The sequence below is a fragment of the Podarcis raffonei genome, chromosome 9 (assembly GCF_027172205.1).
Source record: "Podarcis raffonei isolate rPodRaf1 chromosome 9, rPodRaf1.pri, whole genome shotgun sequence".
NCBI classification, from domain to species: Eukaryota; Metazoa; Chordata; class Lepidosauria; order Squamata; family Lacertidae; genus Podarcis; species Podarcis raffonei.
The window spans coordinates 55256632-55400810 of NC_070610.1; the positions used below are offsets into that span (position 1 = coordinate 55256632).

At 41.8% G+C, this 144179-nt stretch overlaps 4 protein-coding genes and 1 long non-coding RNA gene across 11 annotated transcripts; 2 read left to right on the forward strand and 3 right to left on the reverse strand.

The window, feature by feature from the left end:
* Positions 1-3510: 3510 nt before the first annotated feature.
* ALPK1 (alpha kinase 1) lies at positions 3511-55711 on the reverse strand. Of its 3 annotated transcripts, none has more exons than XM_053403750.1 (14): positions 55422-55711; positions 37192-37425; positions 32741-32895; positions 17745-17943; positions 16001-16060; positions 15669-15755; positions 14752-14828; positions 14090-14185; positions 13243-13347; positions 10337-12428; positions 8121-8274; positions 7146-7308; positions 6853-7039; positions 3511-5285 (listed from the first exon to the last, which is right to left on the reverse strand). In XM_053403750.1, exons 2-14 carry the CDS (start codon positions 37310-37312, stop codon positions 5065-5067), a joined length of 3717 nt encoding a protein of 1238 aa, XP_053259725.1. In that variant the 5' UTR covers positions 37313-37425; positions 55422-55711; the 3' UTR covers positions 3511-5064. The 3 variants fall into 3 exon arrangements, 2 of the variants coding, with proteins under 2 accessions (XP_053259725.1, XP_053259726.1); XM_053403751.1 differs by lacking the exon at positions 55422-55711 and adding an exon at positions 42909-42991; XR_008332265.1 differs by lacking the exons at positions 3511-5285; positions 8121-8274 and having other exon boundaries at positions 6934-7039.
* TIFA (TRAF interacting protein with forkhead associated domain) lies at positions 54986-59508 on the forward strand. The gene is made up of 2 exons (XM_053403755.1): positions 54986-55235; positions 57508-59508. Exon 2 carries the CDS (start codon positions 57533-57535, stop codon positions 58106-58108), a length of 576 nt encoding a protein of 191 aa, XP_053259730.1. The 5' UTR covers positions 54986-55235; positions 57508-57532; the 3' UTR covers positions 58109-59508.
* A 2109-nt stretch (positions 59509-61617) lies between these two features.
* Positions 61618-78219, reverse strand: AP1AR (adaptor related protein complex 1 associated regulatory protein). 3 transcript variants are annotated; one of them, XM_053403752.1, is made up of 10 exons: positions 78028-78213; positions 73137-73185; positions 72524-72550; positions 72040-72065; positions 70649-70745; positions 69924-70022; positions 66485-66534; positions 65823-65896; positions 65217-65345; positions 61618-64247 (listed from the first exon to the last, which is right to left on the reverse strand). In XM_053403752.1, exons 1-10 carry the CDS (start codon positions 78105-78107, stop codon positions 63982-63984), a joined length of 897 nt encoding a protein of 298 aa, XP_053259727.1. In that variant the 5' UTR covers positions 78108-78213; the 3' UTR covers positions 61618-63981. The 3 variants fall into 3 exon arrangements, with proteins under 3 accessions (XP_053259727.1, XP_053259728.1, XP_053259729.1); XM_053403753.1 differs by lacking the exon at positions 78028-78213 and adding an exon at positions 77714-77878; XM_053403754.1 differs by lacking the exon at positions 69924-70022 and having other exon boundaries at positions 78028-78219.
* A 2223-nt stretch (positions 78220-80442) lies between these two features.
* LOC128421232 (uncharacterized) lies at positions 80443-95840 on the forward strand. 3 transcript variants are annotated; one of them, XR_008332268.1, is made up of 3 exons: positions 80443-82402; positions 83208-83305; positions 95688-95840. It is a non-coding gene; the product is annotated as an uncharacterized LOC128421232 (long non-coding RNA). The 3 variants fall into 3 exon arrangements; XR_008332267.1 differs by lacking the exon at positions 95688-95840 and adding an exon at positions 84428-84519; XR_008332266.1 differs by lacking the exon at positions 95688-95840 and having other exon boundaries at positions 80443-82219; positions 82310-82402; positions 83208-83850.
* On the reverse strand, positions 92784-106265 carry FAM241A (family with sequence similarity 241 member A). The gene is made up of 2 exons (XM_053403756.1): positions 105841-106265; positions 92784-93446 (listed from the first exon to the last, which is right to left on the reverse strand). The coding sequence occupies exons 1-2, from the start codon at positions 106033-106035 to the stop codon at positions 93201-93203; spliced, it is 441 nt and encodes a 146-aa protein (XP_053259731.1). The 5' UTR covers positions 106036-106265; the 3' UTR covers positions 92784-93200.
* Between the last annotated feature and the right edge of the window lie 37914 nt (positions 106266-144179).

The window sequence follows — 144179 nt, forward strand, 5'->3', positions numbered from 1 at the left end:
AGGAGTGGGTGGCGCTGTTGTCTAAACCACTGGGCCTCTTGGGCTTGCCAATCGGAAGGTCGGTGGTTCAAATCCCCATGACTGGGTGAGCTCCTGTTGCTCTGTCCCAGCTCTTGCCAACCTAGCAGTTTGAAAGCATGCCAGTGCAAGCGGATAAATAGGTACCCCTGTGGCAGGAAGGTAAACGGCGTTTCTGTGCGCTCTGGTTTCTGTCCTGATGTTCCATTGCACCGGAAGTGGTTTAATCATGCTGGCTACATGACCTGGAAAGCTGGCAAACACTGGCTCCCTCAGCTTAAAAAGCAAGATGAGCGCCACAACCCCATAGTCACCTTTGACTGGACTTAACCGTCCAGGAGTCCTTTACCTTTACTTACACGTGCATGTATTTGTTCAAATACCTGGGAGTCCTGCTTGGACCAGGCCCCAACAACATTTCTAAGAATGTTTAAAGTTGTTGTAGAACACACCTACATAATACAAAGCAGTATAAACTCTAGGCAACACACACTAAAACACCAGCTTTTCATCTGCGTCTTGAGACAATTCTGAAAAAAAGAGCATCACAAGGAATTTCTTAAACATCCACTGAAGAAAATCAGTTAAGGATGAGTCTGATCAGAGAGGATTCCTTCTCTTTTCCCTACACAGAGAGCAAAATAGAATGATTCTAGCTTTACAGCATTGGTTTAGGAAACTTTAGCAGTTTCTTCCTGCGGATAGAGCATCAGCAGCTGTGACTACTTGGTTAACACTAGTGTTTCTAAGTGCAGACAGGGAATGGTCTTTCTTGGCTGTGGAACAAGATAATTGACATAATCTTCCCAGGAACATGTGAGCTGTCATGTATCATTTTAATCTGTAAAACCCCGGAGCCGAGTGTACCGTCACATGCTGATTTTACTATTCTATGCGAAAGTGACTCTGGGTTCATTGATGGATTGTTTGCTCTCTTTCTAAAACAGTCAAGATGCTGAATGCCCTCGGGTGATAGACAGTGTGCAATAGGAACGAAAGCAAAGCTGATGGCCCAGTTCAAGTTCACCTGACAAAGCTGGAGCAGTCTGCAAGTGAGTCTCTAGAAAAGGATTATTCACACTAGCATTATATTTTGTGAATGCATTTTTCTCCCTTCGCAGCTGCAAAGCTTCCCGACCCTGAAGGTTTTACACACCATAATAAAGAGATTTAATTTCTCTCTCTCTTTCTCTCCCCAGTTTTCTACTCTTTACACCTAATTTCTTCTCCGGCTCTGGACTGTGACGGGGCATTTGTATATCCAAACAACGCAGCACACAAACATCACCTAGAAAACAATAGCAGCACGAAGCAGCAGCACAGAAAATCTCAGCTCCCTGTAAGTTGCAGAAACAAAAGCCAATGGTTTTTGTTCAGCCTAACTTTGTAGTGGGGATTTGTGCATCGATAAAATATCATATGCATTCAACATTACTCAAAATGCCACAAATAATCATACGCCTTTTCAAAATGCACGCTACAATATTATTATTTTTAAATGTCATTGTTTCTTAAACATCTGCTGAAGAAAATCAGTTAAGGGTGAGCCTGATCAGAGAAGGTTCATTCTCTTTCCCCACCCTTACACAGCAAGATATATTGCGAGCCCATGCGCTAAACCTTGTCCCTGGAGCCTACCCCCCCAGGAATGAGACATGACAACAATGTATGGGTTTAAAATTAGGCCACAACTTTATTGAATTTCAGGTGTAGGAAGCTTGGCTTAGGCCTTGGAAGGTATCCCTCTCATACCTGACAGGGGCTGAGGGCAGTCAGGCATTGTGGGAGGGGACTGTAAAGGAGTTTGACCTTCTGATGCCACTCCAGGGTCAATCAACCCTTTAACGGGCCCTGCTAACACCGCCGCATGGAGGTGCATGAAGATTCTGCCCCCATCACAAAGATAGACTACAGAATACCAACAAAGCCTAAAACCGCCACCCGAGACCCCAAACTGGGGACTCGCCACCAAGATACCTGCAGCTGAAGGCCCCTCCCTAAAGAGAAGGGCTGTGCCCTGCCAGCCATCAATCCTTGAGGCCCTGACACACATCTTGCAACCAAAGGTCATTACCGATTGGGTCAAATGTACTCCACCCACCCGAAACAGCTCAGAATTGTCCACTCGGGTGGTGAATGGAGACACCGCTGATCTGGCGTGTTATGCATGGCCCTATTAATTTTTTTTGCGCTGTATAATTGATGTAAGAAGGTTTATTGGCCCCTCTCCAGCACTGGCAGGGGAGGAGTTCGAACCAGAGAATGGTCATTGCCGGGCATAGGGCATGCACGTTATCAAGGTCTGTCTTCACAGATAGAACCAGGCTGATGCCTTTTTGCACTACCAGGTCATTCTCTCCCAGGTGCAGTATCATTGCCTCTTGTGGGCCATGGGCAGTGACAGCTCTGCACAGCATGGGCATCAGCATGACCCAACACATGCCTTGTTGTCCCATCCTGGAAAGAAAACAAAGTGAGCCTGGGCTAAAGAGCATGGTCCTTTTCCGGCCCTTGCCCTGTCCCCACCCATTGGCTTGCTGAGATGGGGGCGGGGCAACGGCCACCCGTAGCCAAAGGGGGGGCACCCTGGTCCCGGGAAACCCTGCACAGTGTTGCAAACCCCGCCCACCTCTTGGAGGGGATGAGCGGTAATTATTGTTTTCATAAGAGTGCATCTTTATGTGTGAACCTCTATGTGAAATCTGAAACCCGAACACTAATCCACTGCCATCCTAAGCATGTTTACTCAGAGGTCCTATTCACTTCCAAGGAATTTATTCTCAGGTAAGAATATATGGGATTGTAACGTCAATTTCACCAACACTTTGCTTTAAATTAAAGAAAGTATTGTGCATGCAGCCCATACAGGTAAATTATGGGCCAGGTAAAGTATTCAGGTAAAATTTTCTCCTTTGAAGTAAGACTAAGCGTTTTTACAGGGGCCTTACTGTTTCTATTTCATGCATACTTAATGTACATCTCATCCACAGCATGGCAGGAACCTGTTGTGGTTGTAAAGTTTATTACACACAGAAAGAGCCAGTGTGGCGTAATGGTTAAGAGTGTTAGACTATGACCTGGGAGACCAGGGTTCGAAACCCCCCTCAGCCATGAAGCACACTGGGTGACCCTGGGCCACTCAACATCTCTTAGCGTAACCTGCCTCACAGGGTTATTGTGAGGATGAAATGGGCAGGAGGAGAACCTTGTACACACCTTGAGCTCCTTGGAAGATAAAGGTGGTATTCAAAAGCATTACTGGATCCGATGATGGAGGCAGAGCATAGCCATCATGGCTGGTAGCCACTGATAGACATATGCTCTATGAATTTGTGTTCCAGGAACCTTCAGCCCTGCAGCTTTCCCCAGAGGTCTGAGATTAATAAAATGCCCATAGCAGCTGATAATGATGAGCAGCTAATAGTCAATGGTGCTTTGCTGCAAAGAACTTCAAATACAATCCTGTTCAGGTGCTCCCTAGCAAGAACACAGATTATCTAGTTCCTGACGGCCCAGCTCTATCACCCTCCATGAGCTTGCGCTAAATGTCTGTAGTGTGGTGACCTCGATTGCACAATTTAGAACCCTCTTCATGCATAAATAGCCTCTAATGTGTATCAAGCATCACCAATGGTTTGATCGCAATCTTTAAGACTGATTCATATCATATTGAAATGAGTTGGTCATTAGGCAGGGTGGGTTTCTCCATATGGCAAAGCAGTACTTGTGGGGCTGCAACATCTTATGATAGATCTTGCTTTATCATAACGTATTGTGTCGTGCCAACCCCAAAAGGTGTAACAGCAGAGTGACAAAATGGGAGTCTAAACTGAACGAACGAATGACGATAGATGGAGTTGAGCGCATAGTGATGCAATCACACAACCATTTATCTGAACAAATTCAGCCTGCAAACTGCCAACTCACATTTTGGCAGGCATCCAGGGTCATGTGAAATGGCCTTTAGACCTGCTCCACAGAAATCCAAATGACAGGGGTGGCATAAAACAGATGTCTGGTCTATAGCAGGGATCCCACCATTGTTTTACTTTGGGAAAGCTGCACTGATAGATACTTTTAAAGAGGAGCGGGGGGAAGTCTAAGGGTACAATCCGAAGGGAGGTTTTCCTGCACCGGTCCTAGTGAAATGAATGGGTGCTATGCATGAGCATAGCATTGCTTTTGTGTCATTCCAAATTCATAGCGCTGGGTTTTGTGAGGGAGAATGCCCCCTAATGCTGAGCTTTGGGGAGAGGAAGAGCAATCTCTTATATTATAATATTCCTCAGTGAATGCTTGGGAAGTGCAATGGCTGTAATTCTGCTTTTTGCTTCTTTCCATTTCTCCAGGTGGTAGCTGACAAAAAGTCCAAGGAGGTCACATCCATGAATTACAAGCTTTGATCTAAAAACACAAAAGATTGCTTCATAAGTAGCAAAAAAGAAAAACGCGACAGCTGCTTTTACCCAGGGCAAGCACTGTTGATGCCTGTGGACAGCACACATACCACAAAACATTCAAAGAGGACGAGTGTCAAACCAGCAGCGGTTTATATCCTATAGCTGTGAGCAAGAGAGCAACCCCCCCTCCACCCATTTGCAAGAGCAGCGAACGAAATGGAAGTGGTCATTGTAGCAGAACAGCTACTGCATCCATCCCACCATTGGAGAATAGATCTGTGAGAGTGGGCAGATTTAAAATGCTGTCTGGGAAGTTGGAACAAGAAGAGGTGATGAATGAAGGAGTTGGCTGAAAAGAGCAGTTTTTGACAATATATCTGTTCTGATAGCTGGAGATTTTTCTGCTCTCTACTCCAAAAGGTGTTTTATTTTATTTTTTTAAAGCTAAACCACCATACAGTTCAGTGCAAATGATTTATATTTCCCCTTAGCTCTGTTTCAGTCACTTTTCTAGAGAATCTTCATTTCAGCCTGTTTTACATATTTTTTAAAAATAAAATAAAATACAAAGCACATAAGAAGCAGACAATTTGACTGTTATATCATAGCTAGAACACCCAATGCTACAAATTCTCTAGATTTGTGGTCAAAAGTGACTTGAAATCTCTTTTCTCAAAGTCTCCACTGAAGGTCTAGTCAATGAAAGGCGTCTGCAGATTTCATTGCATTCTGTGTGCTGATTGTTGAAGAAATAGCAAATCCCTTTCTTCCCAAAGTTTGTCAGGCATGATGCTTCTTTCCGAGAGAGAGAATGGATCTGGGGGTCAGTCAGGTAGATGAGGCCTTTCCCATTACCAGTCACCCAACCTGTCGAAAAGAAAAACGTCACAGTTACAATACTGTTGTTGAACTCACAAGCCTGGGCAATGTGTATGGAGGTCCTGGGCTGCCCAGATAACAAGACCCATCTCTCAGTGCCTCTGGTGTGGTCCAAAGGAAAGCAGAGCCATACGCTGGGCAACAGCTTGGCTGCAGAAGTTGCTGGAAGAAGGCATACAAGGCGCCATCCCACCACCTTAGGGACTCCTTTGGGTTTACTCCTTAGCCTTTCCTTCTCCCAAAGATACCCCACAAAGCAGCAGAGGTTTAGGATCAGAGTTTCCTTCTCCTAGATGGGGTACCTTCCCATGTTGAAGAGCCCCACCTGCCCCCCACTTCCCCCTACACCATGTGCAGAAACTGCCTTCTTGACCATTGGACCCTCCTATTGGTCTCATCCACTCGATCTGCCAGAACCTGTCTTCGCATGCAGGGGAGATTCCTAACTCACTGAGGGTCTGAGACCCATTGGCAACCCTCATCTGGTTTAGCTGTCCAGTCAAAGCCGTTTCTCAGGGTGTGGCCACAAGGAGTGCCAACTTGGCCCCGCAACCATGGGTGCCTGGGGCCTTGGCTGCCATGCAGCGTGCATGGCCCTGGCACCAAAAGTTGTGGGTGCCTGGCCCCTTCATAGGGAATTTTGTGGGTGCTCTGGCACCCAGGGCCCCAGGGAGTTGACACCTATGGTGGCCGCTGTTGCATGTTGACAGCTTTTAGGAGCCACAGGTGAGTGCAGGGTGGGGACCAAATGTAGACAAACTACCCCAGAAGGAGCACGACATGTCCCCCACCAGAGGTACTACCCCTTCCCTAGCACCCTAAGTTATAATACTGATTCTAAAAATACACCCTATACGCATTCCATTTCATTTTCTGCAAATCTGTAGACTACAGAAATTACTTGTTTCAGCACCAGTGTTTTAAAAAAGAGCAGAATAAAAGCAGGGAAATTGCCTTCTTTGTATTTGTATTTTTATCAGCTGGATAAAGAAAGCATGAGTCTCTCAAGCTATTTTGTGGTGAGGGCAGCTGGTGTGTGCATGTGCATACTAAATCTTGGTCTCTGTTTTGCTTTGGGGGGGGGAATCTAGTGGTTTTAAATATATATATAAAGTACCTGTTTATGCCTGCATAATGTATTTGAACAATTTCTATACCACTTTTACATTTCCAAAGAAATCTCTAAGTGGTTTACAACTTTAAAGCATTTAAAAAATCACAAAATATCAAAAGAAAATGTTATGAATGAAAATCAAATGCAAAAAGATCCACATTTAAAGCAGCACCTATATCTATAGTCCCTAGACAGAATGAGATGACTATGTCTATACCTGAGAAAGCTGAATAGGTTTTAAGCCAATACAGTGAACTGCAGAAGTAATTTGCTGCCCCCCCAGTGACGTTTAATATTTTCTTTCTTTTAAAAACTTCAGCTCTGAATAATCATATCCGAAAGAAGCTTTTATAAGAGTTATTTTTGAAAGGGGGGTGGGAGCAGCTCAAGTCAGTCCAATAAAATGCTGTATTCCATCATTTGATATCTGGCAGTACAAACCTTGTAAATCAACCACCACATCTCTGCCTTGGGAAAACTCATAGCAGAAATGGCCATAAGCGAGTCCATATTCTGTGGCTTTGTATTCCAGCTTTACCACTTTGGTGTTGTTGGATAACTTCACAAACTCTCCTAGAATATAAGGCTCCACACTCACACATCCTTGTATAGACTTGCCTTCTAGTACCTGGGGAACAAAAAGGGGATTGTGATGTGAACAGCCTTTCAGCCCACTGCTTCTGCCTGCTCCTTTCACTAGCTGAATCCTTTGCAACCTTCTGCTTGCTCCTTACCAAGAGGACCGCCGATGGGATGTAGAAGATTTGTGTTGGGATTTTTTGCTCATACAGCCTCTTGTTGAATTCTGTCACGTAGTACTGGGCAGTCATTTGTCTTTCCACATCGCTGAAATGGTGAAGAAGCTCCTTTTCGTCTTTGTACTCTTTGCCAACGTATCTATGAAAAATGTAACACACACTGACAAGAGTCGTAGCAGCAGCAACAACATCATACTGTATCCTGCCTTCACTCCAAGGAGCACAGGTTGTGTGCATCAACCTCCCATTCTCCATTTTATTCTCACAACCATCCTGTCAAGCAGGGGAGGCTGAGAGACAGTGACTGGTGCCAGTGGGGATCTGAACCTTGGTCTCACAGGTCCTAGTGGTAGGACACGTGTATTTAAATGTCCTCCACTGAACATAATGAGATAAGGTGACCACTCCTAACAATGATTATTCCATAGTCGGTTCCACTAAGTTCGATGCAGTTTACTATCCATAGTTAGGACTGCAACTGAAAAAAGTGGTAAGAGCAGTTTGATAGCAGAATGGACTGCCCCAGAAGATGAGGGACTCTCCTTCCTTGGAGGTTTTAAAGCGGAGATTGGATGGCCATCCTGTCATGGATGCTTTAGTTTAAATTTCTGCATTGCAGGAGGTAGACTAGAGGCCCCCAGGGTCCCTTCCAACTCTACAGTTATGGGCTGTGGAAAGCTTTGCCTGTTACTATCAAGCAAACACCATCCATACTTTGTTTCAAATGCCTGCTTAAGTTTCTTATATCAACACAAGCTTTTTCTGAGGCATAGCTCAATCCACCCGTTATTTACCATCCCTGTGCAGAATCTGGCTAGGTATTTTTATGCTGTTTTGTGGATGCTTTATGTTCACTGCCTAGACTCCTTATTTATCATGTGGGATCTAAGCCTACAAACAAGCACATAACTGCCTGGACTGATCAAATTGTCACGCTGATTTGAGCGATACCTTCCCAGAGTTTCCTCTTGGTGCAGAAAGTGTATCCAAAAAGCATTCCTTTGTCTGCCTTTCTTTGCTACGCTCAGGTAGTCCCCAATATATACAGCAGTTTCCTGTGCAGTCCACAGCGCAGATTTCTTGGAGAATTTCAAAAGGAGGGCAGCTGGAAAAGAAGACAAATGAACTGACAACTTCTTCAGCAAAGGGTTGTTCCGTACCAGTAGCCAGGAATGAAACAGCAGAGTTAAAACTGTTCTCTTGCTAGGATCAATGTCCTTTTCCCAGACTGAGTCACAGAGAAATGACATTTTGCTCACACCCATAGGAAGTTGCATTCATTGCTGCAGTGTGTACTATTACAGTCACCTTCATCTATAAACAGAAGGTGGGAAAGGCAAGGCAGGATGAATTGCTTTTGGAAGGGCTGCAAAGTGGGAAGGCATTCCTCACAAATATGTCACCGAGTAACAGAACCGACAGAACAAAAAGGAATGCATTTTTTAAAAATTGCTAGCAGGGAATGTGAAATTACAACAAAAGCATTCAAATGATCCAAAACAATCAAGGAAATGGAGTGACTCCTCTGTGAGGAAATTTTACAGTTTTGGATTTTTTAGTTTAGAGAAAAGACTTTTTTTAAAGGTGACATGATTAGAAGTTTATAAAGTTATGCTTGGCACAGACAAAGTGGATAGAGAGAAGCCTTTCTCCCATGTAATACTAGAACTTGTGGATGCCTACCAAAGTTGAATGTTGGAAGATTCAGGAGAGATAAAAGAAAGTACTATTTCACACAGTGCATGGCCACCAACCTGGATGGCTTAAAAAGAGGATTGGGAAAATTCATGGAGAAGGCTCTGAATGGCTGCTAGCCATGATGACTGTGTTCCGTCTCCACAGTCGGGGGCAGTATTGGTTTTGAAGACCAGTTGCTGGAGGCCACAGAAGGGGAGAATGCATTTGTGCTTGGATCCTACTTATGAATTTCCCCACAGTCATCTGGTTGGCCACTGTGAGAACAGGACGCTGGACTAGATGGGCTATTGGCCTGACCCACCAGACTCTCCTTATGTTCTTAATTGGTATAAAATAAAAAGACTTCCCCCCACATATGGCATAGCCGATAGAACAGAATAACAGAATCACAGAGATGGAAAAGGGGCCCAAGGGTCATCTAGTCCAACCCCCTGCAATGCAGGAATCTCACTGCTTTGGAATTTGGAGGCCAGCATTCAAATCCCATCTCAGTCATTAACTCACTGACAATCACTTCACACCATATACAGGTAAGGTACACAATAGCAGGATCTGTCCTTGGCATAAAGCTTGCCAAAGGCTGATCAGAAACAAATAATTTTCTTTCTTGGTCTTGAGTACTGCGCACAGGCAGTGTCAGTCAGGCTAACCCAGGGATGGATAACTGCAGCCCTCGAGATACTCAAACTCCCTGACCATTTCCATGCTGGTTGGGGCTGAAGGGAGCTGGAGTCCATTGGCATCTTAGCATATTAACACAGCAAGGCTAAAAGGGACTTTCATCCGGGTGTGTGCAAATGATTTGAATCCTGTCTTTCTGTTGTGACATGTGAAGTGGGGAGCACCTGCACAGATTACCCCTGGGGGAGGCAAGTGTGCTCTTGTGCAGCTCACGCATGAATCAAGACACCTGAGTGCTTGGGGCTTGTAAACTACAGTGGTACCTTGGGTTAAGTACCATATTTTTCGCCCTATAGGACACACTTTCCCCCCTCCAAAAATGAAGGGGAAATGTGTGTGCATCCTATGGGGCGAATGCAGGCTTTTGCTGAAGCCTGGAGAGCGAGAGCTCGGGCTTCCCCCGCCCCAGCCCCGCACCTGGGTGGGAAATAAAAAAAAATTCTTTATTTCCCCCCAAAAAAACTAGGTGCGCCCTATGGGCCGAAAAATACGGTACTTAATTCGTTCCAGAGGTCCGTTCTTAACCTGAAACTGTTCTTAACCTGAAGCACCACTTTAGCTAATGGGGCCTCCTGCTGCTGCTGCGCCGCTGGAGCATGATTTCTGTTCTCATCCTGAAGCAAAGTTCTTAACCTGAGGTACTATTTCTGGGTTAGCGGAGTCTGTAACCTGAAGCATATGTAACCCGAGGTACCACTGTAGAATGAAAATCTTTCTTTCCCTGAAAGCAGCACAAAATGCTTGGGATTAAATAATTATAAGGGTGCATTTCGGAAAACTCTACTTACAGTGTGCTTTACCGAAGAGGTTTGGCTTGAAGAGCCCTGTATTCTTCATTCTTTCCATTAGCCAGGCATGGCCTACACCAGACAAAAGCCTTCCATAGTCATCGTCACTGAGAACACGAGCCTGTAGGGCTTCTTCTTTGGCCCTCTCCAAAAAGACAAAAGAGCTGCTGCTAGAGTTCAAAAACGAAGGACTCCCCGATTCAGAAAAACTGCTGGAAAAGTGGGCTGCTTTGTACCATGATTTTAGAGAGGAGCTTGAACTGTGACTGCTGCTCAACATGTTCCTTAGCTTTTCGCCGTCATCTTCTTCCGTTGTAGCACAGTCACTGGACTGGTTGACTAATGGCTGGTTCTTTGTCCCCAAAGGAGAATTTGTGGGCCCAGAGCTGTGATGTGGTTGATCTCTTGCTATGCAGACGTCACTAAGGTGACCTGCTGACTTTTTTCCACATTCACTAGCAAATTCACAGTCTTCTGTTGTCTCTGCTTGCGGGTCAATTTCAGATACTCCAGTGGAGCTTTCTGGAGGCACTGCAGAGTTTGATTTATTAATCCAATTTTGAACAAAGCGGTCACGTTCCGGTTTGGGCATGCTACTATTGATGGAGGCAGGTGTTTTCCTGGCATCAGGCAGGTGTGAATTCATCTGTGCATCTTCAGTAGTGTCCACAGTTTCTCCTTCTGGGTCAACAAATGGCCAACCATGTCTAGATATTGATTCTATTATATTTTCTGTGCTTCCTTTCCCAATGCTGCACAGATTCTGGTTAGAAATGGCACTGGAGTCCTTGCTCCTGGAATCCATTAATGAAGATGGGATAATGGGATCTTGTTCAGAAGTGGGACTCAAAAGATCATTACTATTTTGGGGGTTGGTGCTACTAGTTTCTTGGAGTGGCTGCTTCAAAGCATTCTCTGCTCCCTCTACATGGTCCTCTCTGAGATTTGGGTATGATTCTGTTACTCTGTGAGTCTTGTCTATATTATTCTGATTGGGATGCGTTAAGGAGCCACAACAGTCATTCTGAGGCTCTTGAAGAGAGTGCTGATTAGTTCTGGAAAGCAGTACACATGGATCTGGCTTTTGGCAGTTCTCTTCAGTATCTTCAGTCAAAGCTGCAGAACATTCTTGCTCCTTACCTCCAGTAGCCTTTTGTTTCTGGACCTTATCTTGGGGCAGTTCATTTTCATTGCAGTCAATCTCCTCCCAACTAGTAAAGGAACTCGATTTGGAGAATTTGCTCCAAGATCTCAGTGAACTGGAACTTTCACTCCTGTTATCAGAATTACTTGAAATATCACCAGTGTGTCTTTGACTTCTTTCTGAAGGAATGCACTTTACCTCTTCATCAAGGGCAGTGGCATGGAATAATTTCTGTCGCATCTGCTCCTGAAAACCCTCACGATTTTTCCTTCCTTTTTGTGAAAGCGAGATCTTTGCAGAGTCTTTCCCATGATGTGACCTTTCTTCAGTGGTACACATGGTGTCCATATTTTTGGTTTCCGTTTTCAAAGCTGTTATACAGGCTCCTGTTAGGCTTCCTGATTTCATCTTGTAGCTGTGGCAAACACTTCCATAAACTTCACAGACCGCTGCATGATGCTGGGAATACATTTCAAGGACTTTCTCGAAGCTCAATTCACCGTTCACAATTGACTTTTCAACACCAGTTTTGTAGCTATCTGGAATGTAGGACTTGGCATCTGAGTTACAGAAATCCTGCACATTTAAGTGCTCTTTAACTAACATGACAAGGCACATGATATCCTTGGCAAGCTGTTCTTTGTCCCGCTCTTCAGTATGTGGTAAATGACTATAAGCATACAGCTTCTGTAAGGCTTCCTGGCACAACTTATTCACTTGACTAAGTCTCTCGCTCTCACCGTAGAGCCTTTGGTGCACTTTTGTAAGGCAGAAAGCTGCCTTGATAAAACTGTGGAGCTCCTGTTTGCTGGTGACTGGTTCTTTGTCCTTCTTACTAAGGAGACCAATTTCAAAGGACTCCTTTGCTTCGGACAAATAAAACTTCTGCTTTGCGGAAGGGCATTCGCTTGAATGGCTGTAAGACAGCAAGCACATTCCACGGATATTCTGTAAAAACAAGTACAGCTGAAATGAACAGGATCTTACAGATTCGTGCATCAAATTTGAAAACTCAGATCCTATAAAGAATCCTCAAATTTGAACTCACACCGCTACAAAGGTTTTGAGAATATAGCTTTTTCCAAATGATTTTCAAGTACTTTTTTTTTCTGTGTTTGATCAATTATGCTTGAGTTAAACTTATTACACACCGAAGGAACACTAAGCAGCTTTGTTCTGAGATATCTAGCAAAAAAAATCCATGCTAGAATTGTGCATTTGCTAATGGAATTTTCAATATAAAACTTTGCAAAGCCTATTAATCTGAGGGACTGATTTGTCTATGGTGTTCAGTGGGATTGAGGTGGGTTGGGGAGCAGGAAGAAGCTATATTCTCAAAACCTTTGGAACTTAATCCACAGAGAAGTGGGGTATGAAGTACACTTCTTCTGCCAAATGCTTTCCTGAAGATACCCCCCTCCTTCCCAAAGAACCAAAAGATAGATTGTATAACTAGCAGCCTTTACCTTCCAGTTCCACTTTCTTAATTATCCAATAAGTTTTCAGTTAAATCAATGGGACATTAAAGGGGTATGAATGATAGGCAACAGTTTGTAATAAGCAACTGCTCCAAATGAACAGATTTAACAGCATAAAAGCCAGATGGCATTTCACTTGCACCACAACTTTTCATCTGCATTGCATCTGAATTTGGAATGCACATCCTGATTTTACATGCACACAGCAACATATTGCAGTAGTAGATCACAGTGAATAATCTTCAGCACAGGGAAGAAATAAAAATATTGGGTATCACACTTACGACTGCTGTGAGCACAAACAGTGGTGTGAACTGGCTGAAGGCCGCTGCTAACTTGCACGCTTCAGCAGCTGAAAGTAAACGGTGGTCAAACTCTTTCAGAAGATTCTGTTGAAACGGCAGGAAGGAAATGTAAGTTTAGGCAGATTGCTGTCTGTTCATCTCTGTGCAGATAGGTGAGTATATGTAAGGTAAAAAGGTAAAGGACCCCTGGATGGTTCACTCTAGTCAAAGGCAACTATGGGGTTGCAGTGCTTATCTTGCTTTCAGGCCAAGGGAGCCGGTGTTTGTCCACAGCAAGCTTTCCGGGTCATGTGGCCAGCATGACTAAACTGATTCAAACTGTCAATCTTCTGATCGGCAAGCCCAAGAGGCTCAGTGGTTTAGAACACAGTGTAGACAGATGCCAAGGTTTAGCAACGTCTAATTATGGCCTTATGTTTGAGGGCTGGAGTACATGACATATTCTGTGCTTCCTCTCTCCATAATTTTATGAGAGAACAAACAACAAATGGCTCAGCACTTGGCAATTACTTTTGCCAGGTTGAGGCAATGAGGAGTAACTGTAGCTTAGTGCAGAAGGGCAAAACTTCAATCTCCAGTTTTAAAAAAAGAGGATCACATAGGAGATGGGAAAGACTCTCCCTGAGATCCTAGACAGCTGATGCCAATCAGAGTATACAGTACTTGTATGGATGGACAAATAATATTCTCCAGAGTAATCTGTTTCTGTTGTGGAAAAGTGAGCTTCAGGTAGCACACAGAATCTCCCTAGTCAGGGATGCTGAACAAAGCACACACAATTTTCAGCAAGCTAAACAAAGTTCATTTCAAATACAGGAATAGTTACCAGGTGAAACTGATAGTTGTCTTTAAACCGGTTGTAATCGTTTTCACTCATCGATACAAAGATGTCAGCCAAGATACCCAACGATGTAGCAATTCCCTGCAGGAGACACACACAAAGACAAATTGGCGTTTCACTGCTTCCATTGCAGATTACTTCTCTAAAACACAAGAATCCATTCCATAAAGCACAAGAAGCTAAAACACACAGGGTGTTTCCAAATGGGATTAGGACTCCTCATGCATGCAGCACCAACACATCCCTATCTTTTAATCCAGATTTGCTCTTTCCATAGAAAATCTGGTTGGTAAATTCAAAACAACAACAACAACAGACTTGTTGCCAACAACCCACTTGCAATAATGAATCCCTGTCTGGAAGCACCCAAAATCTCAGGCTGTTTTTACTTCATTCAGTTTCTTAATGGAAAAAAGGACAGTCTACTTTTCCACTGCTTGTGAAGCACTTGGGTCTGTTTGAAACAGGAAGGACCGCTTTTCTTCACCAGCAGATCCCTCTGTGAAGGACAACCCTTTCTGTTGTTCCTCAGTTCCTGCTAAAAGGTTTGGAGCAAGCTGCTTGTCTAGATTGTGCAGAGAAGCAGAACAAATACTGTCAATAGCAGAAAATACTCATTTAAAAAAAGAAAATAGTACATACATTACCTTTTTATCTGGCTGGGGAAGTGTGAAATAACCTAAAATTGAGGCCCAAATCAGCTCTGCTGCTTCATACCACATCCCTGAAACATACATACAAAAATGAACGCTCGGTTATTGTAGTTTTTTTTTAAAAAAAGAAGTAATATTTTATAAACTTATTTAATGCACTTGTACTTAGTAGGGGTGGGGGAGAGGTTTGCCAAACATGAACTGAACCATAGCTATCATTCAAAAGTTACACTTGTCCAAATTTTGTGTTGCCGTTTTCCAACCCCAATATGTGTACATTTGGGGAAAGTGTACATAAGCATTTACTGGTGAAAATAATATACAAAATACATTAGAAAAAAATGGTTTGCAAAATTGTGTATGATACAAATTTCCAAAAGGGCTTTTTTAATAAAAAAAAAACCAAAACAAAACAAGTGCAGAAATGTGAATTTAAGATTTGAAAAATTGGAAACTGAAATTGACAAAAGCATCCATTCCTTACAACTTAATGGAAATAGGATACTGGACAAGGTGGACCAGTAGCTTAATCCAGCAGGCTGTTATGAGCCTGATCATCACATAATTTCACCATTCCATGCCCTTATTTTTTATCCTCTGCAACCCAACATCTTGCAAAGAAGGAGGAGGAGAAATTTGTAAGTCTTAATTTGGGAAGCAAAATTAATATGCAAAGTAAGCAATTTGAAGCAATTATAGGCATAGAATTTGGGTCACATTAGATTTTTCTGTTTTGCCAATACATTTTGCTAGGCATACAGCTGATTTTTATTTAGGAAATGAGGAATATTTCACAGCTAGAAAGAACACAATTATGAGAAATGACTCCTGCACTATCCTCAGAGAACTGAACGGGAACTGAAAAAGATCAGGTAAAACCAAAGAATGTGAGATTGCTTCATGAATCCTACCCAGCTTTTGCAGAATCTGTCCTCTAATCTGTACACAGACAGACTGAACAAGGATCCTGTCACTTTCTTTTGAGTACTTCCACACACCTGAGAAACAGAATGAAAAGAGCAGTTGAACACACTACAGTGTTTGGGAACATAAAGAGGTAGAAAGGTGAGGTAAATATATATCCAAGACCTTTACAAATTAAGAAAAACAAAGAAAGAAGCTGTCTGGGACAGGAACACATTAGTCTGGCAGTGGCTCTGCTAGCAAGGTGGCAATTTCTTTTGGGGGGGGGGAACATTTATAAATAATAACTCAACGTGTAGAAGCCACAAATTATAGATACCTGTTGCTCCATTGTCATTAATAAGACTGCTAAGGATATATTCAGCCTTTAACAGTTTACCTAGAAAGAAGAGGAAAAACAAAGCTATATTGAGGCAAATATTTCAGTCTCGGAGTTCAGATAGCAAAGGGTAGATCTGGTAAATCTGGTCTTTTAGCAATTTTTTAAAAAAATATCATTTCTCTTCCTCAGTTTATCCCCTTAGTTTAGAACAAAGGTAGGACCAGCCTCACAGGTCAAATCTGACAGGTGGGTGGGGGCTATCCATTTGCCAGGCACTTGACATCATAATGAGACAAGGATGCCACTAAAATGAAGGCTTTTTCCTCTGCTTTAGCAGGGGATTCCATCCAATTGTGACCCAGTCGTAGACCCTGACCCAATGCTTGAAGATGAATTATATAAGGGCCATTCACATGTTACATTCAACAAGTGCACAATCTCTGTAAACAACAGTTGATGCACACTATCTACACTCTTATCATTATTCACATCATGTTCGACAAGCGTAGTGTCTGTGTTTCTGTGTGCACCACAGCTGAGCTGTATGAACCAACATGTGTAAACTCTTTCACAAAAACACTTGTACATGTGTAGTGGTAGCTTGTACTGTATTTAGTGTAAAGTGAACAGGCCTACAGATGCTCAAAGCTACTCCAAGATGAGAGCTCACCGAGGTAGTTTAGATATTTATATCTGCCTAGACTCACCCACATTGTGGTCCAACTATGTCACCCTGATTCACCCTGGACTTTAGGAGTAAACAGCATGCCAATCTCCTGTTTACTTCTTTAAGACATGTGTTTGCAAGACTTGGCATCAGACTCAGCCTTTCTCCCAGATGTTTTTGGACTACAACCCCCAACATCTCTCATCATTGGCCGTGCTGGCTAAGGTGGAGTGGGGTTGTAGTAAAGAAAACGTATGGGAGCCCAGTGTTGGGGGAAGTGGCATCAGATAGCAGAGCTCACAAATAAGGGCAATTATATTTGATGCACATACTATTCCTGAGATGTAGTGTTTGAAATCAGATGATCATTTCATTTTATGTAAGCTATTTCCTTCTAAAACTGTATTCATCATCAGCTTAGCTTTGGCTTTTCCTTCCTAAAAAAACTAGGAATATGTATTTTAAAATGGGCCAATGCCATTCATGATCTTTGTGTACTACCAAAAGAGGAACGAAGAAAAAACAACAACCCTCAATTTTACATGAGTAGGTTAACTGCATTATTTGCACCAAGTGGCCATAGTGCATGTATATGTGTGTACACACACACACACACACACACACACACACACACACACAGAAAATACCAGATCTTTAATCATCTTTTTGAAGGCTTTTGCTCAGAAGTACAGCAATTCACAGACCCCTGTTTGAAACAGCAGGGCAGATTTGTTAGGAGACAAAAGCTCCAATTAGTATTTTCCACACCCTTTCACAATTTTCTCTGCTGCTTCTTTCTCTCAGAGACCCCTTTATGCCAGACACTTTGTGCAGGCCAGAAGAGGTGGGAGGGAGATGGAGCGGGGCGGGGTGGGGGGCGGGGTGGGGTAGATGGAGAGTAGATGGCAGGCAGGAGCAGGGTGTCAGTTTAAAATGATGGCTCAGGATCATAGGAATGTCATCTCCAGAATGGGACAAAGTATCCTCTTGAAAGTCAAGCAGCTCCTAATTGGGACTCGGCCGAGAAACGGAGATGGTGGTTGGAGGGGGGTAGCGCAATGAGTGTTTCATTACCTGAATTTACAGAGACGCGAGCTTGGCGAATCACCAGCTGAGGGGCAATTGGTGTTGTAGGCTGGAGCTCGTGCAGCCTTTTGGCAATCTGAAGGAGCTGGCTGGAGCCATCAACCCAATATAAGAACCGGTCAATCAGGAACACAATAGCAGCTGCTGTCACATAGTCTCTGCTGGCAATGGAGGCTTTCAGACAAACCTGAAAAGAACACCAAACGAATGTGATGGTGAGGAGCAACCAGCTCTCAAATTGGAACCGTTTCTAGGGGACTATCCATAAAATATGTAAATCATCAGGCAGAGGGATGGGGTAGAAATGTTTGTTGACTTGCTTAGCTGAGAAATGTGTACACCCACTTTCAGCTACGGAAAACTGCAGAGCAAAGGAGGGATTGGGGGTGGGATATTGCTTCAAACGTAGAAAATTGTCAGAGGCATGGAAGGGAAGTTCAAAAAAGCTTTAAAAAGTGTAGCATACTTTACAATGCTCTACCCTATGATAAAAAAGGGACACGGGTGGCGCTGTGGGTTAAACCACAGAGCCTAGGACTTTCCAATCAGAAGGTTGGCAGTTCGAATCCCCGTGACGGGGTGAGCTCGTGCCCACCTAGCAGTTCGAAAGCACGTCAAGTGCAAGTAGATAAATAGGTACCACTCCGGTGGGAAGGTAAACGGCGTTTCCGTGCGCTGCTCTGGTTCGCCAGAAGCAGCTTAGTCATGCTGGCCACATGACCCGGAAGCTGTCTGCAGACAAACGCTGGCTCCCTCGGCCAATAAAGCAAGATGAGCGCTGCAACCCCAGAGTCGGTCACGACTGGACCTAATGGTCAGGGGTCCCTTTACCTTTACCTTACCCTATCATAAACCCAACAACATTTTATTGTACTCTCTCTCTCTCTCCTCCTGCCTGCCACAGCCCAGTTGGCATTCATCAAACGATGGCACTGAAAGACCAAGTCATGGAACCCACACAAGGTTGGATTCAGGCTCACACTATACTTAGTTACCAGTGAAATCACTGTGTGGCTGTGTGCAATGCTCCCAATCTTAGATAGGATATTCTGATTATCAACGAATTTTACTTTAATTTTAACCACCACCATCGATTCATTTTCATCCCAACCTTCTTCCAAGGACTTCAGAGTGTTTCATCTCATTTTAACTTCACGACAAACAGCTTAGACCCATCAAGCTCACCCAATTATTAGATCCTGGGCCTTCCTGATTTGTGTCCAACATGCTACCCACTAAATGACACTGTATCTTGCAACCTTATTTAAAAAAGGAAGAGGAAGGTAGAACACTCCTAAAAAGTAGACCAGTGTTCTGTTTTCAAGAAATGACCTACATATAGCATTAAAATTAGCTTAAATGGGAATTGGGGGTGTGTGCTATTAAAAGCCTTTGCCTTCTGATTCTCAAGGGAAATGAAGACTTTTGTGGTGTCAATCAAGTTCTAAACATCAACAAGTTGCATTAATATAGCAGTAAAGGCTACCAGATCAAACGCTCCTTTGTACATCATAAAGGAGCAACTGGGTCAGCAGTCCAACGTTTTCTCTTTGCAGGTGACCTTTAATGATTTTTTTAAAAATAGCATTAACTCCCTTGGTATCCCTCTCAGAGGCTGATCCTTCTCCCTGGCATGGGAATCAGCCGCACTTATGAAGGAACGTGCTGTTAGGAGAGAAGAAAGGCCAGCAGGCTAACTCTGCGGCAGTATACAGAGCCTTCATGGGTGCTCAAGAATCCCTGCAGGCATTGTGACATCTGCCCAAATGCCCAACTTGCACCTTGGGAGAATGGCGTGTGAGTGAAAGTGCATCTCAGATTTCCTCTCCTCAGCTGGGGAAAGATGAGAAGAAAACTCCTGCCTGCTGGAGCCTCAAGTTTGATTTGTTAACACCTTCCTTGGGATCGAATAGGAAAGGTTAATTTGATGAAGGGAAATTTTACTTAGACTAGAATATACCAGTACTGTGGCTGCAGTATGAGAATATTAGCTTGACATGGAGCTCAGAGGTCACTCTGATAGACATATGAAGCCAGACCCCCTATCCAAATATTTATTTTCTGTGTGTACTCCTAGTGTCCACTGCTGGAGAAGGCATTTGTTTCTTAGTGACTTAGTGACTCATTGAGAAAAGTCAGTTACCTGACTCAAATTCTCTAGTGCTTTTGCTGCTTAATTGGTAAAAAGAGAGTGATGCAGCTATAATTTAAGCCTGCCTGGAAGCCAGTGTAGCAGTAAGGAATGTACTCCATCAGTGCAAGGAATAATGCTTGCACAACTGACGTTCCCTTTCTCCTCCCCTGTGTTCTGCCAAACTGTTCTGGGGGTTTTCCCTATGACAAGCTCCCTCAGTGAAGATAGGATCTTCCATGCACAGGGACTAGTAAATTAAAACACACTACTACTACTACTACTACTACTACTACTACTACTACTAAAGAAATAGTATCTTCATCTCACTTAAGACAGAAAACTCACATTTCCCCCCATTTGCTTCCATGTATAAAGCCAAATTTACATGTGTCCATGCAGCAACCATAAATACACAATATCCCTGTATCCTGTTTCATTTGCAATTATGCATCCATGTGGATAGTGTCATAATACAGTTTAGTCACCAGGTAGTGCTGGACTTAGTTGTTATCTGTGTGGAATCAGTATCTTCCTGTGCCTGTTCTTGCTTGGGAGAGACTACTTCCTCACCTGTTTACAGTAGCAACCGGTGTTGTTCCCTGGCTTCTTGACACTGTCAAGTGTCACTGATAGTTACCGAGAGGAAGATGGTGAAGGACAAGGCTCAGCACAGTATGGGTGCAATGATGGAGCCAATTTGACATTTTCTTCGCTGCCTTTCTGCTCCCCATCTTGGTAACTGGCAGTGACATGCAGCATTGGGAAGCCAGGTAAGCAATGCTGATGACTACTGCAAACAAGACAGGTAAGCAGTGCTGTGCTGTGTGGCCTATCAGATGCTCCTGCCCATTTGTCCTCTAACTATCCATGGCAGCATTCACTCTTGCCATGTAAAGTGTGAATCAGTCTTCAGACCAGCAATGATCTGGCATAACCCGGCAGAGCAAGGAGCTGTCCATTGGGAACTTTCAACCAACAGTGCTGAAGGCTAGGCAGCACTTCTAAAGACGTTGCAGGATTAAATACTGAATTCTTGTATTAAAAAACTGGGAGAGTCTAAAGTATTCAATTCCCAATTCCTGGCTTTGAGGCCCAAGCAACACCTATTTTGGCCAGTAATGTCTACCACTAACCTATCATTTTTACAAATGGGTTGTGCATTTGTAAAAATGACTTAACATGAAATACATAACATGAAATCAGCTTCATCTGGTCTCGATTTTTGATAGTGTGTATTTTGTTTTGTAATAAATAGAAGAACTTTCAAATCTTACTCTGCCTTAAATTACATAAGCAGGGGAAACTCCTCTCAACACCAAAGATGATAAAAACAAAGAAGCTAATACCAAAGAGAAAGAACTGGGAAGCAATACTCATTGTCAATTTGTAATTTACACCTGGTACTATGAACATCAAAAGGGTACTTTGCCTTCAGGCCCATCAAAAAAGGGCCTCCACTGACAACTTTCTATAAAGTCCCTGGGGAAACTGGCATCACACACTGGGAGACATTGTTCAAAGAATTTGGAGGTAGCTCCAGCCATGTGATAAACTAATCAGATGTAAAAATCAACTTCTGGCAACTAATTGCTTGATCTGAATCATTGCTTAACATTCAGGGTTCCTATGTATGAGCGTGGTTTTGGCTAAGGACTATAGTACTATTTGGAAGTTACCGGAAGAGTCAGGTAAAACTTGATAATGGTATAAGCTGCCTTTTATCTTGTCAGATAAATAGACCATCTTGCCCACTAGTGTGCTGACACTGACTTGGTTCGCCTAGCATGAAGTTTTGCTACCGGAAAACCTTTAAACTGAAGATTTCAGGGACTGAATGTAGCGCCCTCTCCATCCAAATCACAGGCCTGGTGGCAGAGCAACAGCTCCCATTCCCTCCCGCCCCCCCAGAAGAGAGACTCTCATGAATGACTCAATAAATGTGTGAAAACATTTGTGGTGACAATCAGCTCCAAGATTAGGGATAGGTTGTTGATGTTAGCCTGAGAAAAAGATTTACACCCTGTGGCTTGTTTCAAATCATAGACTATGCAACTTGAAGACTTGAAGAAACTGAAATAGCCATAGTGTGAACAACTTGAACAGGAATGCCTGATATTTGTTTACCTCACAAGACCAGTTGTGAACAAGTATTCACGGGCTGACTTATGCTTCAAAAACTGGTGGAAATATATTTATTTATTTGCAAGGGGGCATGCTTTCGCAAAGAATAACACTTGAAAGGGATTCCCATTTCTTTGTGTGAATGTGCCTCTTGACAATGGAGGGATCCCTGTCTTTAAGCACCTGAAAACGAACACTGCCAGTGACACATTTTCCTCAATGCTCCGGAGTCTACCGTATATTTAAGCACTGAGCCATTGCCTAATGCATTTTTTTCTTTCTGCTTCTTCTCCTCCTTAAGAGATTGGAACACAAAAGCATGAGAGAGGGTGACCTACCAAACAAAAGAGCCTTTGAGTTCCTCGGAAAAGTAGACTTGGAGGAGGATGGAAGGAATCCAAGTGGCCCTATTATTTCCACTTGCACTAATTAGACATTTTTCTGTCAGCTATTGAGCACCGCTGAGAGGCCAAACTCACTGAATTCATTTCTAAAGTGTTTACAGAAGTTTGCATCTGTTTGTGTCTCTTCAGGAGGAAAATAAGCACTTCAATAGCATTGTGAAAAATCTAAACCAAGTATCCTATTCTGGAGGGCCGGGCAGCTGCATAATTTAACTCTCCGCTCAATGCCGAAACCTCTTGCATCCCTCTCCAAAACCAAATGGACACAAAATGAGGAAAAGTCAAGACAGGGTGAGAATATCAGCTGCTTTTTCTTTCCCCGAAGATGGCGTGCTGTGTTAACACACCAATACATTTTGCTCGGTGTGAATTGTTTGAAGTTATAACCCTGTTCTCGTCCCCTCTGAGAAATCATACCTTTTCCCTTGGCTCCCAAGTCACACAACAGTTCCTAGTCCACAAAAATGCTGCCATGTTAATGGAAAATGTAGATCAAAACCTCCTTCCCATAAAAGCATAAAATGAAAGTAGGTCAAGTTCTGTGACAGCAATTCTAGGGTAAAAAGATAGACTTCACACATAAAGCCTAGATGAGGCAACAGACATTCCCTTCCTAATATAAACATATGATGGATACAGAGCAGGAGCAGACAATATGTCATGTACACCTTACCTCTGGTTTGTTGCTGCTTACTAGAAGGGAAGTGGGGAAAGAGGAAAGACAGTGTGATGGGATGCTATGATTCTATACATGACTGTGGCCTGATGGGAAGTCTTGCTCCTAAGCTTTGCTTCTGCACATAATGCTGCACAAACCGTTCTAATACTAAGACATTCACTCACCACCTTAGAATGTTCAGTTCACATTGAGTTCAGGAAAAACATTGTACTTTGACCCGTTCTTAATGCATAGTTGATCACATCTACGGAACGTGATTATTATGCTCTTTTAAGTTTCCTATATCAATCATTAGTAATTGTTTTAAGTCTTACTATATTAATCATTGGTTATAGTTTAATTAGGAGGTCTTCATGCCTGTCTAGTTCTGTGCTCCCTTTCCCAGCCTTTAATCTATTGGTGATTAATGCCTATATGCAATCTTTGCTTTGTACTTGTGTTAACCAATCAGCAATAAGCACATATGTGGCAATGCTGTAATATTCAATAAAAGAGGCTCCTCGAGACTTGCTCGAGAGATGCCTCCCAGATGACACTCGCTACCTGTCTGTCGTTATTTCAACCCAACAACAGTGGTGTGGTTGGTGTGGTGCAAACACACTGTCAGGAGCACTGGAGAGGCTTTGCCAGTGTGTTTGCACTGCGTCCACCTTGCCCCTCCCAGTAAGCAGCAGTGAAGCAACCAACTGGAGGTCAGATGTGTAGTGGTGTCCCATCATGCAATCCACTACTGGTACAGATAGCAATTTTTCAGAAGTCTGAAGCAGAATGGGAGAGCTGTTACTGCCTATGGGTCCACACATTTATGTCTTCTGTCCTATTAGTCTCTGGTCAATCAGTTTCGCAGGTCTAAGACCCTGCAAAACGTGTTTGAAGTGTTGTTAAGATACCAACATTTCTGAGAGGGATTGCATATCAGAAGCATGCTGCCAGGATCACCTCCCTTCAGCAGAACAATGAAAAGCTTTCCTCTTCTCTTTTTCTGGCAGTGTCCTGTAGAAGCATGATGAGACTGAAAGTGTGTTATCCTGGTTCGTCAGAAGAATACTTTCTCTGTCTCCATATATGAGTCAAACAAGACAGAACGGCTGCCATGCCTGAGGTGCACATGCAAAGCTATACTGAGGAAAGAGTGCTTATTTACTTTGAGAAAAGCTGATCTCGTAACTCTTGCTGTCTTAAAATGAATAATGTATAAAAAGAAGAATGTATAAAATTACCTCCAAGTGGCAGATGAGACACAGCGGAAGTTTCTGCGTAATTTGTATTTTGAATTGCCATGAATGGCTCACATAATTCCTAATGCGCTGACTGATTCACTTCCAGATTTCTCCCATCACAGGTTAACATCTGCAATATCCCTTGCTTGTTTGGATAACAGACATCACCTTGGCCACAGGTCCATCCCACCTATTACAGTTGTTTTCCTTTAGATTTGATATAATGTGTATCCAACCATATACCACAGCTCACAATTCTTTTGCTAATTTATGTTTCTGAGGGACAGGAAAAAGTCTACTTCTGACCTTGCCCAACCTCAGTTTCTTTGCAGTCCCACATCCTGTCTTTCTGCACCTTACATAAAAGCTTTTGATCAGATGTGCACTGTTGCATCTGCATCTCCTGAACATAATTTTATTTTTTAAAACAGCAACAACCCATCAAGCCTACAACCCCAGGAGGAAGACAGTTCATGGACAAAACAAAACAAAATTATGGCGACACAGAGGTATAACCAAAATATAAAAGAAAGAAAAGGGTTCTAATTTGGAAATTGCGATTAAGGGATTTCTGTATCCATGCCAAGAGAGAAAAATAAAAGTGCACTTTGCCTGAACATCTGTTTCTACAATGTCAACCTAGGATGTGTAATTGAGTTTAGGGGCACAAAAGGAACTTCATGGCTGGGAAGCTGAGTCAGGTGGAGATGGAATTAGATTTGCAGAAGATTTCTATACACCAATTATAGGGGTTCAGGGTGGAAATGCAAAACAGCCTTTACTGAAGGGCCTTTGCGAAAATGCCCTGAGTGGACGGGTGTGCTGTTTTCATGGTTTCTCGCATTAGTGGCCTGGTTCCTCCCAGCAAAACACCTTAATGTTTGGGTCTCAGCCTTAGGTTCAATGCCAGGATACCTTGTTTTTGCCGACAACTGCAGCTGCTCCCAGGAAGGGAGAAAACACTCTCTCCCAGAGCCATCTGGCACTGAGGTACGGGACAAAATGTGAATATACGAAATTGCTTGAGCAGAATAAATTAGGAAGATAGAAGCAGATGAGGGTGGAGGAATTTTCAATGAGCAAGAATTAAATCATCAATAATTGAGCCTAGAGGTTTTTTGGTTTGCTAAGACTAGGAAGGAATGGCATTGCTAACTCATCCAGGTACAGGGCACTTGGGATGTATTAAATGGATGCAGCAAATGGGGTAGAAACCTGAGTCCACCTACACAGGAAAAGAGAGAATGTAATGCCAGTAATACAAGCCCCCACTGAGCATGTAGTCTAGAGATAAGTGTGCTTTGCTTGCTTCATAGTTTGTGAAAACTAGTAGAATAACGAGAAGCACTGCATTTATAGAATTGGCAGAGTATGCCATTATTATGTTTTTATCCTGCTCTTCCTCCAGAGCTCAGGGTGGTGCGCGTGCATCCCCTTTTATCATCACAGCAACTTTATAGGGTAGGCTAGGCTGGGAAAAAATGAGTAATTGGCCATGGTCATCTATTAAGTTTTCACTGTGCACAAATTTGAACCATTTCAGGTATAGGAAACTTGAGGCTGCCTGAACTAACCATCACTTTAAAAGCGTTTAAACCAGTTAAAATAAACAATGAAGAATTGTTAGCGTTACCTGTTAACAGCCAGCAAAGCTATGCTTTCTAACACAACTCTCTGAAAACAGCCGTATTAAAAAAGGTGGTTGGAAAAAGAGGGTTTTTAAAAACCCACAACACGAAAGCAGCAGACACCTCCCTGGGAAATTAGTTGCGAGAAAGATGGGTGACTGTATCTTCTGTTTGCAAACAGGCAGAGTAAAGGGTCCAGTTTAGGGCCCTTAAGGTTACATTTAAAGATACAGTACAGCTATCGCTATTATCATAGAATCATAGAATTGTAGAGTTGGAAGGGACCCCAAGAGTCATCTAGTTAAATCTAGTCCTATTCTGGTGCAGGAACCTCAACTGAAACATCCATGACATATCACAGGGCTAAGAAACAAATTAAAATCATGCTCATTGAATATGACTTGAGCAAATAGACAGTTATGGGGGGGGGGGAATCTCAGGCTTTAATATCAAGATGCCCTGGGGGTCACAAAGATACACCACAGTAGATCATTTTGCAGGATATGATCTGCTCAAGTAAAAGAGAGCTACTACATGCAGTACCTTACAAGGTTGCTTATTGGGTTGAGACACCCAGTGATATTAAATTCTTGACAATAATCTCTTGAAGAATATTCTCGAGAATATTCTCAGTTAATGAGAATATTAGAGAATTTTCATTTAAAATAGGAGAATATTCATTTTAATTCATTGAAAATGATATAATTAGTTAATATACATGTTTATTCATGGGTAAACTTGTTCAGATGGCAACCAAAAACTGTACAGATATTTTATTCAATAGGGCAATGCAGTGAATTCACATTCTTTGATACAAGTAAATTCAGTAATAGGCTATCTTGTGCTTCTAATAGCTCTAACGGTAATATATTTCAGTATGTCAATCTCTGGTAAATGGCATGTTGTACCATTGAATGGCACTGCCAAAACCAGTTATCGGCACTAAATAAAAATATAGAAATGTCAACTGATCAACTGTTTAAAACAAGGCCACCTCACATGCTGTTACACATAACTGTATAGGCCTGGTATTTTAAGTGTATAAAGCATTGAAGCTACTTTCTGTAAAAATATATATCACACTATATAGCCAAGAGTATAGAATTGCTATGAATAAGGTCACACCAAAATAGAAAAAAAGGCTATTACATATTTCTGTAGCTCAGAACTGCCAATGGTGAATGACACAATGCCCAGTAATGTAACTGGATAAAAAAAAAAACATTATTCATTACTGACACTGGCAATATCACAGCTTAACTTATTATTTACTAGATTTTTTAAATGTGGGTTGTAAAACTGGTTCTTACGTTAGAATTTACAGTTTGGGGAGAATATTCTCTGGATAATTTTCTAGCAGAGAATATTCTCACCTCACATCACTAGAGACACCACAACCACACTTGCAAAACAGATAGTCGACACTGACAGTGTCAACAGCCAGAGTCCTCCATAGAGGTGGGAGGGGAGGGAGAGTGTGAGGAAATAGGTGATGAAGGGAAGGGAAAGAGCCTAGCAGCAGATCTCTGCATACAGAAGGTCCCAAGTTCAATCCCTGGCATCTCCAGGTAGGGCTGGAAAGATTAACTCTCTGAAGAACTGCTGCCAATCAGTGTAGACTATACAGAAGTAGATGGACCAATAGTCAGACCTGGCATAAGGCAGAATCCTGTGCTCCAATGAGCACCAAGGGCAGTGCCAACCGTTGGTTCAAAAACCAGATCCTCACATGGGCTGGAGTCAGAACGTGTGTTTTTTTACAGTCTGCAGATGTATGAGAAGGTCAGGCACCTAGGGAAAACCATAATAGACACTCGTACGGGCAAGAGCACATTTATTAAAAGCAGATGAGATACCTCCAGCTGTTCATTTCAAATCAACATATAGTTATTTATCACCTCTGCTGCTTTCCCGCTTGCCCGTTCTGTCTCCCAGTTTTCTTATGCTTACTTTGAGCACAGCTTGTGCTCAAAGCTGTGCTCAAAGTAAGCATAAGAAACGTCCTGTTTGGAATCCCAGTGGAAGCTGAAGTGTTTTCGACCCTCATTTTCCTTGGCTCAGCCAGGAAGGAGAAAGAGACCTGGGTTTTTGTTTTTAAACGTTCACTGTTTGTTGGAAGAAGAGCTGAGATGATTTGCAATGGGAGGGTTAACTGCTTATCCCCTGATTTAAAAAAATGGGGACAGAACAAGGACCAGATACTTTTTGGAAACCCACAAGTGGAAAAAGCAGCAATCTTCTACTGTTGTTCCCCAGGAACTGGTATTCAGAGGCATGTTGCTTCTGATACTGGGGTAACATTTAGTGATCATGCCTAGCAGTCATTGGTAGCCTTATCTTCCATGTGTTTGTTGGAAGGGAGTTATTGGTTTGTTTTTGTTCTTGCACTTGCTTTTATTATGTATTTTGTGTTTGTATTTTGTATTTTTACGTTCAGGACTGCCCAGTGATCTTCGGGTGAAGGGCGGCATACAAATCAAATCAATCGTCAAATCCTCTTTTTAAAGCCACCCAAGTTGGCATCAATCCATACCTCCCGCCTTAGCAAATCCCATCCTATGCAGATTCAGTTTCCCCACCTTGTATGAAAAGTTTCAATTTGTTTTTAGTCTATTGTTATTTTAACTTTTTGAAAGTTTTATTGCTGCTAATCTTATTGATAACTTTTTATTTTAAAAAATGCAAACCACTTGGAGAGGTTTTTTTAAAAAATTATGAAGCGGTGTATAATTTTAATGAAATAACAGTTTTGGTTTGGCAAGACTTTGGCAAATCACCTCTGTGTGATATCTGCTGCCCTAGAATGCATTTTTTACAACACACACACACACACACACACACACACACACACACACCTGTTGCTGCTTTCAGTTTTGTCACAGTTTATAATTGTTTGCACTATTTTTAATTTAGACCTAAGAAGTGAAACAGCAGGACAAAAGCAAAAAATAAGATCAAAAACTCAACCCCCCCATAAATCTATACCCCCAAAAATGTAACATCTGAAAGAAAGGACCTAAGATAGTTCTTTGAAGAGACAGGTGACAAATCACCAGAATTGCTTTCTTATAGTTCCACAGAAATAACATTAACAGTCAGGATCTTTCTTCTATCAAACTCCTATTCTAGAATTCTCCAGTGAAAATCCCTATCAAGAGGGAAAACATTTTAGGATGCATGTTTTACATTGGCGTGTTAATTACTGAGGGTGGTTGTCAATTAAGCTGCTCAGAGAAATCCCATTGAAATGAATGACTTTGCCTAAGTTGGGCCAATTAAATTCAATGGGTCTACTCTGAGTAAAACAGTTGACTACCACCCTGAGTTTCTCATTAAATTTAGCAGATATGGGATTTCCTCCATGCCCCTCTCCACCCACCCCCATTGCCCCCATGTCTTTTATGAGCATTCCTGTCTTCTGGTTGTTTTGTACAATAGGATTCTGCAGCCTATGCAAAGCTGAACTGTTTAAAAGGATGATGTAAGCAGCAATGGTTGCTTTGCATACTCAACAGAGCAATGGTCTGCAAACAAAGCATCACTACTAACAATGCAAGGCTAAGTCAAACTTTCAGACTGGAGACCCAAGTGCTCTCATAGAGACACTTTGAGATCAGTGGAGCTACTCGAGAAGCAAGATACTGCACACTGTGAATATGGTCCCCAAAATCTGACCTTCCAGAATAATAAACACTTCATTCAAGGATCCCAAATCACTTTACAAACACTGGTTCATTCCAGTGGAGAGCTTATTCTAAACTCGCCACTTTAGAATAAACTCAGATGAAACGTGTCAAAGTTTTCGCCAAACAATATCAACAAAGGCTGATTTCTCTTTTGGAGGGATTTAAATTAATTCCCTCCTGCAAATCATATCAAAAGAGGAAGCTCAGAACTTTATTCTTCGCAATCAAACTGTAAATTTAATACTTCCCCCCTCCCCAGCCTTGCTCAACATCTTAATCAAAGTTCTAAAGAAACTTTTTCTGTGTCTTGAATTTTTTAAATTTCGTTTTGAATAAATAAATGGGAAAGAGAGCAATGGAAAGGGGGTGGGGGAAAGAACCTTTCTTGACTAATACTAATAATATGGGTCAAAGTGCCAGTCATTCTACAATTAAATTGGGGAGTAAAATAGTATCCCTTTTCTCCCACAGTACAATAGTGCTAGAATATAAATTACCAGTGAAAATGAAATAATAGTTCAAAGCACATGGGGAAGCGAGCTCAGCGTTTAGAAAGTATTTTTTACGGCACCATGAAACATTGAAGACGACGGTAACCCATGTACTTTGGGGTGTGTTGGTGAATAGTCTCCAAAGAGCATCAGGCAGGATTGTAGGGCCCTATAGTCTGTGACCCCATGATATGCTTTGTTTCGCCGGGGCAGCTGCAGTTATCAACAGATGTTTCGGCAATAAATAATTGGTATCATCTCAGAAAAGGCCCATCTACCTGGGGTGAGGGGATAATGTGGGCAAACACTGTTCCACTATTACAGTCACATTAATCTCCCATCTATCCAGGTTTCTCAGGGAGTTGGCTGCAGGTGTTTATCCTGGGAGAGAGCAGACAAATGCTCTTGAGTCCGAGGGCTTTGTGAGCATTGTAAAAGGGGGTCAGCCACCGCCATAAATTTCCATCTGAGGCCACACACCAAAAAGGGAAAGGGAAAGGAGGGGACGGGGAGGAAGAAAACACAGCAAAACAAACTCAGAATCACAATAAAACTCCACTTAGCACTAGGGATTTGTAAAGCAAGGGCGACAACAAAACCCTCCCACTTTTACCAAGGGGCATGTAAGGTGCTCCACGCAAGTTAAACCATTCACTTACAGAAGGAGAGGGAAACAGTGATTTAAGGAGGCAACTCCTTATCCTACCTTGCACCTAGATACAAATAGCACCTGGTTGCAACCAACAGGTCCCTCCCTCACTTTTAACCCTCGCTGCAAACACAGCAATTGTGCTGCAGAAAATTCCCAGCGGTTGTTGGAGCTCTGGCCTACGCAGGTTTAGGAATTGCTTGCTGGATCAGGCCAATAGCTCATCTAGTCTAGCATCCTGTTCTCACAGAGGCCAACCGGATGCCTGTGGGAAACCCATAAGCAGGATTCGAGCACAAGAGCCCTCTCTCCTCTTGTGCTTTCCTGCAACTGGTACTTATGCTGGTGGCTGTCACTGCCTCCTATAATTAAAAAAACAAATAAATTTTTATTTATACCCCACCCTTCCTGGCTCAGAAAACCGGGCTCAGGGCAGCTAAAAACAAATTTAAAACACTTAATTGATGCAACAAAAAACAGCATAAAATACAGTATAAACCATGAATAACAATAAATTCAGAATTCAAAAATCAATTTAGGGGGGAAATCCATCCAATAAACATTAGATGATCACCAGGGCTAGCGGGTTAAATTAGTCCTATTTGGGCCAGCGAGGAGACCAGGGGAGAATTAGCTGTGGGATCCCAGAGCAGGTAATCTTCATAAAAAGGGGAGGGGGAGGGAAGGAAGGAACGGGGAAAAAAAGATCAGGCTAAGTTCAAATTGAAAGCCAGGCAGAGTGAGTTCCATAGTTTAGCTATGTGTTGTGTGAAGAAGAGGAAAGTTTTTCTCCCTCTCTCATTGTACCAGAACTTGGGGCAATACAATGAAGCTTAATGTTGGAAGATTCAGGAAAGATAGAATAAACTATGGATTTTATTCCCACTAGAGGCAGTGATGGCCCCCAACTTGGATGGCTTTAATAGAGGATTAGACAAATTCATGGCGGGTGAGGCTATCACTGGCTGTTAACCCTGATGCATATATACTCCCTAAATGGCTGAAGGCAGTAATGCTGCTGAATGCCAGTTGATGGAAACCACAGGTGTTCTTATGCTCAAGTCCTGCATCTGGTTGGCCACTGTAAGAAGAGGATGCTGGACCAAATGGACCACTGGCCTGATTTAAGAGACTTTCCTTATGCTCCAATGTACGTAAAAAATGTGTATGCAGTCCGGAATGGGGGGCGGGGAGAGGACAGAATAAATAGAGAGAAGTTCCTCTCTGTTCCTCAAAAGACTGGAATCATAGGGTAGTCCGATACGATTGATTCAGGATAATCAAAATTAAATACAACTTTACTCAGCCCATAATTTACAGTGAAAATCACTGCCTCAAGATGTTGCCAAAAACCCAACCAAAACCCAACACAGATGGCTCTGAAAGTGGTATAGTCAAATTCTTGGAGGATATATCTATCCACTTGCTATTTGCTAAGATAACTAAAATTGGACCCACCGCCTTCAGGGCTTACACCTCAGATGACATATGTAACAACAAGTGAAACTTGTCTGCATCATGCCTGACAAGTGACCTTCAAAGGGGCATTTAGCTGCAACTCTTGCAGATAGAGTGCTGGACTTGGACCTTTTAGACCATTGGTAAGCCTTTATATCTGTAATTGCACACATCTGTATTTGTTCCAAAGAACACATGAAGCTCCTGAATGAGTGGGCTTCTTCAGTCACTGGGGGAAGCCCCCTTGTGCAGGATCTCCATGTCTACAGCAGAGAAGACACTGCCTTCTGGTCCATATGTAAACAAAATCAAGGCATTAACCCCAACACAACTGATAAGAGTAAGAACGCGGCCACAGAATTAAATGTAACCAGGATGACAACTGTCACCTAGCAGAAACAGCAGTGAAGGATGGGGGTCACCTATATAAAAGGAAGGCTACCATCTGTTAGGCCACTGTACATCTAAGTGCTGTGAATGCAGGTTTCAAAGGCAGGTGTCATATACTTCATACCAGTAACTCATGCAGCCTTGCACTGATCACATCTTTCAGGTTTGTTTTGTCTTCCAGGTCTACGGCTTGTTTGTATTGCCACTTTTCTGGCACGAAGGGCCACTTCATTTCCTTTGCCTCTTCGATGAGGGTCCTCAGATCATCAGGGAGCAAAGCTGAAAAGGTCAAAGTGCAGGTAAGCGATTCAGGTGCGAAGGTTAGGAGGTGGTACCTGACCTGCTGAAAGCATTCCCTCCACCGTTTTTGTCTCTCAGTGGCTGCAAGCTGTCACTTCTCCCAGCCGCAGAGTAATAATGAGAGGTTGCCTGTCATCAGGTGACCTCCCGTGCTCTGCCCTGCAGGTAAACTAGAGCTGTCTGTCATTAAGAGAAGGGATTTTATCAAGGAAGTGAAAGACTGTTGTTGCTTTGTAGGTGTGAGAAGAGAAAAGGAGGCAGAAAGGAGCAGAGGAAATGGATTCCTCCACAGTGTGAAAATGAGAGTTTGGAGCCCTTAATGTGTAACTTAATACCTAACTCAGTCTTCTGAGTCCAGAGGCAATATACCTTTAAATACCAGATGCTGGAGACATGTAACAGGGGAAAGCCATTGCTGTCATGTCTGACTTGCTAAGTTATCTGGCTGGAAACAGAATACTGAATGGAATTTTAGTCCAACCCAGAATGAAGGGTCTTTGAATAAAGCCTTTGGCTTAGGTCTGAGAACTGTAGTTTCTTAATATTCCCGATTAATGAGTTGGGAGAAGTTTAAGAAACAGCACTCTTCCTCAGAATTTGTCTTTTGCAGAAACTTAGGAAAACGATACAAGGAGAAGGGGACAACCGAGGACAAGATGGTTGGACAGTGTTCTCGAAGCCACGAGCATGAGTTTGACTAAGCTGCAGGAGGCAGTGGAAGACAGGAGTGCCTGGCGTGCTCTGGTCCATGGGGGTCACGAAGAGTCGGACACGATTAAATGACTAAACAACAACAAGGAAAAGGATGGTGAATGAGATTTAGCAGATGGAAGGGTTGGTGCAAAGTCAGCCTGTCTGGAAATCCCTGAGACATGAAGAGCTAAGGCCAATGCAAGCTGGATGAGTTCATTTCTAAATGTTCAAGAAGGACACTGACAAACTGGAACGTGTCCAGAGGAGGGCAACCAAAATAGTCAAAGGCCTGGAAACGATGCCTTATGAGGAACGGCTAAGGGAGCTGGGCATGTTTAGCCTGGAGAAGAGGAGGTTAAGGGGTGATATGATAGCCATGTTCAAATATATAAAAGGATGTCACATAGAGGAGGGAGAAAGGTTGTTTTCTGCTGCTCCAGAGAAGCGGACACGGAGCAATGGATCCAAACTACAAGAAAGAAGATTCCACCTAAACATTAGGAAGAACTTCCTGACAGTAAGAGCTGTTCGACAGTGGAATTTGCTGCCAAGGAGTGTGGTGGAGTCTCCTTCTTTGGAAGTCTTTAAGCAGAGGCTTGACAACCATATGTCAGGAGTGCTCTGATGGTGTTTCCTGCTTGGCAGGGGGTTGGACTCGATGGCCCTTGTGGTCTCTTCCAACTCTATGATTCTATGATTCTATGATTCTATAAATCCCTGCTCCTGTTTCCACTATTCATCTCCATCCTGGATAGAAAGAAGTAGTATCTAGGGAAGCAGTAGTAATACTAATAAATGAAATGACATTGTTATTGTTTGTGTTTGTTACTATGGTGTGTATTTTTGTATTTTTATTGTAAACTGCTCTGTGATCTTCAGGTGAAGGGCAGTATAGGCATTTAATAAATAATAATAATAATAATAATAATAATAATAATAATAATAACAACAAGCTTCAGGCTTTGAGTTCATATAATTAGTTCAAACTGCTGCCATAAATGATGCCACACTTCTTATAAGCAATATGTGATCATTGTAGGATTTTTTTTTAAAAAAAAACACCTGTTAAGGAAGAAGACATCTGCAATTGGAGCATTTAACTAACCTGCAGGGATATAATCCAATGGAACAATCATACACACATTGTGACATTATTCATATTATTGCCTCTTGGACTCAAAGCGGATAGCTAATACAAAAACGAAAATCTAAGGGAAGTAGGTCCTAGGGAATCTCTGAGCCTTGGTTCCTTTGCTGCTTGAACTAGTTTACCTGAAGGGCCATGTCTAATGTAGTGATTAAAAGGGTACTGATGTACCTTATCTGTAACTAAGCCGATTATTTATCATACTCTCCAGCATTTAATAAGGGAAACCGAAGAAGAAAGAACTACCTGATTAGAAGTTCAATAGCCCATTCTAAAGAGTGATAATAAAGCTGAAAGGAATTTGTGACAAGGAAACAAAAGTGCCTTTTGTGGGATGAAATGAAAGGAAACCTTACAAGAAAAAATACACCAGCCCTCTACACATAGCCTATATTCCCAAATGCCAAAGAGCTACAGACAACTATCATCACAGTGAAAGGAAGCAGAAAACTGTACACAAACAGAACAGGCCCTGCATGAGGTGGATTTAAATTTCCCCAAATGTCATCATGATTGATTCACTCGGGCAAAGTAGCTGGTACTATTGAAACAGCAGAACTAGGTGGAGAGTCACATGATTTGTCTGTCAAAAAGGAAAATCCTGTGTGTGTGTGTGTGTGTGTAAACAAATAAGCAAACAAAATTCAGATTTATCTATTTTAATAATCGTCTGCTTAACATAGGGCCACTTCCTTGCAGCAGTTTATTCTGCGCTTGGTGCTGCTTGTGCAAGTCTGTTTTGCACAATGTCCTCACTATGATGTCCTTATCAAAATGCCATCCCATATTCCCTCCCTCCATTTAGTTCAAATGGACTGTTTCCAGGAAAATAATACATTTAAAAAAAAAAAAAAACCCAAAGCTTCTGCAGAAATTATAGATCCAGATTAAATGAAGGCAGTAGGCAAATGGGTTGCCATTTTGATGAGGACTAGGTTATTTGAATGCTGCGAAATGTGTTTGCTAGAGCAGCACCGAATCCACACTAAGTATCTGTGTGGAAGCACCCAAGACCCTACTATGGCAGTAAAGGGATGGAAGGAGGAAGTATGGTCAAAAGGATTTCAACCGTGACAACTTAATCGTTAGGTAACGTACAAAGTCAGAATTTATGGAAGTACAAGCTTAGGCTCCGAACTGGCAAAACTTTTTGCAAAAGTACTGCAACTATTTAGTATTTCTAAGCAAAATTCCTAGAGATCAAGCCCCATTGAACAGAATGGGTGTTACTTCAGAAGAAAAGCACATCTTGTGGTAGCTTTATTTGGAGTAATTAATTTTGGAAGAGCTAGCCATGGTAATCTGCTGCAGGAAAAACCCCATAAAGAGGCTTCTGGATACAATAACAAGTCTTGTGGCACCTTAAGAAGCATCTGCATCCCCACAGTTCAGCCTGGACACTGAAGCCCAGCACTGAGGGCCTTCTGGGGTTCCTTCACTGCACGAAGTGAGGTTGCAGGGAACCGGGCAGGGGGCCTTCTCAGTAGTGGCACTCTTCATGTGGAACGCCCTCCCATCAGATGTCAAAGAGATGAGCAACTATATAACCTTTAGAAGACATCTGAAGGCAGCCTTGTATAAGGAAGTTTTTAATGTTTGATGTCTTACTGTGCTTAATGTTTTCAATTTGTTAGAAGCCACCCAGTGTAACTGGGGCAACCTAGTCAAATGGGCATAATAATAATAATAATAATAATAATAATAATAATAATAATAGACTAACAAATGGATCATGGAACGACTATGCACAGGCAAGAGTTTGCTTCATCAGATGACCTAATAGATCATCTTCCTATTTCAATAAATGGTTTCTTCAATAAATGGTTTCTTTTTCATATCATATTCAATAAAACAAAAACTCTTTCAACGTGTCACTGGTATTGACGTACCGCTCTTCAAAGTATCCGTTGCCTGCAAATCTTCCTCTAACACCCTGAACCATTTTTATTTTCAAAACACTTTTGTAGATGATGAACTTTTATATAGAGAGAAAAATATCTGGGAATTCAAATGTAGGGAGTTGCATTAGGGGAAACGGTCAAATGCTTTAATGAAGGGGATATACTCTCAGTGAAAGGACAGCAAACAGCCGCCATTCAGAAGTTGCATTATTTCCCCTCCCCCTTTTTTATAATTGAAATTTATGTGCATCGCCAAACTTTGGAAGCATTGTTTTTCTTAAACGAAAACCGCTCCTTATAGCCTCATGTTTACTGAAGCTTTAAATGAGAACTGACAGCAATTCACTGGTACAAAGTGGGCTTCCTTCCCTGCCTGCCTCCTAGCTCACATCCCATTCATGTCCTAGAAATCCAGTAATCTTTTGACACTTATCTGCTAGGAGATTGGGGGGGGGAATAGGGCAGGCCGGGGATGGGGTGGAAGTTTAGGGCAGTTGGCTGTTTTGCACCCAGTACTTGTCACTGAGATCTCACCTCTGTACTGCTGATGCCTGCTTTCGTCTCTCTTAGACTGGTCCTGCACCTCTGGTGAGATCTGATCCAGCATCTGTTTGCATTCCTGCAACAGAGCGGCCATCGTTCTTTGATTATCCATGCTGCTCGCTTGAAAATTGGGTGGGGTGTGCGCGTCTTTGGGTGTATGGCGATCAATTACCGAGGAGAAGACACAAATTCTAAATGAAAAGGATCCTTTCTAGGCCGAGATACCTGGTGAACAAAAGAAGGGGAAGGATGATTAACTAAAGCATCATCAATTATCGGCAAGGCTCAAGCAGGGAGGGATAATAGGGGAAGTACATGACAGTCTCAGAGGACTTTATTAGGGAAGGGTGTGAAATTACTCTGGGGTCCGTGTACCACAGCATGGAGAGAGGAGGTTGCTTTTCAATACCCCTGTAAAAAGCCCCAAACAGTGAAGTGGCCAGCCACATGCGCACACATAGAATCCATTTGCACACATGTTGGTTCCATGCAGTCAAGTGCTTTATGCTGGAACCCTCATGTTTTCAAGACCTTTTAACCTTGCTCTGCAGCGAATCACCGTGATTTCTAGAAATGCTAGCTGAGTTACATCACATATTCTTTCTGGAGACGGTAGGAAGCACTTTGGGAACAAGTGCTTGGATAATTGTACGCACAACATGGTGGATGGGGAGAGGCAATCCCCTGCTAACCCACCAGTCAACAAAAGGACACAATTCAGTTTTACCTGCTATGTTGCTGTATCAGGGCAAAACAAAAGAATTATGAAAAACAGAAAGCAGGGGAAACAGCAACCCAATGTCTAGTTCTCCCCCCAATTCTCTGGAAAGTTCTGGTGAACCTCAGGCTGCATTCACATGGCACTTTTCATGACTTTTCCCTGATAATTTCCATATGATGCTTGAGCTTTCACAGGATGTAAAAGCCACACCTGGAACTTTAGTAGAATAGAGTGCAAGTTTAGTGCTCAATTCCATGTTAGTTGCTCCCAGAAAGAAAACGCCTGTTTGCAAATAAGGTGGTTTCTGTGGGTGCCTGGTGATGTAATCGGATGGTTCCCTTGTCAGAGATTCAGTACCCACCACTCACTGTGTTAAAAGGTTTGTGTGACTCAGGCCTGGCATATGTAAACAGTGCCAGCTTACGTGAAAGATGCAAACTGAACTGTAGCCACTTGCCGATCAATGCAAAAGATGTACGCTATCCTTCAAAAGCATCTGAGTTAGAACAATGAAGGACCCACAAGGAAAAAAGACTCCAAAGTTGTAATGAAGGAGACATGGAGTGCATCCAGATATGGGGGGAACAAGTATTCCTAATTATAATGTTAGTGTTTCTGTTTTCTAATGTTCCTTTCACATTGTGGTACTAGTTGTGTCATGGAACTGTGTGTGTGTGTGTGTGTTTTACCAATGTCACGTTGAATTTCATTCACACTGATGGATGCAGTGTGATGCAACAACAGATATCACTGGACGATGCCAGTACTGCCCCAAGCCTTCCTCACATGATGCACCACCCATGAAAATGGCAGGAAACAACTATCTTCTGGTATACTGCCCCAAATTTTGTCACTTTACTGCCACAATTTTCTGGTTTAATGGGGTTGCAAATGGATTGTTTCTGAAAGAAATTAACACAGAAATGAGCACTAAACTTCTACTAGATTTCTGGAAGTGGATTTGATGCCCAAATACAATGAGGAATTAACATTGGAATATTGGAAACAGAAAAAACTGCTGTGTGAATGCAGCCTCAGGCTGTAACATTGTACAGCTTCCGCATTCCGTTTTAAAGAACTGCTTCCAGCATCAGTTAATCGTTGCAAACCAGTGAGAATCCCTATTTACATAGGTGATCTTCATAATTTTATCAAACAACAAGGAGTGGCAGCTTGAAGGATAACAAGTTTATCGTGTCATAAGCTTTTGTGAACAAGGGCCCACTTCATCAGATGCAGGAAGTGTTTTCCTCTGTTACGTTTCATGCACCTGAGGAAGTGGATTCTGGCCTACAAAAGACTGTGTTTGCCTTTAAGGTGCCCACGAGACTCTTTGTTGTTCTTGCTGCAAAAACAAAACAAAACAAAAAACACACAAAAAAACCACGCAGCATTACTCATCTGGCAACTCTTAACATTACTTTCTTTAAAAACTGGGTGCAATATTGGAGCCATATTCACAGTATAAAATTCTGAAAAACCAATTAAAACCCCTAAGCCCCTTTCGCTCTCAAGGCAAAAATAAATAAATAAATCTCATCCTCATTTTGATCTTTAGGCTATGCTACAATTCCAGAGAGACCAATGAGGAGGAAGAAACAAAGACCCGAGGAGCTCCACGTGGAGACTGCATTTATGGATTAATCCCAACAGGGAACAAATAAAGATCGTCCCAGGAGTGTCCGGTGGGGACTTAGCGCAGTCAATTGAGAAAAGCAAATCATTATTTAGGGCCAGGGCTGTTTTGACTTTCAAATAAACATTTTTAATTATTTTAAGTGCTACACTGAAACTTCCCCTTTCTCTGGGTGGAAAATTATGGTGGCCCATGAATGGAGGCACTGGTGATTATACAAATCTTTTAGTCATGTAAGGAACCTTTTGCAAAGCTGAGAGGGGAGGGATCTGGAAGCACAAGGCTCATTACTAACATTAAGGGTTTTCTTATTTCCCTTTTTGGGGTTGTGTGTGTATTCCCTTCTTCTCTAAAGTCTCCAAACAAGTAAAAGATTGGAGTCAGTGGAGAAGAATCACTTTCACAAACACCACTATATGTAAGTAATTCAAACTGATGGGATAGCTCAGTCAGTAGAGCATGAGACTCTTAATCTCAGGCTCGTGGGTTCGAGCCCCACGTTGGGCAAAATATTCCTGCATTGGACTAAATGGCCATTGGGATCTCTTCCAACTCCATACAATGAGGCATACAGAATTTCCCCATTCTGATCTGTCCATACTCTGGCTCTGGTTTCCCTCAGGAGTAACTTCAAGAGTGATACAAGCTTGGATTCAAGAACTCTGCTTGCGGAACAAAGCTTTACTGACCCACCTGTGTAAGCACTTCAGTCCCCACCACCTGTCATTCAGGAAGAGTTGGCGGAAACTTCTGGAATGACAGAGAATGTGGCTTTGCAGAAGCTGCCCCCACCTAACGTTTGCTGGTTTCCTCATCTCACTTGCAGCTCCTCGTGGCAAATTCTAGGTCATTCTGGAGAGTTCCCTGACTTCCATGAGGAATTGCCTTCCGCTGGTGGCAAGGAATGCTCTAGCTCTGGTGAGATTGTGGTGCCAGGTTAAAACAGATCTTGTTCTCCTAGGCATTCGGTCATGCAAATCTAGGCAAGGCTGTGCTGAACCGTAGCTATTATCTGGGATAGTTTCCTCACCAGTGGCCAATTTTAGTGATTTAATCCTTGTTTTCCTTTCAACATTATATGTATGCAGCCTTTTTGCTCTCCGCTGCAGGTCATCTAAAAAGCAAATTTAGGCTGCAGTGCTATATACCTGCTTACATTGCTAAGCTCAGCCAGACTTACTTCTGAGTAGAAAAGTATAGGGCTGCAATATTAGAGCCACATTTAAAAATGATATACCAAATGTACAGCCAAGTACAAATTCTCCCTCTGCCCCTTCAGCACTTTGAAGTATGTGCTTGTCAAAGCCACTTTGAACCCATGTCATTACGCTACACTGCACTTTGCATCTAGCCATTCTAAAGGGCCAGATTTTGCTCCCTTTGGAATTCAATAGCATGAGTCCCATGGCCCTGCAGAGGGAGAGCAGGGCTGAGCACCAAACGCCTGGCCTTTGAAAAGGTCACATTTAAATTTTAACTTTCAAGTTAATGAGGTTTCTCTCCTTATCAAAAAGAGCAGAGCTGCATTTCTTCTTTCTGTACTTTCCTACAACTGTAGTTTGAAGTTAAATGTAAATCTGAGGTAAAAATATGGTATCATAAATGATACTGCATAATATTACAGCAATATATGATTTGAAATGTTGGAATACACCACACAACACATACAGTTTGTGGGGAAGCGGCAAGTTTTTAAAACAGATTTATTGTACTGTGGGTTGTAGGTGAGCCGGGGAGGTCTAGATGATATTAACTGGATTATCAGCATTCACTTTTCTACACATTTATACCTGATGAGCTTATCTCTTTGTTTGTTACTTGGTTGCAGGATTTCCTTAAATAAAACACAAGCTCTTTGAACACACTGGTGTAAATACCATCCCAAGCAGAAAACTAAATCTTTTTTCTTTTCTTTTCTTTCACAAATAGGCCAGCACTTCTCCCCACTGGCATATGTTGAAACCACAGCAAGAAATTGGTGGGATATTTCATTTGTAATGTGCTGAATGAGAGATGAAGCATGGCTATTTGCTTGAGGCTCTGTTACCATCTTTCTCGTTTGCTGGTTTCAAGTTTAAACGCCTTTTCTTTTTGTAAAGTCTCGTATACCGAACGGCACCGGCTGTATTAAAATAAGGAAAACCCTGACTCAGGGACAGCCTTTCCTAAGGCAAGCTCTCTTGTTAATATGCACCCACATGAAAGGGTTTCTTTTCTCCTATAGAACTACAGTGTGCGTGTGTGTAAATTGCAAGGGGCTCATTGGCATAAATCTCGGCTGCGACCTCTGAGGTAAACGGGATTTACATTACTTTCTGACAAGAATTAAATGAAGGCCTTGTGGATGTATGAACAGCCTTCTAGACTGCAACAGATGGGCATGAATGTGCTCCCTAGGCAAACTATCAGTGACATCTGTGTCCTCCAAATTCTGGTGGTCTCAGCCAATTAACAGGCAAAATGGGAAAAACGGGGAGGGGGCGAGGAGGGCTGGTTCCTGCGCAGTCTACCCTACCCCCTTCCCTCAGCAGAAGCAGAAGTGCTTGTGTTTAGAAATGAGATCAAGAGTAGCCTGGAGCAGAGAGGAGATTGTATTTTTTTTTTAAAAAAAGAAACTATAGAGATTAAGCTTTACGAGATGGACTTGGGTTATATTAGATATTAGGGAAGCACTGTATACCTGATAGACCTTTATAAAGCAGGCTACGCCTTTTCTGTTGCTGTCATTTATGCACCTCCCCCCAAAAAACTCGTTATCGCTGAGGTAACAGAATTTTAGAGTTGAAATGGACCCCAGGGGTCATCTAGCCCAACCCCTGCAAGGCAGGAATCACAGCTAAAGAATCCCTGACAGATGGATAGCCAACCTGTTTAAAACTCTCCAATGAGGGAGAGTCCACCACCTTCTGAGGTAGTCTATTTCACTTCCAAACGCTGCCATTATTATTATTATTATTATTATTATTATTATTATTATTATCCCACCCTTTTCCCTTACAGGGACTCAGCTCTTACTGTCACAAAGTTCTTCCTAATGTTTAGCTGGAATCTCCTTTTTTGTCATTTGAATCCATTTGTTTGGGTCCTACAAGCTGGCTCCATCTTCTATGTCTCTCTCTCTCTCTCTCTCTCTCTCTCTCACACACACACACACACACACACACACACACACACACGTACGTATAAATACTATGTCTAAAGCTGTTCCTACTATTCTCTATGACAGGGGTGGAAAACCCTCAGGCCTGAGGGATTAAGTGGATTATGCAGTTAATTATATGATGGTCTGTTTGGGACTCTGCACAATAACATTGTTTTTAAAGCATGCACACACAAAAGACAGCTGAGTACCATTTTATCCATATCAGCAGACTGCGGGTGTGGGACACTGATTGGTATAAGGCCACCTATAGAGTAAGTTGTTGTTGTTGTTGTTGTTGTTATTTATTTATTAAATTTGTATATTGCCCTCCACCCGTAGATCTCAGGGCTCTTCTCTACATTAAAATAAAAGATAAAAACACACAAAATACATAATAAAAACAAAAACCAATAACCCCCCTCTCCCCACACATTTAATAGGGTATCAGATATAATCAGCCAAAGAGGAATGTTTTTGCCTGGCACCTAAAGGTGTATAATGAAGGCGAGTTCATGGCAGAGGAGAGACTCAAAGGCCTTCTGGATTAAACCTCACAGCACAATCCCATGCATTTTAAACTTGGATTTAAGAACTGCTGTATTCGGTGGGGCTTAATCCCAGAAAAATGTTCATAGGATTGTAGCTCCAGTCTCCTAGCAACTAGGTTGCGAATAACATAATGTTCAAAGCAGCCTATAACCATTGGGCCATAATGCTTCCCTCTACAGGACCGCAGGAAACTTGTCTATAGTGATTCAGACCCATTGGTCCATGCAGTACTGTCAGTTCTGACCAGCAGAGGCTTTCCAAGGTTTCAGACAGAAGTCTTTCCCATCTTACCTGGCACCTCTTTGCATTAAAAACATCTGCTCTGCCACTGAACTACATCTTTTCCTTGAAACAATATTTCCTTACGATATGATTTGTTCACATTTGCTATTCATTTGGGATACTAGTACACTAAAATGCAAAACTTAATTATATTTTGTTTCTTAAGAACATAAGAAGAGCTTGCCAGTGGATCTGAGTGCAGCAGCACCAGTTTTCAGCAACCGGTATTCAGAGGCATGTTTCCTCTGACTTCTTTATAGCTGGGAGTTTGAATATGTTACAGGACATTCAGTTTACTACAGCTGGCATAAGGACTGGTCTTTCATCTTTTCCCTTCCTGTGAGTTAGCTGTTATAACAGAAAGCAAATTAAGGCTGAGAGCTAATTCATACCCCACTTTGACTAAATACAGCACTCTGTCCACTGGGCTATACAGTATTAGTCCTCAAAGTTTTATCTCAGTGAGTTTGGCCTCACTGAGGGGCAGTATTTCAATATGGGTAGGAAAATGAGAGTACCCCTAAACATTTTTTTTAGAAAAAAGCATCGTGTGTGAGGATTCACGCGAGAAGCCCTATTCGCATCAGAGTGAGGAACTTTGTGAGCGTTATGTGGTTTACAGCTCAGAAGTTGAGATGCAGCTAATTTTGCAAAAGAACTGAAAACACGCTACCGGTACAGTGTGCAGTGAAACATTTGCTATTCATGCTTGAGGCTAGAACACTAAAATGCAAAAGTGTTTCTTTCCCCCTGAGAGGTCATGGCAAGTTTTGCCCATTTGCCCATGAAGAATGAAAATGTTCTATAGGCTTCGACGAGTCCTAAGAAAGGTTTAGAGCAGAAAGTTCCTCTAGTTCATTTCGAAAGCGTGAGCTCACATTACTTGCTAGCATTTCAGCTCCCTCAGCCCAATAGCTTAGGATTTGGGCGGCTGGTTGGTTGGGGGCGGGGGAGGTGGTGGTTATTGCAGTTTTGAAGGGTTTGTCTCTGTAGACATGGAGAGCTGATGATACATATTCATGAATGAGAAGTCTTCCCAGACCCTGTTAACGTTGACAAAGACTACGCTGTTTCACACAGCGAGTGGATGGGAGTTGCGGGTGACGACGGCTGCAGGAAAAGATTAACTCAAAAAACAACCTTATTCCTTGCGTCACTTGGCCTTGCCTTCCTAATGATTTCCACAATTGTTGCTTTGGGACAAGACTGTCATTCAGAGATGGCTCCTTCTAGCCATATTCAGATAACAACAATTTCCTTAACTTCTGTTTTATTGGACACCACCAAGTAAGATCAGAACAGAAAGGAAGCAGTTTCACTGATTCACAGGCTGGAGTTTGGTCACTTCAAAGGTAACTTTGATCTAGAAATATGTGGTGTACCAAATTCATTATGTCTTTTTAATGAGCTTTTCAAATTTATTGCTCGTAATGTCGATTCCCTTTTCCACATGCAGCCATGTCTTGTGAGATGGTCGTATTTAGAGAGAAACAGTCCAAACTTGTACTTTTAAGGTCATTACTAGGGGAAACAACAGGTGCTTTTGTTCTCTAAATTATGACTCCCCCAAGATTCTGCCTTTGGCCACGTATTTCTTTTACTTTGTAAAATCCCCCTGCCCTACTGGAAGTGCATATGGAGGGTAGGCATAATGTGGGACTAATGAATAGAAGAATTCATTGATAGAAACCTAACGAGAAAAGTGGGTGCTTTCAGATATGCCACCCAAGCCTACATTTGTCCCAGGCAACAACCAGATTTCAGCATGGCTTCAGAGCACTGGCATATGTAGAGTGGAGATAGAAACATAGGCCACATTTGCATTTAGAATGCAACATAAAGAATAATCTGGACATTTCTTTGGTGGCCCACACAACCCTGTCTTGCCACCAAGGGCCGTTCTCCTGGAAGATGATCACTTGGGGATGAGGGAACAAGCCACGCTAGGTTTGGCCTGGGACCGAATGCTGCTCAGACCTGACCATGGGTTGGTTGTGCATGGGTTACAGTTAAGAAGAAATCATGGTAACGGTAATTAAGAACAGTAAAAACAGAGTGGTGGAAAAAAAACGCTTTAAATAGATCTAAGCTCATTATTATTATTGGATTTTAACGTGGTGCTATGGGAATGGTTCAATCAGTGTAAGCATTCCAGCTAGCCAGACAGACCGCCAATCCTCTCCTCTCCTGCATTCTGTTCTAGAATGCCCCCCAATCTAGAACAGGGGCATCCTATTCATGCAGGGGAGGAGGGGAGCCCTGCTATGCTAGGAGAAGCTCTTCTGCAGTTTTCTGCTAGCCGGATTTGTTGCTTTGGTTTAATTATTTAGTTGTGTAAATAATTATATTTTATTCTGGGATCTCTTGATGAAGGATGGTATATAAATAATAATAATAACAATAACAATAGTTGAATCCCACCCATTATTAGCATTAGATCACCATCAATACCATTATAATTTTAGCACTGCATTTAGTCCTGTCCATTCATCTGAAGAAACCTTGATTCTCCATTTCTTTGTCATGTTGCAACAGGGGTGGAAAACTGGTGGTCCTCCAGATATTGCTGGACTACAACTCCCATCATCCTTGACCATTGTCCATGCTGGTTGGGGATGATGGGAGCGCGAGTCCATCAACCTCTTGAAGGCCACAGGTTCTCCAGCCGATTTAAATTATAGCATTCTTTCAAGAATGTAAAAATAAAAACAAAAATAGCTTTTCATGGTGAATCAATTCATCTTAGGGTGCTTGTTAGTTACTTTAAGTAAACCATATACAAAATGGGGGGGGGGGGAGAAGCAAAGCACCACTGAATTTAGCTTGGCTTAATATGCTGCGTGTGGTGGAGAAACTATAAATTACCTCAGAGGGTTTACTGTGGTAAAATCATGCTCTCCCTCCCACCCACCCCTGCCCATCTGATTAACATGAAGATAAAGAAATTTGTCTCTCAGAGTGGACTATCAAGGCGCTAAGCTCAGTTTCGAGGGTTTTATGTTATCATGCAATGTTTGCTGTAGACATTTCCATTTCATTAGCATATTCTGCTTTACATGAAACCCAGCGATGAATACTCCTCCTGATCTGAAGCTAATCCTCTTTAAAGAGCTACAGGCTATATTACATGTGGCCCAGCCACAGCTATGCCATAGCTGAATTGCTTTGAAGCCTATTGAACAGTGTTCTCTTGTGAGACCATGTGCAGCCCTATAAACCAATGCCCCTTCTGTGTTGTGAAAGCCCACTGTTTTTTCATGAGGAAGGGTTTTTATAAGAGGACAGAAACTACCCCACCCCTCCAAGCAAGGTCACACCACTCATGAGAGAAAGATGATGCTACACTTCCTATATTGTTTCTAAGCACCAACTCATAAATTGCACCAAACAAGATTTGAGTAAATGTTGTGTATGGCATTTAGAATTTACATTGTTTGGAAAGCAATAATTGAAAGGGAATAGATTGTTTAACATCACACTGGTTGAAAATTCATAACATGCAAAAATAAAAGTCATCTTCTGTGGTTTACAGAATACAGCTTTTGATGGGTAGCATCCTCTATACTAGCAGTGGCCTTAATTCATTGAGTACCGATCCTTATATAGACAAAATAGCTTTGGAACACTCAAAAATGCTTGCAAAAATATAATAAAGGTTAGTGGGAAGGGGAAACAAAACGGTTAGGGGACCACTCCCCACAAAAAAACTGAATGAGGACTGAGGTTAAATAATCACAGAATGGAAAATCAGATGAAGAGAAAATGGAATGGAGGCTTCCCCTAGAGGCAATAATTGGCTGGCTGGCATCCTGAACAACACTCCATTCCACAGTGTAACCTTTTTGTTGGTGGACACACTTGTACACTAATACTTCACAGATTAAAGTGGGTACAAAATAAAAGGGTGTAATTAAACTGAGTGAATATTAAGGAGTCCAAGACTTATAAAAGGTGCCTTTGTTGAAACAAACGTAAATAAATAAAATGGTAGCTTTTCAAGCTGTGCAATGTGAAAATCCTCTTTGGGCTGAATCATGTGGCATTTTTAGCTACTCATGTCCATAAAGACTTTCATTTTTTTTAAAAAAACCTTATAATAAACAAGACTTAGGAATACTTCAATCCACATAAATACACTTTCCAAAGATTTCCCAGAATCAGCCTTGTAAATAAGTTCACAAATGTTACTAGCCTGCAAACAACCAAACAACCCCTCCTCCCCACTGTGGGTCTGCTATAAGATTAATAGCCTGCATTTCCATGCTGACTGCAGAGGAAATGAAGCCCTGTGCTTCACAACTAGCACAGAAATGCAGGATGCTAGGCTCTAAGCAGGTTAGTTAAAAATGAGCCTTCAGCCAAGTGGCCTGGTGGAGGAGGGATGGACCAACCCAAGGTTTCCCAAACTTGGGTCACCAGCTGTTTTTGGACTACAATTCCCATCATCCCTGTCCACTGGCCTTGCTAGCTAGGGATGATGGGAGTTGTAGTCCAAAAACAGCTAGAGACCCAAGTTTGGGAAACCCTGGACTAACCTAATCCTTTCCCACCTGCTCAATGAGCTAAGTGGACTAAAGGACTGACTCTTTAAAATGCTGATGCCAATGTCCTGTAAGAAGGTACAATGTAATCAGGAATGTGGGGACACGTATTCTGAATTTCAGTCTGCCTCTATTAAAACAGCATATTGGCTATTATTAAAGTCCTTTACAAACAAACCAACAAACCCACATGCACTCAACACGAAATCGCGTAACGTGGTATTGGTAATAAGATGTGTGAGTGTGCCAAACCATTGCACTGGGGTATAAAGGGAATCAATCTACCGGAGGTCTCTCCAGATGAGATGCGTTTCTGAAGGACATGACTGTGACAACCACCGTGTGTTGTTTATGACTCATCTCATGATACGGTTATTAGCCTTTGTAGTCCTCATGAGCAGCTGTGGCCATTAAAGAGCTCCTGGCACTCTGCTGGGAAAAGGATGTTCGGGTGAAGAGCCCTCTTGAATTCTCCCTAGACTTTTCAGTTGGCTCTGGCTTTTACTCTTTCTAAACCCTTTTTCTACAGTAGAGTGGAGTGCCGTTGCTGTGCATTCACCACTACTTTAGGGCTGCGCTTGCCAACGTTTTTGGCACAAAAATACCGTTTGGAAAGGACCTGCAATATTCCCTCACCCGAAAACTCAGGAATGTTTGCTTTAGTTCTTTCCAGCCTTTGGGTTCTCCTTCTCGGCTGCTTCTTCTGCAGAACTTTCCAGTCTTTGGGTTCTCCCCCCAGCTGCTGTTTATGCTAAAGGAGGCCTAACTCCCAATGCAGAGAGCCACTTCTTCTGCGCAATGACCAACCAGACACATTTGGGAAATCCATGCAGGGCATGTAGGCAAAAGCTCTCAAACCAATGCTGAGGAGCAACAACAGCTTTATGGATTCATTCCTGAGAGCTTCTGAAGGCAAATCTCTTGCATTGAAGCCCTGCTCTGTCTTCATGACCACCCTGATTCTCTTATTTCTGTTCCTTCACTCTCATTGCAAAAGGAACTGCAACTCTCAACAAGATACAATTCCCAAGGACGGTTATACTGATTTCATAGAACAAACAATGCAGCCAGCTACAAAACTGGGGAAGCTCAGTTGGTAGAGACTCTTAATCTCAGCACCATGGATTGAAGCCCCATGTTTGGCAAAGGATTCCTGCATTGCAGAGTTGGACTAGATCACCCTTGGAGTACTTTCCAACTCTACAATTCTATGAAAACTGATGGCCGATGGGGATTTGTTGCCAAGTAGAGCTAGCAGAGGGACCTCTTGAGGTGTCCATCACAGCTTTCTTCCTAGCCATATGGCAGGAAATATCCAGCAAAACCAGCACTGAATGGTTGTAATTCTGTGATGGAGCAGAGCATTTATGCAAAGAAGATTCCAGCTTTAATCTCTGGCATCTCCACACATGGCTGAGGAAGACTCCTGTCAAAAACCCTGGAGAGCAGCTGGCCACTACCAGTTAATGAATACAATACTGAGCTAGATGGACCAATAGTTTAACCTGATATAAGGCAGCTCCGTATGTTCCTATGAAACTCTGGACCCTGTTGTTATTTACAGTTTTACTGTTTATATGTTGCATTTTTGTTTTAATGATACTGTTTACATAACCCACCACTTGCAGATGTTTCAAATATTAAGCGATTTACAAAGATTTTTAGCAAGGAAGCAAGCAAGCAAGCAAGCAAGCAAGCAAGCAAGCAAGCAAACGCCTCTAGGTTACTTCTCAATTATTCGAGGCAGCAGTGTGCTAAATTGGGAAGGCGCAGGTCTGAACTTAATCCGAGAAATGAAATAAAATAACATTTTGGGTACAGGATTCATGGCATCACATTCACCAAGGTTTGGTCTTGGCTATAGACCGTGGTTAAAGAGAAAGCAATGACCATGATGACTTTTGCTTAGCTGATGTGCTGCACTGACTTGAAACTACTGGGGAAGAGTAAAGTGGGTGTGAGCTCCTTTCCAGCAGGTGCCTAAACTTTTCACACAAAGCTTGCACACCTATGCACACTCCTATAAGCCCAACTGAACTTATTTCAAATACAGCGACCTAGGCTTCAGTAAATCACTTTTTAAAACAACATGCAACTAAAATGATTTTCAATACAGTGGTACCTCAGGTTAAGTACTTAATTCGTTCCGGAGGTCCGTTCTTAACCTGAAACTGTTCTTAACCTGAAGCACCACTTTAGCTAATAGGGCCTCCCACTGTCGCCGCACCGCAATTTCTGTTCTCAACCTGAAGCAAAGTTCTTAACCCGAGGTACTATTTCTGGGTTAGCAGAGTCTGTAACCTGAAGCGTATGTAACCTGAAGCATCTGTAACCCAAGGTACCACTGTATTTCTGTTTCATGAGATCTGCTGACCTGGAATCAGAATTTCACTCCTTCCTATATAATTTCTTTTCGATTTCTCATTGATTTTTAATCACTGATGTGATGATTTTAGATTATTATCCTTGACCCCTTGCTAAAGCTTTCCTTCCACATCTCACATTATTCTGCATTGTTTCCAAGAGAACACCTCGCTTGTCACTCATTCTTCACTTTTTTTCTCTCCTGGGTATAATTCCTCAATTGTCGTACTTTCTGATTCTCAAAAACAATTACAGCCACAATCTCACTGTTGGGTTTGCTGGAGAATGAAGAAGAGGAAGCTTGTGTTGCATCTGCCGTTGCTGCCTCTGCACCTGCTCTCTGGGTGAACAGAGGATTTAGTCTCCATGGTTGTCAGTCCAGAACTTTCAACCCTGATCTTGTCAAAACAGATGCACGCGAGGACTTGTGTCGAGCTTGGTGAGATTACTCTTGTGCACAAAAGCAGTCACGTGCAGAAATCCTGGCAGGATCAGTTTCTTATTAAGGAAGGACTGAGTCCTTCAGAAGAACGAACAAAGAAAGCATCATGGACAAAACATCGATGGTGAGTATGTCTGAGGCAACATTGCCATCTAGAGACTGGGAAGCAAATACACTGCAATAGACTTTCTTGAAGACCTATGGAGAGTTTGTCTAAACTAAAGAATGATAGGATGGATTTTTGAAAAGAAAATAGTGTCTTTTTATTATTTGGAGGTGGATATATATCTGCCCGTTAGAGAAAACAAGACTTCCCAGATCACATTTTTATATGCTTCTTTCAATTTAACTATAGTTTCTATACTTGGTAAATTGAAACGTGATCAGCTTCCACTCTTCAGATTCCCCCATTTCCTCCCAAACCTTGTTCTTCTTTTCACTTCCAATATTTTGCTTGTGAACAGAACTTCATGTGCATTTCAAACATATGCAGATTTTAAACGGATTTTCTGGAAATCAGTGGAGAACATTCCAGACAAAATTAATCATTTTTCAAGCACATTAAATGTAACAGGACACATTTATACGTATTGATTTCATTCCAAAGAATCAAACTGATGTAAAAGTGATTAATTTTGGCTGTATTGTGCCAAATATTTATTTTAAACACTGTATGATAAAAACATCTTTCCAGTATATTTATTGCCTTAACCTTTCCATTCACCTATTCCTTTTTCATAGAACTTATCTGTTCAAAAAATTCAGGAGCACTGGATTCCTGTAAACCACACAGTGATGAGCCCTGGGCATATGACAATTTCTTTCTTCTAATCCTGGTTTCAGACAAACTGATGTTTGCTGCTTTGTCCAAACTGGTAAACTAGGGTTTGCACCTGCTGAATCCGGTTTGCAGAGCAAGTGCAAAAACAGTTTGGTGTCTGGAACATAACAACTACTACTACTACTACTACTACTACTACTAAAACAACAACAATACTTTTATTATTTATACCCCAACCAACTGGCTGGGTTTTCCCAGCCACTCTTAGCAGCTTCCAGCACATATAAAACATAATAAGATGGCAAACATCTTTTTTCTTCTTCTGGTTACTGTAGTTGCAGAAATTATATGATGGATGTTTCATTGTTGTTACTTAATGATTGTAATAGTTTTATGTGTATATATTGAGAATTGCTTTGAGGTTTATGCAAAGTTTATAAATGAAAAGTGATATTTAAGTTTTAAAAATAATTGAATAGGTTTCATCCAAAACTCCCTGGCTCCACAACATTTCGCCATCCCAGAAAATGGGAGGGCAAATTCCAGCCAGGCAAAGGCACTTGAGAAGTGGGGGGAACAGGACCAATGAGGGGTGTGGCCTGGAGAGAGGGAGTAGGCTGGGGAGAGTCCTGAGGACCAGGCAGAGAGAACTGGAGGGCTGCAGGTGGCCCTCAGGGCTGAGGTTCCCTGTTCCTGGGCTATACTGCACAACAAAGACTCACACAGGAGTCTTCCTCTGCCCTACCTGGAGATGCCAGAAGTTGAAGTACGGATATTTTCTACAAACATGTGCTTAATGAATTTATTATGGCGCTTCCGGTTAAGGAAATGTCTCTGCAAATCATCAGTGTTGTTAAATTCCAAGAAAGTCTGTTAGGACTGAGGTACAAGAATTCCCACACATCAGGTTATTTGTGTGTGTATCGGGTAATAAACCCAAGGTTCTCTGAGTAATAAAGCAATGTCTCCTTGAAAGATACACATTGACAGCGGCTTTCTTAGCTCTATAGAAACCAACAATAAAGTAATAAAGACATCCTTCAGAAAGTACGTTTCCGCCTTACCTGAAAAAGCATTAATTTCTTGTAAGTCTGATGCTTTAATGAGGAAGTAAGGTGAAAGAAGATGTGAAATTCAGCTTGCAGGAAGTTCACAGAAAGACTGACAAAGATTGCTCAAGAAAGGAATGTCCAGAGACCTCTGCAGCATTTTGCAACACAGCTTAGTTATACAGTCATACCTCGGGTTGAAGTTGCTTCAGGTTGAGTGCTTTCGGGTTGCGCTCCGCGGCAACCCGGAAGTAACGGAACGCGTTACTTTTGGGTTTTGCCTCTCGCGCATGCACAGACGGTCAAAATGACATCATGTGCATGCGTGGAAGCGGTGAATCGTGACCCGTGCACACACGGGTTGTGTTCGCTTCTGGATGCGAACGGGACTCCAAAACGGATCCCGTTCGTATCCAGGGGTACCACTGTACATAGCTATTCTCATGGCTGGTGCAAGGCATTATGGGAGAGGGAGTAGGAAGCTCTATCTCAGGGGTAGGCAACCTAAGGCCCGGGGGCCGGATGTGGCCCAATCACCTTCTCAATCCGGCCCACGGGCGGTCCAGGAATCAGCATGTTTTTGCATGAGCAGAATGTGTGCTTTTATTTAAAATGCATCTCTGGGTTATTTTGGGGGCATAGGAATTCGTTCGTTTCCCCCCCCCAAAAAATATAGTCCGGCCCCCCATATGGTCTGAGGGACAGGGGACCGGCCCACAGCTGAAAAAAGGTTGCTGACCCCTGCTCTATCTCAGAATCATGGATTTAAAACTCTGGAGAAAAGGCTACAAGCTACTTCTCTAATAAAAAGTTTTTTTAAAAAAAGGAAATGTAGAAAGGAAATCCTGCAGATGAAGGCACATATAACAGTACACACTGGAAGTGCTTGATATATAATAAATGACAATAATAGTAACAGCCTTAACAAGTGTGGTGAATAAAACTCTGGTGTCCCTAATGACAGATAGAGATGTGGAAGTTGAGCAGCTATTTTCCATTGAACGAGAAATCTCTAAAATGTGTTTAATTGGAATGATTTTGTGAATGCAAGAGTGAACCAAAGTAGTCATAAACAAGTGCATCAGGGATTCCCAGTTTGCTAGTGGTAACAATCAATGTCATTTTACAGCAGAGAAAGTCCCTACACTACTTTATTGTAGGAATAATAAAAAAAAACCTGTCAGAAATACAGAAAAGTCTTTCAGCATGATGTCAGGTGATAGAACTGCTGCACATATGCGCCCAACACCCACTGCTCCTCTGTAACATCTTCCCTCCTGCACATGACAAAGGTGAGCTTCACTGGCTATTCAAAATAATGATTGACTAGCATGGCAATGAGGAAACTATGGCCCTCCATATGTTGTTGGACTACAACTGCCGTCATCCCAGACCGTGTTAGCTGAGACTGAGGGGAACTGAGAGCCCAACAACATCAGGAGGCCAGAGTTCTCCCATCCCTGGACTAGCAATTCCTTCAAGAAACTGTAGACTCCTGTTACTTCTGCTAAAGCAAGGCAGGTAAGGAAGGCTGTGCCTATTTTTCTCCCATGTTACCCTATGATGGGTGAAGCTTTTTTAAGTGTCAGATGTCCTAATATAGATGTAATGCAGACCTTGTTTAAGAAAAGGCAGTTCCAAATACAGTGGTACCTCGGGTTAAGTACTTAATTTGTTCCGGAGGTCTGTTCTTAACCTGAAACTGTTCTTAACCTGAAGCACCACTTTAGCTAATCGGGCCTCCTTTTGCTGCCGCACGATTTCTGTTCTCATCTTGAAGCAAAGTTCTTAACCCAAGGTACTAATTCTGGGTTAGCGGAGTCTGTAACCTGAAGCATATGTAACCTGAAGCGTATGTAACCCGAGGTACCACTGTAAATGGGTTTTAAAAACGCACTTGAAAACTTGTATGCTGGAGCTATGCCAACATTAGTGGGGGTTTTGTTTGCAAAGACCTGCAGCTCTTCACCCTTTAACAGGCAAAAACGTTTGCCGGAATTCCCACTTCTTAAATACTCATATATCTGTGGAGGATATTCTGAATAACGCATTTTAAAGGGGGCAGCGGGGATGCGTTCATGGAGCCAGTGTGGGGGTGTAGCAGGCTGGAAAAGTCTGGCAACCACCACTGCTCTTGGCAGTTATCTTTAACGTTACCAACTGTCACTGACTTCGAGAGAGGAGCCTGCACACCAGATGGCAGCCAAAACTGTTTCTAATCATCTCTGCACACACGCATTTTTGACTCGGGCGTCTAACGCCCCGCTCTCCACCCCCCTCCTCGCAGGGAAAGGAGGAAATCCCCTGGCAGAGCAGAGTTGCTGCGTCGAGATAGCAACTCAACTGGTGCTCGTCATCTCGCTTCCCTCGCGCCCCCTCCCCTCTTTCGGGGCCGGAAGGACGGGAGGAAGGGGCATGTTCTCCAAAGGAGATGTGAAAGCAATCTGATCACATGGGGATTCCCTTTTCTCTGCTCCTCTACTCCAAGCTCGCCCAATCTTGCTGCCTTCTGAAATTGCTTGGCGCAGGTAAACGTATCTGTGTGTGTGTGAGAGAGAGAGGGGGGGGGAGCAGGAATCGTAAGATTTTAATCTGAGCTTGTTTTTCAACTGCAGCAAGAAAAAGGGGGTTGGGAAGCAATCGGATGTGGAAGGGCGTAGGGCGACGTTATGCTTTTAATTAGAATAACAATACGGGGGACAACGGTTGCTCACCTTGCTCTCTGGCTACTGGCGTTTTCTAGGCAAAGGAGGCCGGGGAAATCCTAACGCTCGGTTTGCGCCAAGACGTGGCGCCCGCTGCCTGGGCTCGGACCTCTCGCTTGCTTTGCGCTTTGGTGCCCAGCCGGAAGCGCAAGTGAAACTGAAAGTGAAAGTGTGATTCCAGCCAGGGGCTTGGTTTACTAATCGGCGAGGCCTTGTGGGACGGGCCTCCCGTTCAATTACACAAGCGATCGGGCTGGTTGGTGCAACTGCTTTCGGCGAGGATGACACCGTCTGCAAGCCAGACCCTGCAAGCCAGACCTAGACCAAAGCAGGGAGATACTAGGAGGGGAAAAACAGCCACTTATTCTTCCTGGGGCGTTATTTTCTAGTTTATTTGGTTCCACTTGCCAGATCAACAAGCACCCCTTTCTCGGAGGGTAAGCCGAGGAAGAGGGAGGTTGTACTGTATTAGCATATTTTTTGGGGTAAGGTTTAAAGTGGCCTTTTTATTTTGAAGTTCCAACACCACCTTGATCATGACCAAGCAGCTTGCTGCAAAATAATAAGCAGGACTTTGAGGTCACCAGAAGCCTTCATCAGGCTGGAATGGCACGACGAACTTTAGCAAAGGGCAGGGGTATGTGTATATATGTTTGATAAAAAAAGCTGGCTTGGTATTCAGGACAAAACAAAATGTCACAAACATACAAGCAAGCCTTTGAGTCCACCAGAACTCTTCATCAGGTTGGGTAATGTAGCAAAGTTTAGCAGGGTAAGAGAAAAGCTGATGTTGAAACTACTTTGGTCAAAAAGTTTGCTTTTGTATGAGCTTAGAAGGGGTGTAGCTGGGGGGGGGGGGAGGCTGTTAAGAGCTCTTCAGGTGGAGGAACAGACTTGTGGGCTTTGTCCAAGTATGGAGTGTATAGAAACAACTGTTATTTCTGGAGTGCCTTCCAGTGAGAACCATGAACAATGTGGGTGCTATCAAGGATGTAGCTAGATGTTTGGGTAAAGTGAACAGCTACAGTCCAGTGTGGTTTTAAGTGGAGTAAGTTGAATTCAGTAGGGCTTCATTTCTGTCACCAACTCAAATTTTGAATTGTCCCTCCTTTTGTAGCTAGCTTTATTAGGGTTTCTAGGAGCCTAAGTAGAGCGCAACAGCATAAGGCCAAAAACCCATCTATTACAGCATTCTGTCCCTACAGTGCCAACTAGATGCCTATGGGAAGCTCACAAGCAGGACACAAATGCAACAACTCCTGTTGTTGTACCCTAGAAAATGGTATTCAGAAATATACTACTCAGATATTGAAGGTAAAAGAATTATCCCTGGTGGTCTAGTGGTTAGGATTTGGTGCTTTCGCTGCCAGGGCCCAGGTTTGATTTCCGGTCAAGGAACACGTCTTTAACAAGGCCTGGATAGCCCAGTTGGTTAGAGCATGGTGCTGATAACGCCAAGGTTGCAGATGTGATCCCTGTATGGGACAGCTGCATTTTCCAGCATAGCAGAGGGTTTGACTAGATAATCCTCAGGGGCCCTTCCAACTCTTCAATTCTGTGATTCCATTATTATCTTTGATAGCCATTGGCAGCTTCATCCTCCATGAATTTTTCTAATCCCCTTTGAAAGCAGTCCAAGTAGGTGGCTATGGTCACATTTTGTAGTAGTAAATGCCATAGTTTTAGCTACATGCTGTGTGAGATTTTTTCTTTTATCTGTCCTAAATGTGCCATCACAAGCAAAAGTCCTATCCCGTCGTACCCTAGAAACTGGCATTCGGAAGTATACTGATTGGATACTGGCGGTAACAGAACTATCCCTGGTGGTCTAGTGGTTAGGATTCGACACTCTCATTGCCATGGCCTGGGTTTGATTGCTGATCAGTGGATGCTCAGTTCTAGCACTGTGAAAGAAAATTGGATGGGGGGGAGCATCTGCAGGTAAGATAGTGCCAGGCAGATCCATGAGAGGGAAGGTGGCTGGCTCATCTGCCTGTTGCTCTGGGAGAGGAGCTGACACACATTTTTCTGACTGTAGCTTGCTTTTACATTTTTTAAAAAATAGTGTGAAGTTGTGGTTGATGTTTTCTTCCAGGGTTTTTCTGAGAACTAGTACTGCCATGGCCAGCTTTGAAACTGAAGATACAGAAGAGACTGTGACCTGTCTCCATATCAAAGTCTATCATCCAAGTCAAATGGAAAAGAATGTATTCCAAGCCTTCCACTTTTGCCAGCCACATCATGTGAAAGTAGATGACCTAGTGAAGTTTGGAAGAGATGGTCAGGTCTGCCGCTTTAATTTTGTAGATGGACGGGCCTCACGTATTCAGTTCGCTCTGCAGTGTTTCAGACACTTCAACAGCTCAAAGCTGGGTTTCGAGATTAAGAATTTGAGCAAGAAGACAAAGCTGTTTGTGGATCTCGCTGAACTGGCTTACCTGAATAAGGTTGAGTTGCAAGAGACATGCATGGTTTGTTTTGGAGAGTACCAAATGCTATTGGAAAAAGAAGAAGGACAGTCAGATAAGTATTTTGACATCCGCTTTGAATTATCAAAAACACCCATGTTGCAGCCAAAAAACTTGTCTTGGCGGGAACCTATACCTGAATGTGGCTTTTCATGTGCTGAATCTCCAGTTGAGATAGATGAGACGGAAGAAATGGGAAATGCCCTCCATGAGAAATGGACTTACTAGTTTCAATGTTACAAATTCAATGTTGTTGGTTTTTTGCCCTATGTACTATTGCAGTTGAATGGTATCCTTCACATATGTCCAATATATGCCTACACTATGAATAGGTTAGCATTGTTCTTTGTAAGCTGCCACTTTACAGATATTTTGGCATCATTGCTTAAAATACTGGTGAGGAGCCACCAGACTGTGAGCCTAATTAGCTGGTCAATGACACTTACAAAACACAATGCCTTTGCCTGCATGGTTTGACTTCAAACTGCATGAGCAAAGGAAAACAGGTTACCTGCTGTCATTGTGATTGACACTGCATCCTCTATCAAAATTGGCTCCTGGGGGTGGGGAAGGTAAGGATCTGGTCCACCATTGGGATCCAGTTTCCCACCTCTGGCTTAAAACAGGTAAATGATAATCTTATCATACAGCCAGAGGACTTGGCAGTAACAATGCAGGCTTTCAATACTTTTCAGCAGTGGCTGACCTGTAGCCTTCCAGATATTGCAGGACTCCCAACAATTCCAGCTGTCAGTTCCAGCCAGCATGCCCAATGATCATGGGATAATGGGAGTTTAAGTCCAAAAGCTGCCACAGGCCACAAGTTAGCCACCTCTGCTCTAAAGACTACCTGAAGGCAAAAATAAAATTCTGACCTTGTAATACCACTGTCATCTTGGATGGATGGCTAACTATCACCCAACAATATAAAACTGGAACCAATTGCTTTCCTTATTAAACGGTAATGTTTTGTTTAAATACGACACTGCAAGCCTGCCCAAAAGCAAAAGAAACTTGGAGAACATAATGATGTATGCAATATCTAAAGGCCTCTTTTATATTTCATAGCCTGACCTGTACATGCTTCCTGCTATGTTTCTGAACAGCTGTTGATTTGAAATTGCTGCAAGTTGTGAAAGCACATAAACGCATGCATGCTAGCATTAATACTGTAGTGCAACTATTTTGATTCCATTTGGACACCATGCTGTGTTCTCTTGTGCTAGTAGCTGTTAGATTGTGAGTTTAGGATTGGGGCAGAGGAGGTGACTTCAAATTTGCATTTAACCAAGAGGAACACTGGGGTAGACCTGGTCTAATCAGGTTTGGTTCCCCTTATTAATGAGGTCCACTTGGTGCCTTTGCTGACCTTAACTAAAAAATACATCTTTTCCAGGCTTTTGATGGACAGTGATTGCTATTAGCGTGCTGCTAGAGCTTTATACTGCTGTTATGAGTGGAGCAGGGGGTTGTTTTGTGTATTGCTTATGATCTGAACGTATTTCTGTGCGACTGTGCTTGTAAAATATTTTTTTAACTTATGCTTAAAGTATGTTACAAGTCTCTTGGAGGCCTTCTGTGTAACAAGCAACTAAGAAGTTTACTAAATAAACACAATATAATCACAATCTCTCAGCCTAACTCATCACAGGGTATTGCAAGGATAAGAGGTGGTTCAGCAGAGAACTGCCTACATTTCCCTTAGCTACTTAAGGGTAGGATAAAATGCAATTAATAGCATTATTAAAGATTCAGGCTGCAGTCATCCAAAGTTAGGCTGCTTAAAATGGGATTTATGTTGCCAAGCTTTATGCAGGATTGCAGCCAAATTGAAAATCAAGTTCAGCCCTCAGGGAAAAAACTGGTTACAGCGTTAAAAATGAAGAAACATGTACACCAAGCATTTAAAGCACTCTTCTGTCGCTTTAACAGTCATGGCTTCCCCCAAGAATCCTGGGAACTGTAGTTTAAGGGTGCAGAGTGTTTATTTAATAAAGTTTATACACTGCTTGATCGCAAAAAACAACCATCTCAAAGCAGTTTACAAAAAGGCTAGGACAATAAAATTGTAGGTAAAAACAGTTAAAAACAAATATTTAAAACATCCAGAATTTTAAAATCATCAATAAACTAAAGACACATCAACATCCCACAAATCTGGGTAGGCTTGTGTAAACAAAAATGTTTTTAGTGGGTGCTGGGGGAAATAAAGGTGCCTGTCTGATGTCAGCAGGTAGGGATTTCCAAAGTTAGGGTCTGCCACAAGGATCAGTTTCTTACAAATATTGAACAGGTATTATGTGGCTATGTAAAAGTGTCAATTCTGTAGTTAGATCTCCCACAGAGCTACAATTCCCAGCACCCTTGACAAACTGGTCCTTACAATTATTTTAGGAAGGGGAACCATGACTGTTAAAGTGCTGCAAGCGTGTTTTAAATATACAGTATGGTGTTAATGTGATCACAGGTTTTCACAATGGGTCACTGTATGCTTAAGAATATCAGGAAGGCAAGGGGTGGTGTCTTTGAGCTAAATATACCGACATAACGTGACAAGGGCATTGGGGCCAATATGTGATAGATAGCAAAGCCACAAGTCTTTTCAGTAGTAACAGAACAAAGATTGAAATGAGGGACAGTAAGCCTTTAGCTATGTAATAAGACAGCTAAGTGCAAAGTTTTTGAATTTTAGACTGAATTCTATCAAGTTATTTTACCAGGTTCTGTTTCTTCAGAGGTGGAGAACTGATGTGAAAGTTCCAAAGAACCACCCTGCTGAATCAGACCCAAGCCTCATGTAGTCCAGCATCCGATTTTCCACTTTGTCAACCAGAAGTCTATAGAAAGTGCAGGAGCAAGAGAGGGCAACAGCTGCCTCTTGATACTGGAAGAAGTATAAAATAATTGTGATTAGTAGCCATTGATAAGACAAATTCCAGAAGTATAAGGCTGATCGCCATCTAAATTGGAGTCTCCCACTACAGTCCATAGCAGGAAGAGATTAATTTGCCCCACCTTTGCTCTTCAGAATTCTACCAGTCCAATTCCACCACCAACCCCAAACCCACTGGTAGTGGTGGGGAAGCCACTAACTCATATATACCATGCAGGAGTCCCCATTTGGTCTGCAAGTCTGTTTTCCCCAAGCCATGCCCACTAGCCCTATGCCTGATGAGGCGAGATATGAGGCAGGTAATGATGCAACTCCTGCCAAAATAAGGGTTTGCAGGTGCCAGTCAGCTGCATGTGCTAATGCGTGCCTTTGCCCTTGCAGTATTAAAACCAACTGATTGGGTGGCTCTGCTGACCTGTCAGGGAACTGGGAGAAGCAAGGAACTTGTCCATCAGCTAGGCAAGCCTCCTAACCCCATGACCTCTGGGAATGGCACATCCCTCCAGTTATGGTAGAAAGCAAGCTTTTTGCCTGTGTTCATTTTTCAGCAGAGCAGGCAATTCTTGCATTTCAATTCACTTCACTTTCAGGTACCAGTTTGAACAGGTCGTATGAGGCTAGTTCTGAAGTGTGTAAAAATTTATTCACAGCTTGAGAAATTTAAAACTTTAAGGAGTGATAACATGAAAAAGTCAGGAAGAGACAGTAGCGCATGTCAAAACCAAAAATATACATCTGAAATGTAGAAATCTTATAATAAAGCATATTACAGGCATTGCAAAATGCAACACTTAAAATGAAAATATATTATGCAACAAAGCTCCCAATTACGAAATGCAATACATTAAGAAAGGATAAGCTGTTTAATGTCATATGTACACGTGGCCAATATCTTTGTTAAACATAAAAGGCACAGGGAGAGACAAACCAATCTATAGTGATCCTGGCATACTATATGGGTTAAAATAACTATATAAACATTTGATAATTATTTATTGCCACTGACCACTTTACATCCATATTATTGGGGCAGTGAATAAAATGTATAAAAGGCAAATATTTGGAGTCTTTTAATGAAGTATTATAAATTAATCAAAGATAGTGAGAGCAAGAAGAGGTAAAAGGAGCAGGAGCCAAAAGAAAGAGATTACTGATAATAACATAATAGTAATGAAGGCCTCTTATAGGGCAATAGAGAGATGTCGAGATTGATTCTGAGAGTAAGGAAAGTAAATGCTGTCATTTCCCCCTCCGTTTATGGCCATAACAAAGAGTGCTGCCATTGGTAGCAAAGCTTCAGCAGGAGACAGAGTTGCTACTAAAGTTGATCAATTATTTTCTGTGCTGCTGCTTTGTGTTTCCTTGCCCTTGAGGCTGCTGCTTGTAAATATCTGCAAAAGCAACCTCTCCATTTAGGAAGCTAGCAAGCAGAAATCCCTACAAGAAGAAGGAAGTATTAAGAAATCATGTAAAGCAAGTACTCTTGCTCTCTGATTGACTGTACTGCTGAACTCTGCAATATTCAGATTTTCCATGAACCTAAAATCCACATGGTAGACATGTACTGTGGTGGTTTATTAAAGAGCAAGTACCATTTCAAAGCAGTGTTCTTTTCTGGGGGGAAAGAGGATAGAGGAAGATAGAGGCTTTTCTGCAGTGCAGTCATGGGTGCCAGAACCATTCTAACTGGCACTGAGTATCTTCTGTTTAGAATTAAAATCCACAGGACAATTTTTAAGAGAAATAAAATATTAGACAATATCATCATCATCATCCTCCAACATATTTCCAGCAATAATTAAACTTGATTAAGTTACAGCTTTTGTCACTAATCTTAATTAGTTAAATGAATGGAACTTTCACATACCAGGTAAGCTTGGACTGGAATACTAATTTGCATTAATACAGCCACAGACATTAGTCATGCTTTCCATCTTCCATATCAAAAGAACACTATTTTTGAGTTTCCGATATTACTATCAGTGTTCATTAAGTTAGCAACAGTGAAACAAAATTATTTGTGCACAACTTAAAAATATATGCATCTTTTGGCATTTCAAGTTGGTAGGGAAACTGAACCTTTGGTTCTGTAGAATCTAAAGTTTTACTTCCAAAAACCAGCCTTTTCATTTCCAGTGTTTAAAACAGAGATTCTTTCAAAGTTTTCTAACAATATTCACTAGCTCATTACTGCACAAGAACAATAATGTCTTAAACGATACTTTTAAAAACCTTTTTAAGTGTGAGAGGCATTGTGCTTGGGAGGGATCTAGTCAGTTTCATGAAGTCAATAAATAAAAGGGAAGGGTCGAAGATCAATTTCACATGTAAAATTTCATTTCTTCTTATCAGAACAAGTTGAACAGAAAAAAGTAATACCTGTAAAATTGTTCTAACATTCAAGTATTAAGGTTTTAAGTACTTCCTATATAAATTATTGTGCCAATGTCAATACTTAAAGCAAGGATGCATAAGTGAGCTAAATGTGGCTCTTCAGACTTCTCTATCTCGCTCTTGGGACTCTCAAAGGCCACATTTCTCAACAGCCCTATTCCAGTGCTTTTGCCTGGCAACAATATATCCTTGAACTGTGATAATGCCTCTTGCTTACCTGGATGGACAGACTGTGTGTCTGAGCACACACATAATAAATTCTGGTTTTTGCATGGCTGGAATGTAGACTGCCGAACAAGGTATGTTAAGCCCTGCCCATTTTTGCTTCTGGCTCAACCACTACTGCCATGTGGCCCCTGAAATGTTTCCCATGAGAGATAGCCCTCAGGCTGAAACAGGTTGCTCATCCTAGATTCAAAGAAATTAGAAATACAGCTCTAGAACAAGATCGTTGATTAAAACATCAAGCTGCGATGTGTCATTTAGTGCAGACAATTGTGTACTAAAACCCAACAATAGACACAACAGAATCACTCAAGTATTTTCAAAGAATTTCAAAGGTAGATGATAAAATTGCACTTAAAATTCTGAATTCAGATAGCAAACCATACGCTTCATTCTTTTAACTGACATAGTTTCCTTTTTCTATAGGAAATCTGGAGCTCAGTTCACCAAGTACTGTCACTGTGCAACTTCCTTATTTTAAAGGAGGCTGTGCAGCAGCAATGATTGGAGGATTGTGCACAATACAGATTTGTAGGTTTTTCCCCAACTTCAACCATTTGGTCAGATAGCCAAGGGCCACACAATTTCATTATCTGTCCTGTTGGTCAGTATCAGATTTTTTTTGGTCTGATGCAGACAGTTCTAAAACGGGGTTTACAAAGCCAGCATACTCAGAGTTGCCATTATCATCCATTTCAGCACTAACAAAATCATTCTCCCATTCCAAACCATTAGAATCATCAGATGCAGAAGTTGGGTTACTTCCAGTTTTCTTGCTGCTAAATTTTAGTGCTGCTCGAAGAATGTCTTCTTCAGTTTTTGAGCGTTCTCGCAATGGGACCATTCTGTTCATGCCTGCAATTAAAAAAAACAACAACTGTTTTAAAAGCAGTATACTATATTTGGGAACAACCATGTATTTGACTTTCAACAAGAGATGCATCCTGAATTAAATAGCAGCCAAAGAAATATATGATTGATGAGGTGAACTGGCTCTCTTTCTTAAAGGTATGTCCAGCTTGTTTCTCTATACTGTATTTTAAATCTTAATTAGCCCCTGTAAAACATTTCAACGCTTTTCTGTGAACTATAAATCACAGGCATCTTTGAAAAACACACTGCCTTCTGAGTTTGCAGAACTCAAAAGTTTCTGTTTAGGCACAGTGGAAGTGAAAAAACAGTCACTACATTATTGCACCTGAATAGGAAAGAATGAAGTAGTAGCAGGTCATTAGCACTTCCCTTCAAAGACATTGCAGTAGCAGCAGCAGATTACTACTACAACTACTACTACTAATACAACAAAAACCATCAATTCATTCAATAGCAAAAACATTACTATGCTAGTTTTGCAAAGTTATATCTGACATAAATGTAAAAAACAGTAATTCCATAATGCAAAAAAGCAAGTAGTTAAGGCTGTCAAGGTCTCATAAATTTGCTGTTTAAATCGAAAAAGAACCCATCCTGCAACAGAAGTAACCAGAATTGCAAGAATAAATGGAAACCAGGGAGTAACTAATTTCATATGACTGCATTTGTGTTTTATTCAGGTTTTTACGTTAACATTGACTTATTCTGGCAATTCTACTTCACTTAACCAAACCAACAAATACTTAAAAGTTATATTCATCCCCCAATTACCAGTTTCCACACTATGGAAGCAAGATATGCAACTCTGAGAGGAATACTGAAATGGGATTTCACCCCACTCTGTGTTTTTTAAATATCCCAACAGTATCTATTTGCTTAGATGTTCAAACAGACCTTTGGTATTATTTATATGCTTAGGTCAGCAAAATCAATATAGAACAGAACAAATACCTTCTTCATCTTCCCATTCTAAATCTAAGGAATTACTGTCATCATTCCCACTTGTCGATTTGGTTTTTGTCATCAAGTCACAACTGCTCTCTGTATTTGGTGTCAGAACAGTGGCATCTGAGGACAGCCCTGTGAGCAAAACACATATTTATACTTCAAATATACCAGCACCATTAAACAATACACAAGCCCAACAGCTTTTAGCTTTAGTAATATGAAAATCTGCAAAATGCCACACAACCATTATCTAGAATATATATTGTGGCATTTGATTGCACACATGCCAAGCAACATTCTCTTTAATAAAGACATCTACAACAGTAACCCTAGGATATATATATACCAAAATGTCTTGACACTTTAAAATAAAGCCTGCATATGAAAACAATGGGTTCTTATTGCAGATCAGTAGATGTTCCTCTAGGACGTTGAATAATTTTTTAAGAAAGGGAAGTGAATTTTGAATTGCTGTAATTGACATATGTATAGTGTGCACCTACATGAAAGATGTGTAAGGGTTTTCAATACCCTTTGCAATATTTGAGCTACTTGATAGCAGCAATAAAAGCTGTGGCTGAAGAACATCCACACACAAAAAAGACTTACTGCTGCTCCGAAAAGCTTCATATTGTAGTTTTACATTCCTCAGGTAGGAATCAAAGTCCTCTTCTGTCACTGAGCTGTGAAAGAACAAACAAGTTACATCAAGGAGGACCAAGTTCAGAACCAAAGATTGGCTTACAACACCAACATATAGTTTCCTACATTTTGAATGTGATGGGTTGGAGCCAGTGTAATAATACTCCTACTAGAGGAATGGGATGTGTGAGAATATTTTAACTTATTTTTCTTCCCCTGGAGCCCCCTTGCTTCTGAGGGTTGGAGGACTGAGACTGTGTGAGAAGTTGCATGGGGGAGGGGGCCTTCCTGCAGGAAATTGATCGGAGCCCTTCTTGCAGGAAATTGATTTCCAGAAGTTTATGAGTGTGGATGAAAGTCTTACCAATCACAATCCTATTTCTAAAAAGCTACAGGTTTATGAGAGATTTTGTGGTTTCAGTTCAATACTGCTAACCATAACCCTTGCCAATTTCTTCCCATTTCATTCTGTGAATTTGCAACCTACACATTTATAAAGGGAACAAGGGTACATCCACCTGCTGCTTCAAATGAATTCAAAATTGAAGTTGTTTCTGCATTAAAATTATACAGTGATTTCAAATTCCCTGGCAAGCTAAATATTAAAGGCTCGTGACTGAATATCTTACCTTAAACCGTCTCCATTGCTTGCCAGTTGTGCTCTTTGCAGTCTTTGTTGCTGAAATTTAAAAAAATTAACATGCGTTTCAAGAAATAAACTCAAAAGAATACAGCTTAGCTTAAACTCTCTAGTCCAAGCCAGATGTATGAACACACCTACTCAACAGGACAGTTTACATGCTCAAGTATTATGCCTGTCTGCACAGTGCCTGGTTGTTTCTCATTAACAGCAGAATGAAGCTTTTTTCTCTATGACATTTCTATATTGCCTTTCCATAAAAATATAAACAAACTAGAGGGTGCTCAAGTATCAGACTGAGCAAATCCCATGACCTTCCAATAAAGTTGAAAATGTCTCACAATTTTATTCTGCTTCCTAACTTACAGAAACAAATTTCATTCTGTTCTTGGTTCTTCTAAACTTTTTATCAGCACTTGTGACTATTTTGCAGCAGCTAAAGAATGAAGGAGGACTGGATAAATAATTAGGCACACAGGAAGCTGTCTTATATTGAGTCAGAACATTGGTTGAGTATTGTCAACAGGGACTGTCAGCATCTCTCCAATGTTTCAGATATGAGCCCTACCCAGACCTGCCTAGTGATGTCAGGAATTGAATCTGGTTCCTTCTATATGCTAAGTACATGGGTTCCACACATATTTGGGAGGGCACATGTGTGAGTCACATGGCACACCTGGCCCTATCAGGCCTTGGTGCGCCATGTGATGTCACGTGCATGACACCTTAGGTCTCCCAGCTGGGCAACCACAGTGATAGTGCCTATGGCACATGTTCTGCCATCAAGCTACAGCCCTTCTCAGATTTGTTTGTTGCAGCAAATCCATTCCTAGTCATTCTAGAAAGGACAGTACCATAAGGATAATAAAATAAAATAAAATGCATAATTTAACAAATGTAGAAAAAAAGAAATCAAAGACATTTCATCAGCTAAAATACAGATGTTGGATAACATTTAGAAGCAGTCCAGTACGTGAGGCTGCTTTTAACAATGTCATTTCTGATGCAACCAACACCAGTGACAGAAACATCAGTGTGCTGTTTAAAACGTATTTTAATAAAAGTGTGACACAATTGCTGGAAGAAATAAAATGCTAGAATACACTTTGCCTCCCATAAAAATAACTACACTTTTTCTTAAAGCATGTAGACCAAGCTTTTGTCGTTGTCTTAACTACTGGGCTGACCTGACAAAGCTGTCCTTAAGATGTTCTGTGGTCTTTTATGAAATCCTAATTAAGTGCTTACATTTGGATGCAGTTGGTTATTAAATTACACAGTCCAAAAACCTTTTCAGTGGCTGCTAGAAATCCTGGGATGCAACATAAATACAGAGGAATTATTATTATTATTATTATTCCAAAATACTAATCCTTTATACACCACAAGGATCTGGTATTCCACTCACCTTTGCTTTAGAGTTCCTAATTGCATTGAAACCACTTCCTCACACAGATCATGCGGCAAGAAGTTAAAAGACTTAGTATTATATATGGCCTTGTTCAGACTTAGCTCTGCTGCTCCAACAAACTGGTTTGCTGAAATATTGATGACCAAGAAACTTGAATGCTCCATCTTGCCCTTGTTTATCTGGCTTGGTTGGAGACTTAGGTGTTTTTGTTAAAGCAGTTTCCTGCAATGTCTCATTTAGGAAATTGTGATTCTGGAGGCAGAGCTTAAACCACAAATATCCAGCTTGATGTTATGGGACACTGTTACTTAATAAGACGTCTCCCTCTTAAGCTGGAGGTACAAGGAGAAAGGGAAGGCACATGCACTCCTTACTTAACACGGTTAACATTGTTAATAGTTAATATATTTCTGAACACTAAATAGAATGTTCAACTTATTGCCATAAGTTCATTTTATGCAGGGGATCCCTGCCCAGTGGAGTGAGTGGGAGGAACCATCCCTCTATGACTCCTCTCTCCTCCCACTACAGGACATTATTGACTTTTGATGCATTCCAGAAATCCATCATTAACATCTTTGCACAAAATTTCAATAATGCTTCTCTATGAAGAATGATGACTGCTAGGTATGGAGTAAAAAGCATACAAAACAAAGGAGAACTAAAACCCTGAAAGCATCCCCACCCCACAAAAGGAGAAAGTGGTAAAGTTATATATTTTAAAAGTTATTTAAAAATTATCAATGTGAATCCTCGTCATTGATATCTACTTATGTGTTATTATCCTACCCTCCTCTAAGGACACTAGGGGGATATACATGGCTCTTCCCCCACCTACTGCCCCGTGAGGCAAGCTGCGCTAAGAGAGAGTGACTTTCAAGGTTGAGTAAATGAACTCAAGTCTCTCTGGTGCTCTAACCCAGGATGGGCAACCTACAGCCCTTGACCTGCATGTGACCCTCAGCCCTCTGCAAGTTATCAGTTCAGAACTCTGGCAAGAGTGGGATCTCCCTGCTAGGTAGTGGAGGAGAGGAAAGAGAGAAAGAAAGAGGATGCCACCCACTTTTACTCTGTCCCTGTACCATAACTGATTTCGACCCCGTACACACATTTGGCACATGTGCCACAAATGATTACCCCCAAAAGGAATACATCTCTCAAAAGAAAAAGAAAAAGGCACTCATCCCTGCTCTAACGATTTATCATATGGGTTCACTTCCTTTCAAAGCAAGCTTAGTATTGCAGGACAAGATCTTTATCCTAGTAAGGGGTCAGCAAACTTTTTCAGTTGGGGGCCAGTCTACTGTCCCTCAGACCTTGTGGGGGGCCTTACTATATTTTGAAGGGGAAAAAAAAACAAATTCCTATGCCCCACAAATAACCCAGAGATGCATTTTAAATAAAAGCACACATTTTACTCATGTAAAAACACCAGGAAGGCCCCACAAATAACCCAGAGATGCATTTTAAATAAAAGGATACATTCTACTCATGTAAAAACACGCTGATTCCCAGACTGCCCATGGGCCGGATTTAGAAGGCAATTGGGCTGGATCCAGCCCCCAGGTCTTAGTTTGCCTACCCTAGATTTTGCCAAGCTTTCTCCAACCACCATCTACAGTTTGTAGTGTGCTCAGACACAGTAAGTTCATACTGACAGTTATGATCCAGAATAATTTTAAATTTTCACTTACTTCCATAAAATTGACATAACGAAAGGATTAATGATCCTACAATCTTCTGCAAGATTGACTAGCCTGCAGTTAGTATCTTCAGAATGTTTTAAGTAACTGGCCAACTGTTATCTACCCACTACAGGTTCAATAGTAGAAACATATTAAATATATGTATACTAATGTCCTATATAAATAATTTGATACTCTGCTCAAGAGATTAAAGGAATTAGAAACTACTACAAAGAAACTTGGAATGTTCTGTTTAAGATAGCATGTGAAACTAAGAGCAAGATACACAACAGGGGCTCTGATACATATATTTTGGGGTCTTCTCCCCTCACCTCCAAGAGCTTTCTCTGCTTTGCTGCCCTGGCTGCTTCACGCTGCGCAGCATATAAAGTCTCCTCTTCTATTCTTAACTTCTCCTCTTGTTTGGCTAACTGTATATGAACAAAATAGTAAGGATTAACAAAAGAGAACCTAGCTATCTTTCCTATGAAAATAAGTGCACTAAATTTAAAGGAAAAGTTATTCATGAAAAATACAAAACACAAAATTTACTGGTGTGATTAAAAAAAGAAACTATTTCCATACTATCTTCCAAAATCAATTGTTATTTGAATTAAGCATATTAACTAGATAAATTAAAATCTTCTTTAAAAGCAATTTTAGCTCTAGGTATTCCACTGATCATAAACAGAAGTCAGACATATACATAATTTAAACCCAACATTTACATATGATCATTCAAAGAGCCCCGCTAGATTGGAAGTACGAAAATAGGATGTACAAGTAATTTGTTCATGATCTGTTAACATTTCCTTTTAACATTCAAAACTACCCAGAAGTGGAAGCTTTTCTACTAACTTTGTTCTCCACAGCACTTTTCTGTTTCCACAGAGAGAACTCTAACTACTGTACTGCAGCTTTATTTTTTCTTCCGTCACATCCTGTTAACGGTGTTGTTAAGACCTAGCTTGCTCCATTCGCCATATTAAGCTTCCACTTTTGTCAGCCAGTTATTGGTATAGACAACTGTGCATACATGAATGGTTACTATGCCTACCTCTGACAGAAGTCTATCATCTAATGTTCTTTGTTTTTCAGCAATGGAATTGTAGTGCCTTCCCCTTAGATCAGCAATTTCTTCTTCAGTCAAAGGTCTGGAGAAAAAGGAAGAAGAAAGAGGCTGCCCACTTGGCACTCTGCTCCACCAGCTTCCTCAGCAAGCTGTCATGGAGACTGTCTCCAAAGGCCAGATCTATCCTTCGCTAGATGTTTCTGCTGTCCTACATGATTAACTAAAATATTCCAATATTTATAAAACATACAGTACGTTATTTATTTTCCTTTTTGTCTGCATATTTTTATTTACATTGTGAAAAGGGATACATTAAATTTTATACATTACAGTAACAATTCTTACTTCACAAAATATAAATGATAAATTACGGCGATTTTAGAATTTATATAATTTATTAGCTTTATATACTGCCCTTCATCACAAGATCTCACAAGATAAAAATACAGGGTGAAAGCACATATAAATAGCTAAAACAAAAACAACAAACCAATAGCCTCCCTCCTCCCACAAACACATTTAAAAGGCTGTAGAATATTAATCAGCCAAAGGCCTGGTTGAAAAGGAATGTTTTTGCCTGGCACCTAAATATATACCTCCCTGGGGCATAGCTGTCAACTTTCCCCCCTTTTTAAAGGGAAATTCCCTTATTCCGAATAGGATTCCTTGAAAGAAAAGGGAAAAGTTGACAGCTATGCCCTGGGGAGAGCATTCCACAAATGGGAAGCCACTGCAGAAAGGGCCTGTTGTCATATTGCCACCCTCTGGACTTCATGATTAAGCTAATACATATTAGAAAATAGATATTAATATATTGATAATTGATCAGACTAGAGAAATTGGGACTACAAGTGACTTATCCCATTTTTTTTAAGAAGACATCAAAAAGACACTGATTTGGATTTTAAGGATAGACCACTCTTGCAAACAAAGACAAATTAAAAACTTTGCTTGGAATTTATTTTATTGGAATATGTGTAGCTATTTTAAGTCATAGTAAAGGCATTATACACTGCTAACATACACATTTTAGCACACCCAAAAAGAGACAAACATTTGTATTTACTTTATATAGATGCATGGTTCTTAGGGGCAGTGATTAAAAAAATTTGAAACTGAAACAGCCTAATTTAGCTGATATTATACCTATTCAATATGTTACTATTTATAATTTTAAGAAACAATGCATTTTTAGATATGGAAAATTACCCACCCACCAATCTGTCCACTCAAAAGGCCAAAAGGCACTCTGATAAAGAACCTAATATTTCAGGCAAAATCACCCTGCTAATAGGAAAAGTAGATGATCAGAATGATGAAACAAGGTGAAAATAATAGTGGGTGGGAGAGAGAGAAAATATGTTATAAATACCCACCTCTGGTTGCTTCCTGGACTCTCACCCTATTAAAAATTATCAAGAGATACCCAATATTAAAGGCAATAACAATTGTATTATCATGCTATCTTTGAAACAGTACTGATAGATTTGTTTTAACAAGCAACCCCACCATCCTTTTAAAAATTAGAAATTAAATATATGGATCCATCTGTGATAAAAAATCCTGTCTTTATACATTTTGATTCAATGATCTGTAACTCCATCTATAACATATTGGTAACATAAGAGCTGTGCTTGTTTGTATATAGCCCTGCTCAGAGACAGTCTTAGGGAACATGGTTTTCAAAGTAACTATCAACTCATTATATAAAGAGGCTGTTTAAAAAACTGTTTCTTTCCATGTTTTCCCAATTTACAGCCTTTTAGGTTACCCTTGGTTCAAACATGCTTTAGAAGGCCAATTATCCACTTTACACATAAAATTGTTCTAATGACCTTTCTTTATCAGAAAGCTACTTACCTCATCGCTTTCCACTAGATTCTCAAACTGTAAGTAGATAGAACAATATTTCAATTAAACAAGTATTACAGCAAAAAATGAACATATATTTAGACATATATCATCCAGTATGTTCTTAATCTTATTTAAGTACCTATGCAAACTCAGTGGGCACTTACAAAGTTTTGGTAAAAACAGAAATCACACAAACATGCCCATCAACTTTGTTATTGTATTTCTTATGCTATTAAAGTAATTCTATGGAGGTCGGGCAGGCACAGGGAATAACTGCCACTTCCGAAGCCTTGCTGGTCTTGGGCTGGCAAAAGGTTAGGAAAGCTTCCCACTGTGCAATGAACTTTTACCATTTTCCCTCCCATCAATTTTGAAGAGAGGGAAAATAACCACATCCTTCTTCACCTGTGGAAAGAGAAGTCCGCTGGATCCAACTGCCACCCTTCACAGATATTTCTTCTACTCCTAGATGCCATATGTTTAGATACAAAATGCATCCGATACTTGTATCTAAAGATATTTCCTTTCAAATATTTCAATTAGGAAATGTGATTGTTTTTCTCCTATTAGTTCAACATGAAAGCAGCAGTAAGTTTTGGAATTGAAAGCCTTTACTCACCTCTATAGTGAAGTGTTCTCCTGTGGCACAGGTCCTGAAGTACTTTGATCTAGAAAATAAACCAACATTTACCACAACATTAATTAGTATTATAACTGAAGACTTCTTAGAATAGTTTTCTCTGTTCTCAGAAACTTTCAACACTACAGTTCTGTATCTTTTAAGAGCTGTGTGTAGCAATGTGGGTTTCCTAGAAACATTTTTCTGATGAGTGATCTAATTTAGAATGTTTACTTTTTCTTGTATTAGTCAATAAAATTAAAACAAATATTCCATAATATTTTTTTGTCCTCACACAACAAGCATTTGAAATGAAATATTTGGAGGGATATTAAAGCACACATCATGTGGTTCAAATGTTATATTAAATAGACATTTTTATTGGAATGCCCTCCATTTGAAAGAAAAAAGGTCTGATTTTCATATTATCCAGTGCATGAGAAATGCAGCATATACCCTATAAAAGGGACTGGTGTAAGTGTATAAACCAATTAGATTTACAGTATGGCATGGGCAATGTAAGCACGGCCTTGTTATCAACAACAGTATGGGCACCTATTATGCTTGTGTATTTTCAAAAGGATTAATCAATATTATGCTGATGATATATTCACTTATCACTTTAGGCAGAGTACTATCAGATACTGCGGAATGACAAACCATGCATGGAGTTCCACTATAACTGGAGCATCAGGGGGAGAGAGATAATTTCCCCCAACTATTCCTTCCATGTGCAGCTCTCTGAAAGGCTGTTCTGGAGGGTTGGGGGACCCATGTGTACAGTAGGTGGTGGAAAATATACTTCTTCCCCTTCCTCCAGCAGGAGCCTCCCCAGGATTGCAGTCTCTTCTGCAATAACTATATAAATAAGCTTTACAATAATGTTCTGGATGCTAAGAATATGTACAAATTTAACCCTTTTAAAATAAAAAATAACTATAATAAAACATATTGCTTTCTGTATGTGGTGGTCTTAGGCACTCTCCAGGTAGGACAATAACAGTAAGCCCAGAGCTCTAATTATATATATATTCCCAGAAGCATTATAAGAATGATGTTGTGATCCCTCTAGGAATAAAGTGGAAGTTAACAATGAGAGCACAGAAACTAGATCTGACCCACTTTCTAATTATGCCTGCAGCACACAGACAACGAAACTTGAACAACAAACAATTTAAACAGAATTTCTAGAACCACTGGAATTAAACCACTTTCTACATGAATAAACAGAGATTATATTTTAAAAAACATTTTTTGGTGAACCCTGTGATGCTTGGATAATTTACATTAGGTTTATAAAAAAATTCAGGAGATATTCAGAACAAGCACATGGAAATGTATGTAAGGTGTATTCTGTATAGACTAATTGTTTCACTCAATCCAAATATACCTACTAATTAATGAACTGCATGTTATTATCATAGCTGTCAACGTTTCCCTTTTTTTAAGGGAAATTTCCTTATTCCAAATAGGATTCCTCGCAAGAAAAGGGAAAAGTTGACAGCTATGTATTATTATTTATTAAATACATATACAACCCTTTATCGAAAGATTACAGAACAGTATACAGTATAGGGTGGGAGAACAGGGGTTCACAAAATGTGTGGCCCAAAGCACTAACAAGAAACGGGTGGATTTTTAAAAAGGCATTTTTTTTGCTTTTTAAAATGTTCAGACTGTTTCATATTTCAAGTTTTCCAAGGTCTTAAGGGTTAACCCACCTTTAAACTAATAATAATAATAATAATAATTCAGGGTAATTAAGAACATTGCAGAATATCTACCACCTGCAGTTTAGTAAGCTGCAGACATAGATGTTATATGAAAAGTACACTGATGCAGATTAGCTGCAGTTCTCTGGCCCACTATAAATTTTCAGTAAGGCTTTGGCTGCTGGCAGTAAGGGTAAAAACACTTTTCTCCTTTACTGCTTTTAGAGCTGTGGACAAAGCAATCCAAATCCATGATCTACTGCTATGGATGGGTTTTTGATGGGCTGAAGGTGTTTGCCTTGCCAGGCTTTGCCAGCAAGAAGTCTCTGCTATGATAAAGCTCTCCACTTCTACTGAAAGCATAGGTGGAAGTTTCTGCCAGCATAACACGCCCCCCATGGGTGTTTTAGGAGCAGAGTTGGCCAAGGATCCACTAGATCCTAAAGGTAAAGGTACCCCTGCCCATATGGGCCAGTCCGACTCTAGGGTTGTGTGCTCATCTCGCTCAAGAGGCCCTGAGCCGGCGCTAGATCCTAAGCCAGTACAAGATCCTAAGCCAAAGATCCTAAACTAGTACAATTGACAGCAAGTTGTGCCAAGTAGCCAGTTTGGGTCCGTCAGCCTTGACCTGGCCCAGCAAAGATGCATACTTTTCCTGCCCCTACATGTTTGCCAAGGCAGGCAGTTCTCTGGATGTGGCAGTGCTCTGCTGCTCCAGTAAGCCTTGCTGTTGTCTCAAGAAGTTAGGATTTTGCTCTCAAAAATGCTGTACTTTATGCACCTTTGTTGTAATTGGCAGACCTGGGGGGAAACATGGACATCTTGTTGTCTGAGCAACTAAGTAGCCTGCTATTGACATTGTCTCTTACTCATCCATATGCCTACACAAATGCAAACTATGCAGAGAATATTAAATAAGCTAAGGGGAAAATTTGGGCATAATACTCAAGACACCCAACAAATCTAGGAAGTGTAAATTGGTGAGATCATTCCAAATCCCTTTGAGCAACTGACAGTTTGTTGTATTAAAATATTACAGATTTTATGTCTATTTTAATTTCAGAGGAAGGTGGGTTGATAGAACAAGGCAAACTATTGCAATTCCTGACATCACACCTTATCATTGTCAACATTATTTTCTAGAAGATTAACTAGAACATTTAGTTTCTGTGAATTCTTTAATGTCATATCCCCTTCTTGAAGTAGCATCTAGTACACTAAAGCATAATTGCTGCCTGTTTGAATGTCAGTGTCTGCAGTAAAGGCAAACATAAGGGATGAAAGCTTATACTGTACTCACAGGACCACAAAATAGAGCTTCAATCTATGCTGAAACAAATGTTTCTCAGCTTTAACCATCTCTTTCCTTCTTAGTTATTGTTTCAATCAAATTCATGTGAACATCAGTCAAATCGTTTTTTTAAGGGAACCTAAGCCAGTAGGCAAGTCAACAGCAACCCTTAATCAGGGATGGAAAACTTATGCACTTTTAGTTGTTGCTGGACTACAACCCCCCTCACCCCTCCCATTCTGTCTGGCTCGGATAAGATTTGTCTTAGATGAAGCCAATATCCAGATTTGCTTCGCACTGCAATCCTATAGATGTCTACTCAAAGATATAAGTAGTATCAACTTTTCTATTGCTCCATTTTTTACTACATTTTGGAAAACTAATTGTCCTTTATTTATCCTCCTTGCCTTTTACAGAAGGAATTCAAAGAAACCTACCACAAAAAACAGATATTTAATTTTTCTCTGCCCTTGTGCAAGAACAGGGCATACAGCCCTTTGCACACTTTTTACATTTATCCTGCAATCCTGTGCCGATCAGCTGGAGAGTGGGATCCACTGAACTCACAGGGGCCTGAGTAAATCTGCATAAGATCAAACTCCATGTGATCAAGCTCACTGGGGGGCTTTGCACCAGTCACTATTTCTCAGCATAACCTACCTCACAGGATTGTGAAAATAAAATGTGGGGGAAAGGGAGAAACATATATGCCACCTTGAAGCCTTTGGAGGAAAAAAGAAAATATAAATATAACTAAACAAGTGATAAACTGAAGCATAGAAATTCCTATCCTTCCCAGAATTGTTTTATACCTCCTCCTTACTGCTACTTTCTTCTGGATTAGTAGTATCACAGCTTTGAACCGCAATCAACACCATTTTATAGCATTTACAATACATTAAGATGAAAAGTTATTCTGCTTTTCTTTTGTTTACTGCTACAAGTTGTCAGTGTGGGGGTGGGCTATCCGTGTAAAGTTGCACTCGTCCTCCATTTGAGATTGTAATTGCCAAGCTAAGGGCCAGCAGACTCTGAATTCTTCTTGCATTTTTTTCTGTTGACATACGGAGAATATATCTATCTATACAAGTATAACCTATACTCTTGTCAGGAGAACTGATCTGCTTCTCTTCCCCCAAATGATGTTCTTTCAGCTATGGATAAATACTAGAGAACCTTGAGTGACAGCAGAAGCAATCAGGAAACGCTGACATTTCATTCTTTATTGAACCCTTCCTATGGGGGAGGGGTAAACAGCCCATCAGCCTGGAGGTGAATCTATTCTGGCGCTGCGTTTCCCCGTGACTAACCATATACTTTTGAAAAACAGCCACACAGCCGACTCCCCACTACCATTCCACCCAAGAACTGTGTGAAGCTGCAAAAACGGCACCTATAACTTTTGCGACAGATTCCTGTTGCTATAATCTCGCATTATAGGCTTTTAGGCAGGAGAGCACGAGAGGCCTGCTGGATCACACCGAAGGTCCATCTCGCGAGCATCCTGTTTCCTCACAGAGGCCGATCAAATGCTTCCGGGGGGGGGGGAGCCGCACAAACTAAAGAGCCCTCACCCCGCTGTTGCTTCCCCCGCAACATTCAGAGATACCCTGCCTCTGAACATGGAGGCTCCATTCAGCAATGTGGAGTGATGGCCGTCGCTAGACTCGCATTCCCGCTCCCTCCATTAACACCTGAGGCAGCTGTCACATCTTGGCAGTGTCAGCCCGAAGGGACGCGAGACTCCGCCGCTGAACCGCGAGGCAACTCGCCCTACAGTCCCACCTGGGCACTACCTAAACCCCCCCACCACACCTCGAAAAGGTGGAGTCACAGCCAGCCAGCCAGCCCTGCCCGTCCCGCCTCCTCTTCCACGTCCCGTGCTTACCCTCCTCCTCGCTGGATCCGTCCCGCTTCCCGCCTCGGGAAGAGCCAGCAGCACCACTGCGCCGCCCAGCTGTTCCCCATGGCATGCTGAGGGGGTGAGCGCGTGTGCGCACGCGCGCGAGGGCCACCAGCGTCCGTTAAGTCACCAACCGCCGCGGCAGCGCCAACCGACTATGACGGCGGTCCCTCGGCAACGGCAGCGGCGCCGCCACCGCCCAACGGCCGCCGCGAGCTAGGTAAAGAAACGGCACGGCGACGGGACCCCCCCTCTCTTTTGTTTATGCGTTATGTGGAGAAACACCCACAAGCCACACTGTCGCGCGACCACAAATTAAAAACGGAAAGCGCCCCCTCCCCCTCGGAGACTCCGCTCTGCTCCGCCCGCCTTCGCCGGCCGCCTCACACGCTGTGCCTGCCAGGTCGGCCGTCGCAGGCAGCTTCGGGCCCCGCCCCCTGGCCCCTCTCAGGCCCCGCCCTCCTCATTCATGACCGGGAGCGAGGAGGCAGATGAGAGCATGCGCAGATGGGGGGGTGTGCCTTCTGACTCGGCTGTCTCTCCGTGCGCTTTTACGCGCCGAGCCGCCCGCAAAGTGAAAGGTGGGAGGAATAGTGACTAATGCGAGTCGGGTGAGAATGTTACCGTGGCAATGAGCTCAGCGAGGATAGCGGCTCCGGGAAACGTTTGAGCAAAGCGGCTGCTCTTCACAGCCGTGCCTAGAAGTTGGCTCAGTCAGGTCCCGAATATATTTCCAGGGAGGGACAGTGGTCAGCCCAGTGTTTTTATGCATTCAGCACCCCCACCCCAATTTGGCAACCCTATTCTGGATGCGGTAATGGTGATGATGGCGATGGTGGTTTCTCTAGCCCGTGTTGAATTGTGCATTAGCTAATAGCCTCAGAGGTCCAGTAGGCTGCTGTTTGCAAAGTTAGGTCCAAAGCTGGCTTTACCTTTACAGTAGTTAGGCGCCTCTCGATTCCCTAGCTGCCCTTCTTTCAGCTTTTAGCCGTGGAGTGTTTATTGATGCTGTTATTTTGATATGGCTGCTGCTTTTGTTTTTGCTGCTTCACTGTCTTCCTTGCCCATTTCTGTAGTTTTGGAATGAGTAATGCAAGGTTTGGAATGAGTAACACCTTAGCTTTGGAATGAGTAACAAAAGATGAAAAAGCAAATACAGTCAAACCTCAGTTCCCAAACGCCTCTGTTTTGGAACGTTTTGGCTCCCAAACGCCGAAAACCCAGAAATAAGTGTTCTGGTTTTTGAACGTTTTTTGGAACTCAAAAGGCTTTCGAGGCGCGTTTCTCTTTCCCCCCCATTGAAATTGCTGGCAGCCCTTTGATTTTCGCTTTTTGAACATTTCGGAAGTCAAATGGTATTCCGGAACAGATTACGTTCGAAAACCAAGGTTCCACTGTACAAGGCATTCAGTTAAATGTAGCTAAGACACCACAAATGCTTCATTACAGTCCTGTACTGGCTTAGCCACAGCTCCCCAAAACCAGCCTAACTCAGTCTACCAGTGTTGCCAAGTTATGAACTGCTTCTAATAAGATATTAATAAATTTATTAAAAAGTTACAATGCAATCCACAACTCCATTAAACCAAATTGCTTTGATTTTAAGCAATAAATTTTAAGCAATAAATCCTGTTCTCACAGCTATGTCAGCACTTTATGGCTGTTTGTAACGTCTGGGCTTGGTTCCTAAACCATGGTGAATTGCTCAAGTTTATCCAACAGCATGTAACTGATCTGGTTTTATTTGCGCATGTTGAGCCAAGACTGTAGTCCTAAAGTACAGTTACAAAGAAGTAAGCCTCATTGAAATCAATGAGACATGCTTTCAAGTAAGCATACTTAGGATTGGCAGGAGCTGGGAAAGAGCAATGGGAGCTCACCGGGTCACACAGATTCAAGCTGCTGACCTTATGATCTGCAAGCCCAAGAGGCTCGGTGATTTAGACCACAGTGCCACCTGCGTCCTTGGCAGTTCGAAAACTTACCAGTGTGAGTAGATAAATAGGTACCACTGCAGCAGGAAGGTAAACAGCTTTTCTGTGTGCTCTGGCTTCCATCACGGTGTCCTGTTGCGCCAGAAGTGGTTTAGTCATGCTGGTCACATGACTCACAAAGCTGTCTTCAGACAAATGCTAGCTCCCTTTGCCTGAAAGCAGAGATGAGTGCCGCATCTCATAGTTGAATTTGACTGGACATAACTGCTCAGGGGTCCTTATTTAGGATTAGAATCTGTTTTAACAGCTAGATGGGCTCTTAGCTCTTTCTGTCCATTCTAGGGGTATTATAAGACAGAGACTCAATTTATTATTTGGTGTTATGCACAAGTAGGTACCAGCCTCAGGGTTGCAAGTTCCCTACTCATGTGCCATGATTTCTTCATTTCTCAGTTCTTGGTAAAGCATAGTTTGAAGTTTCAACTTAATAGTTGGTGGGTTCAGATGAAACAGCAAACTATTTGCCAAGAACCCAGAAGTAAGTTAAGAAATTGTGGAATGTAAAGAGAGAATGAGATGGCTCTTAAGCCCATGGTTTGTGCCAGTTTGTGTACAGAAGGGGAAACCATGGTTTGACATTATTTCTGAATCATACCAGACTGTAGCACATGAAGGCTATAGCGAATGAGTGACAGCAGGGCAGTCTCTTTTCTTTTTTTGCTTATGTTATTCTATTGTTCTGTAAAGGGCAACTCATTTTTTAACTTCTGACTTTTATTGGTAACTTTAGGAGGCAATCCTATGGCAAAATCCATTGGTATGAGTAGCTTAGAAAGCGGTGGACCTCTGACTCAGTTGGCTGATTCCTGATTCAGTTGGGCTCAGCCAGCATGAAGCCATCAGTCCTGGCACCGTGTAAGTGGCTGAGCTGAGGCCAATGTAAGTTTCAGGAAGGGGTGTTCTGCAGGCATAGTACGGGCATGACCAGAGAGGAGGGCCATAGGCTGGATCCCAAGACTATTCATCTAGGTCATGTGACCTGGCAACCCAGCATAGAACACTATTTTCAAGGCTTGTTTTCCCTCCACCAGGCATGAGCAGAGCGTGTGTCTTGTCTGTGGAGGTGTCTGTCTGTCTGTCTGGTTGAAAATCCTTTTGGTTGCCTGGGCAAGATAAAGTGGAAAACAAATTTAATTTAAAAAAGTGTAGAAATAAAGTTCAAAGAGAATTACAGTATTGGAATGTCCTCCCATGATAATTTGCTTTGGAATTTACACTTAAATAACACATGAACACATTTTTTTACAAGGAGGCAGCATAGAAGCAAATCATAACTGACATATGCTATATATTCCAAGGAGTCCCCAAAGAAAATTGAAGAGCAGAATGCCATCATACATTACCCAGTATGTGTCAAAACACTGGTGTTTTCAGAGTTTGCTTTCATGCACTGCTGCCTTTATTTTGTATTATCTTCTGATTCAACATATCCACTGAGCATTTCAACTAAGAACATGGCAGCTTTGTATGGCAGTACAGAAATCTGAACAACACCTTGCTTCAAAAATTAGCTGGTATTAGATAAAAAGATATGTTCTCTACTGAACTTGAAATGAGATTGAAAACTACTAAGGCAAAAGGAATAGACTTTTTTTTTAAGGACCTCACAATGCTAGGTGTTAGATTATAAATTATTTTGAACAGTTTCTAACAATCGCCTTGTTATAAATCTTAGTACCCTGCATATTGCAAAAGAAAGCATTTTTTTTAAAAAAATGTAATGCTCATTTGTGGGCAGAGTGACATCATTTTATTTATCATAAAATAATGAATCTTGTCTGCAGTTTATGAGTGGGGAACAAAGACTTACATTTTAAAATGCTAGGTCCAATCTTACTGCTAAGCACACCATGATATACTGCTTATGGCAGTACCTTGCAAAGGTGGCATTGGATGATACTGTGGGTGCCAGAATACCTTATCAGAGCTTAAAGCTGTTTGATATTTTACTGGCAATATAATATTTTTGCCTAGAGTGAGGTGAAGTTGAGAGAACTTTCTTAATCCAGTTGGTGTCCATTTTGCATGTCTTCACTGCTAAGTCTTGTTTTTGTGGCCATTAGTCCTAACATTCCCTTGGCTTCATATTTTGTTGCTGAGATAAGATGCCTGAGTCATTCCTTCAGGATCATAATTGGATTAAGAGAACACATTGTTTCCAGGATTCTCCACAGGCAATATCGGTATAAGACCTTTCTTTATTTACTGTAATCAGCATGCTCTTACCTTGTGTTTGAACCAGGAGGTCACTGATTGCTGTTTTGTATGTTCAGAATGAAACATGGAGAAAGGAAGAAGTCACACAGGTTGGGTTCAGATGCACAAAAGTTCTCTATGCAAAACAATCCTAGTGGACATAGAACCAGGTCAGACTATTTGACCGTCTACCACACCAACAGCTATCTAATACTTTTAACTATGGATGGCAAGGCTTACTCAATAGAACCTTCTGCTTACAAAGAATGTGCTCTACTCCTGAGCTTTCATCCCTCTGCATGGGAGAAAGTAATGTCTTCTCTGGTGCAATCATTCCTTGTGCCATTTTCCACTAGATAACCCATAGTTTCCATGCTTTTCGGAGCACACATGAAATGGTTAGTCCCTTAACTCTCATATTAAAAATGAATTGATCTCACAATGACCAGCTGGAATAGGGACATATCAGGGTGGTGCAAGAAGGAGCCAAATTGTAACAATAAAAAATGACAAAGAAAAGCCATGACCTAATCAAACAATACTTCTGCAGAGGCAGCTTTCTTATTTGGCTATGAGTCATCAAATGTTGGAACAATAAAGTATTGAGAGATCATGTGATACATGTCCAAACCAATCCACTATCTAATGGCAATCTGATTAATTTGATGTAATCTGCAAACTTGGCTTCCATTCTTTGACTTGCTCCTGATTCTACACTACAGTCTTTTGTAAGAATTACTGTACACTTCCCCCCATTGTCCATCTAGTCCTTCCCTCTGTCTCCCTTTTTTTTACCCATTATTTTTCTAGTGTGCCTAAATGTTAATTCAATGCTAGGTCATGTTAGAGTGGTGACTATCTGAAATACCCAATTTTGAAAATGTTTCCCTAATTATAATTTTCTTTATTTTGTATATGCTTAGTACATAGCTTGTATAAATTAAACAAGATACATCTGGCTTCTTTTGCAATTAGTTTGATGTCAGCCCAATTTTCAGTAGATAGATTGGACTACAAAGGTGTTTATAAGCAAATCCCATGTACACCATGTTGACTTCCATGGCAGAAGAAAGGTAGGATATTAATATACTAAATAAATAAGTTATTTTGAAAAAGACACCTGACTAGCAGGACCTAGACTGCCAAACTGATATTTCCACTGAATGCCCTCAACTTTTCTTAACAGTCCATTGTTTCAAAGGAATGTCTTATCTGAGGGAGGTCAAACAGGTAGCTTGTAGCACTGTTGGAGCAAGTAACACTTCATTAATTTAGAGTCATTGCACATAAATCACAAGGAATTCTATTATGCTGATCTAAAGTACTTCATTTTGGATTTTAAGTTGGCTTGCCATTCTCCCCCATCCCTCACTCTGTGCTTTAAAATATGTCACTTGTTTCTGGTTCACTAATGTTTCAAAATGAGCAGAGACTTTGTGAACTGAGATTTACAGTGCCTCAGTGTTCTACGTAAAATTATTATTTTGTGTAAAGTAAGTGTTCTGAAGCAAATGAATGAAGAAGAAAAAAAATACACTGAGAAATCTTATGTTCCACACCTCAAGTCTTAGATAATAATTAAGTGCATCTGTGTCACCCTCCCTTTATTGTCCTCTACACCATACTAATAGCCATTTAGGTGTATTTTTATTTTTTAAAAATCTTTGGGTTCCAAGACATATGTGTGCACTGTGAAACTTCTGAGTGCAGTCATATTTATCTTTATTTTTAATAAAAGAAACATAAAGGCAGCTGGTACCATTTTGTAGGATGCATTTAGTCTAACAGCATGTATGTATTGGTCTTCTTACTGAGTTCAGACAAACCAATAAGAGCAGAGTTGAACACAAACCTCTTCCTCTCCATTGAATGAGTCCCAAATTGCTCCAGGCCAAACTTTCCCAACCTGGTACCCTCAAATATTTTGGACTATAACAACAATCAGCCAGATTGGGAAATGATGCTCCAGTCTATTTCTTAGGATGCACAGCCCCTAGGGAGCCACTGGCATGCCAGGCAGTGAAGTAAGAGTGAAACACATGACACTAGATTTTACCGTGTCCAGAAAGATGAGGAAGTCTTCCCTTCAGAATGGAAAGACACCTGCAATACTGAAAAGCACTTTGCTCTTAGGTTCATTTTTGAACTTTCTCCTTAAAGAGATAACGAGATAACCCTGAATCTTTCACTTGTAGTTGGGCAAACATGTTACAAGAAAGAAGATTCAGACTGAACATCAGGAAGAACATTCTGACAATGGAATGGACTCCCTCGGAGGTTGTGGGCTCTCCTTTGAAGAAAGCAAACATGCATACCATAAACATTTTTTTCATGAATTTTCCGTGATGGCAAGTCAGCTGAAGTTCTTCATGAAAAGAGGATTAACCAAGCAAGTCATGACTATAAAGTCAAAGCAGTTCAAGGTCAGGGTCCAATTGGTTCATGGGCAAAGCCAAGCCAAGCCAAGAGGCAGGTCAGGGGCAGTTCTTGCTCAGATTTAGGGTAGGTAGGACATCAAGCTAGCACGTAGCGCACAGTACTGATACATAGACATTGTACCAGCAGCGTTTCCACCCTGGCACCTGTGGTTTTTAGCTGGAGCTGCTGGAACCAGACTACAATCTCAGCTAACTCCCATCCATTCTATCCAGAGAGGTATTCTTAAGTAGAGGGTCTTATTTCTGAGGAAACCTTTACTCCTAAAGAATCCTTGCTTGAAGTCAGGCACTTCCCTGGTTGGGCTGGGTTTGCTTCTAGTGTTTGAGGCATCATCTCTTTTTGGGGCTTGGGGCACATTCTTTCTTGACGTCAGAACTCCCTCTGGGTGCAGATAGACCCTCCTCATGCTTGTTGCAGAATCCTGGCTCCCCATCTCTGAATGGAAGGTGACCCAGGGCTTGATTCCAAGGCCTCTTGGTCATCCTCTTGAAGATTCCTTTGGCCAAGACAAGACAGGTAGAGAATTATAACTATGTATGATTAACTTTCAGTATTTGAAACCTTACCACATATGTGTGTAGTTAACATTTGCTTTTATAGGGTATTCCTCTATAACCCTTGCTAGAATAATTGAAATGTAACTTATGCATAAAGGAAATATATAGAAAAAGGAATGTACAATATGCACTTCAGAATATACATTTTACAGCTTCATGTAACATTTTCTGTTTTTAGTGGGGGGGGGGAGGGTACTGTGAAGATTTGAAAAAGCTGGATTCATCTATGGTGAAAACACATCAATATTTGTTTTGTTTCACAGCAGTAATATAAATATTATATATCTATAATGTGTCATTTAAGAATTGTTCAGCTAGCCTTAGCTCATAACGAAGTGAGTGAAAGAAGAACTGTGCAGAGATAATGATCTTAATTGCTGGGCTTAGATGCTACTAGAAGCATTATAAACCTTATGTCCATAAGAGTTTTGATTTTCCATGGGGACACACTAATGCATTTTACAGGAAAGCTAATGCAAGGAGTACTTGACCTCATACCTTCAAAGATCTAAACACAAGCAGCTTTGTTACTGTTTTAAACTGACAAAAATGAGAACTGAGCATTGGGTCCAGTTCTACAACTTTAATGTGAACTGGATACAACTAAAATCTGCTTCAAAGTAAAATGCATATAAAATGGTTTCAGTCTGATGAGTGGTTCTTTAAACTTCTTCATCGTTTGCCCCTCACATACAGAATAAATACCGGAAGAAGGGTTAAAAAAAGAGAGAGAGTAAGGGAGTTGCCTGCATGAGGGGAAACAGGATTATGTGTTTGCTTACCACAAAGCCACAAAAAACGGTCACAACTGTTCATAATGGGCTTTGATAACACCCACCAGTATTACATACCTGCTAACTTCTAAAAATCCATTGGCATTTCTTCAGAACAACTTGCTTAATGTGTACTAGGAGAATACACACAAACACACAGACAGTATATGCTTCATATGTTCATACTGAGGCTGAATAATTTTCAGCCTAATTTCAATGCCAAGCCTTACTCTATATGTTACAATAAATTAATTAATTAAAAAGCAAAAACAAAGTAATCTTGTCTCACCATTGGTATACTGTGTGTGTGTGTGTGTGTGTGTGTGTGTGTGTGTGTGTGTGTGTTCTGGGTTCTTTCTGGAGGAGAGGGGAATCCAGGTCAGAGGCCATTCCTGGTTTCTCTCAGGAGGACCAGATGGGGATGGGATGGATTTCCTGGCATTCTTGAACACCTGGCTCTTCTTACTCTTGAAATTAAGTATTTAATGCCACCCAAGCTATAATCACCCTCCCATTCTTGTACATTAGCCTTCCAAGTGGGCAGTGACCTACAGCAAGTTAATTATGAGCTCAAATGACAGTCTATGCTTGAAGCGTCAGTACCAAAGAGCAGAATTTTCTTCACAGAGTCAAAGCAGATTTGGAAATACATTTATCACCAAGTCCACAGACACCGCCAGACTTTCATGCACATCAACTAGAGAATTTAAAACTTGGCCAAAGGATACATTCATTATTTTTTTGGCCAGAGCTAGAGAAAATTATTTAATCCCGACATGCTTTCCACTGCTAGAGCCCACATTTTCTTAAATCCTGTAAAACTTTTTCCTGCAAAAAAATTCCTGTAAATGATCACTTCCTTGTGCGTGGGACTAAAAATTATGCCTCAGAGTATTTGGAAAGTAGGTCAAGACCCTGAAGTGGATAAAACACTAGGGCTCATACCTATGAAACTTTTAAGCCAGCCTCAGGGACTAGGCACTAGTAAAATACACCTGCTTAAGTGTGCAGAAATGCCATTAAACTATCGGTATTGCTGTTCACAAATCGGTATTGCCTTAAGTCCACAAAAGCCATGAAATGGAGGCAGGAGAGACTTAGCCACCTAACTGCTTACATGGCTCTTTCTCTTTCTCTTTTATCTCCTGGCACTCACTATAATATTATATAATTACAAGATATAACTATAAGATATAGTAAATAATACACAAAAGTTTCACCACCCACCACATATCCGTTAAATAAATATCATCTGGGGGAATTATTGTGTTAAGTTAACATGAATGTTACTCTTTTAATTGTAGTGCAAGGCTGCCAACTTTTTTGGATGTGTGGGCATAATCTTGAATTTTGAGAAAGTGCCCTGGGTGCAAGTCACAAAATTGCTCCGGTGAAGGCATCACAAAATAAAAAACGGCTGCTGGGTGGGCTGGGTATAACACAAAATGGCTGCCACATCTAAGAGTAGAAAAAGAGAAGACCACAAAAATGATGCAGGCATCCTCCTCCCGAACAATCAGTTGTTCCATCAGTGGGGAAAAGGTACCTAAAGTTCTTTGCACCTCTCATCTGTTCAGAGTGGATGGGAGGGTGTGTGTCCAATCCTGCTATCAAATTAAATGTGTGTATATTTTTAAGGGGTATGTTGAACATAGCTGAGGAACTGAGCTGCTCAGGAACTGAGCAGGAAGAGCAAACTTTCTATCTTGTATCATGGATTTTTGAAGGGATATTTACTCACACAGGCACCATAGGTAATACTGGCAGCACATTGCCATAACGCATTATAGTACATGGTGTGCTCTGGTGAATAATGTTCTCACCTATGGTACAATGTTTGACTTGGACTGAGAAGATATAGATTCAAATCCTCTCTTAGCCATGGCGTTCACTATCTGGCCTTTGTAGCATCGCTTTCTCAGCCCCACCCGCCTGATGGGATCACTGAGAGTAGGCTTGTCAACTGGTCAGGAGAAACAGACTGCTGACCCTGTGCCTATAATATAAGTGTAATATGAAACACGGTCACCACAGATAAAACTGCCTTTTTCTCCATCTGCTGCTTAAGAGTGTTTGCACAGTAGGAACAAGGGTGCTTGGGAGGGAAAGGCAGTGTAGATGGAATTCAAGGACTTGACCAGGCTGCAGAATGGAATATAAAAGTGGCAATGGTGTATAAAGGAATATGAAATCCTTACACAGAGGTTTATCAGTGCAAACTACATCAAACGTGCAGACTGCATCAATTTGCAAGCATTCCCAGCCCAGTACGTTCATTGTTCCATTTAATAGTTGAGTGAGCACTTTGAGAACACAAGAAAATTATTTTTTAAAACATATTTCTTCCTGGTTGCTACATAAATTTGGAACGAAACTGAACAGTATACATGTCAACAGCAATATATCAGGAAGATGCTACACAAGCAGTTCTTGTTAACACAAGGAATCAGAATGTTAAGCACCCAGCTGATAAAAATTTGCCATAGAGGTGGAAGAAAACCCCCCAGTATCTGTTCAGGCCAGCAACAGAATGTAATAGCAGCATAATATGCTGACGCTTCAGCAGAGCCTAGTTTGTGGAGCTCAGCTGCTTGGGAAAGATAGCGTGATCCCAACAGTCTAAGGTTTACAGAATGAAATGCCTGAGGAAAGCAGGTGCTTGGCTGATGTCAGCTCTAGTTAAGCATTTTACAGCATATTGCATCCACAAGGTGATGGGAAAAATAAACACTGGAAAATCAATTTTTAACGTGTAACAAGATAGCACACTAGACAAACCACTGCTTCACTGTAGCTAGGATAGGCATCTCCAAATAGGAGGTTTTAATAGTATCATTCTTGCTTTTTGTGGGTGTGAAGTTAGCTTCCATATTACCAAAACACTCAGACACAAGGTATTGATGAAAAGACATCCCATGCAAAGCAAGGAGCCTGAGGATCAACTTAAAACCAAGGAAAATTAAGCTATTTGCTCCCATCTGTACACACACCACCACTCTGGTCTCGCTTCCATTCATCAAAAACAGCAGCATGCGTGTTCCAAACCCTTTGGTGTGTTAGGAAAATGAAAGAGCTGCTCATATGCTAGTTTCTTATCATCTCTTGATCACATATCTTGGAGATTTCCATTGTCAAAACTCTTTCCCAGTCTAGTTCATTTCAGCTCTTCCTCCTTCCAGGGCCAAATCACTCTATTTCTTTGCAAGTTAGCTGATGCTGCCTTGAATCAGAAGGCTTCTCACACAGTTGGGCTGTCACAGAAATGTTCAGCTAAGGGGAAATACTGGATTAGCTATTTGGGATCTGGAATTATTGACCAATTAATATATTTTTTTAGGGTAGGAGGGTAGCTCACATATGGGTAGCCCACTGCACAGTAAGAACGGTATTCTGAAAGCTTCAAATGGGCAGGTTTCTGAGTTCCCTTCCATGCTTGCTGCCCAAACTACTACTAGTATTAAATTGCTTCCCAAACTCCTTTGTGTTTGGGGAGCAACTGACTGGGCATAGCGACTAGTTTTCAATGAGGAATGGTTAGAAGGTCCCACCAAACAGAAACTCCCCGCTGGCCCCTTGAATCCATGCTTAAATCTAGTATTGCAGTGGAGGTCATCTGCAAATAATAGCACTGTACCAACATGCCGGTTTCTCTTATATCCTAAACCACCAGTTACTAAAGTGATTTTTTCGCTCTTCACGGGTGCAGCTCTGTTTAGTGCTGTACAATGATTTCTTGGTTTATTGCAGGTCCCACTGAATCACAAGCTCAACAGAATACAGCTGCGCTTTTTGATGTTCCCATGTATTCCTCATGAAAAATGATCAGGCAGGGACAATGAGTAATGAGAAAGCATTTTATTAGAAAACGTAACGAAGTGTTCTCAAAGTACACTTTTATAGAAACGTATCTAAGTAAATAATTTAACCTTGTCAGTTTGTGTGTGGCAGCTTTTCAGTGCAAGTGAGAGTCCAACAGTCTATTAATAGTCTTGTGTTCCCAAAGCCCCTGTGCTTGACCATAAAGCTTTTCCACACATGGATGGGAGGCCTTCAGTTTCTACGCCTGAGTACATTCAGCTGCATCATCTTATGTGCAGCTCTGAAGGGTTTAACCAACCCTTGGATATGGTATTCTGGCGCAAATACCGAGCAAGAAGAGGTGTCTGTAAATGAAACATCATGCATGGTCCTTTGGATCCTGCCAAGTTTCTTGTACAGCTGGATAATTCAAACAACATATATATACACATATACACACACACATACAACTCTGAGTCATTAAATCAATTAAGGTGGAAATATCCCCACACATGGATTTATATAGTATGCTCCCCAAACAATTTTAATACCAATAGCCCAAGTGGTAATTTACCTTAAATATCTTCACATAAATAAATATACATATATACAAAGTAAAGAGTTGGGTTACTGTTCTTCACAATGGACATTTATATGGCAACCTAACACTGTCTTCCTTGCTACACACCTTTCAATTGTTTCAATAGTGCTAGTACCAGAATAGCACTGAACTTTGTAGCCAACAAACAAGAGTAATACATTTTATAAACAAAACCTGTGAGACTATCCCTCATCTTTCAAACATCAAACATTCTTTAAATTCTAATTGTATATTCTTCTGATGATATGTAGCTATAAACATGTGCCCCAATCATGCAAACCTTGACCCCAAGCCCAAGTTGGGCTGCGCTGGCTCACATGAAGGTCCTGTATGCATGGGCCTTCCTCATTCATTTCAATGGATGCAATTACTTTGTACAGATTTGTCTTCCTCTCATGAAATGAATAGGAAATACACTGCAAGTGAAGGAGATTCAGCTGTACATAGAGCCATAGTACTCACAAGAGATCACTTATAGTTGCTACAAATCAACAGAAACAAAAGGCAGCAAGGTCAAATGCTTCTCCATTTTAAATGTTTGCATGAAGCAAACTCTATAGGAGAAAAAGGTTGGTTCAGCTATTTTAATGTTATGGACACTTAACATATTTGGCAAATGAAATGGAGTCCAGAAATTCATTTAAAAGTGAAAAAATATGCTACTATGTTGAGATATAATAAATTGCATCCAAAACCAACCAACTTTTTCTGAATAGTTGTAACACCCATGTTGCAAGAAAAAAATATTTATGTGACCATTAGGACCATAGAGTATGAACAGAATGGAAGCTGCAGAAATAATTCTGTTTGATTGTATCCAATAATAAACTTTTGTTTGCAAAAGAGCTTTTGATTCAGCAGAGGTAACCACCAACGGGGTAGGAGCATGAAGTTATCAATGATTCCTTCTTCCTCTCTGCACCCCACAAAAAATAGCTTGAGAAGGTTGGGAGACTATCCAGAACAGCATTAAAGGGAGTGTTAGAATTCCACAGAAAAAGAGGTATCAGTGAAATGTCCTTCCCTTCCACCAGAGGTTTCCACTTTGGGGCAGCCCATCCTGTTTCACCATCTCAGGCAAAACAGGGATTGCCACCGTCTGTCCCCCTAACACTTGCCCACTTTTGCCACCACTGCACTCTGGCTCTCGTTGAGCTTGGCGGGAGCTGGGGTGCCGCTCGTCAAAGCATCACCAATTAAGCTGATTTGTAACATGGCCCAAGAATGCCCTGGCTCTTGCTGAACTCAGTGAGAGCCCAGGCACTCCTCAAAGTGTTGCCGGTTGGCATCTTTGCCCATGGGCCTCCTTCTCAGTGGTGGAAGCGGTGGGGTGGGCCGAGCGCCATCTCTTGAACTTCTGCCACCTGAAGCGGGTGCTTCACCTCATCTCATAGGCAGGCCGGCTCTGCCTCCATTGATCAAAGGCTTCTCTGTGAAGGTAAGGACTCTTTGTAAAAAAGGGACACTGGCTACAACAGATTGCGCAGGCAATATGCTTATATGGCTGTCATTCAATATGGTTTTCTCTAGCATTTGCCTAGTTTCTCATTCAAAGAATCTTTCACTTTGCAAATCAACCTCATAAGAACCACAATACTTTCAGCAATATACTAGGGCCTAATGATGGCTTTGTACTGAGCCCTTATACTCCTGAGTACATTTGGTACTGAATGGCAAAAAGAACAGTTGGCATCATTACAAATCAGGTTCAGACTCTGAAGGAATCTGGCCTAATTCAGGATGGGTTTTATACATCCAAACCTAGGAAATTTGTTTTTGAAATCCCCCCAAAATGAACAATGTCCCTATCACTAGAAAGGAACACATGAAAGATTGTAGCCACCATCTTTAGTGTGGCTTGTCTTGCATCAAAGTCTACTGTGCTTGTGCATAGAAAAGTTTCAGATACAGGATGTAGGATGTTAGAAAGCCATTACAAAAAGAGAGGAATATTTTGTCACAGTGAGAACTTGACATGGACGAAAAGCTGCAAGAGTATTAGTCTCTTATCTAGTAAATATGTTGGGCTGGATTCGACTATCCTGGCACGCTAGTGGAAGCCAGTGCAAAGGCTCCCCTCTCCCTGCCCCATGGAACCCTTGCGCCTTCTTCAAATTTCCTCTGGAGGGTTGGGAGAAACAGGCAGGCAGAGGAGAGGAGGAACTGTTCTGTCTGGCAAGCAGAAAACGCTTGCAGTGACAGAACGATCAGAAGAGTGTGACGTTGAATTCCTCCCTTAATTTTCCTTATATACATATAAAGCATTAAATGGCACCAATTGTACAGAAGCATACTTGCTTAAGATTGAATATGTATACACACAAGGCTAAAGAAGTTTGCAGAGAGATTTACAGGATGATATAAAATAATGAACCATAAAAGCTCATACAAACCAGCATTTTAAAAAGTTGAGTTTGCAATACAAAAAGGACTGTTGGAAAGTTGTCATAGAACAAATATAAAACCACTGCTAACCTAATTTTTGGGCAAGTTTCTTTTCATACCAAAAAGACCTTCCAGGACTGGAACCCACAGGAACTAAAATGATTCAGTATCTTCTATTAATTAGCTTCTACTGTCCTGTATTAAGGTCTTCTTTAACCCATCAGTTCATAACACATTTAGAATTTTTTGCTTTGTTTTAAATTGCAAAGATAAGGACAGTTCAAAAAGAAAGAGTGCATAACTTTAGTGGCAATATAATGTTCAGCACACCAGCTATTAATATACTATTCTTGCTTGGTTTAATATGTAAATCCACCAAGAGATTACATAGTGTTCAACCACCATCTATAGCGCTTTACTGCTGAACATAAATAATGACAAGGCATAGGACTGCAACAAGTCCAAGAGCTTGTAAACCAAGGAACCAGAGCATAACCCAGAAGAATATGACTATTACAGGTTCCACAATCCGTTCTCCAAAATACATCCTTGTGAAGCCAATACTAATGAGGCTTTTGTTGAGCTCTCCGAAGAGAGTTCCCATCTTTTTGTAGTCATCTGTAATAGGTTCAATACTGTAGTCTCTGTCTTCTTCTTGGACCTGCAGTAAGAAAAAAAACAAACCATTGGATTATTAAAATCTGGATAAATAAATTTGCAGCATGTTACTGCTGCCATTAAAAAAACACCCACCCACCCACCCTCCTGTGCAGAAATGTTGGTGTTTTTCATCTTTCTGCACTGTAATGATTTATAGTGGCCCCTATCACAACTAACAATAGCTTGCATTACTGGCTTTTGTCATCCAAAAGCAATGTATTTTATTAATGCCTACAATGTACAAAGTGCTGCACTAGAAACGCCCCTTTCCCAAATCTGTCATTACCTGAAATCTTCATAAAGGGCTTTGCGTAAATATACTCAGGAGGTTTCCCTTTTCCCCAACACCCTGCTACTTGCACCTTTTTAATTTTAGAAACTGGTAATTTCTTCCATCACACTACTTTTCCGACCTCAAAGGACCAGAGCTCAGGGGTAGACAATCTGCTTTGAATGAAGAAGGTCCTAAACTCAATCCTTGGTATTTCCGGGGGGCGGCTAGGAAGAGCCCCTGCCTGAAACCCTGGAGAACTGCTGCCAGCCAGTGTAGGTAATACTGGTCTTGACTCAGTATAAGGCAGATTCCTGTGTCTGCAATTGTGCCTCGTGGGCCATGAGAAGAGAGAATGGGGGAGAGATCATTTTTCCTCATTCACTGCTCCATCTTGTCACCTCGCCCCCTTAATAACAGGAGTGTACTATTGAATAATAGCGGCAGAGCCAAGTATTGAATTCCTTATCATCTTTATAAAAAAGATATTGCACAAAGCTTCTGTGGACAGGCTTTTGATGGAGATGGGTAATGTAAAGCAAGCTTTTAAGATGATGAAGTACACAATGCACGGCACTGCTAATGCTTCCATTAAAGACGAGCAAAGCTCAGCAAGAAGCTACTCATAAATATTTTACTCAACAAGTCAATACTGTTAGCAACACAAGGCTTGCCTTGTAAACTGTAATTATCGTGATTAAATATCCATCATAAAAAAAAAATCTGGAGAAGAGGTTTGTTTTAAGTCTAGTTCTATAGCCAAAACAATTCCTACACTGATGCTTTAATTAGATATCTAACAGCAAGAATAATACAGCTTGCATTTCCCCCCAGTGAGTAGCAAAACAGGCCAAAAAACCCAATAACAAGCAGTGTAATCTTAAGTACCCTTACTATGGAGTACCCCCCCCTAAAGCTCCATGAGACTTACATTACATTACACATGAATAAGTGCAGGAAGTATGTGCCATTAGAAATTAAAATTCTAGTTTAGTAGAATTCATAAGGGTTAAAGTGCTGCCTTACTCATTATAATAAAACGCTGAAAGCTATTTCCAGATAAAGAGCAATATTCATACATCATTCACCCTGAGGCACATTTTAGCCCTGATCTCCTTTGACGCCGTACACTATTGTTTGTCAACCTTTTTGGGTTCATGGGTACATTTGTGAAATAGAGGAACTGTTGTGGGCGCCACACACATGCTGCAACTCTTTCCTCCCAGCTGAAACCCCTCTGCAATTGCCCACACAGAATTAAGAGCTGGGGGGCGGGGAGCCTTTGAATAGCTAAATAAGGTTTGTTCAAGCCCTAATTTCAACAGGGGATGATACCCTATGGGCACCAGGAAGGCCTCTGTGGGCACATGTGACCCCACAAACACTATGTTGGTGACCCATGCCATACAGAATCATCTAGCAGATTATGTTTGTGTCCATGGTTGTGCACAAAAGTCTCCCGTTTCATAAACATCAGCTAGTTTTATGTGGTTCAATATTTTCACTAACACATATTAAATACACTTTGCAAAATTACTGTGTACCTCCTTAAAGTAGATGGATAGTTAGAAAGGAAAAGCTGCAAGTATTACTCTTTTTTATATTCAAGTGGTTTCTTCAGACAAAAACAAAACAAAAATGCACACATCCCCCAAACCAATCAGCAATTTGCACCCAATTTTGAGTTTAGCAATTTCTCCCCTCTCCCAGCTTCTGCAGTAATAAAGGTGGAAGGTTTGAACATTCCTCTGCATCTGCATTGTCATTTTTGTGATACAAGGTTTGAAAGAGCAGCTTCATGCTAATAATGTAATTGCCCCCTTGAGATCTGCACTATGCAGCACTTCACATCAGTTGCATGCCAAATGTGCAACAAAGTATGGGATTCAGTTGGCAGATCACCCAAAGCATATACCTACTCCAAAACTGTCCCTTTAATATTCACTCCTTTTCTGCTTTTGCCTTTTATAGAAATGTTGGGTCTCTGGAAGTTGAATCTCTATGTGAGGAAGCAGATGCATCATGACTTTGGTGCATGCCCATGGACACACAATGACCTATGCATGGCTTAAATTCCCTTCTATTCCCACTACCACAATAAAAGTATAAATATAGCTAAATGTTGCTGAATGTGTCTGGAATCACAGTTATTCTATAATCAGATCCATTTTGATTAAAGTTATTAAAATATTCTCATTATCTCTCTCTCTTTTAAAAAGTAGGCTGCTATAATCAATACAACATACAAGAAATAGTGAAGAAACTTAAGCACATGTATTGTGGGAAGGTGACTGCCATGCTTATAACTATTGTGGAATCTCCCTGCTAGCTACTGTTGGGAAAGCCTTTGTCTGTGTAATTCTCAACAAATTACACTCACTGATAGGATCTATCCTGAGTCACAATGTGGCTTTAGAGCTCAGAGGTCAATGGGCAACATGATTTCCTCACTCGCCAGCTGCAGGAGAAACGCTGAGAGCAGAGAAGCCCCTTGTACATTGCCTTCATGGACCTGACGAAGACTTTTGACCTCGTCAGCTGAAAAGGACTCTTCAACAAGATAGGATGCTCACCTAAGATAGGATGTCCACAATATGGTTGTGCCTTCCGCGAGAACATACATGGCACTGTTCATCCATGGACACTTCCCTGTAAAGAACAGTGTGAAATAGGGCTGTGTTCTCACTCCAATTCTCTTTGCTCTCCCCATGCCTTCAGCTCGACTGATGATGGTATGTACTTCCATTCAAGGAGGGGTGGGGCTCTGTACACCTGGCACATCTTCACACCAAGACAAAAGTGTGGTGCGTTCTTATCTGAGATATGTTGGTTTCAGATGACACAGCCTTAAGAGTGCACTCCAAGGAAGCTCTACAAAGACTCATCAACCATTTTGCCCAAGCCTTCAGCACTCCATGCAACACATGGTTAGGGTGGTAGACAATTTTGTTTACCTGGGATCCACCATAACTAGCAACCTTTCCATCGATGCTGAGCTGGACAGGTGTATTGGCAAGGCAACTACAGCAATGACTTGCCTTTCCGAGAGCGTTTGGGAGAATGACCAAATACCAAGTTGAAGGTCTACCAGGATTTGTGTTGAGTATGCTGCTTTATGGAAGCGAGTTGTGGAAGTGAGTTGTGCACTTGGCATGACAGAGTCTTGAACAAGCATGTGCTCTCTCTCTCAAGGCCACAATCCCAGCATGTTCACACTTATGTCTCTGTGATGTCTATGCTGGCTTGGTCATGCACACAGAATTTAAAATACCAGGACCCCCAAGCATGTGTTTTATGGGGAGCTGGCTTCAGGCCCTAGGCCTGTTGGCAGTCTTAACTCTGTGTTACAAAGTTGTCTGCAAACATGACATGAAGTCTGGTAACATTAACCCTGCCATATGGGAATACCTTGCTGATGACTGCAGTGCCTGGAGACAAGACACTCAAGTTGTATATCCACAGCACCAACCACTGAAATGACCACTGAGAGGAGCACAGAGAGAAATGCCATTCTGCACCTGTAGCAGCAAAACCTGAACCCTTCATCTGCCCTAACTGCAAGAAAACATTTCTCTCCCATATCAATCTCTACAGCCACAGAAGGTGCTGTAGCTCTTCAACCATTTGGCTTCACCCCTTAAGGCACGTTGTCTGCTGAGACAGACAGATGCCAGTAACTGGGAAGAGGATTAAGCAGTGATTCTTGCTGTGAGAATAGGGTGTTGTAGCACTAGGCAGAGCCAATGTTCTTCAGACATTGTTGGGACTCCCAGCTTCCATTAGCATGGTAAATGGTGAGGGACGATGGGAGTCATAATCCCATATCATCTGCTACCCGTTTGCTCCCCTCTGGTTAGTATACTAGATGTCAAAGACACAAGTACTGTACAAAACCCCACTTCACCAAGAAGCTTGCAGCCTAACTTCTGATCTCACAGCGTAATAACACAGGGTTGTTGTGAGGCTAAATGAGGAGCAAGGAAGGAAATAATATATGCCAATGAGAGGAAATGCAATAAATTATAATTGTACACAAGAGGGTTTTAGAATGTATGCAATCACATGTGCGATAGCGCAACTGCTGTAGAATAGAAGCCAAAAGCACAGGATCTTCCTATACCACATCATAAATATTTTCAGAGGGGATAACTCACTACTTTCTTCCACTACTGTTTCCACTAAAAATTTGGTAGTGTTTCACAAAATATAGAATGTATATTTTTCTGGGGGGAAAATAAAACATAAATTTTAATTTTGCAATGTGAACGAGGGTTAGCAAAAGGTTTTACTGGTTTCTTAAATTTTAAAATGTAACATACCAGGAACAATGTTACAGCAATGGATTTATATTTATGTTCAGATAAAAATAAAATAAGATAGCAAAGCTTGAACAGTCAGGAATGACATTTAACTGGTAGTAAATGGCTTATTTTATTTATTTTGGGAAGGAAAAACATGAGCAGGCACAGGATTAAGCTGGTCGTGCTGAACTGAGATAAGGAATAAATGAACAATGAAAAGCAAAGCAACCACTATGCAAAAACCTATTCAGCTGTTATATGAATTTTTTTTTATTACCATATGATGTCAGTCATAGCTCCCCCCACCCCGCTTCCCCAAGGTGGGCTCAAGAATTTGGTTATGGCAACTGAACACTTAAATACTAGCTGAGCAAATACCAATCCAGCCAGAACTTTGTGAAGTGGTTTCCTAAAATAAAACCATGGTGCCAAACACTTTGTAGGAAACAGGAACATATACTCTTGTAAGCTGCATGAGCTCACATTAATTGACATTAGAGGGAAAGCAATTAGGCTTGAACAGGTCTAACACAATTTAGCACTCATGAAACCTATGCAATCTGTACTATTTGTACTCAACACCCATCCCACATCTCTGCTACAGTCCATGTCAAGAACAAATTGCCACATTTGGAATGGTCATGAGTTGGGACAGGACTGTCCTGAATAATACTGTTTATATCAACCATTCTTCCATGCCAATGCCAACTGTACAAACACTGACCAATAGATTTGGACTTATCCCTCCCCCCCAAAAAAACCTAGCACTATATTCATGCTGTGTCATTAGTGTGTAAGAAACCAAAACATCATCATGGATTAAGTAGCAACCTAGCAGCTGTACAATCAGGAGATAAATGCTTAGTAGGGGTAGTACTGGGATGTGGGTGGCGCTGTGGTCTAAACCACAGAGCCTAGGGCTTGTCGATCAGAAGGTCGGCAGTTCGAATCCCCATGATGGGGTGAGCTCCCGTTGTTCGGTCCCTGCTCCTGCCAACCTAGCAGTTTGAAAGCACATCAGAGTGCAAGTAGATAAATAGGTATCACTCTGGCGGAAAGGTAAACGGCGTTTCCGTGCGCTGCTCTGGTTCGCCAGAAGCGGCTTAGTCATGCTGGCCACATGACCCAGAAGCCGTCTGCGGACAAACGCCAGCTCCTTGGCCTATAGAGGGAGATGAGCGCCGCAACCCCCGAGTTGTTCGCAACTGGACCTAACGGTCAGGGGTACCTTTACCTTTAGGGGTACTACTAAGTACATTTATTGCCGATATCCACAATTTTTAAAGATCTAAATGAATGACCTAAAGCTGAAATAGTATGGGAAGTACAAACACCCAGTCTGTGAACTTGTAATTTTAAAAAATCACATAATAAATACTTTGGAACACAAGCAAGTTTCATTTATTTTGCTTTACAGTTTGCTAAACCTATGGAAGTGCACAATAAAAATGCAATATAAACAATACAAAACATTTATTAAGCGTACAACAGGTATGAAAATGGTATCCTTTTCTGCTTCCCTCATCAGCCAAAATGTGCAAAACTCTGGGCTTGCAGTATTTACTATAAATATCAACCATAAACTGTAATTCATATTATTCATTCCTCATTGAGAAAACTATAATAATAAGCTTATAAGCATACACTTCCGCTAAGGAAGATAACAAGATTTCTAGTTGTTTTTTTAAAGGAAAGGAAAAAGAGAGGAACAGCTAGGAATATAATCTAAAAATCCTTACTTGAATATATATAGTTAATATGCTTGGAAAGAGCTGAGTAACTATGGCACAGATCCAAAGAATTACAGAGTTCCATTCACGCAATGGAGCTTTCCTGTGTTCTCCTCCTTCTGACTGTATTCCTTTATACCCCACCCCCCAAACCACTCCTTAGGGTCACGGATGTGGTGTGGAGGGCTGCAGCTGAAGGAGAATCAGCAGAAATGTGCATTCCAGTGGTACAAGGCACTTTGTGGAACCCACTTTATATAAATGGCGCTCTCTTTGTCAGCTTTTGAAGAGTAAGCTTATGAAACTCTTATGGCAGGCTTCTTCACACATTAACAAAATTCAATTCAGAGATTTGGATATTAAGCCTTCATTTGGAGGAAGGGCTGTAGCTCAGAGGTAGACCACTTGCTTGGCACGCCCAAGATCCCAGATTCAATCTCCAGGAAGGACTGAGAATTTCCCTTGTCTGAAACCCTGCAAAGCCACTATCAGGGAGTGTGTAGACAATACTGAGCTAGATGGATTAATGTTTTTATACTAAGGCAGCTTCTTATGTCCTCGTTATTTTTAACCACCCTTTATTCTCTTCCCACTTTTTTTTTTTTGCCCTAAAGTAGCTCAGAACACAGATGTAAAAGAAGCTATGGTTGCCTTGCCCTTGCAAAGCAGCCAGTGGAATTGCAGGTGTTTTCCTAGTTTCTGCTGAGTGTGGGGAAAATCTTCAGCAGAGTAGGAAGCTGAGTCAGATGCTGAAATCCAAGTGGTCACCAGATGTTGTGATGAGGAAAGGCCGCCCTCTTCACAAAAGCTCAGCAAATTCTCAGTAGGCTCTCATGAACAATGTTCTGAAGATCCACCCTTCCCTTACACACTGAAGTCAACATACTGTATAACTATTTAAGAATACAAGAAGAGCCCTGCTGGATCCGGCCAAAGATCCATTTCGTCCAACATCTTCTCACAGAGTCCAACTACATGCCTATGGGAAGCCCACAAACAGGAACCTAACTATATCACTAAAGCCTACAAGTGATATATAAAAGTATGTGAAAGACTTGGTTTCATGACCAGGGGATAGAGAGCTCTATAGTAAAAGTATCCAAAGAACAAGCAGATCTTGTAAGAATAGCCTCTTAACTTAAAACTCGCCTGTGGGCCACAATTTTGTCCATTAAATTTATGCTAATCCCAAATAGACTCACAGATGCTGTATTTTTTGTTATGCCTAAATTAACAATTATTACTGGAAAGCATCTGTGAAATTTCAGTTGCATTCTCACAAGGTTGGTGCTGATTCCCAATCTCTACTTTCATGGACAACTGCTGTTCTTGAAATGTTATCACAATTTGAATTTATATCACTACAAGTCTGTCCCTAACACTTGCGATTCTGAAGATGATTAGGAGTATTTCATTAGGTATTTAGCACTCCTGAAAATATAACCTTATTCTCAGTTGCTAGAAAACTGCAAACACAGAGAAGTTTTGTTTCCCCTTTTAGAACACAATGCGGGTCCCACCATCCCACTAAGACAGGAAGAGAGAACAAAAAGGAAAGCATGTTAACTGTCAACAGCTTGTTCCTGAACAGCAGAAAATCTCACGGTTGATTCCACAGATGAGGCCTTGGTTGCAAGTATTGCAAAAGTTAGCCAACAGTAGACAACTTCTTTTTGTAAAGAAGCAACTTACCAATATTTAGTAAATTTAGAATTTGTAAAGAAGCTACTTTCCAATATTTAGTTGCTGAGTACAAAAAGTGGGTGGGCACTGTGGTCTAAACCACAGAGCCTAGGGCTTGCCGATCAGAAGGTTGGCGGTTCGAATCCCCGTGATGGGGTGAGTTCCCGTCGCTCGGTCCCGGCTCCTGCCAACCTAGCAGTTTGAAAGCACATCAAAGTGCAAGTAGATAAATAGGTACCGCTCCGGCAGGAAGGTAAATGCCGTTTCCATGTGCTGCTCTGGTTTGCCACATGACCCGGAAACTGTACGCTGGCTCCCTCGGCCAATAAAGCGAGATGAGCGCTGCAACCCCAGAGTCGTCTGCGACTGGACCTAATGGTCAGGGGTCCCTTTACCTTTTACAAAAAGCAAGTCTCAGGAACCTTTACATTTTCACTGAATATAACCCATTAGGAGCAGAAGAGCTTGAGGGTAAGCTCTCTGTCTTTTGATCAGCATGGCAAGATCTTTTCAGAGCTAAAGTTATAACAAAAGGTATAACAAACACCCTTAATGTTTACATAAACATCCCACATCAGTTGTGACATGAAGGAGGTGCTCCTGAACTAGTTTTATGTTCTGAACCACCAATTTCCTAAGTTTTTAAATTAATGTTTTTCAGCACTGCAAGCTCTTGAGAAGCTTCTTAAAAACTGGATATTGCATCACATCATTGGGTGACAATAATTTGAAGCCCTTTGGCTCCAGGTTCTCTCTGAGACGTTGCATGTTCTCTTTTCCATTACTGTATTTTGGGAACTGTTCCTGGCACAAAGATCCAAACAAAGCGAAACCTGGAGTGATACTGAGCCACCAGAGCTATATTTCGATCAAAGATAAACTCTCATTATTATTTGCAAGAACCTATACTTCTTTTCCTGCAGCATGGTAAGGGGGCATCCCTTCAAACACTTTAGGAAAAATGTGCTGATGCCACATGCCTCCATATATCAACTATCAAGCCACCTGCTGTGCCATCTCACATGCAAACTGACAAGTAGTGTCCTTCTATGTGGACCAAGATAGCCTTGCTTCATAGACTAGCTCCAGCAGCTCAAATCTTAGAAGCCCAAAAAAAGCCTAGAAGATTCTCACAGTGACAATAAAGGACAAATTTCCCAAGCCAGAAGTTATTCAGATTTTTTAAAAAGTGTATTGGCTCCCCAAGGCCTTGGCATCAAATCAAGATGGGGAGAAGAAATGTGTTCATATCTTTTGCATAGCTGCAAGAAGCATCTTCAATTCTCATATGGTTTGAAATGGAGATGGTGTTTCAGAAACAGCCTTGAAGTTAGGTACTTTCCCAGAGCAAGTCACAATAAATAACAAATTAGTTTACACTAGCTGCACTGGCTAATGAGAATGTATGGGGCTAGCCCTAGCCTTGATACTTATGCGCATGCCAGCCATGTTCCCAGGCCAATGTGTGATCAGTTCAGTCTGAAGCGGTCAGCCTTCTAGGTGTATAGGATTTCCAACATGTGAACAAAAACCAGATGCCTGAATAGGGCTACAATTCATATGCAATGGCCATTAATTGTTTGCTGCCTTTTGTTAATTTTCATTTATTGGCAGCCACCTTGGAGGCAGAAAGGTAGCAAGTAAATATTTCAGATAGAATAAATACTGTACATAAATTTAGGTAAAAAGGCTAAGGGCTCTAGTAAAATGGGGCTGACTAATTCTGCAAAAAGTTTTTCAGAAAAGGAAATTTTATGACCAATACCATGGCACAGTGAACCTGCAAAACTCCAGCTAATTCGTCACTGAGCACACCTCTTTGTAGAATGTTGGCAGGTCTCTATAATGAACAGGTTCTTCCAAGCCAGAGGTGCTCATTTTATCTGTTTAGAAAGAACTGTGAGATCATGCTTTGGACACAATGGTACATAGAGAAAAGCTAGTAAAGTGAAAGCTGACAGGCATGATAAAAATAGGATTATAAAAGTACTTACAAAAATTACTCTTTGTAAAAAGCCACCATTTTTAAACAGGCATCTCCTGTTCTTGCTTACACAGTGTTGAAGAATGCCTTTAAGATTATGCCAGCTACAACATACCCATGCATTTAGAAACAAATTTTAAATTTAGTTTGTTTCCAAAACAGTAGTTTGTTTCCAAACGACTGCTTTGACCAGAACTGTAATTTGAATCTCTCGTTCCTCCATAAGAACAGCCCTCTTCATACATTAGGGCTCTTCTCTGCACGTACAATGAAAACAGGGAAGTGGCAGACTCTGTCCACACCCATTAGCATGTTGAAATATCTGCTACATGTGCCCATAACTACAACCTTACACATGTAAGAAAGGACTCATCTGATCAGGGCTCCTGATTATGTGGAGTTCATCCTATGCACATACACTTGGACACATATTGCAGATGTGTGTTTCAAGAGACATGCAGAGAAGTATAACACACAAAGTGGGTTTATGTCAATCAATAAACCCAATTCCTCTGAACAAGACAAACATCATTGTAGACTCTTTCCCTGGAATCTTGTACAGTGGTACCTCGGGTTAAGTACTTAATTCGTTCCGGAGGTCCGTTCTTAACCTGAAACTATTCTTAACCTGAAGCACCACTTTAGCTAATGGGGCCTCCCACTGCTGCTGTGTGATTTCTGTTCTCATCCTGAAGCAAAGTTCTTAACCCGAGGTACTAATTCTGGGTTAGCGGAGTCTGTAACCTGAAGCGTATGTAACCTGAGGTACCCCTGCATTGCCTTTCTTCCAAGAAATCTGAATGATGCTAAGAGGTGCGTCTGTGACTAGAGTCTCTAAACATAAACAAAGGATAGCATACTGGCCTATAATTATTCCACTGTTATGTGATCCTTCAGGTATTTCCAGATTGGTAAATCGCAGTGCACTGGGTGCACTATTGCAACTACTATGTCTATGTGTACACCTGTGCAGGCATAAAAGGAGACAGAAAAACTGGACCACACCCTACTATTCCATTTCAATAAATTCAGATTAAACTACCACCCCGTAGTGGTGAAGAGCGGTAGTCTCGTAATCTGGGGAACCGGGTTCGCGTCTCCGCTCCTCCACGTGCTGCTGCTGGGTGACCTTGGGCGAGTCACACTTCTCTGAAGTCTCTCAGCCCCACTCACCTCACAGTGTTTGTTGTGGGGGAGGAAGGGAAAGGAGAATGTTAGACACTTTGAGACTCCTTCGGGTAGTGATAAAGCGAGATATCAAACCCAAACTCCTCCTCCTCTTCTTAACTCCATTCTTGCAAACTCAATGATTGTTGTAACTCCACACATTCTTTGAAAATATGGAGGATTTAACTATTTAGTGCTCTATAGTCACAAAGATTGTGTTTATAGGAGAGTGATTTGTGTGCATGGGTTCAGACACCTTTGCTAGTTCAGGGAAAGCAACCTGAAATACCCACAAACTGTCCCAAAACATATTAGTATTAAAACCCAGTCAACAAAACCTGCCTCACCACATTCACAGCCACACCATACATCTGAAGTGCATGACTTTCCCTAAAGAATCCTGGAAACTGTGATGTGTTAAGGATGTTGGGAATTGTAGCTCTGTGAGCCACAAACTACAGTTCCCAAGATTCTTTGGCGGAAACTATGTGCTTTAAATGTATGGGGATGTGGCATGGGAAAACTAATAAAGGGCTCTTATCCTCTTCCCCCCCAAGTAATGGGGGGGGGGAATCACACTCCTGTGGAAAGTTTGCATAACCACATAAACATGGCTATGGGGTGTATTTTCCCAATACATCATCAGGAAAACTTGCAAGGGGGTTAGCAGAACTCCACCCCCCCCCACACTTCCAGGAAGTTCAGTGTCTCCCCCCCCCCAACGATCACCATCCTCCAAACTTATCCGATGGGGGGGATGCAAAGATACCCTACCATGGATTCCTTCCTTTTACAACAGCAGCCACGCGTTTTAAATTTTATTTTCAGAGCGCAAGCGCCACAGGCACGATATTATAGACAGTGCAAGGATGGAGGAAGGGGGGCGCTCTGCCCCCCCCCCGCTTTTCTCGTGCGCGCGTTTTGCGCGTGCACTGTCCGGCTTTTGCCAGCGCTGCACAGGTGCGGCGCCCCACCCCTTACAAGACCACGTCCCGGTCCCACCACCAGGCTTGGCTCCCAGGACCTAAGAAGAGCCACGGGCTGCATCGGACCCAAAAGGTGTGTGTGTGGTTTCTGCACGATCCTGCAAACGACAATCGGCTAAACCAGATGCTTCTGCAAGAAGCCCCCGGAAGGCAACGGCCCCAACCGTTCTCCCGGGCAACTGGTGGGGCGGATCCTGCCTGGTCGAGGTTCAAAAAAGAGGGAAGAGGCGTTTTACAACCCGCTCCTGGCCACCCGGAGATGCAGCCGCTCACCTGCAGTTGTTCCTCCTCGCCTTCGCCCTCCTCTTCTTCCCTAGGCGGCGGCGGCGGCTGCTCCCGGTGCTGCCTCCTCCGCCTGTGCCGGGCGACTGCCCTCCCGCCCGGAGACGCCAACGATGGCGCCGGCTCCCAGTCCCTCTCGAAGGCGTATTCGGGCGGCGGGAGCAGCAGCTCCTCGGTCGAGCCCATCCCTCCCCTTCGTCGCGGGCTGCGGGAGCGCCTTCCTCCAGGCTGGGGAGAGGGCAGCTCCCGCCAACGGGCGCTGGGCGGGCACGACTAGCGACCCGGCGGCGGTCTGTCACGCTGCCGCTTCTTCTGTTGCCTCGGCGGCCGCCTCTGCCGCCTCGCAGGGCGGGTCTCGAGAGGCGTCACGGGGTTTGCAGGAGGAGGAGGAGGAGGAGGAAGGGGGCGAGGGTTGTGCCGGCGCTAGAAGGAAAAGGGGCGGGGTGTGTGTGTGTGTGTGTTGCGCGTGAGAGAGCGAGTGTCGGTGAGCGTGTGTGACAGAAACGGTGCGTGTCTATAGCCCGCCTTTGCTCGTGAGGCAGAGCTGGAAATGCGTTTCCACGCACATGCACGCTTCATATTTGTGTGCTCACCCTCCCACAGTGCATGCGGTATGCACAGGGCCGGATTTAGGTTTGATGAGGACCTAAGCTGCTGAAGGTAATGGGGCCCTTTATATGTCCAGCTGTCCTTTGTCAACAACAAATTGTCGCTGCTTTTTGTGTTGAATATATGCTATAGGCAAAACAAAAAAAAATTTCCCTTCCAGTAGCACCTTAAAGACCAACTAAGGTGCTACTGGAATGGAAAAAAATTATTTGTTTTGACTATGGCAGACCAACACGGCTACCTTTCTGTAACATATGCTATAGGGTAATTTATGGGCCTAACAGGTAGCTAAAGCCATTTGCACATAACTAAATACGTATTTTATCAAAGTAATTGTTGAACTGAAATACAGTTAAGAAGAAGTATATTAATAGGGAAAATTTGGGGGGGGGGGCGTCAAGAGACTGGGGCCCTAAGCTATGGCTTGTTTAGCTTATACATGAATCTAGCCCTGGGTATGTAGCTGCACATATAGATACATGCAGTGCTTCCCACACCTTTAAAATGTTTAGGGGCACTCTCATTTTGACTCAAGAAAATCACCATTTTATAGTTAAAATCGGGGAAAATAAATACAGTAAATGGACAAAAGTACAAAGGTTCACAAAATGTTTAGGGGTATTTGTCGCCCTTGCGTTTCCTCCCACCCCCCAGAAAAAAAGCACTGGATGTATGCACATACACACATATACATAAGGACACACCCAGTCAAACCCATATTACAACAGCTCCTGCTTGCCATGGGCAGTCCCCCTTTTTTGTCACCTGGCCCTGCTAAACCACACACTCCTCTCCCCCCACTTTGCTTCCTAGGAGTTGTTTGATAGGATAGGGTGCCTTGTTAAAAAGGTAAACGGGTGTTAGCAACAAAGAAAAGAAAAGAAAAAAGCAGTAGTCTGGGGGACACTGAAATGTTAAGAAATGCATTATGGTAGTGGTTCCCAATTAGTTAAGTACTGTGTGGACCCCCTGCTTTTCAAAAGCCAAGCAATGAACCCCCTACTTTTGAAAATGTTGACATCTCTGTGTTGTTATTGTTGCATGAATGTTGCCACCATACCCTCCAACGTGTCCCGGTGCCTTTTGGGGCGCTACAGTCTTGTGCGAGACGTATGCCCAGTTGCAGTTTCGTGCATTTTTAGACACTGTTCTCTTTGGATGTCTCAGACAGATGACAAGGATGTGCCATGGGCCCCCTGGGTAGGTTACACGGACCCCCTGGGGTCTGTGGACCACCGACTGGGAACCAGTGTATTATGACACATTCTGCTCCATGTGATTATACCAGGTTCCCTCCATTTCTAGAAGGGGAGCCCTGTTAAGTATTTAATTAGCTACATGTTACACTGATATGAATGAGAATTGCTAGCAGTACAACACCCTTCTTCAGAGTTTAGCTCCCTCCTCATAGTCTGCAAATTATATTTCTAAGTAGGCAAGGGGATAGTCAAGATCAGGCCTGTGAGTTGTTTTAAAGTGTTTCTAATGTTAAGGGACACGGGTGGTGCTGTGGGTTAAACCACAGAGCCTAGGGCTTGCCGATCAGAAGGTCGGCAGTTCGAATCCACACGACGGGGTGAGCTCCCATTGCTCAGTCCCTGCTCCTGCCAACCTAGCAGTTTGAAAGCATGTCAAATTGCAAGTAGATAAATAGGTACCGCTCCGGCGGGAAGGTAAATGGCGTTTCAGTGCGCTGTTCTGGTTCCCCAGAAGCGGCTTAGTCATGCTGGCCACATGGCCCGGAAGCTGTACGCTGGCTCCCTCGGCCAATAAAGCGAGATGAGTGCCGCAACCCCAGAGTTGGTCACGACTGGACCTAATGGTCAGGGTTACCTTTACCTTTACCTAATGTTGTGTTTTAATGGGACCTTAGGATGCAGGGCAGGTAATAATATACTAATAATACAAGTCAGGAGAGTTGTTGTTTTTTAATGCACTCTTGTCACACAAATATGTCCAGCTGCTATTTAAAGCAAATGTCCCAAAAGGCTTGGGATTCTGAAAGCTAGCAAGAATTTTATTGTCTCATTCCGATAAGAAAAGGGAAGTCCGATAAGAAAAGGGAAGCATCCAGGTAGCAATTCAATCCAGTAAAAACCTAGGTGATAACGCTTGAATACAGATCATGTAATGAGACTATCTACGTATCTCATACAGCAACCACATCAGGTGCTGTAACCTTCCAACAGTTTGACTTCACCCTCAAAGGTGCTCTCCGTTGTTTCTTGATGCAGATGGATGCCAACCAACAGATTTCTTAAACCAGCACTTGTTGAAACATTTAGTTGCCTGCAAATTATTATTTGAGATTCGTTGAGCCTTCAGCTACCCAAGTAGAAAAATTGCTGTCATTCTCACAAGATGGCTCTAGTGAGTCTCAGTGGATGGGTTTTCAGGTTACTACTTGCACATTGTACTTATAGTTTCTCAGGAATAGGAAGAAGATTCTGGCTGCAAGTATTCCATCTCCTGTGTCAACAGAATACAAACTAGGCATTTATTTCCCTCATTCCCAGTGTACAGACGCTTGGAGTTCACTATTCCTTTCCTCGTACTGAATTGCACAGCTTATGTTCATAACCTTACTAAGCAATAGGGAATAGACAGGGTGAAGCAGAGCAATCAAGTGCCTTGTGACCCTCAACAGCCTCACTCCTGTCCCTTTTAAATTTATCCCGCAGATTTGAAATGTCTTAACTTGTAATGCCAATAAATGTATTTGTATTGTATTGCTGTAATAATAATAATAATTGGTGCAGTCTAGAGTAGCATTAGCTTTTTTTGCAGCTGCACCACACTGTTGACATATATTAAGCTTGGGGTCAACTAAGACCCCAAGATCCTTTTCACATGTACTACTGGCAATCCAGGTGTCCCCCATCTTATATTTGTGCCTGTGGTTATTCCTACCTAAGTGTAGAACCTTACATTTGCCCCTATTGAAATGCATTTTGTTTAGTTTTTGCCCAGTTCTCCAATCTGTTAAGGTCATCTTGAATCCCGTTGATTCTATGACTGAAATGTCGAAAAGCTGCACACAGAAGGGCCTATACATTGTTGGTGAAAAGACAGGTCAAGTGATCGAGCTGGCTTAAGAAGTGTACAGGTGTGTGAACCAGCGAGTCAAAGGAGCAAGAAAACCAAGGGAAGAGATGGAACTGAATTACACATATTGATTTGAAAGAACTGGGAGAACATCTGGTATCAGGTTCTCTAGTAATGTTCTAAATCAAATCATCTGACTGAGCAGAACAGGATAATGGGGCTGTGGGGAGGGTGGGAAGGAGCTATTTGGATCCAGTCAAAACATTTGTGATCATAAACAGGCTGCTTTCTTTCTGCTTCCAAGGTCAGCAATATACACATACATTTGCTACATGTCTACCTCAATAACATTATTACATGTATAGTGTCTGTTGCTTTTCAGCGTAGTTTTGTGTTAGATTGGGAAAGCCGTTACTTGCTTGTTCCAAAAATACTTTCGTTTTTCTGATAAATATAGTCTGAAAGTCCTCCGTGTACAAGGTTTAAACTGCTGAGACATCCTTGTTTCCCTCTTTAACAAAAATGAAAAAATAAATGCAGTAACCTGTGGGGTTTTTTTAAAACAACAACAACAAAAAAACCCTTATGATTTCAGATTTTCTTGAAACAAAACAATTTAGTGGGATATTTGATACATTTTAAAATTGTCAGAGCTGAGTCAAAATGAATCATATACTTGATTAATATTTTATTTTGCAAATTTACTGTAAGGACAAATGATTTTCCAAATGCATAAATTATTTAACAGTATTAGGTAACAGATTTGTCAGCCAAAATGCTTTTGCATTAATATTGCCAAAATATGAGATTCTTATCATTGGGATTGGGGGGTGGGAAAGGGTAGCTTATTTTTATTTTGGTGCAACAGTGGCTTCTCAGCATTGCCTTTAAAGCTTTCCCCATGCTGGTTCAGAAATCTTTTAAAGAGAACATTTCTGGTTGCAAGTGTTGTGTGATGCAATCTTTCCTTATAATTCTTTAATTCCCAAGAATAGTGAAATTTGAAATAAGAACTATGATCTTAACACCTGAGAGGCTCTGTAGGGAGGGAGGTGGACTTTAAGACATTTTGGGCCTAAGTCATTTAGGGTTTTAAACAGTAACCTTAGCACCTTAAATTGAGCCCTGAACCTGTGCAGCTGCTTTAAAAAAAGATGATACAGTCGTACCTTGGTTGTTGAACGGAACCCGTTCTGGAAGTCCGTTCGACTTCCGAAAACATTCAACAACCAAAGTGCAGTTTCTGATTGGCTGCAGGAACTTCCTGTACTCAATAGGAAGCTGCAGAAGGCACGCTGGATGTTCAGCTTCCAAATAACCTTCGCAAACCAGAACACTTACTTCCGGGTTTGTGGTGTTCAGGAGCCAAAACGGCTGAGTCACAAGGCCTTCAGGATCCAAGGTAGGATCGCATATTGGTTTTAAATGGAAGCCTAGCCAGTAATCTGGATGCTGCGTTTTGGACTAATGGAGGTTTCCAAGTTGTCTTCAAAGGCAACTCCATGTAGAGTGCATTGAAATGATCCAGACGTCAGAAAGAAGAAAACAGGGGTGATGCCCCTGACCTCGCCCCAGACTTTGCTCTCATCTATCACATGCATGCAATATCTGACAGATTACCGTCCCTCCCCTTTGACAGAAAAATGTTCCCCAACCCTGGTCTCACAAAGCTGTATTGTTTCAGTGTCATTCATCTTTCATTGACAATGCAATGCCCCCCCCGCGAGCATTTCCACCACCACTACACTAATGGGACACCACACACATCCTTCACCACTGAAATTTGAGACCCCAAGGTCTGCCATTGCAGGTCCCCACCCTGATTTAGGAGCTATGGTTCACATGGCCACCTTTGGTGTATTACAAATAGTCCCCCCCCCTTTCTCTCTGTGTGTAAACTACACTGAGTTAGTCAACAAGCACTAGAATTCCATAGAATTCAAATAATACAATGAAATACAATATATGAAATAAAGGAAGCAATAAAAATACAATTAAAAATCAATAAGAACGTTCTGTGTGATGGATGTGCCATCTCCTGCCTTTTGACAACAAAGCCACAATCACACTGCTGACCACAGTTTGGGAACGCCTGCCCTAGTGGATGCAGGGCTGTGGTTGTTTTGTCTTTGTGAAGTTTCTGTGAGTGATGTGTTCTTTCCATTAAACATTTCTCCAGCGCTCCACAGCCTCCCTGACTGCCTTCGCTTAGTGATCTGAGAAAGCCCTGTGGAATGAGTTACTGCCTGATGGCTTTCCCTAAATGTGGGAAGCAGAGAAAGTAGCAATCAAGCACATGAAATAGGTGCACTCACTGATTTTGTTTTGAAGAGGTTCTTCTACCTTAAAAAAAACAACTCTGCACTATTTACTTTAAAAGTAAAAACAACAACAACACTTTGCCTAAAAAAAAAAAAGAACAAGTGTTAGGCATATAGCAGGTGGTCTCTTTGCTTTCCTGTACTTACTGTAAAGCTTAGCAGAGGAACATTATGGGAGTTTTCAAGAAACATGGGTACTTGGGAAGACTGCAGAATGCAAACCACCAGAAAGCTGATTTACAGAATGGAAGACTGACAAGCACCCCGTGACCACTTTGAATATAAGGAAAGTGCGACAAAAACCTTGCACCCAACGCATGACCAGAGGCGTACCTAGGCTGCCTTATGCCCTTGGCAAGAGCTATATCTGTGGCTTCCGTCCACAGGGATGGGGCAGAATGTGGGGTGCAACGGATGTGGGCCGGAGTGGAATGGGGGCAGGGTATGCTTATATGTGCTCTGCAGGCGTGCGTGGGGTGTAGGGCCAGAACCCCTGTCACAGCCTGTACCGCCCTTCATCCCAAAATTATAGGGCAGTTCACGGCATAACAATGCAAAATGGAAACACAAAATACATAATAAAAGCAAAAACAAAACTAATAACTCCCTCCTCAAAAACACATTTAAAATGACATAGAATGTTAGTCAAAGGCCTGGTTAAAGAGAAATGTTTTCACCCGGTGAATCTCCCTGGGGAGAGCATTCCGCAAGCGAGGAGCCTCCTCAGAAAAGGCCTGTTCTTATGTTGCCAGCCTCAGCACCTCTTTTGGAGGAGGCATATGAAAAAGAACCTCAGGTAATGATTGCAGGGTCTGGGTTGGTAGACAAGAATTTTATCAACTTTCTTGGGGAAAAAACCAACAGTGCAGAAAACTCCCAACTCCAATCAGACACAACTCAGTTCAGTGCCCCCCAGTGGCTTGTAATAACAGTCCAGCTATGTACACATTACTGCAGAGCTTTCCAAACTGTGTGTTGCGACACGCAAGTGTCAGCTGCAGTGTGTAAGTGTGTCACTTGAACGCTCCCCGTGCTCCTCCAGGGACTGGAAAGGAGTTAATTTAACCTATAGTTTGCTAGTAAAAATGAATTACCGTGTCGCGAAATGATGCATGTCTAAAAAGTGTGCCACCAACATGAAAAGTTTGGAATGCTCTGCATTACTGGCTTAAAAAGCGGCTAACTTGTTCTCTCCCCCCCAAGTCAGATCGAAGCTGTTTTGGGGAGAAATGCACCAAAATGCAATATTTCATATGAAACAAGAAGATAGATACAGGATAGATATGGATTGTGACCAACGTCGTATTTAGTGCACTGAATTCAGAGGCAGCAGCAGTGTAAATACAGGCTCAGTGGTGCTGAACTCAGTGGTTATATTTCTCATAAGAATGTGGGGCTGGATTATACCTTGTTTGCTTGGCTTTTCCAAGAAAGTTAAGACAATTTCTTTATACCGTGAGTTAAACCTATGACATTTTAAAAAAAGTAACCTCGTGATAGATTGTTCTATCTGCAACCCTTTCCCTCTTTTTCTAACCCCATTCTTTCTTCCTCTGTGTGCTCTGGTATGTAAATTAAGACACATGCCAGGTTAAAATTAAATGAGAATTTGTAGGTTGTCTCCCCCTTTAAATATAAATTGCATCTTGCCATCCTGCAAATAATGAAGGTGATGGCTGAACTTTCTTTTTATTTGTAAAATTATAGCTATTTTCCTACCTATGTCTGTGGGGTGCAGAAGAATTTTAAAGGGCATATCAGGAAAATGACAGTATTTAAATCCATTGCATCTTTATACAGAGTACTTTAAAAAGTTGCATACTTAAGAGTTGTTTTAGGCGGTTATCCAGAGGTTAACCTGATAAATCTAAAATTATTGCTATAAATAAATCAAAGAAAGGCCAGGAACAGTAACAGATGGGACTTCTGGAAAGATTTGAAACATTCACACATGTTCTTCTTCATAAACATTCAGTCTGAGATCCTTAGATTTGTAAGCCTGCTGTAAAAGTAGAGATTTCCCCATAGCTGCTACAGACTTCAGATGTATTCAGCTAAGTCTTACAGTAAAGTTCAATTAAATTAATGGACATGGATAAGTTAGGGCTATTAATTTTAATAAAAGCTTGGTTAAATACCACCCCCATTGTTTTTAGGAAAGCTATGTGAGAGGAAAGCGAAGATGCATATTACTGCTGTGAGAATTAATTATTACAAAGTGGTTAACGAAAGCTCAACTACTACATTCTAGAAATTTCAGAATGTTTTGGGTATGTCTACTCAGAGGCAAGTCCCATCGACTTCAGTGGGGCTTAATTCTATATGTACAGCATTGCAGCCTTAAGATTTGTAATGGAACTCTGTGCAATTTCGGTGTATGTGAATTAATCTTTGCTCCTTCCAAAAGTTTTTAAATGAAACGTATTGAATCAAATATAATGTATATCTTCATAAGCAATGATTTGCCACATAGAAGTGATTAACTGAAAGATCTGAAGGAGTTTATTCTCATTTTTTGTATAACATGAACCCTGAACTGATTGCTCTCTTTCGCCAAGTAACACATACATTAATGCCAATTATTTTTGTAATTAATTATGGTATGTCTGTGTAAACAAAGACTGCAGAACAGAGCCCTTAAAGAGAATTAATTGAGATGTCTTGCGTATGCCTGCTTATCTTTTAAGGCAGATTTAACCTAGAATGCTGGTCTATAACTTTCCTTAAAGCACAAACATTTCTCTCCCTTTAGAATTTACGATATCTATATGGAATAAAAGCAAGATACATTTTATGGGGGGGAAAAGGATATCAGTGTCTGTTAACCACCATAGCTTTGGTCAGTTCTGAAACTGTGAGTATCTTCGGACTGAAAGCAGATGTGAAATTAGTCAAACAATTATTAATTATGTGAATGTTTTGGTATTTAAAAAGAAAATAATATTGTTATTGATTTATTAGTTGTTTTACTCATAAAAATGACCCAAATGACTTAGAAACATAACAGAAATACTGAAACCAACTGCAATAAATACAATAGTTGTCATCACCATATCTTGGGGAGGGGGGTCCTCCAGTCATCATTTTTATTGCACATTCATGAACTCAAGCAGGTGCCTTCCAAATGTTTTTGGATTACACCTCTAGCCACTCCTGACCATTAACCATATTGGCTGGTTCTGATGGGAGTTCTCCCCTCCCACCCTCCAAGATCTGGAGGGCACCAGGTTGGGGAACGTTGAACTGACCCGTGCTTGTATTCTAGAGTCATGTTCAGACACTTTGCTTGAGCAAGGAATGCCAAGGCATATGGCTTTATGTGCTGCCCACAATGCCTCCATCATCTTCTCCCCAATCTTCCTTTGTTGAGCATTGAAGGAGACTTCAAAGCATGTTTGACTGAATGTACATTATCTGGGTTCCAGATTGGGAGGAGACTACCAAGTGTGTTCAGACAAATGTATTTAGAAGCCCCCTTCAGATCTCCTAGCTCTATGTGTGGAAGTCAGCAATGGAGAGCTCAAACTTTATATTGAGAACAAGGCTTATATTGTCCTGAAATCTGTTCATTCCCAGCCAGCCCCATAGCCATAAGCTGCTCCTTTCCAAATGTCATGTGCTTTGCTTTCTGGCCGAAAATTTATTTTTAGTGATTCTTCTGCAAGGTTTCTCCACAGGGTATTTTCCCTTCCTGCTCTGCTGATCTAAAAGAAAAGAAGCCCTTTCTTGGCAGTTAAAAAGCAAAAGCCCTAAACATAATTTGTAAGATGTCTAATGCCATGTAGAACACTGATACTTCACAGAGCTGCCTCAGTATCCATGAATCCATGATTAGCAGTCACTTAGTTACAAGAGAAATGGCTCAAGTTGTTGATGCATAGCGTATTCAAAGGAATCAAAGAGAACGGATAATTTGCTTCACAAAGCATATTCTTTATCATTTGTCAGATATAGGACTTTGGCGCCAATTATTTCCCCAGTGGCCTACCTCCACTATTCAATATTAAAAATAATTTAATCAGACTGTCACTGCCAAAATTAGCCAACTGTGAGAGTTCACCTTTTAAAAATGAGTACCTGCAGTTCAGATAATCAGCATATATTTCAGATACAGTGTCAGAGTTACTCATTTATTAGCTAATCGTTGACAACTTTATATTTTATATTAATTCACAGGGAGTCCAAATCCAGAATCTTATTCTGTCTTTGCAGCCTGTGTAATGGCTCACATTTTTAATTTGGCCCCAAATTAAGTAAAACAGCTAACATTTCAGCTCATATTCCAATCATAAACACATTTATTTATCTTCCGCTCCCTAAAAGTGTTGCAGGAGAGGAACCACAACCCATGAAACATCACTGAATTTGCAAAGTACGGGTGGCCATTTTGGTGTATCCCTAAATATCGGCTTCAGAAAGCTGCTGCCTCACGTCAAGGCAGTTCTATTTAACAACCGCAGCTATTTGCAAAAAATGGCCCTAATCTCTTTGAATGTGTCTAAAACCCGTGTTTTGGATTATCTATCTTTTTGACTATTGGATCATATTGCATAAACATTTCAGCATCAAGTGGGTGCGATGTCACCTTTGTCCTCTGAGGCAACTCCTTTATCTTCTAAATTTATTGACACCATCATATTCTGAGGGCAGCTGGTGGATTTTCCTGCTTCTTAAACTGTACACAACTCTTATGAGTCATCACCTTTTCCTTCTCCTCCTTCTGTTAATTCCCCACCCTTCACCCTAAGGTCCCTGGGCAGGTTACAACAACTGAAACGCAATGTTCGAAACTGTTCAAAAGAACTTACAATCATAGAAATAAGGTGGGTCCTAAAAGCATAGATCTCACGTGTCAAAAGCCAAGGTAAAGAGGTGTGTCTACAGCATTTGTCAAGAGTCATATAGTAAAGGTGCCAAGTTCACATTTTTGGGGAGGGTGTTCCACAAGCTGGGACTGCAACATGAAATGGCCTCTTCCAGGCCACCAATGAACTTCTGAGGTCAGTGGAAAACCAACAGGGCCTCCTGTCTTGGAGAAAAGATGTTTCCATGATGTCCTACACAGTTTCAAATCTGATGTAGAAGCCTGCTGGTTATCATTTAGATGGTGTAGATGTGATACATATTGCAATGGGAATTGCCCATTAGTTAATACTAAATAAAGGGGCACACAAGGCTAAGAAGTGACAAAGTTTGTCCTGCACTGGCTCCTTGGAAACTATGTCAGATCTAAAACCCTTTTTGCTAAAACTCAGATCTCCACTGCCCTGAAAATTGGCACCTGCATTAAAAAATGGTATTGTTTGCAGCATCAGTGGGTTCAATGAAAGAATTAGTGCTGCTGAATTTGGAAACTGTTCCCCCGCCAAAAAAAGTGGATTTACCTGGCCAGAGGAAGGACAGTTCTTTTTGAGAAGTGACTTGAAATCATTAGGCTGCTGTTCTAACAGTGATGGCGAGGACTTAGAGCGAGCGAGAGAGAGAAACAACTGAAGGTGGATTAACCATATCTAACTCTTTGCTGGGCAATGAAAGTAAAGTAGTATTTGTGTGCTTCTCTGCATTGATGGCAGAAAGTGAGGAGGAATTAAAGAGCCTTTTAATGAGGGCGAAAGAGGAGAGCGCAAAATATGGTCTGAAGCTCAACATCAGAAAAACGAAGATCATGGCCACTGGTCCCATCACCTCCTGGCAAATAGAAGGGGAAGAAATGGAGGCAGTGAGAGATTTTACTTTCTTGGTTTCCATGATCACTGCGGATGGTGACAGCAGTCACGAAATGACAAGACGCCTGCTTCTTGGGAGAAAAGCAATGACAAACCTAGACAGCATCTTAAAAAGCAGAGACATCACCTTGCCGACAAAGGTCCGTATATTTAAAGCTATGGTTTTCCCAGTAGTGATGTATGGAAGTGAGAGCTGGACCATAAAGAAGGCTGATTGCCAAAGAATTGATGCTTTTGAATTATGGTGCTGGAGGAGACTTTTGAGAGTCCCATGGACTGCAAGAAGATCAAATGTATCCATTCTTAAGGAAATCAGCCCTGAGTGCTCACTGGAAGGACAGATCGTGAAGCTGAGGCTCCAATACTTTGGCCACCTCATGAGAAGAGAAGACTCCCTGGAAAAGACCCTGATGTTGGAAAAGATGGAGGGCACAAGGAGAAGGGGACAACAGAGGACGAGATGGTTGGATAGTGTTCTCGAAGCTACCAGCATGAGTTTGACCAAACTGTGGGAGGCAATGGAAGACAGGAGTGCCTGGCGTGCTCTTGTCCATGGGGTCACGAAGAGTCGGACACGACTAAACGACTAAACAACAACAACAATAACAACAACAACAACAACAACTGCCTTTTGCTAGGGTATTCCCCCCCTTTCTTCTTTTTAGGGGTTAACTTTCATGTAATTTACAGCCCACCCTTTAGCCTAAGATCTCAGTGTGTGGAACAATGAAATCTTTATTTAAACCACCAGTCTGTTAACAAAGAAGAGCAGATTTTTTTATTAAAAACCCCCGCATTATAATCCATTTTATTATCAGTCATCAAATTTTGGACAGTCAATAATTTTAAAGTATTTAGGAATGACATTCATATTTCTGGACTTTAGTATTAAACCAGGGAAACTGTGATTATTCACAGTAAGTACTGTTATCATGGACAATTATTATTCACTGTGATTATTCACAATAGTTACTGTTACTGTGCAGGATCAAAGCTTAGTTTAAATGCTTAGAATTGAATACCATTAAAAATTATTTCTGTGAATTAAGCAAAATTGGATAGAAATCTGGAAGTCCTAATAAACATACTTTCAAATAAAGTTTCAAAGTGACACTTTCAAATATATTTCAACTTTCAAATAAAGTCCAGCCTTTGCATATATTTAAAGTCATGTCTTTGTTCTACTTACAGGACAACACACTAAACTATATTTGTACATGATTTACCATTTTGTTTAATTGTGGTATATCAAATCTGTTGAGAATGTACCACAGAGAAGGCAAGGAAAAAAGGAATTTTTTACTCTGAAAACAAAATCAAACCTAGATGCATTTATAGGAAATTCTGCATATAGAACACCCATCTGAAATGTATTTAGGTTTCCACCAGATGTCACTGTTTCTCCATGCAAATAAATATGGTCACGGAATTGACTAGCTGTTTACACCATTTTCTAGGATTTGTGCTAGCCTTTTTTCCTACTCAGAAGTAAGTTCCATTGAGCTAAATGGGACATATGTGTATATAGGACTGAAGGCTTGTATCTTATAAATGTGGCAATTGTCACAGCTTCCCCCATACACTAGCAGTTTGTAAGAATGCTGTGATGCCTTTAGAACAGCTACATCATAACCTCTGTGATAATGCACACACTACCTTTTCATCTGCAGGCACTATGGTCCCTCCCTCTTCCCCACCACATAATTCTTGCATTATTTCAAAATTTTGCACTTTTCACCTGATGCTTTCCAACAAAAGGGGGCAAATGAGCTCGAGATAATTGTGGCACTGATTGTATTTGAAGCTGGAAAAATGAAAAGTCGGTTTTGTAAATGGTGATGGAATAAAACTGTTCTGGAAGCACAACAGGAGCATTTCTCTCCCCGCCCCCCACAATGCCCTTTTACTAACACCCTCTCACTGGTTAATTTTTCTCTTCTCCTCTGAAGCTTAACGGTAGAACTCCAAAATGTTTGCTTGTTGATTGCAGCCAGATTTGATTCCACACGAAGCCTCGGGGATCCTACTCAAATGGTTTAAGATGTGATCATCTCTCCTTTTTTTGGCTGTACACACCTGTTTCCACTCATTCTTGGCAGTTCTGTATTTAATATGGAAAGGGCAGTGGGAAGTGATTGGAAGACCATGGTTTAGATTCCAGAATATTTGAGCTAGACAGAAGAGATGATTTCATGACACCTTCTTTCATAGCGCTCATGGAATAAAGGAATGCTTCGGGGATTTGACAGCAAGGCATCAATTCTCAAGTGGAAGCCATCAGCCCTCTCATTACCTTTGGCAAAAAAGAAAGGAAGAATTGTGATGCCCTTATGCATCTGGCTGTAACTATATATATATATATATATATATATATATATATATATATACACACACACAGTGGTGCCTCGCAAGACGAAATTAATTCGTTCCGCAAGTTTTTTCTTTTTGCGAGTTTTTCGTCTTGCGAAGCACGGTTTCCCATAGGAATGCATTGAAAATCAATCAATGCGTTCCTATGGAGACCGTCCAGGGACAGAGGGGAAGCGCCGCGCGCCTTCCCCTCTGTCCCCGGACCTGTTTTAAAGCAAGGGAAGGGGCAGCGGGGAGAATCGCTTCTTCCCGTTGCCGCCCCTTGCTTCAAAAGAGGTCCGGGGACAGCGGGGAAGACGCGCTGCGCTTCCCCGCTATCCCCAGAGCTTGCGGGGCAAGCTTTGTTTTGTGAAGCAAGCCCATAGGGAAATGCGTCTTGCGAAGCGGCTAAGAAAACGAAAAACTCCTTCGTCTAGCGAGTTTTTCGTCTTCCGAGGCGTTCGTCTTGCGGGGTACCACTGTGTGTATATATATATATATATATATATATATATATATATATATATATATTAGCAAGAAATGAAATGTTGGCTTATCTTAGAGGCAAATTATGCATAGACATCCTGTCTCAGCTCCAAATGGTTTACTGATGTGTCTCCTCCACCTTTAATGTTTTGGACTCTGTATGGAAGCCAAGAGCTAGGATTCAAATACTGCAAAACATTGTGTGTGGAAATTCAGCTTCATATGTGCTATCCTTGCAGGACATATGTGTTTCTTGCTGGGTAGGGCATATGTGTGTTGAATGAGGAATAGGGCTGTGTTTTGGAGCTGCCACACCCAACGTCACATTTGTAATGAAGCTCTCACTCAAATGTAGGAGCTCTGTGTGGCTTCTAGGATCATAGAGTTGGAAGGGACCACAAGGATAATCCAGTCCAACTCCCTTGCAATACAAGAATCTTTCACCCAACGTGGAGCTTGAAACTCATGGCCCTGTGTGGTGTTTGCCCTCCTATGTGTGTGACATCATACTGGGTTCATAGGGAAAGGGTTAACTAATTGTAAAATGACTAACCAATGGGAACCCAGGGGGCAAACTGTGTATAAGTTTTAAGCACAGAGGTTTTTTAGGGAGTTAGAGTTGTTAAGAAGACAGTCTAGAGTTAGAAGAGACAGAGAAGATAAGTCGGTGGGTTGGGCTAGTCTGCTGTGAGAGAGTGAGAGACTTTGTTAAGAGGAGTCAGTCAAACAGTTGAGATAATCAGCCAGAAGGTATTAGGAAGGTACAGGCTGGCAAAGAAACTAAAGTTAAGATACTGACAGGAATATTATCTGAGAAACCATAAACTTGATAATGTTTGTAAAATAAACTTGTTTTTTTGGTTCACTTTTAACAACTGACTGGACTCAGTGTTTTACCAGAGAGTAACTGGTTGGTGGCAGCGGGGAAGCGAGCACAGTGGTGGCACAGGGATCAATAGACTGTTAAACGTCTGGGGACCCTGTGTGATTGCCACGCCCTGAGATTAAAAGTCTTATGCTATCAGCGGCGTGTGGTCATTGGACTAAGGCTAGTCCCCTAAATGTTCCCCTGGTGTCTCATTCTGAAAGCCAGGAAGCTTCTGCCTGCGTTAGGGAGGAAGACACAAGTCTCCAGTGGGTCCAAGATCTGTTCTGCCATCTTCTCACCCCCCCCCCCGTTTTTGGAAGAAGGCAGGAGGGCCTTAGCATCCTGTCAGAGCCCTGGCACCTGCTTCACAAAGTCTAGGAAGCTTCTGCCTGGCTTAGGGAGTTGCAGTGCTCACGTGTGCGATGTCAGGACATCACAAGGTCAAACACATGACACTGACCCCCCCATGCCCCTTGCAAGCTCGTGCCTCTGGCCCTAACTGTTCCCTTATGAAACATTTCACCGCATGCCACTGCATGCTATATTGACTGAGCAATCCCTCAGATTGTCAGGACACCCACAGGACCCACAAATGTTCCAAATGTACTCAGGAATTCTAAGAAACCCAAGAATATAGTAGGATGACTGTGATTTTATTCCAGTGGCATATCAGGTAATGCCTGCAGGACTTTTTTCCAGCCAGAACTCAGTTCTGGCACCTATCAGGTGGGTGCTATTGCCATTCTAAGAGAATGAGGGAAGTGTTCATGGGGAAGAAGAAGAAGAAGAAGAAGAAGAAGAAGAAGAAGAAGAAGAATAGTAGTAGTAGTAGTAGTAGTTTGGATTTGATATCCTGCTTTATCACTACCAGGAGGTGTCTCAAAGCGGCTAACATTCTCCTTTCCGTTCCTCCCCCACAACAAATACTCTGTGAGGTGAGTGGGGCTGAGAGACTTCAGAGAAGTGTGACTAGCCCAAGTTCACCCAGCAGCTGCATGTGGAGGAGCGGAGACACTAGATTACGAGACTACCGCTCTTAACCACTACACCACACTGGCTCTCACCACACTGGTGAGTTCTGGCACATCTTTTTCTAGAAAAACAGCACTGCATACCTGATATGGTCCGAAGGCACACAAGGCCACTACCTTACTGAAGCTAAGCAGGTCTCAATTCAATCTGTTGCTTTGGGTTCCATGACAGAAGGAAGGTAGGATTGAAATGTCTGATCCCTTTTCTTAAACACAAGAAATTTGTTGGTTTCTAACCTACAAAAGAGCAAAATATAAGCAAATTAGGGGAAAACATTTAGTAAAAGGGTCTAGTTCAGTAACAGGGGCTGGGGAAGAAATTCTCCTGCAAGTAAATGGAACAGCCACCCGAACTGCTGCAAAGCAGAAAATGAATTGGCTATAGCACTAATTATTACAATATGAGCTTATGATTTGTATAAAAGGCAACATAATTGCTGTGAATATCCTCTTGGATTTCATACGGAAGAAAGGAAGCGAAATGCAGCACTTCTGAGGTTAAGGATAAGCATAATTGATTTATGATTAATATGAAGGCCTAGGCTTATCAAGCAAATATATTGTATTTCACGTAGAGATGACTATAAAGGCATTTTCCCCATTTCTATGTGAAACTCAATATTTCCATGCCAAAGAATGAAGGAGGCTATTGGCTTCAGCTACTGGTAGATGGATACTCAACATCATTCATGCCAAAGTCAAGTCCATCTGTTGTGTAGCTGCTGGAAGATGAATGGGGGATCGGAACTCTGAAGAATAACATGAAGGAAGCTTTAAAAATTATTATTTATGAAGGGACCCAATTAAATGAAAGCAGACCAGCATCTTCAAGCTTACTATGAATTCATTAAGCAAACACGATCTCAGTGTAAGCGTTAGACATTTACAAGGCATTAAAGGGAACCTGACGTTAATGGGCATTAGACCATGTGCTTTTTCAGCTGCCCGCTAATGTCAAGAAAATATCATGCTCCAAATAAAACAGATATGAAGGATGGATCAGTGACCAACAGGTTTTCTAGAGAAGCCTGTCACAGACAAAAAAAGCCCAACAATGCAATCCTAGACATGTCTACCCAGAAGTAAGTCCTGTCGAATAGTGGGGCTTATTCTCAGGTACAGGTATTTGAATTTTGTGATGCAGTTCTCAAGCCAAAGGATGTTTACAAAAATGCATATATAAGGAAAAGTATGCAAACAAACAAACAAACAAACAAACAAACATCAACGTTAGTGAAAATAGCTACAAAAATGCATTATATAATGAGAGATTGCTTGCAAAAGTGTGTATATAGTCAAAGCTATATAAAAATGTGTTTATGAGAAGAGATTTGCACTAAAATACTGAAGAATTTTCCTGAGGATTTTTTAAAGAAGAAATGTGTGCATTTTTGAAGAAATGTAGAGAACTGAATTTAAGACTGGAAAAATGAGAAACTGGGAGGACCAAAATGGGCAGTCTTCTCCAACACAAGAAAAGAAACTGAAGCAACAGTATTCACAGGGAAAAGAGGCCACAGGTATTGTATATTATTTACTGGGGAATTAAAGCTGTAAATCCACATTCACCTATTCACTTTTTGATCTCTGCCTACTATACTATATGCTGACTGTTTAGCCGTAATAATAAACATTCATTCGTTCATTTGTTCATTCATACTATACCTTATTGATGAAATTATCACAATTTTCAAACAATATTTTGCATAGATAATTCACATCATGTAAACATTAGCAGTTCACACTAAAATATTTTCTGTTTTATGCTGAATTTTAATTCTTTTTTATGGTTTAAAATATTTTATGCACACTGCTTAGAAGCTGAATATTAAATGGTATACAAGTACATGAAATAATAATAATAATAATAATAATAATAATAATAATAATAATAATATAGCAATACTATGAAGATCTGTCAACTTTTAAATTGTGTTGTGTGATTCTAAAATGATGTTCATGGAAACAGCTTTGTGAAGCACTAGCAATCAAGTTCACCTCACGTGGAGTTCAGCCTGTGTCAGACCCATAGAATGACAGTGCCAAATAAAGCATAGGTTTAGTGTTCTGTGACAGACATGCAGCTGGACAAGTCTGACCCGTTTTCTGTGTTCTGATTCCAGCACTCACTGCAGGTGGCAGATGAAAGAATTTAACTGACATGACCTTGAAGCCTGTTATATTTTCATGGACAATAGCTTACTTTTGTGCCTGTCACTGTTTCTCTCCTCGGTTGAACAAGTCTTTTTCTGTTTCTGTTTATCTTCATAATGAGAGGTGAGGAGACAATGAAGAACAGTCAATCAAGTGTCAACTTTTCTAGAAGGAAGAAATCTTTGAGTGGGTTCCCTCCCTGCCCCTTGGTAGTAGCTAGAATTATCACTTGCACTGGGCCATATTCTGATTCCCAGTTATAATATAGCATTAGACCTCCTCGACTGGAATTGCTGTAAAATTAGAAGAGCAAAATCTGGCCAGCCTCAAGGAAAACACGAAGCAGGAGAATGGTATCTTTCATCACTGCCATGGTTACATATCGCAGCGACCATCTACGAATCTGCCTCCATTCTGCTGGTGTTCTGTACATGCTGGATTAATTTACCTTGGCAGATTCCTGATTGTTCCACTGTCTTATTTGTTTGAAATGGAAACTGAGCAATGTCGTCTGCTCTCTCATTTTGGCATGCGATTTGGTTGTGTCTCCCATTTTCATAATCAATCATCTGCAGCGTTATTTTCCATGGCGTGCCCCAGTTTTGGAAGACCATTGGAGACATTTCTATATGAAATTCAGACATCATGCAAAGGAATACCGGAAAAAGCAGAAAAAGAGCAAAAAAGTACAGGGGGTGTCTCCAAATGTGTGTGAAAGGTATCCAAGTTTTCTTTCAAGCACTTGCTCAATCCTTTCAAAGACAATGGGTCTGTGGCTGTTGTTTCGTAGACCTTTCCAAGGTCTAAAAGACACAGCAGTCACTCTAGCATGCTTTTGGCTCACGCAGCATGACATCTTCTTTAATCTTCTCCCTGGCCTGAGAACCAGCATGAGAAGTGCCACGTAGTCCTGCCCATCCACCTTGGTTTTGGTCTTAGATGTGTTTATGGAAGGGAACATCAGAAGCTGCCTTTGACTGAGCCAGACAGCTGGTCGGTAACTTTTTTCCATGTGAAGAATGGCCAACCTTCCATGGTCCTCATGCCATGTTGGGTAGGCTGGAGAGAAAAGCAAGTGGTACTCAGGAGTCCAGCAATGCAAATACAGTGGAACCTCGGGTTGCAAACGTGATCCGTGCGGGAGGCACGTTTGCAACCTGCAGCGTCACATCTGTGCACGTGCAGGTCACGATTTGGTGCTTCTGCACATGTGCAAAGCACGATTTAGCACTTCTGTGCATTCGTGAGCGCTGAAACCCGGAAGTAACCTGTTCCGGTACTTCCGGGTTCGGCGCGGTGCGCAACCCGAAAATGCATAACCTGAAGCATCTGTAACCCAAGGTACCACTGTAACTCTTACCTTTGTACAGTAGGCTACATTCCAGCCATGCAAACATTATCCATCCTCTGGTCAGGCAAGCAAGAGTGTTCATCACAATTTAAGGACACATTTCAGCCAGGCAAAAGCACTTGAGAAGGGCACTGAGGGATGGCGTCAGGGGGAGGCAGCATGGTGTTGGCTGAGTCCCAAAGGAGAAATAGATACTTCTCCTTGGTAGCTACCCACCTCAGTTCATTTGGCAGAGGCACCTGGAGCAAAGCCTCTGAAGTGGAACTTAAGTTTCAGTTAGGCATATGCAGCGCATTTTTCTAAAAAATAATGTTTAGGGGTACTCTCATTTTGACTCAAGAAAACCAAAATAAATACATACGTTTTTGTGCAATTTTTTTGCAAGCGAGTTTCCCAGATATGCTGCATTTTTGCATGTCTCTTTAAATGCATTTATATCTGCACATTTTACCCTTGCATATGTATTTTTGTATGCAATATTTGCCTGGAGAACTGTGAATTTCAAAGAATGGCTGTGTTTCAGTGCAGTCATTGTGTTGTCTCTTGTGCCAGGTTGGCCAAGTCTCCCGTTTCCAAGCTGGATGGAGGCCCCACCATCCAGGATGGGGATTCCCAGTGGCAATACAGTTAAATGACATTTGGTAGAAATACTCTTGGAGACTAAGTAGACTTTCCCATTGTAGATCTCAAAACATATTTCAGAGAAGGTCATTATTACTGTATCTGTTCTACTGAAGGACATGTGGTAGTGAAACAATTGGATGAGGCATGCAACAGACATCAGGACGTAACAAGAGCCTGCTGGAGCAAGCTGATGGCCCATGTAGTCCAGCATCCCATTTTGTTTCTCTCTCTCTCTCTCTCTCTCTCTCTCTCTCTCTCTCTTTATATGATTTTGTTTAAATTTTCTGCTAAGATTGGACAAGGTTTTGGGGGAGCTGTTTTCCCCATCTCACAGCAATTTACATTATTGTATTATTTCATTTTGTTGCTGTTTTGTTTTTTGATGTTGCTTTACATGCTGTAGCAACTTCAAGTTCTCTCTTAAAGGAAAATGATGGCACATTCCTTAAATGCAAGCCAATAAAGCAGAGCAGCAACTAAGGGCAACAATAAAATGCGTGTAAACCCACTAAATGAGATCAGTCTTGGATGGCAGCCATCTGCTGGGTCAATTAGTGGCCAATACCTGCCCTAAAAAAGTACCTAATGCTCTCGCAATTTGGCAAAGAAGTTGTATACTCTAACTTTCAGTACCCGTAAATTGCAACTCTGGTATGCCATCTTTCAACTTCTACTAAACTGAACACGGAACAACTTCTCACCGATAACTACAGAGATAAAGCTCTCTGTATCTAAACTACTCAGGCCTGAGGCTGCCAGTGCTTGTTCTGACAACAAGAGATCTTGTCAGCAGAAAGAAAAACACAACCTAAACTGTACACTCTTACAATTACTGAATGGCATACGGTGAAAAAATAAATAGGGAAATTCTTGAAAATGCTCAAGAGCTGAGCATGTGTCACAGCAGACCTACTGGAGAAGGATTTGGTGTTCTTTGCAGCCTTTCTGCAAAACGCAGTGTTCTGTAGGAACATGGGATTCTGGTTTGGGCCAAGGAAGCCATTGACCCATCTAATTGATGCATTGCTTTTACTGAGTGACTTTGGCTTACCAGGGCTGCTGAGGGGAGACTTTTCCAGCTGAACTTGGAGACATCAAGAACTGAACCCAGGACTCTCCCTGAGCCATAGCGCTTCTTCCTCACAAATTGCTGAAGCAGTGTAATGCCATGATATAAATCTATTCTGCCTTGGTCAGACCACACCTGTGTCCAGTTCTGGGTGCCACAATTGAAGAAGGATATTGACAAGCTGGAACATGTGCAGAGGAGGGTGACCAAGGGGCTTGAAAACAAGCCTTATGAAGAACAGTTGAGGGAGCTGGGTATGTTTAGCCTAGAAAAGAAGAGACTGAGAGGAGATATGACGGCTGCCTTCAGATATCTAAAGGCTGTCACACGGAGGATGGAGCAAGCTTATTTTCTCCTGCTCCAGAGGGTAGGACCTGAACCAGTAGATTCCAGTTACAAGAAAGGAGATTCCGACTAAATATCAGGAAGAACGTTCTGACAGTAAGAACTGTTCAACAGTGGAATGGTCTACCTCAGGAAGTTGTGGACTCTCCTTCCTTAGAGGTTTTAACAAACAGAGGTTGGATGGCCAGTTGTCATGGATGCTTTAGTTGAGATTGCTGCATTGCAGGGGGTTGGACTAGATGGCCCTTTCAACTTTACAATTCTATGATTCCCTACCTGTCATTTTAATGATCTCTCTTCTAATAAGCCCCCTTGGTACTTACAATCTACTAATGAGACTTCACCAAATTGGCACCCATGAGCAGCATGCCAGTTTTGTTGTTCCTCCTTCTCTGTTATGCTTCTTGAGGCCTTCTTGTGTTTTCATAGACTGAGTCTGCTAACATGCTTTTCTACACCCCATATCTGATATCTTTTGCCTTGCTTGCACTGTTTTTATAAAATTTTATTGTTTGATTTTTGTAGTTACTTGGAAAGCTTTATATTGAAAGTTGGCTAAAAATAAATTCAATCAATACAACTAGATTTTTCTTTCTTTTAAAAAAATCATAAACAATTTATTAAATCTATATACATGAGCATATATTCCAAATGGTGTGCTCTGCTAAGTGCCCAAAGAAGAGCTTCTGTACATAATAATTCATAAATATTGCATGGTAGGAATTTTCAATTTTGACCACAGTGAACTGACCCAAGTCAAGAGAGGGGGGGAAAAGTTAGTATCACCCCCAAGTGGAAATAACACAAAACAAAGATATGAAAAGGATATCCTATGTGAGATTTAATTAAATTAATTCTGGAAGAACTACAGTACTGTATACGGAGTTTAGGCAGTTTGCAGGGAAGTTCTTAATATATGTTTTTAAACATAGTAATTTAAAAGGTCAAAATTTGATCAGACTCAGGGAATGGGGATCCACTTTCATCAAAGTAAAACCAGACTTCTGGCAGAGCACATTGACTTTTCTGGATGGCATTTTTTGAACTACAGGTTGAATGAAAGCCAAGAAGTGTTGAAGAAGAATGAGTGGAAGAAGAAGAGATCTGCATAGGATGTTAGCAGCAATAATTCAAGATACTGGTGATAGAAAATAAATTTTGTCTGGGTTGTGTTTTAACACTAAATAGCACATTATAGCCTTGGATCAGTGTACTCCAATTCCTTATACATGTTGAAAATATTAAATATATGGTTATACCAACTGGGATTTCATAGATAGGTCCTACAAAGTGATCAAGTAGTCTAAAGAATAAATGCGAGACAGAAGGTTGTCTATGTAATTTCGAGACAATCTGCTTATTGACCATTTAACATGGTGAGTTTGTACGCAATTTGTGGGTAGGTTAGATAATGCAGGAATGCTATTTATTGAGCATTCATTCTGATTCATCTGTGGGATGGCTAAAAGACATCACATCAAGCACATGTTATCTCACTTCCCAGTGCATCTTCCCCATCACTTTCCTTATTGCAAACAACAACAACAACAACAGTGTTTTTGGGGATAGTGGTAGTGGATTTGTTGTGTAAGAGCTCCAAATCAGCTTTTATTGTGCATCTGGAATTGGCTGGTATGTGGCTAAATTTCCCCCTGAAAACAGCAGCAGGCTGGAAGGTCCCCTAACCTTCCCCTTCAGAACCTGTAAGCTATGTTCATCCTTCAGTCTTTTATTAAGTAGAATATTTGTGTCTTTGCATTGGAGTGTCTCCTGCTGACACCTTTTCCAGATATATCTGGTTCTGCTCTTTAGGGATATACTGGAATATAGATTAAACTCTGGATCTTTCCATATCACATTTTTGTTTGGAAAGAAGGACATCTGTTTGCCATTTGTTCCGCACCATCTGCACAGTGCTCAGGGTTCTGCATCTTTTGCAGGAATATCACTTTTAGTGGTCTCAAAACATGAGATTTTGTCACTGAGAAAATGCGATCTCATGCTGTATTTCTGAATGACATTTATTGCATGTTTCAGGAATTAAATGCTTCCATCTTTCCCCAATAAAGTTTCCATGTTGAAATTTTGCACAAACCACACGGAGGACACAAAATATGGCTTCTAGGTTTGGCAAAAAATTAATTGGGCCATAAACGTCAGATTTGTTTATTATATCTGTATGTTTTGCCTAAAGAAAAACCAATATATAAATCATTTCCCACAGGATAGTCTCTATAAACCAGAGTTGCTTGAAATAACACTGGTGCTACAAAGGTTAAGGATAGTATTATTTTTAAACCAAAAGGTAAAGCATAGGTTCTTGTGTTTGACTTTCCAAATCCCCTATAAATCCATGATTGGTCTGTTTTCCAAGCCCTTTCCTCTGGACAATCTGTGTATAAGGAGAGGTATAAAATTACTTTCCATATAACTTCACTCTCAGAACTAGGTTGCCTAATAATTGTGCAATCCTGGCTCACTTCAACCTGATAGCCACAAGCATAAGTGCTTTGATTTCAAAATACGGCTCCACAATTCTTTCCAGAAAGATACGGAACGGGTTGATCCACAAAGTAGTGAAGATGGGTAATTACATTTAAAAGCCATTTAATCCCACTCTGTCTTCTGAACAGATTTACAAACTGTACCTATTAATTTAAGAGAGAGATCTGGATCAGCAGTATGTATGATTATTATGTCCAGGTGTTATATGGCAGGCATCAAAAAGCAACAAGAGCCTGCAATTCTAAACACACTTACTCGTAGGACTTACTTCTGAGCAAACATAGGATGCACTGAGCAAACATAGGATCCCCCCCATCGCCATTTGTTCAAATCTATCACTATAGAGCAGGTTTTCCCTTGGAAAAGTGCAGGGCATGGGGGAAACCATTTGGACTAGCGGAAAACCACTTGGACCCATGCTGTCTAGGCACAAGTGGAAATGTGGGCAAGCCCTATGTGGGAAAAGTGCAGTTTCAAATATGGAATACAGTGGTACCTCAGGTTAAGAACTTAATTCGTTCTGGAGGTCCGTTCTTAACCTGAAACCATTCTTAACCTGAGGTACCACTTTAGCTAATGGGGCCTCCCACTGCCGCTGCGCTACCATTGTGCAGTTTCTGTTCTCATCCTTAGGTAAAGTTCTTAACCTGAGGTACTACTTCCAGGTTAGCGGAGTCGGTAACCCGAAGTGTTTGTAAGCCGAGGTGTTTGTAACCCGAGGTACCACTGTACACAGGAGCCCTTTCCAGGTGTTCCAAGGATGTGTGAAGCCTTCATAAAGTATGGAGGGGACACATGAGGGAGCACACTGGCCCTGCACCCAATGACCTCTTCCACTTGTCCCAACTTCCTCCCAAACAGCAAGGTTCCTGTTTAATTAGATCTATAACCAAAGACAATTTTACCAGAGCACAGTAACAACAATGCCCTATCACACATTTAAACAATCCTCAGGTTGGAGTATGGGCGTTCTAATGACAGCTAAGAACATAACTAAGGTATGTTTTCTAAGCTCATCTGATGCCTTCTTTGGATTCTTTATGATGTCAAGCAAAGTCAAGACCTTTCTTTTCTTCCCCCCAACATCTTAGGAACCCTGTTCTTTTAATAGATTTTAAGGCTCTGGTTTTAAAGAGCCAGCTGTGCTTGCTTTTATTGATCTTATTTCTGCTGTGGTGTGTGCTATTTTGTAGCTGTATTTTCATTGCTTTTTAATAATTTTTATGGATTGCTACCCAGAGTAATTTGATTATTGGACAGTATAGAAACATAGTTAATAAATGCAGTAAAATGAATAGTATAATTAGAAGGGATCAATAGATCACACACGCTTTGTGAAGATGTAGCTCTGAGAAGGGGCTTAAAATTCTTCAAATAAATAAATAAATCCAACATCTTTCCTAAAACAGCATTGTTGCTGGCACATACATACCTCTTTATGCATTCGTTGGAAATTTCCATGGAAGTTACTTCTTTTTGTAATTTGTTCCTCTGATGACTTGCTCCCACAATCTGGAAAGTTTTCCTAATTTTAAAAATGATTTTACCTTCTGTAGACAAAAGCCATTTTTCTTTTCCTACTGAGGGTGAGCTCTAGTTTTTCCTGAGTGTATGCAACTTAAACTATTGGAAATTTCTGCAGGTTGCTACAGATAAGAAGAGGTTTGGTTCATGGTAGTGCACAGATATACGTAAAATCAAAGTAAATGGAAGTTGTATATGTATTTGATGAAAGTGATGAAAATGTTTCCCTCTTGAGTTGTCAAGTTCACAAATGCACGCATAGATTCCTCATATGGCTACACTTTAATAACCATCCCTTTTTCCTATTCCACATGCCTCTAATAAATAACTCATTCTCAAATAATATATTATCCTCATAAAAAGGAGAGCTTTTTAACGTAAACCCAGCCCCTTTGCTTTCAGACTTCTGCTTCGTGGTTAATCATTAGTCCAGCATTCATTTTTCATGGCTGTGCTCTCAACAATAAACCTGCAAGGAAATAAACAGAATAATTAATAGGATATCTGAAAATAAGCACGACTTTAAGAGAGTTCACTGGCAACAGCTGAAGACAGCTTGCTCTGCATTTTTTTTTTTAACATCTAAAGACTATTTCTTCAAACAAAGTTGTTCACATGGTCAAACAAAATGAATGATGAATGGGACTGGGGTGTGAGGCTCATATGTCAGCTCTTTTGTGTAAATAGTAAACAGCTGCACCAAACGTCTTGTTCCTTGAAGGGCAATAATTGCTAGCTCAAGGTTAAGATCCCTGAAAAAGACCATTTCGGTTACCTCAGGACTGTGAAATCCCATTCTCTGGGTGTCTACTAACACATAGAGTCATGTGTTAAGTTATGTGATACTGACAAAGTGGGCCTTAGAGCCCATCTAGGAACTGTCATTAATAAAGCTGGATCTTTAGCAGGAAGCTGAATCCAATAATGGCTTTGACTAACATGGCATTCTCCAGTTTGGTCAACATGTGCTCCATCTTGCTGCCTGCAGTTGTCTTCTTTGACAAAGGTTGCTTCTGAGATCACATCCACACTTTTACAACCATGTAGGAAAGCTGTAGGAAATAGCTTGTAATGTGGGAGCAGTCAGAGGTACCTATTCAGTAGGGTGAACTGTGCAGAAAGTTTAAGGACATAAGAGCATACCATGACCATGCCAAAGAGATACCATGCCAGGCTGTTGGTCCATCAAGTTCAGTATTGTCTACATGGAATGATGGTAGCTCTCCAAGGTTTCAGACATGGGTCTCTCCCACACCTACCTGGAGATGCCGGGGATTGAACTTGGAACCTTCTGCATGCAAAGCAGGTATACTACCACTTAGTTATGGTCCTTCCCCAGTGGTGGATTGGAAGTACTACAGATCAAGAGCACCTCGGTCATGGGGCTTTCCCCAAAGAATCATGGGAACGAAAGTTTGGTGAGAATGCTGATTCTCTGACAGAGATCTCTGGCTCTCTTCACAGAGCTACTGCAGCTCCTTGCATAATCTGGAGAAAGACTGTGACTATTTAACCAGCCTCCAGTTGATATACATATCAGTTAAATTTGGAAATTATGGGCTGTAAGGAAATGCATACATACCATTGAGCAGATGGTTGAATCTGTCTGCCTGGCCCGCCGAAGGCTCCCAGTGAATCCACAGGGGACGTGATCTTGTTTATTGCACTTATCTAGCTGTGTTTTAAATGTAATGGAACTTCTGGCAACTGAGAATTAGGAGGCTCAGAGAAGTCTATGCAAATAAGCTGTCAAAGTAGGCTCAAACTATGTGTATTTGTTGAAACATGTCCCATTATTTTTAAGCTTGGGCATAATCAAGATCTGTATCTGAATGAAAACTTTTGGGGAAGATGATAGGATCTTGGCAGAAAGGCAGCTGTCACTGTGGATTGCTTGCAGGGCTTTGGTTGTACCAATTATTCTATTTTGGTGCTGTGCAAATTGGATCCATCTTCCCACAGCCCCGGGATCAGATGGGAGACATATGACATAAAAAGAAATGCCTACAGAATTGACATTACAGGGGTGTGTCTCATAAGAGCACAATGAAGTCATTTGGATCACTGCAGTGAACTGCATGTTGGGCTGCTTTTAAAAATGGCGCAGAAACTTCAGCTTGTCCAGTAGAGGACAGCAAGATTATTAATGGGGGACTGCATGATTTGAATGGACGACACCAGTGTTTTATTCTCTGTACTGACTCCCAGTTAGGGATGGGGGAGGAATTTGGTTCAGCCCACCTTTTATAGCAAACTTGCACAAGTCACAATTTCTGAGATACTAGGTGAACTGAGATGCACATATCCTTCAGAATTTGTACTTCTCTGAATTTTGTGGTGTAGTTTTCCAAGCTCAAAATGTGTATATTAGGGGTGAGCTCCCATTGCTCTGTCCCAGCTCCTGCCAACCTAGCAGTTTGAAAGCATACCAGTGCAAGTAGATAAATAGGGACGGCTGCGGTGGGAAGGTAAACAGCGTTTCCATGTGCTGCTCTGGTTTCCGTCATGGTGTTCTGTTGTGCCAGAAGCGGTTTAGTCATGCTGGCCACATGACCCGGAAAACTGTCTGTGGACAAACGCTGGATCCCTTGGCCTAAAAGCGAGATGAGCACCGCAATCCCATAGTTGCCTTTGACTGGACTAAAGCGTCCAGGGGTCCTTTACCTTTACCTTTTTACTTACATTAGGTGAAATAAAATTGCACTTAATTGTGAAAATGACATTAAAATGCATTGTATTAGGATAATTCCTTGCTACCACTTGTGCATTGGGTAAAATTGAATACAAAAGTGTTTATATTAGGAGAAATGCACACAAAAATGCTAATTTCCTCTCCTTAAGGACTTAAAAATAAACAAATTCACAAACTAATGCTGAAATGTGGCAAACTGCACTTGAGATTGGAAAAAAATTATACTGACAGATTCTTCCATTCCTACTCCCTGTCCATTTCCAGACCTAATCAAAACCTTTAATTAATTGGAATCAAGGATCCAAAGTAGAGTGAGTGAGGTGAACGCGTCAAACAAGTGATTTTGGGTCATGAAAGGGTTGCAAATTACTATTTAATTTATTACTGTAGCGTGTTTACTCCCACACAGAGACTCTTGCAGGATCTTCTGTTTTAGGTGCCAAGAATAATTTGGCTAGGTTTGGGTATTATGACTTTGACTGGGGGTTTTCCTGTATTTCTGCTTCAGGCAGCAAAATCTCTTGGGCTGGCCCTGGGCCCACTAGAACAGTGAATCTGGCCCATTGATTTGCTATTGCTTGGATAACTCATGATGAAGCTGTTATCTCTGTGTTGCCCTTGCATTGTTTCCAGACACAGAAGGAGGCAATCAGGCACTGGAGAGATGGAGAGCAGCTATGAGAATAGACAGTGGTACCTGAAAGCATACCTTGTCAAAAATCTTCCTTTTTGGTGCTTTTGCATGAAACAGGAATCAAGAGCGAGATGTGTTTCCAGTTTGCCTGCTTCTTTTGCAATAGGTGAAAAGAGGAGGTGCTGTAGGAAGATGTGTTTGGACACATTTGTGCTGGAAATTCCAGTGGCTGACTTCCAAACACTTGCATCAGTGGAAGAGCTTTTTTAAAAGATACTTGTGTGATCGCTTATGATATGGATAAATATTATCTTACCCAGCTTTTCCATAACTTGTACAGTGGTACCTCGGGTTAAGTACTTAATTCGTTCTGGAAGTCTATACTTAACCTGAAACTGTTCTTAACCTGAAGCACCACTTTAGCTAATGGGGCCTCCTGCTGCTGCCGTGCTGCCAGAGCACAATTTCTGTTCTTATCCTGAAGCAAAGTTCTTAACCTGAAGCAGTATTTTTGGGTTAGCGGAGGCTGTAACCTGAAGCGTATGTAACCCGAGGTACCACTGTATATGCTTATAAGAAGGGGTAGCTAGCTTGCCTTTCCTTCTTACTATGAATACTCAGCTGTCTGCTTATTTTGTCGCACTATTCGTAACTCACAGCTTCTTTTAAACAAGTTACAGTACATCCTATTGTGGGGGAGAAAGAGAAATTCTAAGGCAGAATTACCACCACTTGCTAATCCTTGCTGGCTTGCTGTCACCAGGTTTGTAAGTGTGTGTCCTTTAGTGACTAAGGTATCCAGGTGGACCAAAAATTCAAACTTGCTCCTTCAGGAGGCAATTGACCAATTACCTGGACTTCAGAACCACCAACCCATAGCACATTTGTCTTGCCAGGATTCAGGGTCAGTTTGTTGACTCTCATCCAGCCCACCACCCTCCCAGGCCTTGGTACAGGGCCTTGTATTTGTCTCCAGTTCACAGTTAGTTCCTTGGTAACTGTGTATTGGAGCAAAATATTTTATCCAAGTAGCAACCTAGAGCAAATGGGGTGATCAAATCCTGTGCTAGCTGCAGCATCCAAGTGACCTTCAACAGTAGCTTGATGTTCAGAATATTGGAACGGTAATTCCTGTTGGAGGTCGCAAACATGGATGGCTCTGCTGCAATCTACATCCAAGAGAAACAGTTGTACGAGCCCAGGCAGATGGGAAATGTGCTTCTCATTCAGCCTTCATAGACTGAGAGAGAGAGAACATCCGAAACAAATATTGCCTCTTTTGCCTCTTCAGCTGCTGTTGAAGAAGAATGATAGGCAGACTTATAGCTTTCAGTGAACAAGCCCTGCTCAAATTAAGCCATGGGGATTTTTATTTTGAGAATTTTAATTTCATCATGATTGATATGCTGCAAGATCTTACAAACACAAGCAGACAGAGAAAATGCCTCTTCTGTCATTAAATTAGGCTATGTGAGTAGATCCATTTCTGCCTTCTGCCCCGGGATACCACCAACATCTCGGTCTACTGCTGATTCTATTCTGTGCCTGAGAATTCCATTTATAAGTTAACAAGTGAGGGCTTATGAGAAATTGTGACACTTCTTCCTTCCCTCTCCTTTTCTTGAATGCTATTCTTACTCCTGAACATGCTGCCTCATCGACTGGACTAATGGCAGTGATGTAAACAATAGTGCTCCTTAAATCTTCTAGGTATCCCTTATTCTAGGTCAAAGTAAATGAAACTTGGATAGGAAAATTCCACCCACATCAGCCAAGTCAAATCAGAACAGTAATTGCTAAAGTAGTTTTCCAGGCTTATAATTAGTAAGTAGAGATAAACCTCACATGTGATTAGTGTTAGGAGAGGCTCAGAACTTATAGGGTTAAGAGTTCTGAGTGATGACGCCTCACATTCTGAGGGCGGGCATAGAACACGGAAAGGGAGTGGTTTTCTCTGTGTGCTTTCAGTGTGCGTGTTTGCTCCGTTGAGCAAGCGAGATGTCCGCTCTGTCTCCAGGCAGGAGATTTATAACTGTTGTGTTTTGCTAAGGAATAAAGTCTTTAAGATAAGAAGACTGCTGCGTTTCAGCCTGAGTTATTACCACACGACAGAACGTTCTGCTTCTGCTTCCGCTGTGTTTTATGCGCTCTGCTGAGTCAAAGGTCCCAGGGGGAAGACCAGAGCTGCGCAAGAGAAGTGTGCCGGACCCCTGGACGTATTTGACCCCACAACAGGTTATGGAGGTCAGCAATAAAGATAAGCAACGTTCGTGCGTGTGAGGAGGCTGCAGCCAGAGGCCAGCCGATGAGACGCTGGGAAGTGAAACTGCAGGCAGAATCGGCTGAGGAGCAGCCAAAGGCCAGCTAAGGAGTAGCTGGAGCCAGCTGGAGCGAAGGGAGCTCGCTGGGAAGGATCTGCCGGACCGGGAGGTGCTACTGTATCGTGAGTAGGCCGGGCCCCGGGGGAGAGATGGCAGACAGCCATGAATCGTACTCCGTCCCTTTTGAAAGGCTGGACGGCAAGAACTGGGAGGAGTGGAGTAGGAAGCTAAAGGCCTGGCTACAAGCCAAGGGTCTGTGGGAGGCGGTGCTACAGGCCCCATTGCCCCAGCCAGGAGCCGGAGCAACGGCAGCGGAGATCGCAGATGCTCATGCCTCGCGCAGACGGAACCAGAAGGCCCTGGGAGCTATAGTGCTCAGCCTGGAGGGTTCGCAACTGCCGTTGGTTGAGGGGCTTGAGACTGCTGTAGAGGCCTACCGTGCGCTGGAGAGAGTGCACCACAGAACAACAGCTGGGGCAAAGATACACACCACCAGGCGCTTGTTTGAGATGAAGTTGCGTCCTGGGGACAGCATCAGGAAGCATGTAACTGAGATGCTTTCTGTGTTCAACCAGCTGAGATTGCTGCAGGTGAACTTCTCAGAGGAGCTGAAAGTTTATATCTTGCTCAGCTCTCTGGACAAGAGTTATGACAATTTGTGTCTAACTCTGGAGTCAATGGATCCGCAACAGCTGACGCTGGAATATGTGACCGGCCGTCTGGGGGATGAAGAAGAACGGCGTATCAGAGAGGGCAAGGCTGGCTCGGGCGGCTCCTCCAGTAGCAGAGGGGCCAGACCAGCGGAGTGCTCTGTTCAGGCTTTTTCCGTTCGCCGCTGCTTTGTTTGTAACTCCCCGGACCATTTGTGCCGCAGCTGCCCACAAAGAGCAAAGGAGCCAGGGCAGGACGTTTCCAAGGTTGCTTCCCATGGGAACCAGCCGGGTTTCCATGGCAACAGGGGGAGCAGGCGTGGGAAACCGCACAAAGCACGCGCTCCAGAAGGGGAGGAAAACGTTTATCAGCTGTCTGCTTCTATGGCGGTTTTGGACAACAACAACACCTGCAACGAGAGCCCCAAGGTCGGGGGGGGGCAGGGAGTCAGTTGCGAAGGCAACAAAGAAGGACAACTCCGGAGGGGGGAGAGTCCTACGTTGGGTTGTTGACTCGGCTGCGAATGCCCATCTGGTCACAGCGCCACCTGATGGACAAATGTGGAACTGCAAGGCTGTTTCAACTGAGAAAACAGTTAGATTTGCTACAGGTTCACAGGGACGTGTAACCCATGTTTCTAACATGTTTGTCTCTTTTTTACAGGCTGAATTGAAGGTTTATATTCTCCCTGAGATAAAACATTGCCTGCTGTCTGTACCTTCTCTTTTACAGGAGGGATATTCTGTGAGTTTTGAAAAAGATGTTTGTACAATTTCCAGAGGTGGGAGGCAGCTCGTAAGTGTTGGAAAAGATCAAAACAACCTCTTTGTTTTGGAAACACCACTGGAGGGTGAGGGGAATATTGGGAAAGCCACTGATCACACTCATGTGTCGTGTGCTTGCGTGTGGCACAAGAGAATGTCACATGGGTCCTGTGAGGACGTCCAGATGTTATCAGAGTGCACCAAAGGTTGCAAGGTAAAAGAATGTGGTAAACCTTTGAATTGCAAGGCTTGCAGAGAAGCCAGAAACAAGGGATTTAATGATCCCAGGGTGGACAGGGTAACCACAAAGCCTTTTGAGCTTGTGCATGCAGACCTTTTAGGTATGCCACAGCCAAGTCTGGGCAAGGCCAAGTGGCTGATGGTGCTGACAGATGATTTCACGCAAAACTCATGGGCTTTCACGCTGAAAACAAAGGAGGAGGCAACGCAACTGATCAAAGATTGGGTTGCAGAGGTGGAACTAAGGTTCTCCACCAAGGTGCAAGGGTTCAAATGTGACCGAGGTTCAGAGGTCACTGGGTCTGCTCTAAAGGGTTTCTTTCGCCAGAGGGGGATACGTCACAAGGTGACTTCTCCTCAGGAGAGTGGCGTGGCAGAGCTTAGGAGTAAAGCTCTGGTTCGAGCATCCGAGATCCTACTGGATGACTCTGGTTTGCCTCACAGTTTTTGGGGGGAGGCGGTAAAAACGGCCAACTTCACGATGAACAGGTGCTACAATGCAGTGGTAGGTGACACCCCGTATTTCCTGCTTCATCGGCAGAAGCCGCGTGTGCATTTCTTTCGCACTTTTGGTAGCAGAGCCATGGTGCCTGTACCAAAGTTTCTGCAGCAGGAGGGTGGTCCAAGGAACCAGGAAATGATCTTCTGTGGATATGAGCCTGCGACAAAAGGGTGGAGATTCGCATATCCAGAAGGTGATCAGACCAAGCTTCTGGTCAGTAAACAGGCTGAGTTCTTTGAGCAGGATGGTTGGGCAAGGCGCAAAGTGCGCTCTGACTTTCACTCAGATTGTCTGTACGACTCTGAGGAGGAAGGAGAGCCAGAGCCTGAACCTGCTGGTGGAGACCAGGTCCCTGAACAGAGTAGGGCGTCTCCACAGGTTGTTAAGGGAGTGTCCAAGAGTGAGCCCTCATCTCCTGTGCGCATAATGGAGAAAGCTCACAGACGTGTCAAGTCAGAGGGGGAGTCTTCTGATGAGGAAGACGCACATGCTGACCCCAGTGGGTCAAGAGGAGCACCCCAGTTTGTGCCCAGGCGGTCATCGCGGGCTACAAAGGGAATTCCACCTGAGAGGTTTCAGGTCACAAATGCGTGGGTTGGTTTCGCACAATGCGAACCTGAGGTTTGTGAGGTTCAACAGGTGCCTAACAACGATGCCAGGAAGGGGCGGAAGGCAATGGGGAAGGTGTTGAACACTCAGAAGTCCTCTCAGAACGTGATTCGAGAGGGGGTGTTAGGAGAGGCTCAGAACTTACAGGGTTAAGAGTTCTGAGTGATGACGCCTCACATTCTGAGGGCGGGCATAGAACACGGAAAGGGAGTGGTTTTCTCTGTGTGCTTTCAGTGTGCGTGTTTGCTCCGTTGAGCAAGCGAGATGTCCGCTCTGTCTCCAGGCAGGAGATTTATAACTGTTGTGTTTTGCTAAGGAATAAAGTCTTTAAGATAAGAAGACTGCTGCGTTTCAGCCTGAGTTATTACCACACGACAGAACGTTCTGCTTCTGCTTCCGCTGTGTTTTACGCGCTCTGCTGAGTCAAAGGTCCCAGGGGGAAGACCAGAGCTGCGCAAGAGAAGTGTGCCGGACCCCTGGACGTAATTGACCCCACAACAATTAGTTGCATCACCTCTCAGAACATCTTTCATTTCCTTGACAGTCCCATAATATCAGAACTCCTCAAAACCTGGACTATATTTACCTTTGGAGCTGCTTGATACTTTATACAGGACAGGAGTGTTTGCTATGTCTACGTTGCTGTTACATCAATGTTTCTGGCAGAGATTTTTTTAAAAAAGTAGATTTGTGAACTGCCCCAAGATATTTTGATGAAGGGCGGTATATATAATAAAATAGACAGACAGACAGATAGTAGGGATGGACAAGTCTGTCAATTTCAGTTTCTTCATTTTTTCCAATCTTAAATTCAGTTCTCCACATCTGTCTGAATTTTTTTAAAAAATATAAACCAACATTTTAGTGAAATTCCTCCTAATGTACACATTTTTGGTACATTTTTCTTAATACAAGGCATTTTTGTATGCTATATTTACTGATATGCACACTAACCCCTGATATATGTTATTTCATGCACATTATTTGGTTGAAGAAATGTGGGTTCCCATAGATAATTGTGTTTGCATGTTGGCTTGAGGAGTACAAGTCAGATAGTTTCTTTCAAAAATTCCAACAAAGTCAAATTTCTCTGCACCTCTAGCAGATGGTAGAATAAATACAGAATCTTCATTTTTTTAAAAAAAAGTTTAAATGACAGCTATAAAATGCAACACTGGGCTGAGTAGCATTGCTGGCAATATTATCCACTAAGAAGCTATATAAAGCATTAAACAATTTTTTTAAAGTAGCAGATTCACATAGAGTCACTACAAGCAACTCATGTTAGTGCTGATTGAATGAGAGATAACCAGAGTCTTGTTTAAGCAAGCAGTCAGGAGAAATGCTAATTAGAAGTCATTTTTCTGTCTTCCCCCGCCCCCAGATTCTTTTGACATCAGTTTGAATTGGTTGGCTGCCTTTACAGTACTTCCTATTTTGCATGCCCCAATGAGTTTCTTATACTGTTTCTCCTTAAATGCTGAGATTTAAAATGTTATTAACTTGCCCTTTAAGCTTGCAACACATTGCACATTGAGACACATTGAGAACCACTGGAGAAGAGCTGATACTCGTCGCCACAGTTGCACAAGAATCACACCCTAAAAGTTCTGCATCTGCTAAGGTTTATAAACTTTACAAACTAAATTATGAAATGTCCTTGGCTTTGGTCCAGCAGTGGTTCACATAGGACTCACTTCTGATCTCTCAGATGTGCAAAACAGGATTGAGATGACTTTTTTTGAGTTTCAAATTTTGTGCCGGTTAGACATTTTCTGCTGCAAAAAACTATATATAAAAAAAGTTTAATTCCCTCCCCCCAGCCAAGCACAGCTTACAGGGTGATGTTCAGGAAACCTCAGGGAGTGTTTTTTTCCCCTTCCCTTTTTTGCTCCAAGGAGCTGCGTTATTCATGGATCATGTTTGGCAAACCCTGCTGATTCAATTGAGCAAATACTCAGACAACCTCCTGATATTTCCTGGGTGTAAATCATTCCGTTAGCCCCACATGACGGTAGGTGGGGCTGCGCTGAAGCTTGTCTGTCACTAGCAGGCTGACATGGCATCACCTCAGGGTATCATCAGAGATGAGTCTCAGCACATTAGATTCCCACAGGTACAGATAGATCTTGTGCCATACAGTAAGGTTACCAGATTTTTTCCCAAAGAATCCAGGGACACTTTTTTTTTTTGAAAAGGGGGGGGGGAGATATATATATATATATATATATATATATATATATATATATATGTAATATTTTCTCTTCTGTGGTCTCCTCTGTCGCACAGTCTTCCTCTGGGCCCCGGCCTGCTCTCTTGGAGCGCTAGGATAAAACAATGAAATCATGATTTAAAAAATTACACCCAGAATCTCAGATATACAGAAAGTTAAAAGCACTGTAGAATAGATTAAAACAAATTAAAACTCATACGATGGTTGACATTGACCCACAACAGGGACTTCTTGGTGGTAGTTCCCGATTTGTGGAATGCCCTCCCTGGTGAGGTGCAGCTACCTCACTTGCTATTAACTTCCAGGAGGAATTTAAAAACTTTCCCCAGGCATGTGATGACTCAAAGATACTGTTCAGCTGTTGATCAGCTGTGAGAATATAGGACTGTTTTATCAGTTTTTGGTTGTTAAGAAGGATTTTATGTTTTTATTTTATTTTGCATTGTGTTGTTTTATCACTTTAGTGTTTGCCACACTGGACTCCTTTGAGAGGAAGGATGGGATATACATATAACAGATAAATAAAACAAACAATGGCACTTGATCCAAGAATCCATGTGTGCTGCTAATTTGCAAGTTGTTCACGGTATGGAGCCACCTTGAACCTTCCTCCTTGCTGACAGGCACCTACACAATAGGGGAATAAGAAGCTCTGCAGATCAAAATCAGTGTGTTAAGACTTGGGATGCTTTATTTAATTCTGAGTACTTTTCAAAGTTATATGTTAATTATTGTGGTTGTTTTATAAATGTAACATACACTTAAAATATATTATGTGCAGCTGGAAAAAGGAAGAAAATGGCCACAAATGACTAATGACCTCCCGTTTATGTGGTGATTTCATCCCCACCCCCCGCTTCTAAAATTCCAGATGTTGACAACTATATTTTATAGGGAACAAAACAAAACTATGTAAAGAAACTGCTGATGGGTTTTGCAGGTGAAACAGTTTTTTTAAAAAAAACAAAATGTGCAATCTAATAGGTTCCATGCTTTTCCCACTACCGAATGTAAAAGAACGGTTGGTAAATAAATAGTATTTGCCTGTGAAGTAGGTTTTGCCTACATATCAGGTAATTAATTAATAAATAAACAACAACAACTATTAGCACAAACAGGGTAGTTGGCTGATATCAGAATTTCACACAGAGCTGCATTTTTTATACTATGCTTCTCTTGGGAAGAAAATACAAAATATCAGCATGGGATGAATAAGCCAACATTGGCAATTTCCACTCCTTTAGCCGCTGAAATTCTCTGACTTCACTATCTGCCGCTGAGTTATGAAAATAGGAAACTTACAGTATTCTGTATACCCAGGTGTACTATCCAAGTATTAACCAGCCTCCCCCACCTTAGCTTAGACATATTATCAACATACAAATTACTCACAACTTGCACAGGGGTTATTTGCAATGCCAAAACCAACCCAACAACCTAAGAACCGCCCCAGTGCATGGTTCTACCTTTTTGAAGCCAATGTGCCAAGCAGGAATTGCCACCCCCACCCCTAATCTTGCAGGAGCATCTCAGAGCCTGTTAAGCAAGGTCGAGAGCTTAAAAGCTCTTTCCATTGTGGGAGAACTTTTGAATGCCTTGCACACATTTAATTTCCATGATGTCAGCTGAGCGGTCGCCAAGCGCACAAAGCTGCAATTGCACAAGTTGCATGCAAGT

Coding starts and splice junctions, on each gene's coding strand:
- AP1AR (XM_053403752.1), bottom strand. CDS start 78,107: ATGGGGAACAGCTGGGCGGCGCAGTGGTGCTGCTGGCTCTTCCCGAGG. Junction 72,551..73,136: donor GAGAACACTTCACTATAGAG/GTGAGTAAAGGC, acceptor ATCTACTTACAG/TTTGAGAATCTAGTGGAAAG. Junction 64,248..65,216: donor AGAATGGGAAGATGAAGAAG/GTATTTGTTCTG, acceptor TTTTAATTGCAG/GCATGAACAGAATGGTCCCA.
- FAM241A (XM_053403756.1), bottom strand. CDS start 106,035: ATGGGCTCGACCGAGGAGCTGCTGCTCCCGCCGCCCGAATACGCCTTC. Junction 93,447..105,840: donor GCGAGGAGGAACAACTGCAG/GTGAGCGGCTGC, acceptor TTCTTACTGCAG/GTCCAAGAAGAAGACAGAGA.
- TIFA (XM_053403755.1), top strand. CDS start 57,533: ATGGCCAGCTTTGAAACTGAAGATACAGAAGAGACTGTGACCTGTCTC.
- ALPK1 (XM_053403750.1), bottom strand. CDS start 37,312: ATGGATAATCAAAGAACGATGGCCGCTCTGTTGCAGGAATGCAAACAG. Junction 17,944..32,740: donor CAAGGCTGCATGAGTTACTG/GTATGAAGTATA, acceptor TGTTCTTTTCAG/GTTTGTCTGAAAGCCTCCAT. Junction 16,061..17,744: donor TCGCGTCTCTGTAAATTCAG/GTAATGAAACAC, acceptor TCTTCTTTCTAG/GTAAACTGTTAAAGGCTGAA.